This window comes from Harpia harpyja, chromosome 2, assembly GCF_026419915.1.
Source record: "Harpia harpyja isolate bHarHar1 chromosome 2, bHarHar1 primary haplotype, whole genome shotgun sequence".
Taxonomy (NCBI): Eukaryota; Metazoa; Chordata; class Aves; order Accipitriformes; family Accipitridae; genus Harpia; species Harpia harpyja.
This window is the reverse complement of record NC_068941.1, coordinates 89,924,461-90,031,961: the sequence shown is the minus strand read 5'-3', so window position 1 is coordinate 90,031,961 and position 107,501 is coordinate 89,924,461. Positions and strand designations below refer to the sequence as shown.

The 107,501-nt window shown below is 49.9% G+C and overlaps 3 protein-coding genes across 13 annotated transcripts; 2 read left to right on the top strand and 1 right to left on the bottom strand.

Moving 5' to 3' along the window:
- The first annotated feature begins 14,192 nt into the window (after window positions 1–14,192).
- Window positions 14,193–17,693, top strand: NAGK (N-acetylglucosamine kinase). 3 transcript variants are annotated; one of them, XM_052780891.1, is made up of 10 exons: window positions 14,193–14,255; window positions 14,811–14,895; window positions 15,137–15,235; window positions 15,362–15,503; window positions 15,598–15,708; window positions 15,788–15,900; window positions 16,123–16,210; window positions 16,563–16,660; window positions 16,741–16,819; window positions 16,913–17,693. In XM_052780891.1, exons 1-10 carry the CDS (start codon window positions 14,227–14,229, stop codon window positions 17,098–17,100), a joined length of 1,032 nt encoding a protein of 343 aa, XP_052636851.1. In that variant the 5' UTR covers window positions 14,193–14,226; the 3' UTR covers window positions 17,101–17,693. The 3 variants fall into 3 exon arrangements, with proteins under 3 accessions (XP_052636851.1, XP_052636853.1, XP_052636854.1); XM_052780893.1 differs by lacking the exon at window positions 14,811–14,895 and having other exon boundaries at window positions 14,202–14,255; XM_052780894.1 differs by lacking the exons at window positions 14,193–14,255; window positions 14,811–14,895 and having other exon boundaries at window positions 15,332–15,503.
- An 809-nt stretch (window positions 17,694–18,502) lies between these two features.
- On the bottom strand, window positions 18,503–36,998 carry PAIP2B (poly(A) binding protein interacting protein 2B). Of its 3 annotated transcripts, none has more exons than XM_052780895.1 (4): window positions 36,901–36,998; window positions 26,092–26,246; window positions 21,567–21,743; window positions 18,503–20,606 (listed from the first exon to the last, which is right to left on the bottom strand). In XM_052780895.1, exons 2-4 carry the CDS (start codon window positions 26,236–26,238, stop codon window positions 20,550–20,552), a joined length of 381 nt encoding a protein of 126 aa, XP_052636855.1. In that variant the 5' UTR covers window positions 26,239–26,246; window positions 36,901–36,998; the 3' UTR covers window positions 18,503–20,549. The 3 variants fall into 3 exon arrangements, with proteins under 3 accessions (XP_052636855.1, XP_052636857.1, XP_052636856.1); XM_052780897.1 differs by lacking the exon at window positions 36,901–36,998 and adding an exon at window positions 33,248–33,651; XM_052780896.1 differs by lacking the exon at window positions 36,901–36,998 and adding an exon at window positions 28,338–28,486.
- A 947-nt stretch (window positions 36,999–37,945) lies between these two features.
- Window positions 37,946–105,851, top strand: ZNF638 (zinc finger protein 638). 7 transcript variants are annotated; one of them, XM_052780880.1, is made up of 27 exons: window positions 47,271–47,327; window positions 47,843–47,930; window positions 63,908–65,537; window positions 72,158–72,219; window positions 72,504–72,542; window positions 74,516–74,823; window positions 76,273–76,613; window positions 77,552–77,698; window positions 78,084–78,215; window positions 78,569–78,627; window positions 78,808–78,851; window positions 79,992–80,063; window positions 80,554–80,721; window positions 80,823–80,894; window positions 81,921–82,006; window positions 82,696–82,827; window positions 82,981–83,109; window positions 83,437–83,478; window positions 85,260–85,400; window positions 87,015–87,140; window positions 91,442–91,491; window positions 95,721–97,146; window positions 97,775–97,840; window positions 100,400–101,399; window positions 103,609–103,701; window positions 104,547–104,665; window positions 105,539–105,851. In XM_052780880.1, the coding sequence occupies exons 3-27, from the start codon at window positions 64,110–64,112 to the stop codon at window positions 105,596–105,598; spliced, it is 6,342 nt and encodes a 2,113-aa protein (XP_052636840.1). In that variant the 5' UTR covers window positions 47,271–47,327; window positions 47,843–47,930; window positions 63,908–64,109; the 3' UTR covers window positions 105,599–105,851. The 7 variants fall into 7 exon arrangements, with proteins under 7 accessions (XP_052636836.1, XP_052636835.1, XP_052636834.1 ...); XM_052780876.1 differs by lacking the exons at window positions 47,271–47,327; window positions 47,843–47,930 and adding an exon at window positions 37,946–38,085 and having other exon boundaries at window positions 81,921–81,973; XM_052780875.1 differs by lacking the exons at window positions 47,271–47,327; window positions 47,843–47,930 and adding an exon at window positions 37,946–38,085 and having other exon boundaries at window positions 103,612–103,701.
- The last annotated feature ends 1,650 nt before the right edge of the window (window positions 105,852–107,501 follow it).

Below are 107,501 nucleotides of genomic sequence, written 5' to 3'. Positions count from 1 at the left end.
GGTACCGGTCTGGCACTGACCTGCACTGGGCTGGCGCTGGGCTCTGCTGGGCTTGTACTGGGCTGCACTGGGCTGTGCATCCTGGCCAAGGCTTTGGCTGGAGGCATCCCCTCCTTCCCCTGCACCTGGAGGGTGCCTGGGACCCCCCCCCAGCCCTGCCAGGGCACCCAGCAGCCCCCCACCCCGGCCAGATCCCTTGGGGAACAACCCCCACGGGGAGGATTTTGGGGTGCTGGTGTGGAATCCCTCACTGCTGGGTGCTGGGGTGCTCGCTGCAGGGTGCTGGGGTGCTCGCTGCAGGTGCCGGGGGGGCTCGGTGTCTCTGGGAGCTCGAGGGGAGACGGGACAAGCTCACGGGCAGGACCTGTCACGCATGCACCCATTTCCATGTGTGCACCCCCCCCGCCCCTGCACAGCCCTGGGGGCAGAGGGGGGTACAGCTGGTGTCCCCTGCTCGGAGCTGCTGTTCCCCCCCGCCGGGGGTGGGGAGGGGGCTCAGAAGAGCTCTTTGCACCCACACCTTGCCACCCTGTGCCTGGCATGGCCCGGTTCACGCTCACCTCCCTGCGTCTGCAGCTGTGGGGCACGCTTAGCACACTCCTGGCAGCCCCCTGCAGCCCCCTGCCTTCCCTTTGCATCCCCCTGCATCCCTCCTGCATCCTCCTGAATCCCCCTACATCCCTCCTGCATCCATCTGAATCCCCCTGCATCCCCCTACGTCCCTCCTGCATCCTCCTGAATCCCCCTACATCCCTCCTGCATCCATCTGAATCCCCCTGCATCCCCCTACATCCCTCCCTTATCCATCTGAATCCCCCTGCACCCCCTTCATCCTCCTGTATCCCCCTTCATCCCTCCTGCACCCCTCTGTATCCCCCCCGTATCCCTCCTGCACCCCTCTGTATCCCCCCTGCACCCCCCTGTATCCCCCCCCATGTCCCCCCTGCCTCCGCAGGCGCTGCCCCTCTCTCCCCCCATCGCCCACTCCCCTGGCCCCCGGAGCTGTCTCGGTGCCCTGAGCACCCTCAGGACAGTGGGGTGCAGCTCAGCCCCCCCAGCTCTGCTGGGCAGGAGCAAGGACATCCCTGGGGAGGGGGAGCGAGGGGCCAGGGCCGAGCCGGGGAAGGGGTGGATGGAGGAAACCCCTCCTGCTTTTGCCTGCAGCACGCTGTTATTGTAGGGTTGTATACCGTGCAGTATACGTGTGCAGTATACGTGACCCATTTGTTATTGTAGGGTTGTGCGAGCACCGTGCTGTGAACATGACCAATTTGTTGTAGGGTTGCGTGAACACCGTGCTGTATACGTGACCTGTTTGTTATCGTAGGGTTGTGTGAGCACCAGGTTGTATACCCTGAGCTGTTATTGTAGGGTTGTATACTGCGCAGTATACGTGTGCAGTATATGTGACCTGTTTGTTATTGTAGGGTTGTGTGAGCATTGTGCTGTGTATGTGACCTGTTTGTTATCGTAGGGTTGTGTGAACACCAGGTCGTGTACCCTGAGCTGTTGTGGGGTTGTGTGAACACCATGCCGTATATGTGGCCCATTTGTTATTGTAGGGTTGCACGAGCACCAGGTTGTGTATCCTGAGCTGTTATTGTAGGGTTGTGTGAACACCGTGCCGTATATGTGACCCATTTGTTATTGTAGGGTTGCACGAGCGCCAGGTCGTGTGCCCTGAGCTGTTATTGTAGGGTTGTATACCATGCAGTATACGTGTGCAGTATACGCGACGTGTTTGTTATTGTAGGGTCGTGTGAGCACCGTGCTGTATGTGACCTGTTTGTTATTGTAGGGTTGTGTCAGCACCACATTGTGTACCCTGAGCTGTTGTGGGGTTGTATACCGTGCAGTATACGTGTGCAGTATACGTGACGCGTTTGTTATCGTAGGGTTGCGTGAGCCCCAGGTTGTGTACCCTGAGCTGTTACTGTAGGGTTCTATACCGCGCAGTATACGCGTGCAGTATACGTGACCCATTTGCCATCGCAGGGTTGCGTGAGCCCCAGGTTGTGCACCCCGAGCCCTTGTTTCGGGGTTGCCCTGTGCTGCGCCCCCCCAGCGGGGCAGCCCCTGGGAGCACCCACCCGAGGGCAGGGCTGAGCCCAGCGGGGTGCGGGGGTCCGGTGCTGGCAGGATCCGGCCTCGCTTCGAGCCATTCCCCCTGTGGCCCCCCCCAAAGTCTTTGCCGCCGCCTCCCCGCCGGCAGCTCGGCGTGCGTTTTGGGGTGCGTGACAGTCCCCGTCCCCCGCTCAGCTCGGGGTGCTCGGATGGGGGGGTGAAGCAGGCTTCGCTGGGTTTGCCCTGAAAGTGCTTGGGGTGCAGCAGCGTTCTCCCCCCGGGAACAGTGTGGGGGGGGGGATTTTTGGGGTGGGTGCTGGGCTGCAGCACCCCACGGGGCTCCCCCACCCTCAGCAGCTGCTGCCCCGCTGCGCCTCGGCCCCCAAACCTCGCTGAGACCCCAGGGAGCGTGGGGGGGGGGTGTACGTGGGGTGGAAGGGCAGGGGGGTGTATTGGGGGGGCCTGCATGCTGGGGACGTGCGTGGGGGGGTGTGCGTGGGGTGTACCCGCAGGTGGGGTGTGTGCGTGGGGTGTCTGTGCATGGGGGGGGGGGTGTGTGGGGGGGTATATGTGCATGGGGGGGTGCATGGGGGACATATGCGTGGGGTGTACATGCATGGGGGGGCGAACGGGGGATAGGTGTGCATGGGTGCACATGCACGGGGGGGGTGCACAAGGGGGGTGTACGATGTGGGCTGCGTGTGCATGGGCTGTGTGTGTTATGGGGTGTCTGCGCACGGGATGTCTGCGTGCGGGGCTGGGCCGGGGGGGTGCACATGTGTGTGGGGGTGTCTGGGGAACATGTGTGCATGGGGTGTACATGCGTGGGGGGGTGTGCGTGTGCATGGGGTGGTGCAGGGGTGCATGTGCATGGGGTGGTGCAGGGGTGCACGTGCATGGGTGTGCGTGGCATGTATGTGCATGCGGGGTCTGGGGGTGTGGGGTGCATGTGTGTGTGGGGGGGGTGTACATGGGGGGGGGGGGTTGTGCATGTGTGCGTGCGCAGAGGCCAGGCCCACGGGCCCCACGCTGCTGTGGCAGAGCCAGCCCGGTGCTAATGCACCCCGGCACGGCTGGCGGGGGCTGCCGGTCCCAGTGCTGACCCTGGGGGCTCGGTGACCGAGCACTGACCCCCGTGTGGGGGCTTCAGACCAGCCCCCCCCCCCCCCCCAGCCCCAGGGGCTGCCCCAGGCAGCCAGGAGCTGCACTGGGGGGGGGAAAGTGGCTGTGGGGCCGGTGCCCAGCCTTCGTGGGTGCAGGTGTGGGTGGGGGTAACTGCAAACCCGGGGGATTTGGGGTGCAAGGCACCCGCTCCCCCCACTGAGCAGGGAGACCCCCAAAACAGCCGAAATGCCGAGCGCTTTCCATTGCAAAATATGTGTTTTTCTCAAAACGGTGCCTAGCGTCTGGGATTTGCGGGAAAAAGCAGGTTTTCACACCGGTTCTGGAAACTTCTGATAAAAAATGGTCACTGAAAGCTGCTGGGAAGCTCTTTGGAGAGACGATGACCTGGACTTAGGGGGGCTCGTGCTGGGAGCGGTGGTCGGCAGAGCCGGCGGTGCTCAGCCTTCCTGGGTTGTTTTCCTCTCCCTGTGTCCCCCCCACCCCGAGGTTTCCCATTTTTGCCAGGAATCCCCCGTTTCTCCCGTTGGCACAGGGTCTGCTCAGGCGCTCGGACGCGGCTGCTCGTGCCCGGGGGGGAGCTCCAGCTGGACCGAGACCCCCCCCCAGGCTCGGGGCTGGAAGCAGCAGTGAGCACTGGGGAGGGGGGGGCAGTTTTGCCTTTTGCACCCCAATGTGCAACCGCCGTGGGCATCAGCACCCATTACCACTGCCTGGATGCTGGGCACCCCGAGAACCCCAGGCACCCCAACTATCCTGAGCATCCCAAGCACCCTGGGGACTCCAGGCATCCCAGGTAGCCCAAGCACCCCAAGGACCGTGGGCACCCCAAGCACCCTGAGCACCCCAGGCACCCAAATAGCACAGTCCTCATCCCCCTCAGCGCCCACCTCCACCCAGGGACAACCAGGCTGCAGCCCCAAGCACAGCACCCATGTCACCCCGTTCCCCATCCCACCGGCATCGGGGTCCCCGAGCCACCGTGTCCCTGTCCTGGAGCCTGCAGCCTCAGGGGATGCTTGCACAGCGGTGCTCAGTCTCCGTGCTGGGGACCAGAGGGTGCAGGATCTGGTCTGGAGGGGCCCTGGGGATCCCGCCTGGCCCCGGCGAGGGGCTTTGGGACCCTCTGTGTGCTGTGGTGGGTGGGTGGGCATGGCCCCACGCCGTCTGCGGGGCTGGGCTGCGTGAGGGCTATTTTGGGGTGGGTTTGTTTTTTTTTTTTTTTCCCTTTTTCCCCCCAGTTCAACCCAACAACAAAATGGCTGCGAAGTTCATCTCCGTGCCCCGCTGGGAGCTGCCTTCCCTGCCCGCGCTGCCGGGGCACCCAAGCACAACTAATGTGCCAGAGCACCCCGGGAGGAGGCGCGACTGGCTTTTTCCCCTCTTTTTTCCAGCTCTTTATGTATTTGACAGAGCTTTTTGCTGCTTCCCCCCCCCCACCCTCCCCACCCCACCTCTTTCTCTGCCTCCTCACTCCCTGCCTGCATGGCACGGGGCACCCCGACTCCTGCTGTCCTGGCCCCCCGACTCCTGCTGTCCTGGCCCCCCGACTCCTGCTGTCCTGGCCCCCCAACATCCCTGGGCATCCCCAGGTATCTGGGTGTCTCCATCCCCACCAGCCCCTCTTCATCCTCATGGACCAGCGTGGGGGGTTTTCCCCCCCATGGATCCCCACGGATCCTGCCTGCCACCCCCCAACCCTGTGCATCCCCATGGGCTAGGGGTTCTCACCCCCCAGTCCTGCTCATCCCCACGGACAGGGTTTTTCTGGATCACCCAAGCCCTCAGGTTTCGCTATGGACCAGAGTTTTCACCCCCCCAATCCCCTGTGCAGCCCCACAGATGGGGGTTTCTCAGCCACTCCCCAGCCCTGTGCACCCCTATGGATGGGGACTTTGTGCCCCCCCCGCCAGTCTTGTGCATCCCCACGGACCAGGATATCTTCCTTCTCCAGCCCCACACATCCCCATGGATGGGATTTTGCCCCCCACATCCTGAGCATTCCCATGGATGGGATTTTGCCCCCCAAGCCCCACACATCCCCATGGATGGGGTTTTGCCCCCAAGCCCCACTCATCCTCACAGATGGAGCTTTCCTAGCCCCCCCCAGCCCCACAGACATGGATTTTGCCCTCCCCAACCCCACACAACCCCACACCAGGATGCCTCCCACACCCCACACCCCCCCCAACCCTCTGGGTCTGGGAAGGGGGGGGACAGGCAGGAAGAGGGGGGCAGCGGCTGCGCGGGGCTGAGCCCCATTCTTTATGCATCCCTGCCCTGATGCAGCCTGACAGGCCAGTTGCATTTGGTACCTCGCACATAAGCGGCCGGAGCTGCCTGCTATTTTGGTTGATGCTAATTTGCTCCGTGTTGGGCTGCGGTTCACGCTCCGGTCAGCCTTGCCTGATACTATATTCCCGTTTGTTCCAGTAAAGGTTTTTCTGTCAGCTCCCCTTAGCCTTGATGTGCTCCCCGAACTGTGAATGCAACGCAGTTGGGGACCGGGCCATGTGAGCCTGTCAGCTCTGCTCCGCTCACTGGCCAGTGCTGGGGGCACCCTGGGGTGGGGGGCACCCCGCTCCTTTCGCCCCCAGGTCGCCACATCTCGGGGAGGGGAGAGGTGATGGGGTGAGGGAGGAGCGGCGTTAGGAGCCCCAATGGGAAGGGGGAGCCCAGGACGTCCCCATGGGGTTTTAGGGGAGCCCGGCACATCCCCATGGGTTTTAGGGGGAGCCCAGCACATCTCCATGGGGTTTTAGGGGAGCCCAGCACATCCCCATGGGGTTTTAGGGGAGCCCAGCATGTCCCCACGGGGTGGTAGAGGAGTCCAGCATGTCCCCATGGGATTTTAGGGGAGCCCAACCCATCTCCATGGGGTTTTAGGGGAGCCCAGCACGTCCCCATGGGGTTTTAGGGGAGCCCAGCATGTCCCCATGGAGTGGTAGAGGAGTCCAGCATGTCCCCATGGGATTTTAGGGGAGCCCAGCACATCCCCATGGGGTTTTAGGGGTGCCCAGCATGTCCCCACAGGGTGGTAGAGGAGTCCAGCATGTCCCCATGGGATTTTAGGGGAGCATGGCACATCTCCGTGGGGTTTTAGGGGAGCCCAGCATGTCCCCATGGGATTTTAAGGGAGTCCAGCACATCTCCATGGGGTTTTAGGGGAGCCCAGCATGTCCCCATGGGGTGGTAAAGGAGTCCAGCATGTCCCCATAGGATTTTAGGGGACCCCAGCACATCCCCATGGGGTTCTAGGGGCACCCAGCACATCCCCATGGGGTTCTGGGGGACCCCAGCACATCCCCATGGGGTGGTACAAGAGGCCCCCCCCCCATGCCCCTGCCCCACAATGTCCCATGCAATGCCACCAAGGTCCCCAGCCCGTGGGTGCTCCTCCTGGAGGGACCCCACGGGGGGCAGAGGAGGTGGCCGAAAGCCTGGCAGGGCTGGTGAGGTACCCCAGGGACCCCCACCCCGGCTGTGTCCTGCGGGGTGCTGGTCCCAGCGGGAGAGCTCAGCTGCCTGTTGGGGGTGCAAGGGGGCCCCCCCCACATCCCCCGGCTCCCCACTGCCCTGTTGTCCCCAGCTCCCCTGCGGGGAAAAAAAATCTGTGGCTTCAGGTGCTCCCCTGGTCTTGGGGTGCCCATATGGATTTGGGGGAGGCCCCGGGGGTTTCCACTTGGATTTGGGGTGCTCTCCTGGACCTAGGATGCTTACCTGGCTTTGGGGTGCTCCCCTGGCTCTGGGAGACGCCCTGGAGTTCCGACTTGGGTTTGGGGTGCTCCCCCAGACCTGGGGTGCTCCCCATCCCTCACAGCCCTCTCTGCTCCATCTCCTGCCCCCCTCCCCGATCACTCAGGGGGTGTCCATGCCACCCCTCTTGCCCTCGGTGGGGGTTCAGGGGTCCCATCTCCCCTCGGATGGGGTTCGGGGGGTCCCGTCTCCCCTCGGTGGGGTGTCCATCCGCCGCTCGCACCTCTTCCGAGCTTGGACTGCCCTCTAGTTTCCCACCTGGTGGGGACACAGAGCGGAGAGCTCGTGGGGGGGCTTCTCCACAGGACACCCATGATGCCCACCCAGTGGGTGCCCCACTGGTGACACCGCCAAGCCTGGCCCTGGGACGCGGCTCCGGGGTCGGCAGCTCTCGGTGCACGGACACAGGCACGGTGCCAGGGCATCGTCACGCACCGGCTCTGCCTCGGGTCCCCTCTTCCCCCCAGAGACCCCCATGGGGGTGAGGGGTGCTGGGCCTCATCCTGCACACATCCCACGGGCCAGCACCCACCACCCAGCACCCACGAATGCCCCAGACCGTGGGTGGGGGGATGCTGATGCCCTGGGGGGGAGTGTGGCCCCGCAGCCTGCAGCGCTGCACCCCCAGCGCACAGCCACGCCGTATCCCATTGCACAAGCGTCGCATCCCATCGCACACGCATCACACCCCATCGCACACGCGTCGCACCCCATCGCACACATGTCGCACCCCATTGCGCGCACAGTGCATCCCAGTGCACACGCATCGCACCCCATTACACACGCGTCGCACCCCATCGCACGTGCGTTGCATCCCATTGCACACGCATCGCACCCCATTACACACGCGTCGCACCCCATTACACACGCGTCGCACCCCATCGCACACGCATCGCGTCCCACCGCACACACACACGACGTCCCATCGCGCGCGCAGAGTATCCCATCGCGCGGGCGTTGCAGCTCGGCGCGCGCACGCAGCACCCCGTTGCACACGCGTCACGTCCCGTTGCGCGCGCAGGGCATCCCGTTGCACGCGCGGCATCGCGTTGCGCACGCACGGTGCCCCAGTGCGCCCACAAACACCCCCCCCCCCCCCACTTTCACATGGTGTCCCACCGCACCAACACAGCACCCCGCTGCACATCAGCACCCACGTGGCACCAGCACCCGCTCGGCACAGCCGCGCACCAGCACCCATCTGACCCACCAGCACCCACCGACGACCCTGAATCCCCGTGGGCGACCCCGGCCCCTGGGTGCTAGGGTGGCTGGGGGCCGGGAGGGGGGGGGGCTGGGGGCTCTGGCTGCGTCAGCCGGGGATTAGCGGGGCTGGGATCTGCCTGAGCCGTGATCCCTCTTAGCACCCAGCCCAGGTGCCCTCCCGGGGCTTAGCGGCCCCTGACGCCACCCAAAGCCGTCACCGGGTCCCCTGCGCCCACAGGGACGTGGGGGCACAAAGCGGGGGGGGTGGCAGAGCCGGCATCGCCTGTGGGCTCTGGTCTCCTGGACTGAGCCCCAAATCCTTGCCTGTGCCAGATGCTGGGGGTCCCCTGCCACGGGTGGGTGGGTGTGTGTGGGGGATTCTCGGGTGGCTAGTATGGGGTCGGCACCCTCCTGCCTGCCCCGCACCAGGTCTGCACCCGTTGGGGTGAGAAGGGGCTTTTTTAGGGGACACCCCCCTGCACCCCAACATCGCGCCCTGAGACCTCGGCCCCTCCGCCGGCTCTGGGCTTCGGCTCCGTGCTCAGCCCCGGCTCCCAGCGAGCACTGGGAAGTGCCGGGAGATGCCAGTACGGCCCCACGGCGGTGGCGTGAACACAGCCCCACGGACACCCATGGGTGCAGGGGGCCTGTCCCCCCGTGACGGCACCGTGGGACCCCCAGGTGCCACCGCCTCGGCGGCTCAGCCAGCAGCTCCGTGCCCGGGGAGACGGCTGGCAGCCCGGTGACACCAGCTTGGTGACGCCAACCCGGTGACACCAGCCCAGCTCTAAATCCCTCCTGTGAGCCGGAAAAAAAAAAACCAAAAAAAAACCCCAACCCCTCCTTCGGAGTTTATTAACTCATTTTCAGAGCCCGGCCCCGCCGGCTGCCGGCGCGGGAGCTAACTAGGTCAGGCGTGCGCCTCTGCCGCCGGCCATCGCGGCCACGCCGGGTGCCAACCGCCCTCCCGCCGAACAGGGGACACGAGGGGACACGAGGGGACACGAGGGGACACGAGGGGACGCGGGGCGACACGGGGGGACGGGGTGACCCCAGGACCCCGCAGCCGGCACCCCTCTTTGGGGTCACGGCGGAGGCAGGAGCCGTGCCCGTAGGCAGCCCGGTGTGCGAGCGCACGCCTTCCCACGCGCGTGCGTGCACGTGTGCGCGCGCACACGCGCCTTCCTATAGATGGGGAAACTGAGGCACGGGGAGGTAAAGGATGCACCGAAGGTGCCTTGCCCCAGGGTGGCCTGGGGGTGCCCCTGTCCTGGGGGATCCTACCCCCCCCCAGCCCCGCCCTGCAATAAGATCAATTAGAGATGCACAGATCAGTTTTAACGAGCGGCGTCCAGCAGCTCAGCCGCCCTCTGCCCCCACTAATGCTCTGCCTCTTGCAAAGCGGCTCCGTGGCCCCGACACACCCCCCCCCAACACTGGGACCCCGGCGCTGGGGCTGAGCTGGGGGGGGACAGGGAGGGGGCCGGGGCTGGGAAATGCTGAGTCAGCAAAATGGCTTGGAGGGTGGGAGGGGGGTTTGGGGTAGGAGAGGGGTCAAGGGTCCGGCCTGATGGTGACGGGCACCCGCTCCGCATCGGGGCGTTGAAGGGCATCTCTCCCCACCTGGGGGGAGCCAGGATCCGTCCCCATCCCCATCCCCATCCCTGTCCCTGTCCCCATCCCTGGCCCTGGCCCCATCCTTGTCCTCATCCCCACGGCTTCTCTCTGCTGCTGGCCGGAGAAGACAGGAGCGTGGTGCACAGGGCAGCGTGGGCTGTGCTCCGTGGGTGATGGACACGGGTGACATTCCCCAGTGGAAAGGTCACAAGCACATCCCTACGCTCGGCCCCGGCCCTCAGAGCCACCGCCGCTCCCCAAAAACGCGCGGCAGCTCCCCGGCGTGGACCGGTGCCATGGGAGCCACCCGGGGTGTCTCCAGCACCGCGACCCCACTGCGGCTGCCCGAGCTCGGACCCCCACGCTGCCTCCCCCACGTCCCCCCCCGTGCCACCTCCCCGTGCCCCACGTGCCTTTCCAGAGTTCACCTCCACGTCCCCTCTGCAGATGTCTGGGTGGAAGGTGGCAGAGCGTGAGCACAAATGCCACCGACACAAGCCCCTTCCAAGGGGGACGGGGTCCAGGGGACACCCCCCCGGGTGGGCGCAGCCACGGTCTGGCTGGTTGTGACACCCCACGCTGAGCCCGTCCCCTGGGCAGGCTCAGGGGGCTGGAAATATGAGGGGGGGGTGGATGGATGAATGGAGGGAGGGACAGAGAGATGGATGGAGGGATGGATGGAGGGGTGGACGCAGAGCTGGATGGATGGATGGAAGGATGGAAAGAGGGGTCAATGGATGGAAAGATGGGTGGGTGGGTGGGTGGGTGGGTGGATGGATGGATGGGTGGATGGAGGGATGGAGGGATGGAGGGATGGATGGGTGGATGGAGGGATGGATGGGTGGATGAATGGACAGACAGACAGATGGATGGACGCTATGGGAATGGGACAGATACAGAACCTACCGCACAGATGGAATCTCTGGGAACAGAGAGGGGTTAGGGAGCCGGAGGAAGGCAGCCGGGCGCAGGGAAGGACAGACGGACAGGGCCCGCTTCACCCTCATGTCTGTGGCTCTGCTCTCCCAGAGCTCTCCTGGACGGTGCCTCGTCCCGCTGGTCCCAGTGCTGGTGGCACTGCACTGTGCCAGACCCAACCGGGACGCACCGCAGCCCCGGCACCGCCGTGCCGGGATGGGGATGGATTCAAGGAGTGGGTGCTCCCAGGTCACCCCGAATCCGGTCCCAAGGGCTGCCCGGCTGTGGGGCAGCATCCAGCCCCTCTGCAGCCCCCCGAAGCTGGGCAGCCGCCGACCCCGTCCCACCATCACCCCAAGCCCCATTTCGCCGCTCACCGGCCTCTTCCTCCACGCAGGGTGTCCCCGGGACGGAGCCGGTGCTGGCTCCGGTCCCCGGCTCAGCACCGCACCCAGCCCACCCACTGCCGCAGCCCATTTTCCAACCCACGGCCAGCGGGACGGATCCGGACCCCCAAAATATATCTCAGCCTCTCCAAGATCGGAGTCTCCACGCCGGCGCCGAGGGCGGCAGAGCAGAATAAACCCGCTCCCGGCCGCCATGGCGGGGCCTTCCTCCCACCTCTCCCTCCTCTGCCTCCCGAGCTGGGTCCTGCACGGCGGCCGGCGACCCCCCGGCACCCACGGGATGCTCGAGCTGACGAAGCGGGGCTCGGGCGAGAGCTAACGAAGCAGGGCTGAGCCCGAGCTAACGAAGCGGGGCTCAGCCTACGCGCCGACGTCCTCTCTCCGCCCCGGTGTCCTCGCTCGCCCTCCCCATGCCCGTCCGGCACCGACGGCGGCTTCGGGGCTGGAGCCACCCGGGGATGCCCAGGGTCCGGTGGGATCGGGGGGTCCTCTGGAGCATTCCCGGCTCCCGCATCCCACGTCTGGGGGGTCTGCGGAGGGGTGCGGCGGAGGCACCGGGGGCATTTGCTGCCTGTTTGCCCGCAAATCCCAAATCGCCGTGTCTTACCCCAAGCCGGTGCGGGGCCCACGCGTCTCCCACGCGCCCGGGCTTCGGTCCGGCCGGTGCCACCTCTTGCCCTGGTCAGATCCGAGATGGAGGGAGCCACCGCCAGCGGGTTGGGGACGGGCTTGGGGACGGGGTTGGGAGGTGCTGGGGACCGCTGCCCTCCCGTCCCCATCCCCGAGCGGGGCATCGGGATGCAGTCGGGGCGCTGCCAGCATCACCCCACCGGCTCCGAGAGTGGCATCCAGCCCACGTGGGGACATCGCTGTCCCATCCCACGGGCCTCGTGGGACACACGCCACGGCCCCACGGACTCACCCGCAGCTCCCGGGCCCCTCGGCAGACGCCGCCGCCGGCTCCGCTCAAACTTTGCCACAAGTTGAGACAAAGGCAGCGGGTCCCGTCCCTGTCCCCTGTCCCCGCTGTCCCCAGACAGCCTGGTGCCACCAGGACTTAATGAGGGCACGAGGGCGGTGGGCTCAGGGGCTGCACACACACACACACACATACACTGCAGCTTAACCCTTCCCCTGCCGCTCCTCTCCACCCCATCTTTGGGGTAGCTGGGGACTTTTTTGGGGGCTCCCCTGTGCCCCTGGTGCTCCCTGCACCCCGTGTTGGCCTTGGGGGGTCCTAGCTGCAGCCCCCTGGGGCTCCCCACCCTGTAAAATGCTTGGGAAGGATGCGGATGCCCCCGAGCGTCTTTGTCCCCAGAGCCATGCACAGTGGGGTGGCCACAGTCCCTGTCCCACTGGGCCCATCTGCAGCACCCCATGGCCATGGGGCACTCCCCAGTGCCGGGAAGGAGGGTCCTCACTGGGGACGAGGCCCCCCCCCCCAGCCCCAGGTCTCACCCTGTGTCCCACAGTGCAGGGGAGCCCCAGAAGGGCTGGAGCTGGCAGGCGGGGGGGGGGAGCTGACCCCAGTCCTGGGCTGGCTGCTCCACTGGTGTCCCTGTCCCAGCATCCCGGGACCAGGGAAGCCCCAGCAGCAGCAGCAACGTCACTGGGCCACGCGTGGGATGGTCTGCTCTGTCCTGCCAGACTGGAACCAGCATCCTGCCCGTGCTGGGCCACCTCTTGCTGCCACCCAGTCTCTGTCCTGTCATCCCCATCTTGTGACACCCCCTGCCTCACCTGCTCCTGCCTGCCCCATCTTCCCCCACCTCCTCTTTCCATTCTGATATGTCTGTCCACCCATCTGCTCAGCCATCCACCTCTCTATCCTCTCCAGCCACGCCATCACCCCCTCCATCCCTTTGCCCTTCTATCTTCTCCATCCATCCATCCTCTTCATCCATCTACACCTCTGCCTTCTCCATCCGCCCCTCCATCTTCTCCATCCTTCCAACTGCTCAGCCATCCAGGTCTCCATCCGCCCCTCCATCCTCTCCATCCATCTGCCTTTCCATCTTCTCCATCCTTCCATCCATCTATGTCCATCCACCTGCCTGTCTTCTGCCTCCACCCACTCAGCCATCCACCCCGCTATCCTTTTTATCTCTCCACCCCTCCATCTTCTCCATCCAGCCATTCATCCATCTGCCCATCCCTCTATCCCTGCATCTTCTCCATCCATCCATCCATCCGAGACCATCCATCCCCTCCATCCACCCACCCCTCACTCCATCCATCCCTCCATCCGTCTACCCCTCCATCCATCCACCACCGCCGCCATCCTCTCCCTCCATCGCCCCCCCCCCCACCTCAGCCCCCCGGCGCGGGGGCAGCGGCGGGGCGCAGCGGCTGTCACCCGCTGTCACCCACAGAAGGGGCCGCGGTGCCCGAGGAGGGGCTCAGCTGCGCCCGTGCCCCCCGTCTGCCACTCGGCCGGGCCTCGGCTGATGGGAGCTGACAGCCGCTCCCGCGCTCGTTAGTGATGCTCTAACGAGGGGAAGGGGGTCTCCGCTCACGGGGAGGGGGACCCCAGCCCCTGCCTCTGTCCTGTCGTCCCCCCCCCCGGGGGAATTGGGCTTTGGGGACGGAGGAGGACCGCGGTGCCGTGGTGGCTTCTGGCCCACGGGCACGTCCCCCAGCTTCAACCCCACTGCCGGGACCCGGAGGGGGGAGATGGCTGGGGGGGAGGCTGGAGTGGGGGACCCCCCTTTTGCTCGGATGCAAGATCCCAGGGGGTGCCAGGGCGTGGGGCAGTGTCCCGGGTGGGTGCATAGGCAGGGCTGTGTCTCGAGTGGGTGCGTGCGTGGGGCTGTGTGCCGGGTGGGTACGCCGAGCTCTGTCCCGCGTGATCCCGCACCCCTGCACGTGTATGACCCCCGGGAACGATCCCTCGCCCCCCCGACCCCATCCAACTGGGCTCCACGGGGCTACGGGGCGGGGGGGGAAAAGCCAGTGTCGGAGGGGCGGCACAGGGACCCGGGGCGGGCGAGGGGGCGGGGCAAGGACCCAGGGAGGCGGGGCGAGGCGGAGCGGGGCGGAGGCGGGAGCGGGGAGCGGGGCGGAGCCATAGGCGGGGCGTGCCCCGCGTGAGGGCGTGGCCAAGGAGCCGGGGAGGGCGGGGCGTGTCCCAGCGGAGATGGCGTCGCTCTTCGGCGGCGTGGAGGGGTGAGGGGTCGCGCCGCGGGTGGGGTCGGGGGGTCCCCACGGGGCTCTGCATCCCCCCCCCCATACCCTGGTCCCTCCGGGTACCCTGGGCTGAAGCCGGCCCCCCCCCTCACCGACCCCTACTGCCCCCCCCCCCCGCTACCCCCAGCCTGGGGGGGCGGGCAGAAGGGGTCGGGGGTGGGGGCAGGAGCCGGTCGAGATGGGGGGGCCGCTGCAGCGGTCCCCCTCCCACCTCCACCGGCTCCTGCCCCCCCCCGACCCCTCCTGCCCGATGCAGGGTGGGGCCAGGGACCGAGCTCGGTGGGGCAGGATGGAGGCGTCAGGAGCCCCCCCCCCCCCGCGACCCCCATCCTGGTGTGACCCCCCCGCAAGGCCCCACATTCTGGTCGCCCCCCCCCCCCAGCACCCTCAAGGGCTGGTTTAGGGGGTGCAGGGGGTCCCTGGGGAGAGGCAGAGCCGGGGTGCGAGGGGTCCCCCCTCCCCACTGGGGATTGGGGATGGGGGGGGAGCATGGAGTAGTGCTGGCAGCCGGCCCCCCCCCCATTCTCTCCGCAGCGGGGGCACCCACTCCAGGGTGGTGGTGGTCTCTGGAGATGGCCGGATCCTGGCCGAGACGGAGGGACCCTGTACGAACCACTGGGTGAGCCGGGGGACACCCCCCTATCCAGCCTCGGCCGGGGGGGGGGACACGACCCTGGTTGTCCCCAAGCTGCCGGGGTGCTTGGGTGGGATGAGGCCACCGGAGAAGGTGCCGGGGTGTTGCTGGCAGCAGAGCTTTTGGGTGCGCGGGACCCCCCAGGGATGGAGCCTGGCTTGGGGGGGGGGGGTGTGTATGGGGGGGCTTTAGCGTGTCCCTGTCCCCCCCCCATCTCGGCTCTCAGCTCGTCGGCTCCGAGAAGTGCCTAGAGAGGATCGAGCGGATGGTCAGCGAGGCCAAGACCAAAGCCGGGGCCGACCCCCACGTCCCCCTCCGCTCACTGGTGAGCCCCTCCATCCCTCCACTGTGCTCCCCTGGGACCAGCATCCTCCCCAGTGATGCTCGGGCTCCGTGTCCCGTCCCGTCCCCCCGCCCCCAGGGGTGACGGAGACCCTCCGGCATGGGACAGGGGCTGTCCCTGAGCGGGGGTGACCAGAAAGACGCCATCGGCAAACTGACGGAGGAGCTACGCCGGCGCTTCCCCCACCTGAGCCAGAGTTACTACATCACCAACGATGCCGTCGGGGCCATGGCCACCGCCACCGACCACGGTAGGGGACAGCTTGAACCCCCCCCGGGGGGGTGACGGTGAGGGGGACGTGCCGGTGCTGGGGAGGGGGCAACCGCCGGCTCTGACCCTGCAAGGCGGCATCGTCCTGATCTCGGGTACTGGCTCCAACTGCAAACTCATCAACCCCGACGGGTCGGAGACGGGCTGCGGCGGCTGGGGACACATGATGGGTGACGAAGGCTCAGGTGAGGCCGGTGAGCAGGGGGGGGGCGGTGGTGGTTGGGGGGGGGGGCTCAGCCGGATCCTCGCTCCCTCCCTCCGCAGCGTACTGGATCGCCCATCAAGCCGTGAAGATGGTGTTCGACTGCATGGACAACCTGGAGGTGCCGCCCCACGACGTCGGCTACGTCAAGCAGGCCATGTTTGACTACTTCCAGGTGCTGCTGCTGCTGGGGGGTCCCGGGGAGGCGTGGGGGGGGGTCTGGGTTGTGTGCCGGGGTCTGGGCGGGGGGGGGCTCTGGGCTGCACCCCATGATGGTGGGGTCTGGGGGATGCTCCAGGCTGCGTGCCGGGGTGGTGGGTGTCCAGGGGGGGATCCCTTGGGCTGGCAGCCCGGACGCAGGGCTCACTGGGGGGTTTCCCCCCCCCCGGCATTACAGATATCCGACAGGATGGGCCTCCTGACACATCTCTACCGCACCTTCGAGAAGTCCAAGTTTGCGGGGTTTTGCCAGAAGCTGGCGGAGGGTAGGGAAGCCCCTTCCCCGGGGGGCACAGGGGGAAGGGGTTGTATGGAGGGGGGGGCCGGCCCCCAGGGCAGCCCATCCTTGGGGCGATCGGGGTGACCCGTCCCTGCCACCCTCGGTCCCCCTGTCACCCCTTTGCCGTCCCTCCCCGTGACGGCTGCCCGGACCCGGTCTCTGCCCCCGGCGCACCCTTCGCCCTGAGCATCCTCTGCCCTCGTCGAGGGGGGACGTGCCGCTCCCCCCACGCAGCCCAGCGTGGCTTGTGGGAGCCGGGTGCGAGCCCCGGAGGGTGCAGGGGTGCGGGTGGGGGGTCCCAGGTCCCCGTCCCACTCCCCCCTGACCCCCGTACCCAGGTGCCCAGGCTGGGGACCCGCTCTGCTGCCACATCTTCAACAAGGCAGGCGAAGTCCTGGCCCGCCACGTCGTCGCCGTGCTGCCCAAAATCGACAGGGTGAGAGCCAACGGGGAGGGGGGTGCGTGGGGGGGGGTCCCGGTGCCGGGTCTCACCCGCTGACCCTCTTCCCCCTGCAGAACCTGTTCCTGGGGGAGCTGGGGCTGCCCATCGTCTGCGTGGGCTCCGTCTGGAATAGCTGGGAGAGGATGCAGGCGGGTGAGCGGAGGGATGGGGGCTGCTGGGAGTGGTGGGGGGGGGTCCTGCGGTCCCCCGTAACCCCAGCCCTCGGTGTGTGTCCCCCCCCCCCAGGGTTCATCCGTGTGCTGGCACAGGCACGGGAGGAGACCCCCGGCCACGTCTTCTCCCGGTTCAGCCTCCTGAAGCTGAAGCGTTCCTCGGCGCTGGGGGGGGCCCGCTTGGGTGCCAGGAACGTCGGCCAGGCTCTGCCCTTGGACTACGCCGGCAACGTGGATGTCTTCTACACCCACGTCTTCTAGCCGTGGCCCCCCCCAGCTCCTGCCCCACAGCTCCCCTATATCCCCGGGGAGGGAGGGACCCTCCGCACAGGGCAGCAGGGGGATATGGACAAATGAGTTTTGTAATTTGGCAATAAAATGGTTGCACTGCCCAAAGGGAAATGGGTGTGATGGGGCAGCGTGGGGCTGGGAGCGTGGCTCAGTGGCCACGAGGAGAGGAACCAACCTCGGTGCAGGGGTTGGGGGGGGGAATGTGCTCCAAACCGTGGGGCGGATGTTGGAAAATGAAGAAAAACAGACCTTGAAGGTTCCTGTTTCGGTGCCCAAGGACGGGCTGCAGCAGCCGTGGGTCTGGGGATGGGGTGCTGCCCACGCCTGCCCGGAGGCTGAGCAGGGAGGGGGTCTGGTGCTCGGGGGGGCTGCTGGATCCAAGCGGAACAGGAGGGAGCGATGCCGACATTGGGCGAGCAGGGGGAAGGACTCGGTGCTAACGGCAAGCAGCGGCCCCGGTGAAGGGGAAGGCTGGGGCTGGTCTGCCTGTGTGAGTTCAAGCAGCTTTCTTGGGGCTGGTCTTCATTTAAAAAGGAAAAAAAAGTAAAAAAGGAGGAAAGCTCTTTTTGCTTGTTTTTGTTTTAAATCGGCAGCAAGGGGCTATGCCTGACCTAAAGCACAAACCCCAAAGCTGCCTCTTCCTTCCAGGAAGACGCTGGGATGGGCATGGAGCTCGCATCCCGAGTGGGGCTGATCCTGCTGGCTCACCCTGCCACGGCAGGCTGCTCTGTGCCCGGCTCCTCCGCACGCCAACGTCCTCATCCAGCAGCGGGATGAAGCCGTGGGCCCGGGCACCGTGGTTTGCAAATACCCTGTGTCCAGCTGGGGGGAAGAAGCAGCAGAAGAGGCAGTGGCCTCGATGCTGGGAATCATCTCCCCTGGCTTTCAAATTTTATTTTTTTTTTTTTAAATCTCATTTTCTCAGTGCCAAGGTCCTGACCAGGCATAAACCAGAGCCGTTTCCTCCTCCAGCCATTTCAGGCTCTGCCCGGCCAGCTCCACGGAGCCCCAGCCTCCGGCAGAGGATGGTGGAAGCCAGCGCTCCCACGGCCGGGAACAGTACCACTGCAGGGGTGAAGGAAGAAAATCCTCCAGGAGCTTCAAGCTGCCTCTGAACTTGATCAAAGCAAAGCAAATCAGGGGCACACGCTCAAACCCAGCTCCAGCAGAGCCATCTAACGCTCGAGTGGTGAATGTGTTTGCCACTGCTGTAGTTACCAGGCTGGTCGTGGCCAAGAGCAAACCTTGCGTGCCGGGGTCTTTGCCTGCCTGGCCAGCGCGGCACGGAGCCTCCTGCCAGGACCAAGATGTTGGATGGAGCTGGTATTGAATGGAGACCTTACCCCTTCTCCAGACAAGACTTCTGCAGCGCTCAGTTCCAAAAAAAGTTTATTTTTAATAACGCATTGTCTGAAATTTACAGCGTGTCAGAGGGTGGGGTTTGTTGGTTGGTTAGTTTTTTTTTTTTTGGTAAGAAATCAAATAGAAACCAGAGAAAGGGTGGGGGGAAAACTGCACTACGGCTACAAAAGAAATTTGCCCAGCGTACAGCTGCCCTTCCCCGTGCCCCGGATCATGTCCTGCAAAGCCCTGGGCACAGCCTGAGCTCCGGCCGCGGAGCAGAGGGACCCTCCGGCAGCTGGAGGCAACCGCGCAGGGGCTGAAGGCACAGGCTGTACCGGGAAACAGGAGAACTCAACCCAAACCAACCCATACCTCTGGGCAGCAATGTGTAAGATGGGCACCTATTTAGACAGGCACCTTCAACAGGCTGCCGGCTCCAGCTGCGGTAGTGTCAGGGTTTAGTGCTGGTTTTAAAACCAGCAGCCAGAGACGGGAGATCTGTTGAGTTATGGAGCAGACTGTACAGAGAGCAGCTGAGTTAAATCAGCTCAAACCTCCGCTCGCCGTTAGTGTTTGTGGTCCAATAACCCCAGGCCCTCCTGCTGAGCTGCGGCCGCCGGCTTTGCTGTGCCGAGCTAATGGAGACAGAGCAAGCCCTCAGCTATTGAGTGGCCATTAGCTTCCATCTCTGCAAACCCCGCAGGGATCTGTAATCCCCCTCCATTAACTACTCCGTTTAAGTAAAGGGAATACTGGAAGCAACTGCACCCGGGAGGTAAGATTTACACGGATGAGCAAAAGCTCCCGTCCGCGTTAGTCGAGCCAGTAACTATTTTAATCGTTAGGCTATGCACCTCACCGAGAAGCTCCTGCTTTCTCTGGATACAGATTTCTGACCCTGGCTCTCCAAAGGAGCCCACTAAGCACAGGATTTAAAATACCAGAAGCGCCCGGGGCCGTGGTTTACGGAGCTGAAGCCCAGCCAGCTCCTGGCGATGGGGAAGGAGGTCCCCAAGAGCAAGTTCACCCGACGGAGGCACGGATCCTGCTCACCAACAGCCGCTCCGGCAGCTTTGCCTTGAATGCCACCCGCCACCAAAGCCTCGGCAAAGGGGATCGCAAGGACCAGCACGAAGACGCTGCCCATCACCCTCTCTATCTACACCTGTGGGTGCTCCTTGGGGCTCAGACTCATCCTGACAGAGGATCCTTCTCCCAGGGAGGCTGCTTGACACCAACTCCTCACTGCTCCACTCTGCCACATGCCTGAGAATGGTCTCTATTCAGTTTTTCTTGGATTTATTTTGATGAGAAATAAAGGTACGGATGCTTCAGAGTCGCAGCCCGTAGTGCTGGATAAGCTCAAGAGTTGGGGAGAAAAATTCTTTAAGGAGAAGACGTGTTTTGTAGAAGCAGCCCTTCCCTTGGGATGGACAGCTGGGTGATGCCTGACAGGTCTGGTCTCCCCTAAGAGCTCCCTCAACTGATTAAGCAGGCAGGACTCTTACCTACCAGCAGAGAAGCATATGAGTTAGTGTTCAGCACCTATTGGAGAGCTGGGGCAGGCTGCTGCTTAGAGGAATTTAGGGTTTACAGTCTTGTTACACTTCGCTTCTCCTTTAGTGAAAGAAATCCTGTTTAACAGGGAAAGCCAGCGCAGCTCCTGGCCCAGGCTCGCTGCATCCCAGGGCGGGAGCAGGCAGGCAGGGGGTTCCCTACGAATTCTACTTAAACAAGAAAACATGACTTTTCCACTAGCAGGTTTGACGCACGCATTGAAATGGGCCTCTGAAGCAGGGGGAGTGCTGGACTCCAGGACAGACCTAAGGACCGCAAGTCCTAAAAAGCAAAAACTGCCAAAAATGGGTGATAGACGATACAAAGGAAAAATTAAAAAAAAAAGGGGGAGGGGGAAGAAAAAAAAAAGGTACTTGAAGCGTAGAGCAAGATTTCGCCACGTTGCAGCAACTCCACTACGGCGCAGAGTCCAGCCGGGGGCCGATCCCCTCCCTCCTTCCCCCCCGCCACCTTCCCCCGGAGCAGGGACACAGTCTTTCCAAAGCCTGCCTTGACGGTCAGTACTTCACGCCGGGCACAAACTCCTTGGCATCTGGATTCAAGTTGCTTTTGCTCTGGAAGAAAAGAGGGAGGGGGACCTGCCCATCAGCGGTCCAAATGCCGGCATCCCCCTGCCAAGCATCGCTCCATGGTCCCACATCCCGAAGGTGCCCCGTCCCGGCAGCCGCTTGCCGAGGATGCCGTTATGGATGTTCACGCCTGCAAAGCGGCTGCCCTGGCCTTCGTGTCCTTGCAGGCACCTGCAGCACTCGAGATGGTGCTGAACAAGGGCCAGCTCGAAAAGTTATCTACTCCCAGACTGGGTTTTTGGGGGGAAAACATGGGAGGGAGAATCTACTGTTTCTGTCTCTCCCTGTTCTTGCTTCGGCACAGGGCTGCGTGTGGATGTGCTGCGAGGTGGAAGCGGCTGTTTTATCCCTGCCCATGGTAAAGCAGGGAGGTAAAGCAGCTCAGCCTGAGCACAGTCAGCAGGGCCAGACCAGAACAACCCCCACTGTGCTGGTCCATACAGCCCTGCAGCATATTCCTGCTTTCAGGGATGAAAACAGGCATCTCTGTAACACTGCTGCTCTTCCAGCCACCCAGCAGGTTTTCACCACTCTAAATATCTATATAGGCTCGGGATGCTCAGCACCTCTGGAGCAGACCTGGCTGGTCCTTCCCGTACCTCTCCAGCCTGCCAGGACACTCCAGCTCTGCCCAAAAGGCAACGAAGGTCCCGGCTTGCTCTGGGGCCAGAGCCCAGCTCACGTGCAAGTGGCAGCCCCATCCCATGATTTCTGGAGAGCAAGTTCTGCAAAGCTGGATACTTGTGTCTTTAGGATATGTGGCTAAAACAAAACATCCTTGCAGAAAACTCCAAAATGCATCGTCACTGCTGCATTAGCACGAGCTCTTGCACCGACACCCCACTGCCACTCAGGAAACCCCCCTGAGGAAATCCACCCCCCTTCCCGGGACAGGTCCTCCGCTCTTTGGCAGACCTCACAGCACGTGTTCTCCGAGGTCCTTACCAGAATGTCCTCTGAACTGTGGCCGTCGCCAATGGAGAGCCCATTCAGCTGCTGCTGCAGCTGCCCCACGCCCTGGGGCAGGTCGCGCGATGGAATGAACCAGTCCTGGTCTTCTTCCTCCAGCATCTCCTGGAAGCAGCGGTCGAGAAACTCCTGCTCCTGCAGCTCCTCCTCCACCTGCCCAAAGAGACCCGTTAGTCACAGGTACAAACGATGCATCTCGGTGTTTTCCATACGCTGTCCCCACCTGGTAAAAGAGTCTGCAACGTGCCTACCTCACCTCGGTGTCTGTCCGTGCCTCAGAAACATCACAGGACAGCCAGAGCTATATTTTAAACCTAGACAAACACAGCTTTGTCAACTTGCCTGTAGCCAACCCCAGGAAGCGCAAGAGCACAAAAACCGGCACCTTTTGAACGGAGCAAAGCCGTGCTCAGGCATCGTTTCCCGGCTGCTGCAGGCTGCCGGGGCAGGGAGATGCAGCCTGAAAGCTCACGGCACCAGGCAAATCCAAAAGGGAATGGGATAGGATTTACGGGACATCTGGATGCATCAGCGCACACATGGGATTTCAGGCTGCCGGGCTCCAGCGGAGCTTGCTGCAAAATGAACAGGATGGCTAATAAAATCACAACCGGGAAGCAGTGCTAGAGATGCGCGTTGTTGAGTGGATCCTCTGCTACAGAGTGATGCTGCAGCCTTTCTTGCTTCCCACGCTTCTCCGGTTCGTTAAACCAGCTCTGCTCAGCCCCCTCGGCAGACCGGTGCTCTGCAAGCACCGACGCAGGGTGGCAGTCGGCTCCCGTCGAGTACACCATGGATGACGCCATCTCCGCTGCAGGAAAATTCCTCCCAAGGCCTAGGAAAGCCACAGGACCTGGCTTGGGCTCCCAGAGCAGAAAGTTGCTCACGCAGGGGTGTGCTGGCAAAGCAAGGCAGGAGAGACGGGCGGGAGGGGGGCCTGGGGGTCCCGTCCTCACCCTCGAGCAGGCGCGTACCATCGGTGGGTCGCATTAACCAGCTGCTCCCATCTTCCAGGCTGGTTTTCTCTGGATGCTGACTCGAGCAAAGCAAGCGAGGCAGCGAGCTGGGCAGCCCGCGCTGCCGCCGGCCTCCTGCTAAACAGGCACGTGGTCGCCAGAAAATGAGCAGATGGGGCGACAGCCAGAAAACAGCACGATTTTGAGCAGCTGTTATTGAGTCCAAAAGGGCTGAGTGAATCCATGAACCACAAAACGCTCTGAAAAGCTTAAACTCTGCCATTTTACAAGAAAGCAGAAACTACAACTGAAACTGGCTTCCTGAGGGGGAAAAGGGGAGCTCTGCAACCCACCGTGACCCATACTGCAGCCCCTGAGCTGGGGATGGGCTGGCAGCCCCTGCCACCAGCGGGCTACCGGGGTCCCACTGCCTCACCACGGCATTTACAGAGACCTGCCTGTCACAAACAGCTTGGGAAGGTAACTCCAGTAAACCCACGGCGCTATTGACTTTCAAGTTATTCGCAGCCGGTCCCTGCTACATTTAAAATCACATCCAGGAAAACTCGCAAGGGTCGTGAAAAGCTCTCTCACAGTAACCAAGCCTTGGACACCATCTCCAGCCTCAGCTACTGCAGAGCTTCTCGCCACCAGCCTTAGAAGAAATTGGGTCCGGCCAGGGGAAAATCCCCTTTACCGCTAGCAAACCATCCCATCGCTGTCCTCAACTGGTTTCCAGAGGCTGTCCTTGAAACTACGTGCTCGCACCAGCACACAAAAACAGGATATTAAAAAACCACCCCAGGACTGCCAGCTCACCCTGGCAGGTGACGATGACAATGACTGCCCTGGGATCCTGCACTTCCACAGGACACTGATGGAGCGAGCCCAGAGCTTTGTGCATCTCGCAACACTTCAAACCCAGACGAATATTCCCTCTCCTCTGAGTCTCGCCACTGCCAGCCGTACTCTAACCGCAGCACAGCAGCGCCTTGTTCCCCTTCCCACACCACAGCCTTTTCAGTGCACGCAACTGGCCATCGGGGCCAATGCCAGTGCTGGCTGCGAGCCGGGGATGCAGTGACAATGTCGGTCCTGGACCAGGGGACAGAGAAGGGGAGATCCTGGACACGCTGACACCTGTACCGACCTGCTAGCCCTCTAGCCAGAAACCATCAACTCCTTTGCACCGCATCGTGACAACTTGAACCAGAAGATAAAGGGTTTAGTATTTGCTCAGGGCTCTTTGGCTTCCTGTGGTATTTAATGCAGCTCTGTCACCTCCTGCCCCAGGTCCTTCTGCACCAACCTCACCTGCTGTCAGCACAGTTTCTTCTCAGCGCAAGAGCCCACCACTCCCTTTTTGCCCTCCGGGATGTGCTGGCTCCATGGGAAAAGGAACGTCGCTCGCATAAATAAGGGAAGACTGTGCCAAGAAGCTCATGGGTTTCTGAAAACACCTGCCTGTTCCCCTCGCTCAGGGCCTGGATGGCAGAAAACATTTGCGGAGGAGGCAAGGAAGCAGCGTGGCTTCAGAAAGCTGAGGAAGAGGGAAGAGCAAGTGGGTGTGGAGGAAGATTCAGCCCCACATCTTACAGCAGCCCCAAGCCACCGGGGCTTGCATGTGAAGGTGGCAGAAGCCACCATCGCCACTGAAAGGGACGTGCCTGCCGTCCCTCACCCTGTGCCCCCATCACCGGCATCTCATCCTCTCCCGGGGGCACTCAGGGGCGACTCAGGCCAGGGAGCAGAACAGAGCAGCTGTGAGGCACGAGGTGCAGCACCCCAAACTGAGCCCCATGAGCACCCATGCCAGCCCGAGGACAGCTTCTTCCAGGAGCGCTGCCTTCCAACAGATGAAGGTCCTGGCGCAGGACAGCTCTCCCTACCCCACTGCTGCCCCACCAGTGGACACATGGACTTCAAAGCCCTTAAAGAGTGACTCCAGCTTCTGTACAAACCATTTTCCCCCCCGAGCAGCGTTTCACCAGGAGCTGGACGAAGGGCTGAGCTCCCAGGGCATCGCTAAGGGGTTGGAAGTGCAGAAGTGAGGGCTGGCAGACCAGGAAAGCACAGGCGAGTATCTCGGCGACACGGAGCCCAACACAGGGAAGCCCTGAGATCTTGGCTCCATTTTCCTCCCTCCTCTATCTCCCTCCGCCTTGCTCCTCCACCCCGGGACACTCCCTCCGGCATGGACCTGCAGTATGGTTTGCTTTGCACTTTGCCTTCATCAGGCTTTTAATCAAGACAGCGCTTTACAAACATTAAGTAATTAATCTCACACATTTCCATCAGCCCAGCTGCTTGTGGGGGCTGGCTGCTGCCTAATCACGTCATTAAATAAAACAAAAGCCTTGAGTCACAGCTCACTAACAATTGCTAACGTGATGTGGGACAGCATAAGGCAGCTGCTGCACACTCACCAGGAGTTACTGTCAGCGAGTGGCTGCAGTTTCCTCCTGTGGGAACGAGACTTAAGTATTACCATATGGAGATTTTCTGCTGAGAACACCAATAAAGCTGATGAAATCCTCCTTTGGTGACCAGGGGTGTGGTGGGGACATAAAATCCCTCTGTCCAGCCTGCCCGCAGCTCCAGAGGTCCCTCCCTGCCGGTCTCCTGACGTGCCGGTGATGGGAATCCGGTGCTTGGCCACGCTCGTGGGGATGTTTTAGGGAGGGGCAAGTGTCCAGGAGAGTTCAGCGTTTCTGCCTGTAGCACAGCTCAGCCAGCTGAAGGGTCAAGCTCCTTCTTTGCCCAGTTCAAGGTGTCTAACTTCTCTCCAGCTACTGGGATGATGGCAGGAGGGACCAGCGAGCCTCCAGCAAGCTCTTCCCTGCTGCCTTGTGCTACCCTGGCATTTGGATGAAGACCCAAAGCAGAAGCACGAGGAGGATGCTATACAGCTGCTCCCTCTGCTCCAGCTCATGGGGTTGCATTGTTATTCCACAAGCAAGAGCTGTTCAAGTCCCACCACAATCTACCAGAAGCTCTCAGGAGCTTAGCTGGCCCTTACAGACACAGCATCTAGTGGCCAAGGTTCCTACCACGTGGTCTGGCTGCTCCAAGCGTATTCAGGACCATTTCACTGAAATCGAGACTTCTACCCGAAACGAGAGGTGCTAACTGCAGGAACGCATTGCTGAGATAGCCGGGCTACAAACGCTCTCAAATTTTGAGCACTGATTTTTATGCTGGTCCTCTCTCTCCAGCTGAGCATGCAGAAAGGGAAGGTCTCAGTTATCACAGCAAAGCACAGGAGAAGATGGTGCCGTCAGCGTCCCTCTGAGAAAGATCTGAGAGGGTCAAAGGCATCATGAGGTTTTTTTTCCTGACTTTATCCATCCCATGTCCTTACAGGCAGATCCAATATAAACAGGATGACTCTTCCCTTGAGCCACCTCCTCTGTGCAGGGCCTGTGCCGGCTGTGACTCACACGCACCTCATGGTGCCCATCAGAGGAAACCTTTCCCTTGCCTCTACCCTTGCCTCAATTTTAGCCGCAGAAACGCAGAACTGGCAACCACCCTCCCGGTCTTACCTGTCTGTTGAAGTCTTCTTCGTTCTCCATCCACATGTACTCTGCAAAGGGGTTGTTTTCCTTTTCATCGTGGCCATTCACTACTTGGTCCTCTTTGGATTTGGGACTGGATGCCGTCGTACTGGCGAGGTCGGAGCCATTCATCATTACTGACTCTGGGAAGAGAAACAAGGGGGTGAGGGAGCTGCCGTGGACCCCGTGCCCCCCAACCCATGCCAGCCACCCAGCTCCCAGATGGAGGCTCGCCACTGGCCATGCTGATGGGTGACAGCTCAGGCTTCCAGCACAAGAACCTGCTGCTTCCAGGCTGCTTTTTTCTAAGGCACAGTGCTATTCCTGACTCCTCTTTTCAAAAGTGCTGGAAGCAGCGCTATACCTCCCTGGCAGTGGCAGCATCTATTTTTCATGGTTTTGACCCATCAGAGATAGTCTGAATGTATTTGGTCTGGACTTAGAGCAAGGGGTGACCTGACCAGCAGCTCCTGGAGAAGTTGTGAACAGGGTTTGGGAAGGCACCGGCACCCCAAACCCCATCCATCCATCACATTTATTTTAAATCTGCCACAAAACACACCAAAAGACCACAACTGGGTTATCACTGCAGTCAACACACCAACACCACAGAAGCAGATTGTCCCCTGCTCTAAAATACTGAATTTTTTGGCAGAACATACGCATGCCAGTTCATGTCCCTTTATCTCTGCCATAATTTCTTTATTTTTAGAGGGCATTTCGCAAAACCCTGTTGGTTTGTGACACGAAGGCTGCCTTTTTCAAAGCAGGCATTCAGAGTCCCAGGAGCACGGCCTGAAGCAAGACAAACCTTACGGAGTCCCAAACCTCAGTTTCTGAAAGGCTCCCGGGAGCAGACGGAGGGAAGGACGCACAGACAGATAAATGAGACAATAATTCAATAGCAAAATCCTACAGAATAGCGAAACGTGGACTAAGGCCAGCACAACCCTGCTGAAAAACGTCCAAATATCACGTAATGACATCCCAGCTGTATGTTTCACTCTTGCCTGGTAAAGGCTTTGTCTGGAGCGGAGCTGCATCCAGCTCCAGCACAACACTGGGGCCCAGGGATGAGCTGGAGAGCATCCCGCACAAGCAGGGGCTGGAAAACATGACTTCTTGGGATGACTGGCAGAAGCGGCTTGGTTTGATCTCGAGGAGAATGAGAGCCGGGGAGCCCTGCACAACAGCCCTTTCGGTACAGAGGGAGGTTGCAGAAAAAACGGCCTTTTGTCCTCGTGGATACAGAGGGTGTTTTGGTTTTTGCAGCAGTAGAAATTGGATTTGGAGGGGGGGGGTGAGGCTAGGGAGACCAGTAGCAATGATGGGAACTAATGCCGTTTGCAGGGGGACAAGCCTCTCCCTGAAAGTTTCGGGGAACAGTTACTGATGGGCGCCATGGATGGTCCAGGTATGCCTAATCCTACTTTAGGAAACAAATTAGACAACCTCTCAGAGTCTCCGCGAGGCCCTACAAGGCTGTGAGAACAAGCAACAACCCCGCCAGAGCCCGGTCTTCTCCGTCTCAACGCAGGTCACAGTTGCCGTCAGATCTGGATCCCAGCAGCCGCTCCAATCCCCCAGGAGCAGGGATCCCACATTACTCGTTAAACGCAGCCTGCTCTAGGAGCCAAACAGATTATTCTTATTTTGGGGAGGAATCCGAAGCACAGACGAGTACAGGATAGCTGTCGCACATTACTCTCTGAAAAGCATCCCCGCCAATAACAAAGGTGCACAGCCTTTGCATATCAACACTCTTGGGTCCCCAAGAGCGGCACAGCTTTAACATGGCTGCTCCTGGGCAAAGAAAAAAGGAGGAGAAAAAGGGAAAAGGAAGAGCAGCACGTTCCTCGGGCTGCCTGCAGCCTCGGGGGACAGCACCAGGCCACACTGAAGCAGCCTTTGTTATCTGCAGAAAAGCAAGAAAGGCTCCGAATGGAGCACGGAAACTTCAACCGTGCCAAAGCCAACACGGCGGCTCTCCCGTGATCAGCGAGACTTATTGACGGCAGACAGCTCAAGTCTGGCAGGAGAGAGTCGCAGGGCAGGCGGGAAGGAGAACAGAGCTGCAAAGCAAGCGAAAAGGCATGAAAAGGTTTGGATGGGGGAGCTCTCCCTCCTTTCCTCCCTGCTTCTCTCGCCACCAGCGCAGACGTTTGCACAGGCAGAGCCTGGAGCTCAAGGACACATGAGTTTTGAGGAGCTGGCGGGGTTCACAGCTTACGTACAGCGTCCGGAGCTGGGTCCTCTGTGCAGACAGGCAGGACGGGCGCTGGGTCGAACCGAAAGTCCTCCCGCTGCCCTGCTGTAGATCAGGCAGCCGCTGTCAAGAGACGAAGCGAGGTGCCTGCTCTGGTCTGGTGGCTCCGTACCAGCCACTGCAGAGAACAGTGTAGCTGGAGAAGCAGCAAAAGAGAGGAGGGAAGGTTTTTGCAATGTTTAATTTTATGGTTTTTATGCTTTTAAAAAAAAAAAAAAAAAAAAGGAATAAAAAGCTTCCTCTCCCTCCCCAAGACTCCACACTCCTTACTCATCTGGCTGCAAAGAGATCCCGCTCCTGTGGTGCCGGCTCTCAGCAGAGCTTTTCAGCTCTTTCTGAACAGCAAAGGGGGTTTTCCCTGAGTGTTTGGTGTGTGTGACCCGGCACCCACGGCACAGCCGTGGAGAGCTGCGGGTGCCGCGGGAGGAGGAGAGGCAGAGGAGGGCAGCTAGCCCAGTGCAGCAAGGAGGGCGGCGTGCTGTGGTTTGGGAGCAGAGACATGAAAGGATGGCTTGTGTCTAGTTTCCCTTCCAGGTTTATAACGCGGCAGCAGGACTTTCATCGCAGTTCCCGTCAGCAGGACAGGTTTTTCAGGCAGACGGGGAGCAGCAAAGGCAGCAGCTCTCAGCACAAACAGATCCTAACAGCAGGGCAAGCCCTGAGCGCTGCCAGCATCCTAACATCCGTGCAGAGCCTGCAGCCCCTTGGCCATCCACGCATCCCACTCCAGTGCCCAGAGCAAACCAAAGGGCTCCCATGGGGCAGACAGGGTCTGGGGATACCGGCCGAGCTCGGCTTCCCAATTTTGGCTTCTGCCATCCCGTAAGGGGCAGACGGAGAGCTGGGACCCCCCGGGAAGGGCAGCCCCGGGCACACCGGGCACCATCTGCTGCGGTCCCCAGGCTGCGTAAACAGACCTGCCGCTTGCCAAAATTAGAGCGCGGGAAGCGTTTGTACCCCCACATCACAGTCAATGCCACTTGTTTACTCTGTCACCAACGGGTCCATTTTTCTTTTTTTTTTTTTTTAATTTCCCTTCTTTCTCTCTCTCTTTTTTTAAACACATAGGTGTCCACAGCCCCATTTCCAGCCCCTCTCAGCAGACATAGAATCCCCCACGTTCACCATGGAAGTTGTTTCACTGTGGTTATCACGCACGTTTCCCCACCACACTATTCCCACCTCTTTTGTTAGATTTAAGCCACCCCAAAGCTTCCCGAGCAATCCCACACAGCCATCCCCTGCCTGCTGTGGCCAGAAGTTTCTGAATGGCCCCGAGCAAAAAGGGAGCTGGGAGAGGCCAGCACGGACATTTAAGTGTCACGGAGCAAGACAGAAGCCCTTCCGAAGAGCAACGTCCCTGCGCTTTGTTGGGAGAAACAGCCGGCAGCAAGCAGCAGGCAGGAGAGGCAGGCTGCCCTGCAAGCTCATCCCTGCCTGGGGGGGGATGGCTCCTGCCTGAGCATCTACTGGGAATATCCTGGGTGTAAAAACTCACCAAATGGTAAGGCACCTAAATCTCCCGTTGCTGCTGGCCGGTAACAGCACGAAGGGCAGCGGATACCCAGGGGCAGGGGTACGTGCACAGATGGCGACAGCACAGGAACCATCTATGTGACATACTGCTTCGGTAGCCCAAACACGAAAGGGGAAAGAAAAAACAACCAACCAAAGTGGTTTTTTTTAATCTCCCATTTTTCACAGCTAGGTCTGAAGGACCCAAGGTCATGGTTTTCCCCTATCAGCCGGTGCTTGGAGCACGCCAGCAGTCCCTCGCAGCAGCCCCGGCTGTGCAGAGCCATCCACGCCTGGAAAAGCGCCTTCCAAAAGTGCATTTTCCAGTCTGGCCGAGCCAGGCTCAATGTATGTTTTGGTCTGCATGTTATTTATCTGAGTCACCGGAGCAGCGCTGTAACCGTCAGCCTGTTGACGCTCTACCAAGTACACACAGAGCCAGGGTAATTTTGATATATTGCTGAGATGCTGCAGTGAGCTTACTGCTCTGAGCCATGGTTCTCCATTAAAACTAAAATAAATAAAAAAATCTGCTTTCTTATAACAAAGGCTTCTTAGATTTGTTTCTCCTTTCCCCTGGAAAATTAAGCAGATTAAAAAAAAATAAAATAAATGTAATCTTTAACCTGGGGACTGAGAGCTCAGAAAACACATCCAGAGCTCACAAACCACCTCCAGAGAGCTGTACGTCCTGAGCCAGAGCGCAGCAAAACCTGAGGAGCTACGCCTTGTGGCTGCCTGCAAGGCAGGGAGGCAGCCTGGGAGGTCCCTGCTAGTCTTTACAAACATCTTCATCACTCTTAATACTCCCATACTCGCCTGGGGCTGGAACAGCAGCCTGGCAAAGTAGGTTTCCTTTGGAAAAGGTACTGGACAACATGAGGCGGGAAACAGAAATTCGGCCCCCGTTTGGTATTTGGTGTTGCTTAAACACATGATGCTTTAAGGCTGCAGATTTTGCAGGACCTGACCCCAGCTGGGGCTACCAGGTGGTCCCAGGTCCATTAAGCTGGAAATAGTCACCAATCCAAATTAGCCCAAGTGACCGAGACATCCAAGGGCAAACTAATCAGCGCAGCTCACGCAGGAAGATGCTAACGTAAAGGGGATGGACTTTTTTTGGAGGAAACATCCACATTTCTGCGTGGACGTCTCTCTTAGCCCCTGTGCTGCTACGCAGAGACGGCACCGTGGTCCAGGCACAAGGCTGGGCATCGTCTAGCCCTGCTGCACAGCTCACTGCAGGGCTGTGAGTGTTACCTGGCCTTCAAAGCCCAGGGGGAAAAAGCAGGAGGCACAAGGCTGGAGTCAGCGGACGCGACGGTGGCTCAGCACTGCCAAGGGCAGGTCTGGTCCCTCTTCGCCCAGCCCCTCATCTGATCCCTTTGGCAGCAGCAGACAGGTACTGCAGCTACCCGCCCTCTGCCCACCTCTCTGCCTGCACTTCTGCAGCTGCGGTCCAATCCTGCGTGCACCACGCTGGTGCAAACCCCGCCGAGGCGGTCAGGTTGTGCTATGCGAGACACGCTGCCCTTGCTTCAGAGCAGACACTGCGAGGCCAAGCAGGCTGCCTCGTCCCATCACTGCCTCGTCCCATCACTGCCTCGTCCCATCACTGCCTCGTCCCATCACTGCCTCGTCCCACTGGGCTCCCACTCCTTGGGATGACAAAGCAGAGCAAGAGCAAGGTGCTCTTGCCACGGTGTTGAGACATTTGATGCAAGGAGGGCAGAGACTCCGCGGACCGACTTGGCAGGAGGTGGGGAAGGACTCCTTAGAGCAGGCAGCACCCAAGCGTGGTATAAAAGGGGGCGGCTGACCCCGAGGGAGACAAAGCTGAGACAGAGGAGTGATAGGATAGCAAGGGCAAAGGCGTAGGTACCCGCTGTGCTGCCAGAGGAGCGCAGGAGGCGAGAGCCTGATGCAGAGAAGGAGATAACGCAGGGTGATGCGGTCGGAGCGGCAGGGAAGCAAGCTGATCTTGCAGGCAAGCATTTTTCCAGCGGCGAGCCACGTACGGAGGGAACGGCAGGTGGGCAGCGCTGCCTGTCTGCCTCAAGCTGTGGCACCGTCCGTCGGGTGGAGAGGGGAAAGGACAAGAGGCAGCAGACGGCGAGATCGCACTGTGGTTGGAATGAGCCGCCCTGGGAGGAGAGCGTACAGGCAGGAACGCTTCAGGCTCCTGCGACGGAGCAGCATAAGGCACGGCAAGTTATTAATAATCTGGATAACGCACTTCAATACCCCAGAATTACACATATGGTTACCCGCTCTTTCCAGGCAGGCCATTAGACTGTTTCCTTACCTAATTCAGGAGGATAACACACAGCAGGACTGAGGAACTCCTGGGAGGCAAGACCCTTCACGCATCCCACTTCTGGCTGGTTTCGGCCCCTACGAGAGCATCCCTTTCTTACGCCAAGCGTGGCATGAAGCACGTTCCTCCCCTTTGCTCCCAAAGGGTTAACAAGTCAGCACCAGACAGGAGAATCGAGCACAGCTGCGCGCTTGGCTCAAGGCAGGGACATATGGTCCTCCTTACCCTCCCAGGCTGGCGCGGCCAGAGCCAAAACCTCGGCGGAGGCTGCTTCGGCAGAGAGCGCAGGGTTACGTGATGGAGGAGGCTGGCCGGCCAGGGCTCCCAGCTCTATAAATAGCTTTGGGAATCATTGTGTTTGCAGACGGGCTGGTCCTTCAGCAGGAAAACCCACCCAGCACAACCCAGACTTCAGAAAAAAAAACCAAACCCAAAACTGAGCCCTTCTTTCTCTGTGCACTTTCACAGATCCTCTCCTTCCTGACTGCCCTGCAAGTGCTCAGGAGCAAGGCTGGGTTTGCAAGGGCTGGCACCACAGGGGAAGGCGAGAGGTTAGGGCTGCATCCCCAAGCCTGGGCTGCTGCACCCTCATCCCAGCTGCACTTCGGGTGTAACGACACTCAAATTTTAACTTGCACTTGAAATTTAACTCAAATTCATAAAAAGAAACCCACTATTTTATCCCCTCAACCAGTGCAGAAACGCTTCCTGCAGAAGCGGTGTACTGGAGCATGAGCACATTGGTTTGAAGTCCTCGACCAGAAGCCTAGGACTGATCTGTGCCCAGGCAGAGCTGGGGCAAGGCGGGGAGGGGAAGGCTGGATGTTTTTGCAGGGCACCTCTCAACTCCTGCAAAGCAGCAGTTAGAGAAGGGCAACTCGTTAGCCTCATTTCCCAAGGGACTGGATTCTCCCATTTCAGCTCCCACGGGTACTTCTCACGCTCCACAAGTCGATCTGGTTCAGCCCCACTTCCAACGCCCTCGCTCCTTCCACCAGCTTCTCCTCCTGCCCACCTGCGCCTTGCACAGTAAACACAGAGATTACCTTGCTCTAATCTCTGCTTGCAGATAAGGTCTCTGCACCTTGGAGTCCCAAGCTGCACTTTTTATCTCCCAGCCGTGTCGATTTTTCCAGTAGCCGTGAGGACTGCCAGCTGCCCCGCATGGCACTTGCGATGTTCAACCCCTCTCTGCTTCCAGCTGGGTCTCACCGGGGAACCCGGCGTGACTGGGTCTGGCTTTTTCTGCTAGGTTGCAATCCAGCTCCAGCCCAGCCCACGCTCTATCACCACCCCGATGTCTTTCAAGTACTTTTTTTTCCTCAGGCTTCTCCTTCCTATTATACTGGCACTTCAGGTTTTATTCCCTACCACCGACGCTGAAGCGCTGAGCTGGCGAGCTGCTGCAGACCTGGGGGAGTCATCCACTGCTCCCCGCTGTCTTCAACCCTCTGTAATTAGAGGACGTTAAGTCTTCCAGGTTAGCCTGGACTCATGGTGTTAGGCTGGACTCCTGGTACTCCCTTCTCACGCTTGCTGGGCTGCTGCAGGGTGTGTGCCAGTCCCTGCTCGAAGCCCGCAGCAGATGTGGAGCCTTCCATTTTCAGATATCTCAGTTGCTGAGGAACTGCATCCTATTTCCATCTCCAATCTGGGGGATAATCTCATCCTGCACTATTTTAATCTGCATCCACAAGAACAATCCCCCACTTTGCTCAGGCACAAAACAAAGTGCCGCCAGATCCCCCCGTCATTTTGAAAGCACCAGAAACATTGAACGCGCTCTTGAGCTGTGTCCAAGAAACACTTCGAAACCTAATTTCAAATTCATTCTAAACACTGCTCTTCATTGAGCTACTTTTAATCTCAGGCAAAGACAACACATTCTGCACTTGACAGCTCACAAATGGGTCCTGCTGCTCACCAGGATTAACGCTGCGATACACTGCAGCAGCGATACGGCCAACCAGCACCGCTCATGAGCTCACGAGTAGCAATATTCTGTAGTTTCTTTAAGGGAATTGATAAAAGAAGTTTTTTAAAGACTTCAAAACAGAGCATCCATCAAGCAGCACCTTCCAGCTCCCCTGGCAGTGGCTGCCACTTCTGCTCTGGGAGGGGAAACCTCCTCATTGGAGCCGGGTGGTGCTCTTCCCACAGATGCACTGTGTGCTTGCCACACAGGGACATCCACGGGGACAGCATTCCCTGCCTGCCTGGATGCGGGCAGAGAGAACCGAGAGCAGAAAAAGCCAGCAGTGCAATTTCTGCAGCAGCAACGCCTGGAAACGGAGATCAGGGCAGCAAACTGAACGCTTTGCCAGGGCTCTACGGATTTGCAGAAGCAGCTTTATCTCTGTTTGTGCCGGAGACCCGACACGGAAGCACTTTTCCAGGCACTTTGCAGCGTGTGCCCTGTACTCACATCTCGGGCTTCGCCCGATCCGGTGCTGGACGCCTGCCCTCCACGCCATTGCTTTCACTCCGAGTGGGGACAGGGAAGCGAAGCGAGGCCGAGAGGCCAAGGCAGACATGGCGATTCAACCCGCGTTTTGGGAGCTCAGGTCTGCACCTCGGCAGCCGGACGGCACTGGCTCTTGCTGCTCCATCCCTTGGCTGTATGCAGGCTGCGGTAGCGCGGTCACAGCTGCCGGGGCTCGGCCCTGTTCTCCAGGCCACCAAAACCTGACAAAACACGCCCTGTCAACACCAAACAAGAGCGGGCACTGGGCAGGCTGGCTGGCGGCTGCCTTTCAGCAGCCCGGATTTCAGCCGCTGACAACACTGGCGTGGATCAAATTAACACCAGTGGAAGGGCTGGCGCGATGACAGCTCCGGGGACAGACACTGTCCTCGTGCCGTTGCGGTCCCTGGGGCACCGCAGACCGGCCAGCCCAGCCTGCCGGGTGATGGATGACCCAGAGGTGAATGGCCGAGGGTCTCGCTTCACCGTCCTGCGGCTGGCCTCAAACTGCAGCTCACAGCGGCCGGCTGCGAGGGGAAAGCAAACTGCTGCTTCAAGGGAAGGGAACAAGCCTGCTTCCCTCCTTGGCCGTTTACTTCCAGAACAAAAGCTTGAAAGTTCGCATGAAAGTCCAGCTCCCTCTAAGAAAGCGCTCTGATACACTATCCACCTGCATACGGCTGCTGTTTTCTGCCTGCCTCAAGTAAGTACGTGGGGAATCCTGCAAGGACACGTGTGCATCTTACACACAACGCACACGCATGCCTGGCTGTTCCCTTCTCAGCCTGGAAAAGGGCTGTCCCCTCCCCTCCGCTTGCCACCCAGGAGCTCTTCAGAGGGAAAATCCGCAGACTTCTTTGCACAGAAAGGAAACGGGGACATTTTCAACGCAATATTACGATACGCATTTTTGTCTCGAGCTATCAGGAACCGAGCAAACACAACTGAGGGCTTCACGCAGCCTTTTCTGCGGTCTCTATGGCCAAGGCTAAGGTAAGAACAAGGATCCAGATCAGCCGTACTCCAAAGCGACATGGATCCCAACGTGCATCCCGTCAAGCAGTCACTGCGTCAGACGCGGAAAGAAGTTTCCCTACCTGGCCGCGATGCTCCTGTAGCAATATCTGACTTGTCGCTGCATGCCAGGCTGAAACCTGAAGAGCCAGCACGTAACAAAATATCTGAAGGGCACAAGCCAGGAGCTGACTACGCCACGCCGAGCCTGCCGGTGCTGCATCCCGTCCCCCGTAAACACGGCTGGGGAGGGCAGGCTGGCCTGGGCTGGGGAGGGCAACCCACCCGTGTGCCGCACCCCCAGCCTCCGCGGCACAGGCTGGGGTAGTTTTTGGGGGTTTTTTTTACGTAAATTTGCAAAACCAACTTCCAGTCAGTGCAAACCTGCAAAGCTAGCACATTGTGTTGCCCACCTCTGGGTCGGGGGGGGGTCCCTCCGGAACGACGGCAGGATGCGGGACCACCATGCCTGTCCCCTGCGTGCTCCACTTGGAGCGGAGATCGTGGCGTGGGAGTGGGCTTCGGAGGGAGAAGCCAATCTCCCCCTGCCCCTCTGCTCCTCGTGGGGTCGGGGGCGTCAGCAGGGCCGGTGGCACGCTGCCCTCGCCTCGCCCCACGGGTGAAGGGCCCGACCCACGCAGAGAGGAGCCTGGGGACTGTTTTGGGAGCCTGCGCCCGAGAAATGCCGGGGGTGGGTGGAGGGGGAGAGGAAGACGAGGGACAGGGCGGTGGGAGAGAGCCCGGCTGGACCCTGGCAGGGCCCCGCTGGTGTTTTTTTGGGGTGAAATCAGCCAGGATGGGCTGGCTCCCGCCAGTCCCCACGGTTCCATACCTGCTCCCGGGAATCCTCCGCACCCACACCACCGCCCGGGGAAAGAGCTCCCCCGGCAAAAACGCCGAGGCCTGCGATCCGGTAAAGGACCCAGACCCGAGGTGTCTTCGTTCGCTCCCGCCCCGGGGCCGTTCCCCACCGGAACGCGACCGCTCCCGGGAGTAGAAGACTGACAGAGGTGCGAAGCGCGGCCGGGGCCTACGAACGTCGCCCGGCGGGGCTTGAATTCAAACCGGGATGGGATGCGGCCTGCCCGGTTGTGAGCCCGCCAGCCCCCGGCGTTGGTCCCGAGAAGGCCCGCGGGCTAGCCGGGGCCCGGTCGGGCCTAAGACCCGGGGGTCGTCCCGGAACCCTCGTCCTCGTCCTCGTCCCCGTCCCCGTCCCCGTACCTGCCGGCCGGGTCGGGCCGCTGCCGCCCGCCCTCCGCTACCGCCGCCGCCACAGCCGCCGCCGCCGCCACCCGCCCCGCCCATCATAAAACCTGGCACCCCATTGGTCAGGCCCGACACGCGTCCCCGCCTCCTCGCCCTCGGCTCTAAGCCTTGGTTGGGAGGAAGGGAGGGCGAGCGCTGTCGCTATTCCACCAGTCCGCTGCCACTCTAAGGTTCTGGTCCCACCCGCTCCGCCGCCGTCTGATTGGAGACTCGGATCCACCTCCTAGCCTCCGGGTTGGTTAACCCCGAAGGGTCGGATTGGTTGGGCGCACGCGTCCCCCACGTGGGGTCAGACAGGCAGACCACGGAGGCGGGACCACGGCGGGGTGGGCGTGGCCGGCCGCAATGTAAATAACTCCATCACCCCGCCCCTTTCCCCTAGATCCTGATGGGCGGGCGCAGCGCCCAATGGGAAGAGGGGTCACAAAGCCGCCCCCCCCCCGCCGCGGGGGTGTGCTGCTAGAGAGACGCTGATTGGCGGGTTGATGTAAACACACCGAGGGGGCGGGGGATTCCCCGGCCGCCCGAGCCGGGAGGGGGGGGGAGTGGGGGGGTGGTTGTCACGTGGCAGGCGCGTGGCTGGGGGGGGCACCTCGGGGGGGGGACCCAGCTCTGCCCCCCCCCCGTGTTGGGGGCACTTGCGGGGGGGGGGGGGCACCCAGCGCCGAACCCCCCGTTACCGGGGCACCCAGCTTGCACCCCCAGCGTGGAGGAGGGGGGGGGCACCCAGCCCTGCACCCCCAGAGTGGGGGGAGAACCGGGGGGGGGGGCACCCAGCCCTGCACCCCCAGTGTTGGGGGCACCTCGGGGGGGGGAATCCAGCCCTGCACCCCCCGGCTCCCCCCCCGCTGCCCCCTCCCCCGGTTCCCCCAGGGCCCCCCCAATCCCCCCCCCCGGGTACCCCTGTCCGGCGTCCGTCCGTCCGTCCGTCCGTCCGTCCTTCCCCCCCCCGCCCCCCCGGTGACGAGCCCGGGCCGGCTGCCAGGACCGAGCCGGGGCCGCGCCGGCCGTCACCCGCGGGCACCCGCCGTCCCGGCCCCCCGAGATGCCGGCGGGCGGCGGCGGGGGCTCCGCGCCCCGAAAGCGGGGCCCCCAGCGCCCCCCGGTCCCCGGCCCGCTGCCCCTCGACCCGCTCGGACGGTGAGTGCCGGGACCCCGGGGGTCCCCGCAACCCCCGGGGGTCCCCGCGCCTGGCTGGCAGCGCCTGCGCAGGGTGGGTTTGGTTTTTTTTTTTGGGGGGGGGGGGGTGTTGAGCCTTTTCCAGCCCCACTTGCCACCCCCAGACCCCGCATTGGGGTACGGAGGAGCTGGGTGGGAGAAGCAGCCCCTCTCTGCCGGCACCGGGACGGGGGTCCGACACGTAGCCGTGGGGGGCTTTGGCAGGAGGGTGTATCCCCGTGGGGAGCCCCACGGCAGGAGGGGGTGACCCCAAACCTCCTCCCACCCATCGGGGTGACCCCAAACCCCTTCTACACTCCGGGCTGGGATTCTGCTAAAATGAGGGAGGGGGGCAGGCTGGGGGGTCCCCCTGCCCCTGGCCAGGGGGGTCCCCACGCTGTGGGGAGGTGACAAGCCCCTGGCAGGGGGGATATAGGGTTTGGGGGTCAGCCAAGGGATGCTACGTGGTCCAGGGACCCCCCAGAGCTGGACCCCCCTTGCTTTTGCCAACCTTCAGGTTTGCCCCCACAAGCGTGGGGGTTTGCACATGCGTGTGCAACGCCCAGACCCCCACCTTGGGGTGGGATGGCCCCCGGCAAAGTCCTGGCTTCTCTGCCACTGGTGTCCGGGATGTCCCTGGGCATGTCACTTAGCTCTCCTGTCAGATGAGGGGCTGTGCTAACGAGCAAAACCCAGTCGGCTGGGCTGGGGAACGAGGGCAGGGCCGGATCCAGGCCCGGATCCGTTGGCCCTGGATCTGTTGGCCCTGGATCCGGCCCTGCCCTTGTCCCCCAGCCCAGCCTCTAGATGGTTGCCCCAAGCCCCATGGCCACCACGCTCCCATCGATGGCCGGAGCAGCGAGCTATTTCTAACCCTGTGTCCTCATCTGTCCGGAACCTGTTCATCACCAGGTGCTAAATTCAGGGCGAGTTGAGAAATAGGGGCTGGGTGTCAGGGGACAAACATCACAAGGTGTCCTCAAGAGGCGAGCGGGATGTCCGCAGCGTCTGGCCGGGGACGTAAGATGAGCAGCTTGCTCCGTTGAGGTGACAATTTCCCCCCCCACCCGGGTCGCTGCCATCCACTTGGGCGACCTGAAATATGGCACCCTGGGGACAAATTACCTCCCCAGGGCGGCTGATGGCTCCTTGTATGGCTGAGGACTGGGCTCTGCCACTAGACAGGATAAAAATAGCCTGTGGCCAAAGGGCCTGATCCAGGGAGGTGCTGGGCATCCCCCCCAGCACAAGGGGATGGTGCATCAGGTATTGCCCATGTGGGTTTTGGGGTGTGGGAGATGCTGGTGGGGGTCTGGGTGTGCTGCCGGGCATCTGCCGGTACAGGGAAGGGGGCAGAACTGGGAAAGCCCTGCTCTCCGGTGGCAGGAACGGCCCTGGAGAGGCAGCACGGGATGTCCCCGGGGCGCGGGGACGTTTGTCCTTACTGCCCGTAATGGGAAATGTCCCAGAGCGCAGGAGCCTGTCGGTTCCCCGCTGCCAGCGTGGGTCCGTCCCCGTGCCGTGGTCCCACCATGAGGAGCCCCACGGCTCCGGTGGCTTTGCAGCTGAACCCCCCCGGACCCCCACCTGCTGATCCTCTCTGGCTTTTGGGGGGCACGGGGATCCCCGTGGACGTGGAGCTCCTGCGCGCAGGCAGGGCGAGGACCTGAGCTGTTGGGGGCAGCGGTTTGGGGGCTCCCGGGTCACTTTGGGGTACGAGAGGTCTTGGCACAGACCCGGGTGATGGTGCAAGTGGTCACGGCTCTGCTCTCGTGGGCACGGCTTTGCCCCCAGCTCCATCCCCGGATCCTGTGGGGTTAACGGGACGGGTAACGGGGAGAGGGCAAGGTCGGTGAAGGCCATCGAGTGCCCGAGTTAGTCCAGGAATGCCACCGACATGCGGTCACACACCGCCCCGGCCCCAGCCGCCGACCGGGGGGAATGTCACACACGGCCTCCCTCGGCACCGCACGTGGTCCCGGCCACGGGGATGCCTCTGCGGGGACGGGGACACGGGGCTGCACGTCCCCCTGCTCTGTCTCTAACAGGGACACGGGGCTGCACATCTCCCTGCATTTAACCAGCCCCATCCTCCGGCACTCGTCCCACCAGCCCTGCGCCCGCGCCTCCCTGTCTGTGCCCACACGCTCCTCTACATCCCTTCTCTCCCCGTTTCCCATCCCGTCTTGCTGCCATTTTGGGGTGGAGTTGCGCCGGTTTGGGGGTACTGGTGGCCAAAGTGGTACCCAGAAGGCTCTGTCTGGGTCCCCTTTTGGAGCCAGAGGAGGAAATTGCTGAGCCCTTCGGACTGGGAGGGGAGACCCTCATGCTGGGGGGTATTTTCTCGTTTTTTTCCCCCCATTCCCGTGCACGGGTCATTCCAAACCCTGACAACCCCCCCCCCACCCCAGCGCCAGAAACGTTCCTTCTCTTCCCAAATTGCTCTCCTGCACCAAGAGCCCGGTGGGACCCCCTGGCACCGCTGCTCACCCTGCACACTGTGGGCAGGGGGGGGCACAGAGCCAGCGGGCTGGGGGGGACGTGTCCTCCTGGGCAGGGGTGCCATGGGGGGTGACATGGAAGGGACACTGATGTGCCTTGCGGTCCTTGTTGTGCCCCCCCAACCATGGTAAACGCAGCCCGGGGGTGGCACTCAGCGGCAGGGAAAGGGGCTCGGGCAGGAGAAGGATGCGGCCCCGGAGCTCAGCAATTTCAAACTACATCAGTTGCTGGGACTTTTAAGCCTGGTGTCACCATGCAGGGGACTGCCAGCACCGGGGCTCCCCATCCTTCCAGCTCCCAGTCCTCCCAGCACCCCAGCTCCCAGTCCTCCCAGTGTCCCAGCTGAGGAGCCGTGCATCAGCTCACCCGGCTGTAATGCAGCGCAGCGGGGAAGGCATCCTCCGGAGCTGCGGGCATGCCCATGAGCTGCGTGGAGGCACGGGTGGGTGGCCGGAGGCTGTCCCCAGCCTTGGCACCGGTGTCACGGAGCGTGAGCCCCCCACGGTCCCCAGGGGCTGGTGGCCATCTGGGGCGAGGGGCTGTCACACAGCCGGGGGACAACAGGGGGGAGCACAGCGAGCCCCCGGGCTTCCCTGCACCCGCTTCGTGCCGTGCTGCAGCCGCTAAAATGTCACCCTCATCAGGTCTCGCCAATTAATAAATTAACTGAGGGACCGTGGGAAAGCAGGTGCTTTGACACGTCCCTCGTCTCCTGCTCCAGCCCCACAGCTCCGGCCGGGACCGGGGGGCAGAAAGCGAAGCCCAGGGGTCCCGTCCTGCAGTGGGGGGGGGGGAGCAGTGGGCGATGGGGAGGTGGCAGCTCCTCCATGTCCTTGTCCCCGGCCAGCCTGGGTAGGACGGAGGGGCAATCCTCTGTCGGTGAAGGATGCTGCGTGCAGCAAAGCGGAGGGTTTCTGGGTCAGCTCTTGCTTGAGCTTCGCAGGAAACAGAGCCTGAATAAGAGGGTGTTTTACGGGGGTTTCCAGCAGCACCGGCACTGGTGGGCAGAGCTGCTGCCTCACTGGGGGCTTTGCTCCCACACCCCCCTGCGCAGGCAGAGGCCAGAAGGACGCGACGAGGAGCTGGACACGAGAAGAGGCAGGGCGGCACGCTTTGCCCCTCTGTTGGGGGACCACCCCTCTCCTCTCCTCCGTTTCATTCCTGCTCCTTGGAGCCACGTGGAAAGCAAGTGGAGGGAATCCCACCGCAGCTGGGATCCCCACAAGATCGTCCTGCCCCACTCCGTGCCGCTGCAAGACGCTGCTCCTGCTCCAAAACTGCCTTTTAATCTTGCCCAGCTCAATACTCTCATTTTATTCTGACAGCTTCATTTACACACACGGCTTCGTCTGCACACTCACGATCTAGTTGCACCGATGCAATCCTGAGTCCATCCCACCTCCCCGGGCTTTGCCCCACTTTACCACTATTTAAACCAGGCGCTAAAATACAATCTCACAAGATTTTTTGAAGCTCAGCGTCCAAACTGAGCAGAGCATCTATGGCAGGAGGCAGGGAGTAGACGTACAGTCGTGGCAAAAATGGATCTTAAGGGGCAGCGCTGGCGGGGGGAGCGGTAATTTCAAGCCTTGGGAAGCCAGTCCCCGAAGCAGCCAGCCCTGAGAGCCTGGCCCGAGGTGCAGGATCCCAGCCCGGCTGCAGTTCTGCCGGCTCAGAGGCACCATCTGCCGGGAAAGCTCCCGGCTCAGCCCGGTGGCTCCAACATGGATGGATGTGCCAGCAGAGTGTGAAGGAAACATATTCCCCCAGTAAAGCCCAGCTCCTTCCCTGCAGAGCAGCAGCTGCAGGGGCTGGGGCACATGGGTGCAGAGGGAAGGAGAGCGGACAAACATGGCTCGAAGTCTCCAGCATCCATAAACACCCCCTGACAGAGGGACTCGGCTGCCCTGCCACCGCTCAGGTCCTTTTTAAGCTGCTTTTGAAACATCTGTTAAGCCCCCGCTTGCAGTCAAACAGGGCGTGCTTTGAGGACAAGCAGGGTTTTTTTTTGCTGGGGCAGGGGAAACTGTGGTCATTTTTACAGCCCTTTTGGGTGTTTCTGCTCAGTGGGGAGAGTGCAGGGATGCGAGGAAGCTGCAAGGGGGTCTGCAGGAGGGGGATGTCCTGGTGCCCCCTTCTCCCCACACAGTGGAGCGCAGATCCGGCACATTCCCAAGGTCTGCAGGCTCTTTTCCTGGGAGGCCAGGGACTTGCTCACACCGGTGATGACGAAGATGGGGCTGCAGTATCTGGGTAGGCATGATCCCAAACTCAGCTCTTCCAAATGCAGAGCACGGGCACCCGCGGCCTCAGCCATGGCAAGATGAAGAGCCAGCAAACCAGATGGAGGTCCAGAGCCCCTGGACACGGGCTGTCCCTGTCACCTGGGGCTTTCACAGCTCCGAGGTGTGCAGCATCCATTAGCGGTGACCTCCTTGTCGCTGTGATCGACAGGAGCACGCCTTGGGTGATTGTGGTGGTGCAGAAGATGCCCCAAACTCACCGAGTCGTAATATGACCGTGTGTCTGGGCTGCAGCTCTCCCACTCCTCCAACCCCAGTCCTGGCTCTCACCCCTTTTTTGGGGGTCTGACACACCTTTCCTACAAGGTGTAATCGCAAACGACTCACCCAGGATGCTTCAGAGGGAAGCGGCAGACCTGCTACCTCTCTTCTGTAGGGGAAGTGCCTGAATTCCCACTCCCCCTGTAGCCCCATGTACTGGGCAGAGGGACTGGATATCTGAAGATGTAAAACTAATTAATCGCATCCAATCCGTTCCCAGACCTGGCTGTGGGCTGAGACAACTCACACTGTCACGCGGAGCAGGGACAGTTGCCAGATACTGATGTGTCAGGCAAAGAGTATGTGGGGCTCTGCAGCCACCAGCCAAGTCCCGGAGTTCACAGCCTAAAGGACTATTAATACCCATCAGCCCGGGCAGCCTGGAGTGGGACCAGATCGGATGGAAAACACAGACCTTGGGCAAGGCTTGACAATATGATGGGCATGGGAGAGCAGCTGGGAGCCAGATAATTTTGTCAAGTAGCCAAAAACCTGCCTGAGTGAAGTCCTTCGCATAAGAAGACACTGGCTGCATTAGCTCCTTCCTAACTCCATGATTTACATCTCTTGTAGAAGATGTAGCCAGCACCCTGCATTACACATGTGCTTGCTCCCCAGCAGTGACTGTCTGGGCCTGAGGCTTCGGCAATCACCCCATCTGAAAGTGGATTGCAGATCTGAAAAATCATCCCTTCTCACTTTCTGGCTACACCCCAAAAGACTTCTCCCCGCACCCCCACAACCCTTGTGAAATTCAGGGTGGTTTATAGTGAGCTTCAGGGACAGTGGACCCGTCTCTTCTGCATGCCAAGCTGCCGGGCTGAGCTCTCTGGTATCTGGAGTTGTTCTGGCAGCAGGTTTTGTGTTTTGGTCACATATACATCTCTTTTGGGGACCTTCTCTTATTTTGACCCAGAGTAGCATGTCTAAGAGCTGAAGGCGTAAAGACAGTTGGGGATTACTAAGCATCCTTAGGAAGAGCAAGATTCCTTGTCATGTTCTCACATGGACATCCCTTGTCTGTGTTTTAAATACTCAGAATGAAATTTTATATGCTTGTCATCTGTGTCATTTTATGGTTAAAATGATCGAAACCATTTCCAAGAGCAAGGCCTGGCAACGTATCCTTGGGCCACTTAGCACTGCCTTTGCAAAGGGCAGCTTCGTGACTTCAGCTGTGGCTCAGCACCCTACATCACACCTGGAACCGAGTCAGGAGTACAGAAAGTTTGGCAAAGAACTAGCAAACACCTAAAACGAGCTGGATTAAGAGACCTGTCCAGCATCCCATGGGGATTTCTTCACAGGAGCGAGGTTAAGACCTGGCTCTGGCTGAAGCTCTTATGAAACCATAAAACTTTTATTTCAATCCCTTTGCATCTCCCAAATTTTGCAACAAATGAGGCAAAGTCTTGCAGCAAACAGGTTCTCCAGGTGCCCAACCCCACTCACGCAGCAGAGCTGCCAGGGCTCAAGTGTCCTATCACGTAACCAGAGATTGTGTCGGGACATCAGGATATGTCGGACAGATCAGGTTGCACAAGCAGCCTAAATGTTTACATTCCCAAAGGTCTTAGTGCTTAATTTGTTTAATTTTACCACCTTAACGATCCCTTTTAAGACAGTGCTGCTGTAATCGCTATTGGACATTTAGCAAATGAGACCCTGGATGTAATTCCAGCCTTGTTTGCACTGGGACCTCAGTGCCTTTTGACTCAAATTTAATTTCTTATTTTCAACTGTTATGTTTTACAGCTGTTGGGGCAGCACCACAGAGCACTAGCAACGGGAGCAGGATGGCGTTCAAGCTCCATGTAGGCAGAGCGCTCATCTTATCTTTTATAAAGCCTTTGATCCAAAAGATTCTTTCCCAACAAGATGTTAAAGTTTCCACAGCAGGTGCTGGGCAGAGTCTGCCCTTGGGATGCTCCTAAAACTGCAGTTAACTCTGTCAGAGTCCTGTGGTCTCACCATAAAAGCTGATCCTATCTTTTAGTTTACAACAGAGTTTCCCTTCCAGAGTACCTTGTCAGTGAAGATCTTCGGGCTGGCCTGAGAATGGCAAAACAGACACAGGCACGAATCGTATAATTTAGCTGTAAATTTGATTCAGAAGTTTAGGAAATACAGCTTCCAACTCTCCAAAATGATCCTACCTTCTTACTTCCCCTTGCTGTGCTGTGATGGGAGTAAGGAATGCCTGTGGTCTACAGAAGTCACAAGCTGCAGGACTAGACAGCTCTAAGCAAGTTTCAAAAGCCAAGAGTAAGTGCAAGTCTTAACTTTTAAAGGTTTTTAGAGTTTCCAAGACTGTGATGTGCTGGAGAGGAACCAAAACAGGTTTGGATACAAAGACCAGCAACTTAAATCTGTGTCAGCCTAGCTTTGTCAGAAAATCCAGCACCAGTGAATCATTTTTGCTGGATGCATGCAAAGCGTCTGCAGGATCTGAAACACGAGAAAGACAAACGCCCAAGCGACTTCAAAGCAGTACAGCTGGACAGATCTGCGTGGCAGCCAGTCCACTGGCGCTGCGCAGCCCACTCCCAGTCTGCTAAAAAAGAAGGTGAGTGGGTGCCTGCCGTCTGCCACATTTGCAGCAAGACGCAGCGCTTTCAGCAGCTCTGAAATATGCTCCACCATGCAAGCAAATGGTGTGGTTTTGGGCAGAGCTGGTCACAGGCCTGCTTTATGCCATACATGCTTTGGGGGCAGTCACCGTGACACAGCAGCAGCATTTCTGGCTGTCTCTGTGGTTAAGTTTGGCATCCGCTTTGCTATTTTCAGGAAATAATGTGGCAGCTCTTAAAGGCATCTTCTGTCTCCTCAGAGAGAAGCCTGTGACTCTGCAAAGGTGCTTTGTGGGCGAGAGCAGAAGGGACCCCAGAGCAACAGGAGCTCCCTGTGCCAAAACCTCACAGGGCCACCCAAGGTGGCAGAGCTTTTTAGACTCTCCTTTTCAGGTCAGCACCAGCACAGCAGACCATAGTTAACGGGGGGAAAGCCTGCATTTGGGGATGCTGACTCACTGTACCCCTGGGGAAGCAAGCTTGTTGGAGGCACCAGGTATTAATGCTGCTGCTCCAAAAGCAAACATCATTCCAAACAGCAGCACAGACAACCCCTGTGAGTCAAGCACCTCGGAAGTCTCAAGCTCCATGCTGTTTTCACTGGAAAAACTGGGGCAGCCACTGGCTGCCAGTCAAGCCCAGGCCACCTTGAATTGGAACGCAGCAGAGGGGATCCACACGTTCAGCTGGGGCTGTGCATAAGGCTTAACATATAAGGTGGAAGCCATCTGAGAGGACAATTGCAGAAGCTCACGGTGTTGCTGCTAGAGGCTCAGGCAGGGAAGAAGAGGATAGCTGCTTGGTACTGTGTCTCTGATCTCCAGAGGTGCAGGTCAGTGATCAGCAGCAGGCAGGGCAGGTGCCCTCACCCCGGGCCGGCTCTGTGGTGAAGCAGAGCCCCACAGCCACACCACAGGCCCACAGCAGACACCGGGCCCTCAGCAGAGGAACGAGAAGACGGCAAGCAGCACCATAAAAGACTGATGAGAGAAACGAGAATCAGAAGGAACAACGGCAGGCCTACAAGGAGCAGCATGAACCAGTAAGGACACCCAGAGGAGGCAGAAAAATAACCCCCAACCCGCTCCGGCCGCCATGATGGGATGAGCCGGGGCGGCAGCGCTGCTCTAGGGGAGGGCTCCCATCATGCTCTGCGGCAAGCGCGCGTGGCCCCGCCTCCCACTCGCGGCGCATGCGCAGCTCTCCCCCCGCCGCCAACGCAGGCGACTGCACATGCGCACTGCGGGTAGCGTGCCCACAGCGTGGGAACTGACCAGCTGCGGCTTCGCGGGGCTGAGTGCGCCTGCGCGGCGGGGGGGCCCCCGCCGCTCCCCCGCGCGCCTGTTCTGCGCATGCGTCCTCCGCCCGCGCCGCTTTGCCGTTGCTCCGCCCGTTCCCTCCGTGCGCAGGCGCAGTGGCCGGTGTCTCCCTCCTCGGGGCTGCATCTCCGCGGCGGCGGTGCTCGGTCCGGCCCGGCGCGACGGAACGGCGGCGGCGGCGGCGGTGGCGGTGGTGGGGGGAGGCGGTGGAGGAAGAGGGAGAGAAGGGTGGATGCGAGCAGCGCGGTTCGGGCTGCGCTCTGCCGGAGGTAGGAGCTCGGCGCCGGCCGCCCCCCCCCCCCCCCCCGTGTGGCGCAGCGGGGGCTGAGGGGGGACGCACAAAATGGCGGCGGGTGGGGGGTGGCCGGGGCTCTGTGGGGACGCTGCCCTCCTTTAGCCCCCATCGGTGACCTCCTTGGCCCGGCACCGCTCGCCCACCGGACCCCCGGGCAGCGGTGGGGCCTGGGAGCAGCAGCGGTGCGGGCTGCCCGCCGAGGTGTGTGTGTGTGGGGGGGGAAGCGCGGTGTAACGGCCTCGCCGGCTTTATGCCTTGGTTGCTGCGGAGCGCCTCCGCGCAGCCGGTTGTTAACGGGGTGTTGCGGCTGGGTATAGGCGCTGCACTGCGTTTGGGTTAACGGCTGCCGCCCCTTTATGTATTTGTTTGGCTACCGAGGGGATTCAGCAGGTCGGCAGTGTCGGGTTGGGAACACCCTGCCAGGCGTTGCAGGCCAACAGAGGCATGCCCTGCCTCAGCGACCTTGCGTCTGGTTGTATTTTCTTGCAGTGCAAAAGGCAGATGAATAGACACGGACTTGTAAACAGCGGCATAACGTTTATCTGCATTGCAGCCGAAGTCTTGGCACGCCAGCAGTGTGCGTATTGATTTAACACGTTTGATAGTACAACATGTGTTTACTCAATCTCGGCTTTTACATGTTTGTTGAGTTAGGGAAGTGCACCATTTGCTTTCTGATTCTTACCTGTGTTCTGTCTCTGTCCAGCTGTGTTTCCGTGAAAGCTCAGACCTTTAATTAAATCCATAAACTTAGCACATTACATTGAAACAAAGCTATCTGGCAGTTTGGGAATAGTGGTTTTGGCTTTAAAACTGGCTGTTGAATGAAGTAATATTCACTCTGGTTAGCTGGAGAGATTAGTTTTCATCACCGTACTTCGAGAGCTCAGAATGTAGACATGTCTTCTGGCACCTCGTACTTGTGTGTTGGGTTAAATAGATAGCTTTCCTATTTCTTGACTTTGAAGACGGTAGTAATTGATCTGAATTGGTCAAAATAACTGAAACAACAACAAAAATTCTTTTCACCCAAGGCAAAGCGTTTTAGGAGCGTAGCATAATCTGGTTCATAGTGCTTACCCAGGAACCTCGCATATTTGGAGGTTTGACCTTTTTTTTTGCAACTTAGACACCGCTTTAGTATTTTTCCTTAGTTACAATTATTTTGATACAGTAATGTAATATAGGTTGTTAATTTTTTAAAATTTCTTTTTCTGTAGGCTTTTTTGAAAACAAAACAAAACAAACCCCAAGAAAACAAAACAACCCAACAATTATCCATCCTGGTTTATAGCCCAGAATTGATGTTGAAATGTGTGTTCAGTTTTGGGTTATGCTCCTTCCTCTGGTATGTGATCATTGACTAGATGTTTAAAATACTAAATTATAACTATGCTGTGAGGTCTTCAAGAGGGTGGATATAAAAGTGAGGTAATTATTTTCTCTATTAAGAAGGCACTCTTCAAGGACAAGAAGTATTTTTAATTGCATTTTTTTTCTGATTTAAAAAAAAAATCATCTGCCAGAACTGACAGAACAGTCATGCTGGCTCAAAGGGTGGAGGACATAAGGGACTAGACAGATCTCTTCTTCTCCAACTTCTGTGACAACTGATATAACTGAGTGATGTTTATACAAGGGTGGGGTTCCAAGTGGTTGAAAACTTGCTGCTCCCTGCTATACTGCTGGATTCCTTTTCTGCCCTTCTTCTGTTTCCCAAGTATCTTGCAGTTTGGTTTTGGGGCTGAGCTCAGTGGAAGCTCAACTGTGCTTGTGTTAGTCCTTACCAAACAAGGAGCTCTTCTGTGTATGAAACAGGAAGAACATTGAGACTTTTTTTTCCAGTGTTTCACATTTGAAGGTAAATAAAATGTTTTCTTATTTCTTTGCCATCAAGTTAAATATTCTGAATGGAGTTTGGGTTCTTTTAGTAAGTTTTAAGCAGAAGTATTAGTATTTGCTCTTTGTCTACAATGCTCTCGGGCACATCTCCACATCAGGTGTGCAGAGCTCCGTATGCCCCAGTGCTGTTGCATGTATGTAAATGTACTTATGAAACAGCGTGCAGGATTTGTACTGCTCTAAAATTTGACATGGAAAGTGAAAATTGAAAAAGGCCAGTAGATTGCTGCTGCTAATGTTCCATGAAGGTGCTAAAATGCCCTTTTTTGTCTTGTTTTAAGAATTACTTGCTGAAAGACTTGTGCTGATTTGTTTCTGGGGTTTTTTTTTGTGTCTGTATATAAACTTGGTGCATTGAACCCCATGAATGCTGGAATGGAATGGAGTCTTTTTGGAATATTTCAGTGAATTATGTTACTGAGTGGTACTGGCTCTGGCTGGCATGGAGTTAACTGTCTTCACAGCAGCCTGTGAGCTGTGTTTTGGATTTGTGGCTAAACCAGTGTTGGTCACCACCAGTGTTTTGGCTGTTGCTGAACAGTGCTTGCACCATGTCAAGGCTTTCCCTGCTGCACCCCTGAGGGTAGGCTGCGGTGGCCAAGAGGCTGGAAGGGGAGGTCACACAGCTGTGATCTGGACTGGCTAAAGGGATATTCTGTACCATGTAACGTCCTGCTTGGCAGTAAAAAATGGGGTAGAGGAAGAAGAAAAAGGTGTTTTTGGCTTCGTCATGGTTAACCCCATCCGGTAACTAAGCACCACGCAGCTGCTCACTCACTCCCCCCCACCCCGTATTGAGAAGGGGGAGAGAATTGAAAGGAAAAAGGTAAAACTCGTGGGTTGAGATAAGAGTTTAATAGAACAGAAAGGAAGAAACTGATAACAACAACAATAATAAAGTGACAATAACAATAAAAGGATTGGAATATACACAAGTGATGCACATTGCAATTGCTTACCAGTCACCGACCAATGCCCAGTTTGTTCCCGAGCAGTGATTCCCCCCACCCCACACCAGGCCAACTCCCCCCAGTTTATATAGTGGGCATGATGTCACATGGTATGGAATACCCCTTTGGCCAGTTTGGGTCAGCTGCCCTGGCTGTGTCCCCTCCTAACTTCTTGTGCCCCTCCAGCCTTCTTGCTGGCTGGGCGTGAGAAGCTGAAAAATCCTTGACTTAGTCTAAACACTATTTAGCAACAACTGCAAACATCAGTGTGTTATCAACATTCTTCTCATACTAAATCCAGAACATTATACCAGCTACTAGAAAGAAAATTAACTCTATCCCAGCTGAGACCAGGACAGGCTTCCAAGGTGGGTGTTGCTTGGAGCCTGGCTGGGCACTGGTCTGCCTGGGGGAGGTGGTGAGTATTAATTGCTTTTGCTTTGCTTGTTTTTTTTTTTTTCCTCTCTTTTCTTCACCTGTAATATTGTCTTTGCCTTAACCCATGAGTTTTCTCACTTTTGTGCTTCCTTTTTCTCCCCCCATCCTGCTGGGCTGGGGAGTGGGGGAGAGTGAGCGGCTCTGTGGGTGTTTGGCTGCTGGCCTGGGTCAACACACCACGGTCCTTTTTGGAGCTCAGCAAGGGGCACGAGGGGGATCGAGATATAATGACAGATTTGATCGGAGTGTGCTAGACTGACCTTACTGCTGTTTAGCTGCTACTTGGTAGGGCTTTGAAATGGCAGCTTCCAGCCTTTGCTGTTTGCTGTGTTCTTTTGCCTGGGAAACATGATAAAAGCGGTGCTTTGAGCCTAGTCTGGTATTTGGCTTCTGCATTGCTGTCTTCCCAGTACTCTGGGAACCATCCCCTGGAGACAAACAGCAATTACACTTGACGCCTCTTCTCCTCTGGGATGGATCCTGCCAACCTTGTTGCAATGGCCCCTCCGTTTCTTGAACATCCTGGCGTGGTGTGTACTGTGAACCTGGTTTTGATTTTGACTGGTGTTTGTAGTGGTAATAATAGTGCTCTCCTGCCACCGGTGCCTCGCACACGCTGCCATCTCATCAGACTCTGAATCCACCGATCCGCATTCAGATCTTGGTGGATCCTCCGGTAACTACCTGGCTGGGGATGGCAGATAGGAACGTGCCCTGTGGCAGCTGGCTCCTGGGTGGCACGGCGTGTGGGAGAATTTGGGCAGGTGCCTCGAGCCATTTTCACCTCAGATGGCCTGGGATTCTTTGCCTGAGCAGGCATGTAATCCTGCTGAAATGGCAGACCACCTGAAGGGGGGACGCCTTGTCTCTGCCAAAGAGAGAGTGGCTTCCAGTGCTGTGTTGTGACCTGGCCTATGCTTACCAGGCCTGTCTATGTTCAGCACCCTCAAAGGAGCTGGAGGGTCCCTTGGATCTAAGGATAATACAAATGGACACCATGGCTAAACCAGAGACTCGATGCAGGCATCTCCTGTTGAGGATGAAGTATCACCTGGAGGATGATCTGGTAGACTGTGGTGGCAAGCGGACCACCTTGTCTGTTATCTGAGGGAAGTGGTGGAGGTGACCAACAACCAGGTCTCCAGAGATCTGGAGGATGTCCGGTACACCCGGACCACGTGGCAGAGGTTAGTATTGAACACACTGGTGTTGTACAGCAGCGCCCGGGTGACGGTGGGCTGGCCAGACCTCAAGGCACCGGCTGTGGAGAAAGAGAATCTCATCTTCCTAACTCCTACAGGCTGCTGTCTCAGCTTTGAAGGGTGCTGCCACACAGAGTCAGCCTTTCCCAGCTCAGGGGAAAGGGACCCGCAGGCACACACCACATGCCACCCCCTGATTCCATCTGTGTGACCGTGGGGAGCATGTGAGGAAGTGGGGTGGTGTGCCGTCTTGGACCTAGATCCTGCGTTTGTCAATTGTGGGAAAGAACAGCTAAAAAGGGTCTATCCAGAAGGATTACTGCTCCGGGTGCTGTCGAGCAATTCCTCAGATGCAGTAGAAGGGCTGAGGATGCCTCTCCTCCTCCTGACCTTGATGAAGGGACGTCTGGTCTGCTATGGCAGGGGTCAGATAATGAATGCTCCAACCAGGAGTAGGGGGGCCCTGTCTCTGGCTAGGCAGAGGAAAGGGACAATGGACTCAACTGGATCGTGTGGATTCGATGGCCTGGCACATCGGACCCATGGGAGCACAAGGCTCTGGTGGACTCCGGTGCACAGTGTACCCCAATGCCATCAGGGTACAGGGGCGGAACCCGTCTGGATTTTGGGGGTGACTTCACCCTGTAGTAGTCCCATACGGCAACGCCAAAGTCTGATGGAGGGTGGAGGCTGAAGGAGGACTGTCATGGTCTGAAGGAGGTCATGCTGCTGTGCTGGACATGCCGTACTCCAGTGTGGGCAGGAGCCTGAGGCAAGGTGGTATGGCACAACTGGTGCTGCCCATGCCTGTTCCATCCCTTGGGCAGCAGAGTGCAGGGCCCAGGCTGCTTTCATGTGGAGGAGTGTTCCTGCACCTGGAGCTGACTACCCCGGGGTGGAAGGACAGCCCGGCCTTTTGCCAGGGACTGATACAGGCAGCACTGGAACAGGGTGAATCCCCTGAACACCCGCCATGCACTGACAACATCTTTGTGTTGGGCAACACAGCGTAGAAAGTGTTCGAGAAAGCAAAAGAATAATGTGGGTCCTTCTGAAGGCTGGTTTTGCCATAAACCAAAGCAAGATCAAGGAACCTGCAAAAGAGGTCCAGTTCCTGGGACTGAAGTGGAAGGATGGACATCGTCACATCCCTGTGGGTGTGGTCAAGAATGTAACAGCCATGTCCCCACCAGCTAACAAAAAACAAACAGCAGCTTTCCTAGGCGTTGTGGGTTTCTGGAGAATGTGTGCTCTGGGTTGCAGTCAGCTTGTGAGTCCTCTCTTGTTGAGTAACCCAAAAGAAGAACTATTTCAAGTGGGGCCTTGCAGCAGGCCTTCAGACAGATCCAACAGGAGATAGTTGGTGCGGTTGCCCTTGGGCCCGGCCGGGCAGGACCAGCTGTGAGGAGCGTGCTCTGTGCCGCAGCCAGGGAGCATGGCCTCCCTGGGAGCCTCAGGCAGAAAACCCCTGGGGAGACCACCTCCAGGCTTTGGGAATATTTCAGTGGATTGTGTTGTGAAGTGGTCCTGGGTCTGGCTGGGATGGGGTGTGGTGCTGTGTTTTGGCTGTGTGGCTAAACCAGTGGAGGTAAGCACCGATGTTTTGGGACTTGCTGGGCAGTGCTTGCACAGCATCAAGGCTTTCTTCCCTGGCCCCTCCAAGCAAGCAGGCTGGGGCTGGGCAAGAGGCTGGGAGGGGACACAGCTGGGACAGCCACCCGGAACTGGCCAAAGAGCTGTTCTGTAGTGTGTAACGTCATGCTTGGCAATAAAAACTGGGGTAGAGGAAGAAGAAAAGGGTGTTTTTTGACTTCCAAGGTCGTGGTTTTTGAGCCTGGCTGAGCATCTGTCTGTCTGTGGGAGGAGGTTAGTGATTGCCTTTGCTTTGCTTGTGGTTGTTTCCCCCCTCTTCGGACGGGGGTGGGTCTAAAGACCTGTTAGATTGTCTTTATTTTAACCCATGGGTTTTCTTGCTTTTGCTCTTCCTAGTCTCTCCCTGTCTGTCTAGGGTGGGGAGGTGGTGGGGAGTGAGTGAGCAGCTGTGTGAGTGCTTGGCCGCTGGCGGAGGTCAGCCCACCACATATGTATTGTATTTTGTTTACGAAACTTCAGCTTCTGTTACTTTTTTCTAGGTGCTTTTATATTTGTGATAGCTACCTAATGGTTTCTGTCAGTATCTTAGTAATGTTTGACAACATTAACTTTATGTTTAGCTCATTTAGTTCACACAGTTGCTCGCTTTGTGCATCAGGTTTATGTAATCAGTTCCTATACACTCATACATAGAGCTCAATTCTGATTTTCGCTGGAGTTAGCAGTGGGGCAGAACTTGGGGGCAGTTGCTTTGAATTGGAGTGCTCTGACCTGTGGTGGCTGTGTAGTTTTGAAGGTAGGAAATGGTGCAGTTACTCTCTGTCACTGAATTCAGCCTGGGCAGCAAAAACAAGTATTACTGACTGCAAGGAGGGTGAGCATTCAATAGTAGCTTTTGTAGCCAGGCAGTGATAAACATCTTGGTTAAGTGCCTTGTAACAGTGGTCTGCTCCAGCTCTAGGACTTCCCCCCCCCCCATATTACCAAAGAGGGAAATATAGAGGCAGGAATTAATTACAAATTAGCACTTCAGATTTCTGCAGCCCTGTTCTTGAATTTGTTCTGTTAGTTGATTTTGCTTTTTGGGAGGTGCTTGTTGGGTATTGATAAGGTGTGTAATAGGATGCACGTAATAAAATTGTATTTGTTTCAAACAGCAGTAGTCTGTTTAATAAGTTTTTGTAGGTTTGAAGGAAAGCAGGGAACAAATCATCTGGTTTGATTTTCAAGCTGTTGTCGTGTAGTTGATTTGGTATTTCTAGGGAAGAAGTCGGACTCGTATCAAACTTTAATTTCTCGTATTTGGGGTCTGGAGTTTATGCTGCTGCTTTTGCTGTAGTTGGACCAGTAGTGATGGAGGAGTCTGGCTTAGATGCAGTTTATTTAATGCTTAATGCTACTGAGCTGGACTTTGAAGGAGATGAAGGTGTTCTGGTAATGGCTTGCTTTAGTTTATTTTCCTTCTGTTGGTGTCTTGCTGCTAACCCGTGCTGTATGCTTCATGTTCAGATTGCGTGAAGTAGGTATTGTTTTGTACTGGCTCTGGCTGGGATGGAGTTAACTCCCTTCACTAAACCAGTGCTGGTCACACACCAGTGTTTTGGCTGCTGCTGGCCAGTGCTTGCCCAGTGTCCAGGCTGCTGCTTTTTTCTGCTTTGCCCCCTGCACTCCTGAGTGTAGGCTGGGGTGGGCACAGCTGGGACAGCCGACCCGAACTGGCCAAAGAGTTGTTCCATACCATGTAATGTCAGGCTCGGCACTATAAATGGGGTGGAGGAAGAAAGAGGAGGCTTTTGGCTTCAAAGGTGGCTGTTGCCTGGTCTGCCTGTGGGAGGTGGTGAGTGTTAGCCTTTGCTTGGCTCCCCCCATTTCATACCATCTCTATCTCATCCCATGAGCTTTATCACTTTTCCTCTCCCTGTCCCGCTGAGGAGGTGGGTGTGAGTGAGTGGCTGGGTGGGTGCTTGGCTGCTGGCCGGGGTCAGCCCTACTGCACGTTTAAAGTCACATCGCTGTCAGTGCAAACAGTGTGATCCTTCTGGGGCTCCTGGGCTTGCCATTGCTCTGTCTTTTTGATTGATTTTTGTACTGCACTGCTGACTTAAAGGTGTTTCTGTCGTTGATAGACAGCTGACCACTGAAATGGTACAGCTTTGTGATGTAGGTACCATTTTTTTCACCTTCAACATAAAAAGCTTGAACTCAGCGGTATTGCTGGTCAGTGCTGCATTTCCCCTTTTCCACTTGCAGGACTTCTTGTATTTGCTTCAGATCTGCTAGTACCCACTGCTTTTGACAGTCACTTCCTGTAACTGTAAGAGAGAGGAGTTTTCTACATATTTTTGTTGGCTTGCCTCCAGATTGGTTTAGCGAGTTGTCCGCTTTGTTGGTTAGGTGGCTTTAGCCTTGCACAAAGACTCTGCAAGCCAGCTGCAGATAGTTCAAAAACGCAAAACAATTATTTATTGCTAAACATCCACTGAGGCTGGTGGGATTTAGCAGACTGCTAGTCTAAGCATTAGCATGCTTGCAGCCTACAGTAGGACAGCCAAAGGATGTTTGCTGACCAGATGGGCATCAGGAAGAGAAGACCTTGCTGCTCCCTGAAATGGCTCCTCGGTGTTGTTAGGTTGCTGTCATTCACTGATGTCATCCATCCATCAACACTGCCTCCCTGTTTTTTTTTTTTCTTTAGGATTTTTTTTTACTATTCTCAGTTGGTGTTTTTCGTATTGAATCCTTGAGTTGCAAATGGCACCTGTCTGTCTCTGCCTGTAATCCCCCCCCCCCCCCCCCTTGCCTTTTTTTAACTCTCTCTACAGATTTCATCAGAAGTCTTTCCTACAGCTCTAACAGTTTTCTCAGCAGCCCGGCCAAGGTTATGCAGCTGGGCTGCACCAGAGGTGGACCTTGGATCCTTGAAACACAGGCAGCTGGACCTCTGGGGAGGGAGGAAGGTTAGAGAGAGGGAGGGTGTTGTGGTTTAACCCCAGCCAGCAGCTCAGCACCATGCAGCTGCTTACTCGCTCCAGCTCAGCCAGTGGGATGGGGGAGAGAATCAGGGGAAAAAAAAAAAGTAAAACTCGTGGGTTGAGGTGAGAACAACTTAATAGAACAGAAAGGAAGAAAATAACAATAATAGTAATAATGATAATAATAGAATTGGAATATACAAAACAAGTGATGCACAGGGCAATTGGTCACCAGTCACCGACCGATGCCCAGTTAGTTCCCGAGCAGTGATCCACCCGCCCAGGCTGACTGCCCCCCAGTTTATATACTGGGCGTGACATCACATGGTATGGAATACCCCTTTGGCCAGTTTGGGTCAGCTGCCCTGGCTGTGTCCCCTCCCAACTTCTTGTGCCCCTCCAGCCTTCTTGCTGGCTGAGCGTGAGAAGCTGAAAAATCCTTGACTTAGTCTAAACACTACTTAGCAACAACTGAAAACATCAGTGTGTTATCAACATTCTTCTCATACTAAATCCAGAACATTATACCAGCTACTAGAAAGAAAATTAACTCTATCCCAGCTGAGACCAGGACAGTATCCACCCCTTATTCTATACTGTTTATGTCATGCTCAGGTCCTGTACCTTCCAATACATCCTAATTAATCAACATTACCTTTCCTGTTGAAAGAGAGAGATCATTCCCTTAGTATACAGGCCATCTCTATAAAATGTCTGTTGAGTTCATTTATTCCCCAACTTTGGGCTCCATCTGTCATACCAGTCTTTGTGGGCAGGAGGGATGGTGCAAACTCCACTCGGTCGTTGGCAGATCAGGGTTGGGCTTTGGTGTGGTGCGGCAGGCAGGTGACATTGGGCACAGCAGGAGGATGGTGTGCAACGTTGGATTGTTGCATGCTGAAGTCACTTTGGCTCCATCACTACTGCACTTTGCTCAATTTTATCAAAGTTCATTCTTGCTTGATCTAAGTGATTCTTACTGTAATACCATTGATAGAGCATATAACAATTACAGTAATGATGACATACAGTGGCAGGGTTATATGGCAATTAACATCATACAATTCAATTCATTGGCTAGTCTCACCTAAAATCAAACCCCCTTGAGGCACACATTGGAATTCCCCATCCTTCTGCATCATCCACCAAGAGCACCCAGGTCCTTGAACAAAAGCAATCCCTTGAATGGGTTTACCTTTGCCTGAGGCAGGAGTAACCCAGATAGTCTTCCCTAACATATTTTTTATGTGCACTACAGGGACTACCTTTTCCAGGAGTCAGGTGAGGATAATGGTCTTTGGGGAATTCCACCTATTTTTCATTTACTTATGATGAAGCATCAGCAATGTGCTTGGTCACTGCTATAAGACTAGTCAGGATGTCACTGCACCAGAAAAAGCAGTCTAGAGGATCACAGACACACCCCAAACAAAGCTTCTTTTGAAGAGGAAGGTGAGAGTCTAGCCTTAAAAGTCCAGACCATTGTTTCCTTAGTCTTGGCATCACTTTATCTTTCAACTGTCATTTCCAGCATTTCTTTTGAAAAGGTCAGTCATGAGACTCAGCTGATTAAGGCTTCATTGCACCTTCTTTGTTGTACAACACTTGACTGGATGTCAGAAGAGGATTTGAGCATACGACTTCCACAGGGGAGGAACGCAGTTTAACTGTTTGGCCTCTACTTCCTTCAACTTCAGATGTAGATAGGGCCAGGTGATGAGGAAACTAATGTCTTAGATGTGCTCAAATATATGTGCATTTTTGTGGGTCTGAGTAAAGTCCTCACTGTTTCACTGCAGATGGGTTTCAGAGTCATTAAGGGCTGTACAGCACAAATATGGATGACACTTAAAACCTTGCTTTAATGTTACTTTGTACTTCTATTTTGAATTCTTTCATGAACTAGCCTTTTGATCACGGAAATCACAAAACTCTCTTTTCTATTTCTTCAATTATTAATATTGATGGAGAACCTAACAGTTTTAGTTTGAGAGATAAATTCTTAGTATCTGTTCTCTTATTTTCCTGTCCCAGGAAGGTAGTTTTAAATGCTAGTGCCACGTCTCTTCTGCTTACCTGAAGAGACTGTTTTTGATGTGTGTCTTCCAACACCGCAGTGGCTGAGAAAGTGGCTTTTGTGGTCCTGTTTGTTAAGGAGCATCTACTTCTGAGGCTGTTTGTTTTTTAACATTTTTGGGGCATAAGTTAGCAGGCCCAGTATTACCATGTCCTGAACAGATTGCAGCATTTTGTTCGTCTATTCTGAGAAAAGTTTCTATTTTGCTTAATTAACATCTCTGGTAAAATGACATTACAAACTTTGGATTTAGGAGAAAGTACATTAACTTGCAGCATGGTCTGTAGCATCAGGTATTGGTTACTGTTGAACACAGGATATTGGACCTCTGTTCTACTTCAGTAAGGCTATCTTTATGTTTTTAGTATCCAAAATGGAAGATGGTTTTTTCCTTGTTTTGGAGTACTGTTGCTAAAACTGTTGTGGTTTAGCCCTAGCTGGCAACTAAGCCCCGCACAGCCACTCGCTCACTCCCCCCCAGCGGGATGGGGGAGAGAATCGGAAGAGTAAAAGTGAGAAAACTCATGGGCTGAGATAAAGACAGTTTAATAGGTAAAGCAAAACAAGGAATTCATTCCCCGCTTCCCACCAGCAGGCAGGTGTTCAGCCATCTCCAGGAAAGCAGGCCTCCATCAAGTGTAACGGTGACTTGGGAAGACAAACGCCATCACTCTGAACGTCCCACCCTTCCTTCTTCTTCCCCCAGCTTTCTATGCTGAGCATGATGTCCTATGGTCTGGAATATCCCTTGGTTCAGTTTGGGTCAGCTGTCCCAGCTGTGTCCCCTCCCAACTTCTTGTGCCCCCCCCAGCCTCCTCACTGGTGGGGTGGGGTGAGGAGCAGAAAAAGCCTTGGCTCTGTGTAAGCACTGCTCAGCAGTGATGAAAAGATCTCTGCATTATCAACACTGTTTTCAGCACGAATCTAAAACATAGCCCCATACTAGCTACTGTGAAGAAAATTAACTCTATCCCAGCCAAAACCAGCACAAAAGTGGGAAAAAGTTATCCTCAATTTTAGTTTAGAATATTCACTGAAAAGTGAAAGAAATTTAATCTGTTTTGCTTTTAAATAGATTATTCCAGTAGCGCACTCTGGGGCAAAGTGAGTATATACCCATATTCCCTGTTGAACATGACTGTGTACCTTAGGAGTTTGCTGGAGTGATAGCTTTAAAAACTGTTGTAAAACAGAAGAGACCTCATTGTGGCATTCTGATATTGGACTGACTGTGCAGTATGTTGGTTGGCTTTTTCTACCTGCTGATTCCCGGATCACTGTCTTTGACTGGGCTGGTTGTGTGTGAACGCTGATGAGGTTTGTAGAGGCATATGACTTGTGGCAGTGGTTCAAGATACTGGTGTGGGAGCATACCTGATCACAGCACGCTGGTGATTGAGTGGTCTACACTGCCTCGAAATCTCTAATTGAGTGGTAAAAATTCTTCCTGTTGAAGTTCTAGTTTGCTCCTTGTGGTGGGTTGACCCTGGCTGGACACTGGTGCCCACCAAAGCTGCTCTATCGCTCCCCTCCTCAACTGGACAGGGGAGAGGAAATATAATGAAAGGCTTGTGGGCTGAGATGAGGACAGGGAGAGATCACTCAGCAATTACTGTCACAGGCAAACCAGATTCAACTTGGGGAAAAAACAAAATCAATTTAATTTACTACCAGTCAAATCAAAACAGGATAATGGGAAGTAAACCCAAATCTTAAAAACACCTTCCCCCCACACCTCCCTTCTTCCGGGGCGCAACTTCACTCCTGATTTTCTCCACCTCCTCCCCCCCTGCAGCACAGAGGGACGGGGAATGGGAGTTGGGGTCAGTTCATCACACGTTGTCTCTGCCGCTCCTTCCTCCTCAGGGGGAGGACTCCTCACTCTTCCCCTGCTCCAGTGTGGGGTCCCTCCCACAAGAGACAGTCCTCCGTGGACTCCAACATGAGTCCTTCCCACGGGCTGCAGTTCTTCATGAACAGCTCCAGTGTGGGTTCCTTCTGCGGGCTGCAGTCCTTCAGGCACAGCCTGCTCCAGCGTGGGTCCCCTGCAGGGTCACAAGTCCAGCCAGCAAACCTGCTCCAGCATGGGCTCCTCTCTCCACGGGGCCACAGGTCCTGCCAGGAGCCTGCTCCGGCGTGGGGTCATCCCTGGGCTGCAGGTGGATATCTGCTCCACCATGGACCTCCATGGGCTGCAGGGGGACAGCCTGCCTCACCATGGTCTTTCCCACGGGCTGCAGGGGAATCTCTGCTCGGGCACCTGGAGCATCTCCTCCCCTCCTTCTGCACTGACCTGGGGGTCTGCAGGGCTCTTTCTCTCACATACTCTCACTCTCTCCCAATTGCAATTGCGTAGGTTTTTCCCCCCTTCTTAAATACATTATCCCAGAGGTGCTACCACCATTGCTGATGGGCTCAGCCTTGGCCAGTGGCGGGTCTGTCTTGGAGCCGGCTGGCATTGGCTCTGTTGGACATGGGGGAAGCTTCTAGTAGCTTCTGACAGAAGCCACCCCTGCAGCCCTCCCCACTACCAAAACCTTGCCACGCAAACCCAATACATTCCACCCCTTGTCTCTGTGAATCGTGTATTTAAGAATTATCATTAAAATCCACATTCGTCACACACTCTTCACAATCTTCACAGACTTCACTCACATGAACAAAAAGAATTCCCTGCACCAAAATCAAAATAACATAATCACAACACCAAACAGAAGCGGAACATTTGCACACAATCCACCCCTTGTCCCTTCACCACAATTACAACCAAAATTCCCCATGATCATTTTGCTCTTGGCTCTCTAGCTGTGTTCAGTCCATGTTTTGCCCGTTACCTCTCCCAATTACCATCCTTATCTCAAATTACTCATGCCCCAGGTTGAGTGCCAAAAAGGACTGTTGTGGTTTAACCGGGTAGGCAGCTCAGCCCCACACAGCCGCTCGCTCGCTCCACCCCAGTGGGATGGGGGAGAGAATCGTAAAAGTGAGAAAACTCGTAGGTTGAGATAAAGACAGTTTAATAGGTAAAGCAAAAGCCCACACATGAGCAAAGCAAAACAAGGAATTCATTCCCTGCTTCCCACCAGCAGGCAGGTTTTCAGCTATCTCCAGGAAAACGGCTCCATCATGCGTAACGGTGACTTGGGAAGACAAATGCCATCACTCCGAACGTCCACCCCCTTCCTTCTTCTTCCCCCAGCTTTCTATGCTGGGCATGACGTCCTATGGTCTGGGATATCGTTTGGGTCAGCTGTCCCAGCTGTGTCCCCTCCCAACTTCTTGTGCCCCCCCCCAGCCTCCTCACTGGTGGGGTGGGGTGAGGAGCAGAAAAGGCCTTGACTCTGTGTGAGCACTGCTCAGCAACAACTAAAACAGCCATGCGTTATCAACATTATTCTCATCCTAAATCCAAAACACAACACTGTACCAGCTACTGTGAAAAAAATTAACTCTATCCCAGCTGAAACTAGCACACTCCTGCACAGATCTCCTGGGAGAGTCCTAATCCACTGAATTAAGGCGCAGTTTGCAAACCAGCATGCTTATTTTTAAAATGTGCTCTACTTACATATTCGTACTTGTTATGGGTGGCTTTGATACTGTTCTCTCTCCAGCTACTTTCCAAATTAACGTGCTGAGAGGTTTTTTTGCCCTCCAGTAATGAGAGTTCCAGAGAACAGCAAAACTGAAAGGCAAGAGAATACTTTGTGGATGTTTGCTTATTAGTCTATTTTGAAACTGTCTTGAACAAATTTGGCCTGACATGCAGTTACTGTTTAAACATGATTTAATTTGTTGAGGGAGGAGGGATATTGGGTAAGGAGTCTTGGATGAGAGGCCAGAGTTCCAGGATTGTTGTCTGGTGGGAATCTTTTCTTTATTATTGCTTCCTATGTTTTTGTAATGGAGAAGAGATATGATTAATGCTTCTGTAGCTACTGTTTCTCCTTGGCCTGACTTCAGTTTGTACTTAATTAAAATAAAATAATTGCTAATAGAACTTAAAAAGAATGCTTAACATACAGATAGTAACAAGTTACAGGAATTCAGCTGTAAAATCTGACTCCTGCAGATTGTACATGGTTCAGCTCTCTCAAGCTGTAGCTGCATGTAATTTTTATTTTTGGAGTTGCAGTTCTCAAGCTTCAGAACTTCAGTCCTTAGAGATGACAAACATGAGAGAGGCACCTCCATTTACTTGAAAAACTTTTGTTTGGAGATTTGAAAACAAAACCTGTGATGGAGTTAGTGTTGGTGAGACAAGAACCTCAACACTGCAGAAATACAGCATGTAAGTTCAGAAGCAACTAGGAATGTCTGCAAGCCCTATTATAGTTATGCTTAGTGAAAATCTGCTAGTAAAACGCATTCAAACCTAATGTATTGCTACAAGAAGAATGAAAACAGCAGGTTATCCAGTTTCGGGAGACAGCAGATTGACGAGGGAGTGCAGTGAGGACTTGTTGAGATCCTTGTGACTGTGCTGCTTCTGCATTTTTGGAGTGCAGGCAGAACTGGGCGGATGAGGCACCTTGCTTTGAGTATGCTACAAGAATGCATTTCCAAAACACTGTGGTATTTAATTTTTCGTTAGTGTGATCACTTTGTCTTATTCTACCTGTATTTCTACATTCTTTTACTACCTTATAGGATTGAGTTCTGAGTGGTTTCAGCTGAAATAAAAGATGGCAGTTTTCACTGCTGTTGTGCTTTTTTTTATGCTTGTATGTAGATGGTTTCAGTTTCTGTATGATTTTACATGTTCTGGTTAAAGTTGTTTCAATATAAGGTCTTGCCTTTAACATCTGGGAAATGGAAATTTTCTAGCCACAGAATTCAAATGTTGTCACACCCTTTGAATACTTTAAGGGTATAGTAGTTTACCCATGAGAGTGGTCATGGGAGTGTCCCTCCTGTAAACTGTTCTGCTGTCTTCAGATCAATTCCACAGTGACTTGACATCCAAGTTGTATCTGTTTTGAATTCTCTACATAATGGTTTCACTTACAATTCATGCCTCATGAACATTTGGGGAGGGTTTTAATACTTTGGCTTATTGCTCATAAAATAGCTCTAATTGTAAATAAATCCAAACTATGTTGTCATTAAGAACTGAAATACCACGTTTTAGAAAATGCTGTTGAAAGAGTGTCATCACTAGGTATGTTATCTGTGACATTGAACTTGTTGGGTAAAGCTCATTTACTTAGTTATCTGTTATCTATTCACTGCATATTAAGATTTTATGCAGTGAAAGAAAATGCTTTTGTTCAACAAAATTCTGAATTCAAAAGTACCACTTAAACTGTCACTAAAATACTGTTTTGTGACTTCAGTTGTTTTTCTCACTGGTTATAGAATCCACTGCATAAAGTAGGTGAAAAGATAAAATAATCTAATACTTGTCTTTTAACTTTCAGCTTTGTGTTATTCTTGGAAAGTTTCGCACCACTTGTGAATTCCTTGAACCTTGGCATTGCAAGCCCACTTCTGTTGGGCCCTCCTCCTTTACAGCTTGCACAAATTAAGACACAGTTGGCTCTTCAGCAATTGACCTCAGTTGCTACCAACAGTTCTGCACCTCCTTATGCTTGGTTAAATCAGGCATTTCTGAAAAGCACAATGTTTAGCCCTAGAGGAGCTTTACCTCAGAGGCCGAGAGGACCTAACCCATCTGGCACAAAGCCTCCAGGATCCTTTAGGGGAGGAGGTGCAGCAGGTCTTCAGAGAAAGCCTGCACCTGGAACACCTCAAGGAATGTCACAAAGATTTTCAGGACAGGAAACGTTTCAGTGGACGGGTTCACAGAGGATAAACGTTCGGGTAACTCTGCACAGGCCTGATCCGAGGAAGGTAAAAGAGAAGACAAACCTACACCAGGAACAGAAGGGAGAGCCTCGCACAAGTCACTGGGATAGTAGCCCGTGCACAGCTGGGACAACTGGTCAAAAGCCATCTGCTTCGGCACAGATCTCAGAGCAGAATTCAAATGCCCAGAACCGCTACACACCAGAAAGCGCTTCCAGTATCTTAGCGAGTTTTGGGCTGTCTAATGAAGATTTGGAGGAACTCAGTCGCTATCCAGATGATCAGTTAACGCCTGAAAACATGCCGCTAATCTTGAGAGAGATACGGATTCGTAAGATGGGTCAATCTCTATCTGGTTTACATACTCAGAGCCGAGGAGAAGAAACGATTGGTGGTACGAGTGGTGCAGCAGTCAAGAGTAAAGTGATTGATTATGGGCATGCAAGCAAATACGGTTACACCGAAGATCCTCTTGAAGTGCATGCTTATAATCCTGAAGTGCTGACTGAAGATCCTCTCAAAGCACGTGTCTATAATCCTGAAGCATCGAGCGGAGAGAACAGGGAAGACTTCCAACGAGAGCAGAATATGTCAGTGAGTGTCCCGCCATCTAGCGTGACATGTAATCCAGTGTTTCCAGTTGAAGATACAATAAAACCGACGGGGTTCCAGAATGATTCCTCAAATACTCAATCGTTTTTTCCAGCTGAGACTACGGGAAAGGTGTCTGGATTGTGTGTAACACCCGCTGGACTCCCTGTGGTGAAACCTGTATCCCAGCCTGCAATACAGCCTGCAATACCGCCTGTTCTGCCACTTATGATGCCACCTATAATGCCACCCTTGGCACAGCCCATAATGCCACCTGTCATGCCACCTCTTGTCCAGCAGTCTATCACCCAACATGTAATGCCACCGATGACCCACCCACCCTTTTCAGCTGGACTTCTTGCAGCTATAAGCCGGCATGAAAGAGCTCAGCATGAATCTGGGACAAACCAGTCTAATGCCCAGAGCAGCTCGGGAGCAGGACAGAAGACCTTCCAGACACAATCTGAGGGGCCAATTAAATCTCCTTTTGGTATTGTGAAAGCATCATGGCTTCCAGTGTTTCCGCAGTCTGATGCCCAGAAGATAAAAAGGTTGCCCACTCCGTCAATGATGAATGACTACTATGCTACATCTCCAAGAATATTTCCACATATGTGTTCTCTGTGTAACATTGAATGCACTCATATGAAGGTGAGTGTCTTTCAAAGATTATTGCATAAACTTGTATTCGGCATCTTACCTGCTGCACTGTTTATGAACTAATTTTTTACTGCGCATTAAATGAATTGTGATGCTGTTCGCCAGTTTGAGTGCTTACATGCAAATTTCAAAATACTAGAAACTGTGCTAGTAAATTATTGTAACTGCTGCACAGCGTGTTCTGTTCCAAATTGCATTTCAAAGTTGCCATGCACATTGATCTTTTAATATTTTTTTTTAATATTAAAAATTATTTATGTCTTCTGCAGTGGGTTTCAAATGACAAAACAAAGCCTTTATCAGTGGAGTAAAATACTAATGTCATCTGGGTGACTAAAATGTGTGCAAAAATTGTGTGCTGAATCTCAGTAGGGTAGATGAGATGTTCATGTATTCAGCCCTGCAAAGTCTGCATTAAAACAAAGCAGCCTATTTATCTGTGAAAATTTAATCTTTCAAATGTGGTCTGTGTGACATTGACTGTTCCAGAGACTGAAGACTAGCTCTGAGGGACACACAAAATGCTTTCTTTCATCTGACTGAGCTTTCAGCTATGAAGCAAATAACAGTTTCAGCTCTTGAAGGAAGAAAAGGAAGGAACTGGGGAATACTGGGAGAGAGAAAAGCATTCTGAAAGCTGTGGATTTTTCTTGAAAGACCTAGGCTTAATGTGTCAAAACCACAGGTGAACGTAATTTTAAAAATTGAATAATTTGTTATTAGTTTCATCTGTTTAAATTTTAAATAGTTTTCAACAAATGTGTGGAAAGCCCGTGGGGGAGTGCTTTTTTGCAATTTGGCAGAATCATGCAAGATTGCTAGGCCCTATTTGTGCTGTGTATTAAAAAAGCTTAATGAATAGTGAAGATGGTGACAGCTGCATTAGGGGCTTCAGAGTAAAAATAAATTTTCAAGTACTTTTACACTGGAAGCACTGAAGGCCAGGGAGAGGTGCAGCTGTTTGGGCAGACTTGAAAACTTAAAGGGAAGTCTGCTTTAAAATAAAAATGTGTAAAATTGAACAGGGCAACAAATTTTGGTTTGTGTTAATAAATGGATGAAGCATTTTGGAAGAGTGTAATCTATTTAAATGTGAATTATTCAGTAGCTTGCTTACTGGTGCTTTCTAAAATGAAGCAAATGTTATTACTAAAAATACTTCTTGACAAATTAGCTATGAAGTTTTCTGGGGAGATTAAAGGTTGTAACTTCTTGTCCTAATGGCACTACAGTGTAGCATGTGTTCTCCAGGCATCCTGATCCGACTGCAGCTACACAACCTTTTCTCCCTGTCATGGCTGCTTCTAGCTCTGGCATATATTAACTTTATTCTGTATAGTATTTTTTTTCTTTATGTACACCTGCTGCTGCATAGGCAGCTCAGACTATTTTGAGATCTCGTGGGGCAAGCCATATTTAGACAACAGTGTTGCAAAATAACCGGAAGAGTCAGGTTTTTTTCCTTACTGCAAAAAATAAAAGTTTGTTCAAGAAATGTTAGTCTTGTGTATTTGTGAATTCTAAAGAATGAAGAATTCCTCTTCCTTTCAGTTTTACAGTTTGGTTTTACAAATAATGTTGTTTTCTTTGTCTCAGTTGCATGGTTAAAGATGACCTAGGCATTCAGTTTCCTGTCTTTAAAGTTGTGCTAAGTGTTACAGAGGAAGCATATGAAACGGCACCTTCAAACTGAAAGAGAAGTGGTGGGGAAATGGTATAGTAGAAATGGATAGTCATGTGTGGTATGACTTGCACCAGGGAATGGGTGTTTCATACAGAGCATAGATTGTTTGCCACAATGTTGTGAAATCTTAGTTGAAAAATAACTGAACAAGTTCATGGAAGAAAATCCTTCAGAGGCTGTGGGAAAGACCCTCCGATGGCTCAAGAAGTCCTTGATGAGCAGATAGCTGGAGGCTGGAGGTGTATTCTGGGGAAGCAGCTCTGTTTTGTTATTTACCTCCCTAGCCACCCTCTGTTGCATGCCATGGCAGAAGAGGTGCTAGGTAAGCTAGATGGGCCTTTGTCTCCCCAGCACGCCTGTAGATGAACCTGATCTTCAGAGCTGTTTTTAGGTCAACGTGATTAGACATGATGATTTCTGGTGTGTAGTACCAAGTTGTAACAAGCAGTTTAAGAATGCTGTGTTACAAAGAGATGTCTTTGTAATGTGGCAAATTGGAAAGGAAGTAGGCAAGCAGAGCAGATAATGTGAAACAAGAATGGATGAAGATGATGAAGGAGACCAAACGAGGAAAACCTTCTCTTTATCCAATGCTTTTGAAGATACTGGATATCTGAAAAACAAAGTTTCAATAATGTTAAAATGATGGATTTCAACTTCAGATTATTCATGGTGGGGAGCTGTCTTTTTCGTAGATTTTTTTAATCCAGTCTTGTACTGAAGTACAAACTCATCTAGGATTCATTTTGTTGAAGCAGAATCTGCATTGCCTATTGGAAGAGAATTCAAGTGTGTTATCTGGCATTAGTTTATTAAAATGGCAAGATTACGGCTAGATGTGAGACCCAACTCCTGCTCCTGGAGAGTCAGTCTGCCTTTGAAGCTACAGTTGCTGTTAGTGGCTAAAACTTTGTATCATCTGAACTGTATCCCCCTTGTTCTTTCAACTTGGCTGTCCCATCAACGCAGTGAAACCTTTGCTGAGTTTTGGCTTGGAGTGAGAAATGCTTCTGCTGTTCCCCTAAGCATCTGATCAGTTCTCCCCATCGGTCTCTCTTCTTAAGTATCTAACTTGCTTAATTAATGAGGTCTGATGAAATCAAAGCTGAAGATGGCCTTGAGATGTCTGCAATATACCAAAAATATAGAGTTCTGTTTTGTCATACAGCTAAGCAAGTAAATGTATATTCTAGTTCTTCTGTAATCTGAAAAGAATCTTGAACACCTCTTCTACACAACTATTTATATATATTTGAAGGTGTTTTTTTTTGCTAATACACTGTTCAGAAGTCAAGAGTTAAAATATCTTCCATCTGCATGGCATGGCTATTGTAGATCTGTCCATGAAAAAAATATTTTTTTTTTAAGCTTTGAAACTTTTCTGTAAGGCATATGGATAATCCTTATGTGCAGTGATACATGGCAGGTCAGCAGCTGCATGATAAGCTGCCTAGAGTCCAGCGCTGAATGTGAAGAATACTTCAGCTGTTTCATGCAATAGACTTTGGAAAGACTGTTCAGCATTTCTTTTCCTATCAAAACTGTTCACTGGATCTTTAGCAATAGGTGGTGGGATCCTCAATTATTTGACGATGCCTCCAGCCACCTCAGTTGGGTCTTGCTGGGATACTTGTTCAGAGGTGAACTGGGAGAAGTCCTGCCTTTTGAATCAACGGTGCAACTTCATACTTGGCTATCTGTGATCCTTCAGTCAGGTATCAGCTCTCTAACAGACTATTTAGCTTTCTGACAGACTATTTAGCTTTCTAAAATAACTGTGGGTTTGTGGTAAATTAGGATTACCATGGACTTGAAAGCTAGTTGTTATTGGAGCGGCATCAGAAATGTGCAAGATTTGTCCTTGTTTTTATCTTGTGTTAGGAAGGTTTTTGTGGTGTTGTCGGAGATGGCTGTACACAATACTGTGTTATAAGAAAAGGTATACTCAAGAAAGGTGGGCTTTTTGAGCTTTAAAACATTAATTTGGAAAATTAATTGATACTAAGGTGACTTGCTGATCTAGAAGGTGTTCGCAAAAATTTGCACGTTTGTGTCCTGCAACATTTTTTCATGGAAGAGCACCCATTTTTGCCCTTGGTTAGATGGAATCCCCCCTCAGTGTTGTCTTCTTTCAAATACATTTACAAAACCCCCAACATATTGAAACATTTTACGAACGCTTCACAGAGCAGCTTAATTTTCAACTTGAAACGGTGCATGTATTGGAATAATAAACTGTGATTTCTCTGTCTTCAAACACATGTCGCTTTTGGAACAAAGTAGATTTGCAATATTGCCAGCATGAGGGATCGTATTTACCATGTATTACAATTTTTGTTTGCTAGCTTAAATAGATTTAAAGTGAGGGTGATTTCTTCTTGGGCTTTAAATTGTGTGAAGTCATGGAGACTCATTGTTTTCCACAGAGAATCGCACTTACGATTCCTTTGCTGAAGTAAGGGGACAAAATGGGGTGTACTCCATTTTATTCCTAGTTTTTCTACAGAATACCTTGCTGTGAAACTAGTACAAGCAAGTGCAGGTACTATCCCTGTGTATTACTATCTTACCATTGGCAGAAGACGCGAGTTTGGAGACTGGAGACGCTACGCTCTGCCAGCTTCTGTTTCAGGACCTCTTTGGTGGTGATCCACAAGTAAGAGGAGATTTACCAGCGGCACAGAATTCGATAAATTGGATGTCGGGTTGTGCAGCAGCAGTGCTGCTGCTCTAAGAAACTGGCTGCAAGTTCTTACTCTTAGCAGGATGTGACGGAGTGCTTGTGCTGGGAAGGGATCCTGTCCTTTGCGGGGAAGGATCCGTCTCTGGGGTCAGACTTGCCAGAGGGAGTGGAATATTTCTGAAGACGGAGAAGGGCAAGGAATTAATCAAAGAGGAGGAATATACATAAATTGAGACTCCTGTAATTCTATGAAATGCAAGAGGGCATTGGCATAATGAAGACTTGAAGAAGAGAAGAACGTTGTGTTTGTTAGGGAGGAGAATATCTCTTTGTAGGCCTGCCAGTCTCGTTAATGCTTGTTGGACGGGTAGCTAAAGTCACTTGGAAGCAAAATGGCCTCCCTCGGCCCTTGCAGACAATGTGTGCACTTTCTTCATTTGGGACCACGAAGTGGGATACTTGAAGCCCAATTTCCTTTCATTTTCACAAGCTAATTTGTTTTAGCTCTTGAAGAATAGTTTTTATTTTTCCTGTCTAACTTTAAGACTCCAGAAAAATCGCATTCTTAAGAATGGGATTGCATAGTAATGGCATGTTATTAGGAAAAAAGTGTATAACTGTGAATTGCTTGCTCTTGTGTGCATGCTGTGTATTCACTGTGCATGCAGTTCTACATCTGCAAGTTGTTTTATCAGTCTGCTCTTCCACTCTTAATATGCTTTGGTTCAGCTAGTGAGACTAATGCAGAGGGTCATCTGAGTAATATTTTTCTGACTTTAGTTGAACAGTTAGAATGTTTTTATGAGCAAGCTAGTAAAATCTTTCAGTGCCTCTCTGAGATTGGTTAACCAGTATATCTGTTTCTTCAGGAAATTATAATAAGTCTTGTGCTTAAAATGTATTTTAATTTCTTTAAAACCCGTGGTTTTTTATGTGGAGTATAAATAGTTTGGGTAGCTGTCTTGTAGCACATTTTAGTGTTGATAGGCTGATAGTGTAAGTGCAAGGAACAGCTGTTTTCACCACGTTCTCTGGGCTGCCAGAATGCACAAAACTAACTGTGCCCTGGTCACATTAATTCTTCCACCTCATAGGCTTTGAGTAAACCATCACGAACTTTTCTTTTAACCAGCATGTTCAGCATTTTTGTCAATAAACAAGAGGGTTTGATACTGCCAACTATGCATTTTATAATCTTTTATAAACCAGCATGCGCTTAGGAAAAGTGATATGTAATTTCACAACTGCAAATTATTTTATGAACCCTTGCCTGTGACTTGCATTATTCAGCCATTATTATCTATTTTAAAATACTAAACCAACTAGAAGTTGTTTTTTTAAGGATGCTTAATAATGATCATTGATGACATATGATACCTTATAGCTTCAGCCCATGTAATATTTCTCCTCAATAGCAAACTGACTACAGCAGTTGCTTTCACTAGCAGGTCAGTTTACTTTCATAATAATAATACTAGAATAAAGTCTTCAGGCATAGTTTCCCCTGCTCGGGACTGATTCTGTGTTTACAGTTAAACCTGTGCTTAAGTAATTTTCAAGATTGAGAGCTTGCATTGTACTTCTGGATTTGTCTCATGCTTAACCCATCAGTTATTCCTAGGAAAAACTTTAGTTAAGGTTTTTTTTAATATATAAAAAAAAAAAATCAGTGTTTGTGTGTGAAAAATGTCATCAGACTTTTTGACTGACCTTTAGGTGTAACATTATTAGGAGTGAACGTACTTGAGCTTAAGGCATCAAAAGTCATGCCTCTGTAGAAACGATATTTGACTTAAAGATACCATGTTGTGTTGGGTTCTCCGATTTATTTAGCTTAATTTGCTGTGTACGTGTTCATCAGTCTGACAATCTGTGAAGACTGCTAATAGTTTTCTTTCTTTTAATATAGCTGGCTATTGGATCAACCTTTTGCGTTAGAAGCGTGGTGACAACAACCCAGTGTGTTGCTGGAAGTAACAGATTCATTTCTTACAATGCATTTTGTTCAACTTCCACTTAGATTTCTCTGTGTTCTTTAACAGCGTTTGATAATCAAAAAGTATTTTAGTCTTTTGCATAAAGAGTAATAATTTTAAGTGAGAAATTTGACCTTGACGTAAGATCATTTGTTAGGCAAAATTTGATGGGAAGGTGAAATATGACAACGTGTAACTAGAAATTGTGGCCAAATGCTAACGTTTTACTCGCTAATCAAACTTCTCTGGATGTCTTTTCTCCAATTAGGACTGGATTCTGCATCAGAACACTCCTGCTCACATTGAAAGCTGCCGCCAGTTACGTCAACAGTAAGGAATCTGTTTAAAAAGTTCACTTAGTGTAAAAAGTGTTTTCTGTGCATGCCTGTCATCTGTGAAAGTGTGTCACATTTCCTTAATGAGGATTGTTGGTATGTGAGTGCTATTCTAAATTGGCTTTAGACCATTAGGGTAAAAGATGAACTGACACTTGGTGCTTCTGGAGTCCTGAACAGGAACGTTTGTCTGTAAAAGCTACTGCATGTAAGCAAAAATTGTGCTCAGATGGCAAGTTTAGCTTTTTCACTGACGGTTGTATTTTTAACATTTAACAGATACCCCGATTGGAACCCTGAGTCTCATTCCTCAAAGAGGTAACTGCTTTTTGATTACAGGTTGTTTTTAATTTATTGCTATTATAAACATGTGGTTATTAATGCAATTAATTTTCTTGTTTTGCTCACTGGCAAGCTCTGTTAGTGGTGTCATATTTTCGTTATAAAATTGTGTGGGGTGCTTTTGTGGGTTTTGTCCTAAGTTTGTTTAATAATATAACTGGCATAGTATCTAAAATTATTTCACAAGGGTGAGAGTAAACTCTATAGAACTGTCTGAAGACTCATACTGTCAGCAGCCTCGTCTTGAACCTTTCTTCTAACTGTGCTTCAGTTAGTTGTAAGTTATTGGATGTGATACAGTATTAACCGAGCAACACTGACCAGTGTTAGGTCACTGATTAAACTGCGCAAGTGATTTCTGACTTTTAGACTTAATCTTTTTTCCAGTTAAGCCACTCTTGTTTGCAACTTGAACCTGTTTGACAACAGGCGTGCTAGTGTTAGCTCTTATTTCACAGACTCTTCAGTCCATAGATCCCTTGGGGAGCTACGGGATCACAAGTTGAAAAAACACTGGAATTCATGAACTCATGTCTCTTCTGTCCTTTAAAATTATGCTGTTTACTCTTAATTTTTTGTAAAAACACACCCTGTGGACTAATTCTACTTGAATCTCAGCAAGATTGGATTATTTTACTGGTTCAATATTTGTAAGTATTTTGACTTGCATACAAATAGGAATGATAGGACTTTAATTTTTGCTGGATTTTCCTGTGACTTTGCATTAATTAGTTAGACATACTTCCTGGGTAGCTAACTATTCAGGTTTTTTCGGGGGGGGGGGGGGGCACGAAGTGTTACAAAGCTGAATATGTAGGTCAGGTTAATTTGCAGAGTGCATCTGAGGTCTCTCCATGTTATAAACAAGGAGAAAAAAAACTTTAAAGAGAGAAATAAAGCAAATAAACTTCTATGAGGAGAATAATTGTATTTTAAAACCTCAAACTAAAATTGCTGTCCAGTGTTGCTGATGTTATATAGAACTGAGGCAAAGGAAACTGGTCTTAGCTGGAGGACCTTATATAAATTGGAGAAGTGTTTAATAGCACTTTCTGTGGATGAGAGATCTTCTGTGCTTGCGGGTGGGGCAAGAGCTGTTTTTTAGGGTGGTGCTTTCTTAAATCCTTCCTGATGACAGCATGTCTCCAGCTGGGAGAGTTAGAATACAGCTGTAGGCTCTTGGTGATCACAGATGTGCAGAGCTGCTGGGTGCAGTCTCGGGGCAAGGTCGATGAGCTTGCTATGTACTGTTACCACTCTGGTAAATCACTTCACAGTCTCTGCTTTTTATAAATGGCACTGGTTTGTTAAGACATTCAAGCATATACTCTATGCATTTTCCAGGTTTTCCCTTTTACTCCTGTGATCTGTCCTGTCAGGGTTTTCCTATGCCTGACTACTTTCCGTGTCTCTAAGAGGGACTATTGCTCTCATGGATCTCTTCTCCATCACTTCTTTCTGTGCTCTTCATCAGTGTGACATCTCTAGGTAGCATAAGTAAGCAGTGGATGTATATTTATGTAGTCCTCTCAAATCTTTCTTTCAGTTTCAGCCAATCTTTCAGACATAATGTCTCAAGGTTGCTTACTTCCAAACTAAATTTGGAAGAAGCAAGGAAAGTATCCTAATTCATTACTCTTTCATGTATCCTTTTCCTCTTCCTATTATTTTTTCATAGCACTGCAGCTTGTAACTTGAGAGTTTTCTTTGCAGCTTTGTCTTGTTCCATGCAGGTTATTCTCTCCTACTTGCTTCTTTTCAGTTCTGTCTATCTATCCTAAATTCATATAGCAAACGTGTTACCAGTATGTAAAGTATGTTTGTGAACAAATTAGGCTCTAAACTTTGTCAGTTTTGGTTCTTTTTTGCTGAAAGTCTGTTTCAGCAGACTCGGGTTAACTATTCTTTTCCACCTTGTCAAAACTCATTATATGCCTTTATTCTCTTAGAAATGCTGGTGACAGAAAAGAAAACCAGACCCCAAAGCGTCGTTCCAACTCTGCCAGTCCCAGTCCTAGACGTTCAAGGGTCACAGGCTCCAGCTATGCTCTTCGCCGATCACGATCGAGATCCAGGAGCCCTGGCCGCTTCAGGCCAACAAGGCCAAGAAGTCGAAGCCCACGGCAGATGCGACGACTTAGCCCCAGACACAGGTCAAGGTCACCGCAGCGATCGAGAAATCCACTGAGAACTAGTCCACGACCTCAGAGATCTTCCAGTAATGATTGGTCATCAAGAAGGTCAACCCGATCTCAAGGTAAAGGGTGGATACACACTGCCAAATTGAAACGTCCTTTAATTTCAGGAAAACTGAGTTGATTTCAAGAGGTTTATCTGTCCAGGTGTCCCCGAGTAATTTTTCATAGCAAAATTCTGTTTTTAAAAACAACTTTTCCTTTTGATGTTGCTTTATGAGAAGTATGCTTTGAAGAAAATGGGCATTCTAAAAGGTCTGAAGTCTTCCTTACCTAGTGTCAGGAATTGGTTAATCGTATCAAATAACTGCTGAACAAGTGTCTGTTCCAAGTGTGCTCAGTTTTTAAGCCATTAAGGATAGTCAAGAATTGAAAACAACTTAAGGTGGTTCTCCCTGCAGCATCAAAAAGGTAGTTCTGCAAAGGCAGTATAGATGAGGAGAAAGAAAATGCAATGCTCAGAAAGTGCATTGAATGGAGGTGTAATTTACAAGGAAAGCATAGTGTTCCGAAATAATTTTGTTGAGATAAGAGCATGGTATGTGAAAGGCTTTCAATGAAACATCCTTTGTAACAGTTAAGTTCATTGCAGCATTTTGTGACTCTCCGTTCAGCTTACTTCCTTCAGTTTGCAGTTCTAGGAAATTTTATGTAAACTCGGTCATTCTATGTAGTTCATTTTGAGCTCAGTCTCTGGCTGAAATACCAGTTTGTTTGGAGTTTTTGTTTCTATTAAAATTCTGAACAGAAAAAAATAGAGGAATTTTAAAAGGTTGATTTTTTTTCTTTTATCTGTATACTGTGGCTATGTTGTTTGTATGCTTCCAGATAATTCAGAGGTACTGAGCTCTTGTGGGAAAGAAGTCTAGGTGAAATGTTGTGAAGGGACAGGCAGTTTCAAAGAGATCTTCTTAAGGGTAAAATGCAAGCCATTTTAATGTAGAAGAATGAGGGGAAGAGGCAATTAATAACCAAAATATAAATTTTCTATAGAAGGAAAGCATACAGGAAATTAATGTATCAGACTGTTAAGAATAATTTAAAACAAAACATCAGTCTGTAGGACAAGGAGCAAGACAGAGAAGGGTACAAAATTTAGCAGAAGGCATCAAGGTAGTAAGTAGTGCTGTGCATCCATATGCGACAGGACAATCAAAGCCTTGAAAGCCTCTTTTCTTTTCTTACATTCCCTGACATACAAAAGTAAAGAGTCATTCTTTTGCTCCAGCCATGAGGATTTTTCTAGATATCATTGCCAGTGTCACAATGTTAGTCTAACTAAAAATGCCAAGTTACACAACAGCACAGTGAAAATAGTACAGAGGTTTATTATTATTTATAAGCCGTCTCTGCTGGAGTGCAATTAAGGTTCTCTAACTTCAGTGAGTTTCAAGATTGAATCAAGAGTGGGTGGTGAAAGTGAAACTGTAGAAAACTAAACAGCTATATATCTAAGTTTTCTTTTAAAAACAAACAAACAAAACACAGTTTGTTTTCCCTTCCGCTCACAGACAGAAAGGCAGCTCTGGAGGCAGTAGTGAAAAGTTTGGGACCTGGCTTTGTAGCAGAGTTCAATAAACATAAGTCACTTCAAGCAGCTGGGCAGGGATCTTCGGGATCAGGAAAATCACCACCCTCTCATGGACTTTTAAGGAAGATGCCAGGAAATACAAAGAAGCCACTGAAAACAAGTGTTTCTTCAAAGGCTTCAAAGAAAGATGTGCCTTCTTTGCCTGGGTCAAGTTCTTCATCTCCTGAAACTGATGATTTACCCCAAAGCAAAGAAATGGAAGAGAATGAGGAAGACTTATCCACAGGAACCAGTGGACCTCGTCCTACTTCTTATAATAGGGTGAGTTTCTTAATGTTTTTCTCTGTGATTTTAAGAATTTGGTTAGTATCTCATTTCAGGGGGATCACTTGTGGAAAGATTAACCATTCTGTTTGCTGATTCTGTGCAACAGATACTGCCATCTTAGTGCAAAGATTTGCTGGCTGCAAGTAAGTGTGGTAATTTACACAGCAAAGGTTTTTTAACAGATGTGAAGGAAAACCTCTCTAGTGCTTTCCAACAGCAGAAAGAAATGTCCGTTAAATTTGGGTCCTTGTTCTACTGAGCACTATTTTTATGAAGTGTGAGTGATGAGCTTTGTTTGGAGGAGCTTACTGTGTAAATAAAAGTAAAGGGTAGGAGGATGAAGGTGTTCATTTTGCCCTGTCAAGCAAAAAAGATGAGGCAGAGAACTTTACTACTGCTAAGAAGGATCTTAAAGCCAGTGTTGTCTTAGTCCATCATACTGACCGTTTGGATCTCTTAGAAACACCACCTATAAACCAGACTGTATTTTAGTTATGGTAGGTGCAGTCGTCCTTGGTAGTCCTTGGTAGTTTCTAGCCTCTAAATGATAAGCAAAGAGAACATTGTCTAGTGCTGTTGAAAGCTAATAGATAGTATTGAAATGAACGTAGTGGAATTGTGCAGCTCCTTACCCATACAGCCCAGACAACTGGAATTATGTAGATCTATAGTAATTGATAAAACCAGAAAGATTGTATTGTGTTACTTGGTAATCCTATGCCATGTCTTCTAATAACTGAAGATTGAGACAGAGTAGTAGAACAACAAAATTGTGGTTCTGTCCGTGTGTTCAATAGCAAAAAACTTAAAATACCACAGTGAACAAAGCAGTCTGTCTACTTTGGAGTGATTTTTATTGCAGATCCTTTTTTCTTCCTTTTGCTGGGCTTGACTTGGAGAGTGTTTATTTTTGTTTTGTTTTCAATTTGCAGCTGTTGAGAGAGGAATTGCTGAGTTGTGGGACAGTCCTTCAAATATCTGATTTACCGGATGATGGCTTTTCAGATCAAGATATTAAAAAAATTGTTCAGCCATTTGGCAAAGTTAGTGATCTCATTGTACTTCGCTCTAGAAATGAGGTAGGTTTTCCTCTGGAATGTTTTTGTGTCAGAATGCAAAAAAAATTGTCAAGTGATGAAGAAGTGTAGTATTTGGATCCTCAGCTGAGCATAGATTAAGACTTCCTGAACAGTTTGTCATTAAAGATCACATACGTTACCTTGGAATAGATGGAAATGTTAACTTTATAAATTCTTGCTTGCTGCCTAAGTCGTAAATGTTAAAGGAAGTAGGATGTCTTTTGTATAATACTGAAATCTGGACTTTTTCATCAAACTCCACATGAACTTAGAGAGAGAAGTACATGCAGTTCTGTCGTGAGCAGATTTTCTAAGGAAAAAATTGCAGCGAATTGCATCTTGTGTCTGTAATATACATAAAGACTGAAAGTGCCATTTATTTTAGGCCTTCTTGGAAATGAACTACAAAGAAGCTGTGATAGCAGCTGTGAAATACGGTGAAACTGTGCCAGTGCTGGTAAACGGGAAACGGGTAAAAATAAGTGTAGCAGAGAAGCCAAAAGCATCTCCTGGCCAGGTGAGCAGCCTGGTGGTGAACAACGTGATACTTTGTGTGTAGCTTGGTGTTTTGCTCCAAAACCTGATGTACTCCAGAAAAACAGATTTAGTAGTTTTAGTATGTTTTTTAATTTCCTTTTCATAAACAGCAGTCTAAAATAAATACGAAAACGCACTTCCTAATTCCAGTTTTCCATATTTCTTGGTTAAGTTTGATATTTGTGAATAGCATCAGTTTAACAAATAGTGAAAGATAACCACTATATTAATATATTTATACTTAATTAATACTATTTGTATATACGTATACACACACATTTGTATATAAAGTTTAAATTATGCAGTAAAAGTTCTTCTTTCTGTCCATTTCAGGCCAAAATGAGTATCAAAAAAAGGGCTCAGAATATTAAAAAAGTTGCATCAAGTACAAAGTAAGTGTTGCCATCCCATACATTAGTTTTAGCGGTAAGCACTGCAAACCAAATGGGTTTATATCTGTTTGGTTTCTTGTGGTTTATTGTTTTTGAGCTTTTTTAGCTGTTTTGATATTCATCAATTGTCTTTGAACCTGATTTTTCTTTATTTTTTTTTTCCCCACCTGCTCACAATAGGAAAGATCAGAACACGACCACTAAGAGAACTAAATCTATTACAGGTAAAGTTTTGGTTACCTTTTATCTGATGATACCTCTGCTATTGCCTTCCCTCTTTGTTCCCATTTCTTTGGTTTTATCTGAGTACTTTTCTTAATAGTAACTGAAAGCAAGTTCAGAGAGCTACAAGAAAATGTCTGGTTTATACTTTCAAATGTCTTCCTTTTCATGCGACCCTATCTTTCTTTCTTTAAAAAACCCCACAGAAACCAACCCTCAAGCAGCAATAAAAAGACCCACCTTGACCTGTGCTTGTACTCTGTAATTTTAAATCTTTGCCCCACCTGTTGAAGACAAGTGTGGCACTTCGGACTCCATAAATTAAGTGTAATTCTTCAAGTTGACTTTAAGCCTAACGTATAATGTATCTAATATTCTCTTTCACAGTTAGTGCTAGTGTTTCCCAGTGTCTTATGTTCCGAGTATATTCCAAATGCTTTTAAATTTCTTCCCTGGTCTTCTATTGATCCTGACAGGAATTATTTCAGTTATTATTATTACTTGGCAGAAAAACTTGTGTGTCATGCTGTTAGAGAAGAATTTTTTTTTTTTAGTACTTCAATGAAAACAGGACAAACTGCAGTAAATACATCAAAAGCCAATACAACTTCACAAAAATTAGATGTTATTAAGACATTGGAAATAACAGCCGTATCTTTTTTTGTTGCTTGTTTTATTGGCTTTCATGAGCAATTTTTCTGAGCAAAGTTAGGGACCAGACATTATTTTGATTGGAAATTGTGCTTTTTAAAGATGTATTCATTTGTCAGCATGGTCACTTCTGAATCCAGTTTCCAGAATGGAATTAAGATTCATGTAACAGTGCATTTCAGAGCTGTCTTGCAGATGGAAACCATGAATTGTTTACAGTCAGTTAAGAGAAAGAGAACACAAATGTTTTTGCAGGAGCAAAGTTTTTTCACCAGAATCCTAAACCAGTTCACAAAAGATACTCTACTTCATGGCTTTCATTCAGTAGTTTGTTGGCATTAACTTATGGTTTAGGTTTTGGGGGTTTGTTTTTTGTCATATCAGTTGAATTACTGCAGATTAAACTGGTTTTGTATGTATTTTTATATTCTTTTAATTAACTTGGGCAATAAGCATTTTGACTTACGCTTGGTTTTGGATATTTTATGTAGGTAAAAAAGAAAGGACTAAGAAATCAACAATGACAGGAGATAGTAAAATCAAGAAAACTTCAAATACTGTGGGTAAGACAAATGAGAACTTTTACTCTTTACTTGGAAAACACAGACAGTTGCTTTTCTGTCCTCCTAGCCCCGCCGCCTCCTGTTCAGAACAGATATTTAAGTTAGTGAGTCCAAGCTTTTCACACCTTTTACTGGGCTTGCCAATGTAGTAGATTGTTAGATAGGTGAGCACCGTTCTTGTGCCTTGTGGCTTGGCTAATGCAGTGATTATCGGTGCTGTTTGTAAATCTAGAATAGCAAAGAATCAGGGAAAGAAGATGAGTTTGGGGAAGCAGACCCTTTCACATAACCACAGGCATATACGTGTTTTGCACAGCTTTTGCTGTATGTACATTTTCTGCCCATTTGTAACGAAGAGCAGGAATTTACGTGATAGGAGGCCTCTCAATATTTGGCAGAAAAATGTATACTGCCGTTCATTCTTCTTTTGCAAATCAGTTAGTTTAATATATTGAAACAAAGAATGCTTTTTTCTGCTCTTACCTACCAGCAAAATCTACAGATGAAGACCTTCAGCTCTCAACAGAAGCTGAAATGGAACTTGGGGAAATGGAGCTGTCAGATGCAAAGAACATTACAGAAGGGGACACAGTTACAGAGCCTGTGAAGATGGTAGAGACTCAATGCAAAGGATTGAGTAATCCTGCACTTGTATTAGGTAATTCTGGTATGATAATGCCATTTTTAACTTACAACTAGCAAAGTAACTTATGTGAAGTTTAACATTGTGATGTTGTCTTGAATTTATTTATTTTTTAGAGAGACTTGCACAGATGCCTCAGGTGGCGGCATTGCATTTGGATCGGCTTAATGAAGCTTTAATTGATCAAGGTAAATTGGAAACTGACAGGGTTTTTCTCATTTCTGTCCTAAACTTCTCTGCTGTTGTGGTCTAAGTGAGAATGCTTTTGAGGCCAGGAAATTAAAATGACACAGAATATCAGAAAAGAAAGTCTATTAGAATAGGTTCACTGACTGAAACATAAAACAACAGTTCATTGTGATGACAGAAGTGGCTAAAAACCCCCAAGATTTACATCCTTCAGTGGACATAATATTTTTACCTAGACCTTTTCAGTGCGACATGGGGACTTTTATTTACAGCTCATTAAAGCAAAGGATTTGGGCTTTCTATACGTTCTGTTTGCAGATCCACCACTAATTCTTTTAATCTCATTGCTTCACATTGCCTGCTAGAGCTGGTTCAATAGATGCTATTTTCCCCATATTTTATAACTGATTAGTAACAGACTTTGTTTTAAACATAGCCTAAGTGTATATTAATTCTCAGTTATATGCATGTGTTAGTGGAGATAGGGCAAGGTTGTAGTCGCTGAACCTGTTAGAGGTAGTAGATACAAACATTTTACAGTAGAAGTGATTCTTCTTTACCTGTGCTTGCCTATCCTGTATGATTGCTGTTTTCCTATTTGCTGCTGTCTGTATTTTTCTGAGCCTCTCACATATCACTGTGGACTTGTCGCAGGAGAAAGAAGGAAAAAGATTGTGTGGGTACATGCTGGGCACCTGCATAGTCCCCTTGTGCCCACAAGAAAGTCTTGTGGTTGTGATAATTCAACTGATAAGGTCTCGGTGTCAGCAAAGCGTGTGCATGCTACTCAAGGGATTTTAATTAATTTTTTATCCCTACTTAAAACTGTTCTTTTCTGGAAGCATTTACAAAACACTGTATGTGTCTCACCAATGTCATTTGTCGCTGTAAGTTAAATGAAGGAATATTTCATTTTTCACAATGGCAGTGGTGATAAAATGTAATGCAAGAAGTTCTTAAAGCTCTGGAGTATTTAAAGAAAACTGCTGAACTACTAAACTGCTCCCTCACCCCTTTTTTTTTAGAAGCTACGGTAACGACTACGAAGAGTGAAGAATCAACAGAACCAGCTAGCAAGGTCAGTCTAAAGGTGATTGAATCTGTGGAAGTTGTAAGTACACACTTGGTCCTATTTCTAAGTGTTGGTGTGCTGTCTGAAAACCTCCAATTTAAATCCTCTGCCTGTTAATTTCTTGTGAGAAATAACGAATAGTTTATTTTCTCCTTGCTGTTTGTGATTTGATAGACATCTGCTATTTCACTCTTTGGCTTTTTATTTTTTCCTCAGAGTTTGTTAGTTACACCAAAGCTCCTTTACACTCTGATAATCTCTGTTGCCCTACTGTGGGTTTCTTCTCTTTAGATGGAGTATTTGCACATAGCGTCCTGCAGCATTTGATGTGTGGGCATGTCATGGATATAAAGTAGTGGCATAATTATACGGGGTTTTGGTTTGGTTTGAATTTCTGATGAGTTAACATGAGAGAGCCTAAGGTGTGTGCAGAATTAGCTTAGGTGTAGATACATCCACAATTAAGCAGTAATTAAGGTGATTATATGACATAATTAGAGAAGAAGGTTAAAAAAAAATAATATGCTTTGCTACTAAATCCTAAAAAAGTTTAAATGATCTTTGGTGTTGGGGTAGTTGCAAGTATTGTAACATGCTTTTAAGCAAGTGCTTCATTCAGTTTAATGGTGGTTTTACATAGTAAAAACAAATGCTCTCTTCAGTAATACAGCAGTTTTGATTTAGAGCTGAAGAAATAGCAGTGATTATTTACTTTCATTTGATTACAGGAACTTGATGATATATGTGTGGTTCTTATTTCAAACTTGCCTGAGAGAGGATTTTCTGTTGAGGAAGTTTCCAACCTAGCAAAGCCATTTGGAGGTCTGAGGGATGTGCTAATTTTATCATCTCATAAAAAGGTATTCTACTTGGTATTTAGTAGTGTTTCTACCTAGAGAAGCAGCAAATGTGTTTTTTAACAAATGCGATAATGTAGTGTGGCAAGCATTGATGTGAGATGCTTTTGATAAATTAAATTTTTTTAAAAATTTTTGTTTTCTTTATTTTAAAAGGCATATCTTGAAATAAATAGAAAATCTGCAGATTCCATGGTTAAATTTTACACCTGCTTTCCAATGTCACTGGATGGAAATCAGCTCTGCATCAACATGGTGCCTCAGTATAAGACTATAAAAGATGAAGTAAGTAATAAAATATATTGAAATTCTAGGATACGTGGTAACATTTCAACACAGAGCAGGATTTTGTATTTAAGCTGGCTGACTTACACTGCCTGTTTTAAGCATTCTTATGGTGGGTCCTATTGAAGACTGATTCTGTTAAATGTCTTTTCGTGTCCTGGACTTCTGATAGGAGAATTACACAGATGTCAGAAGTGCTGATGCTGTTGATTTTATTAATAAAAGGGAAACTAAACAGTTGTTGCGAGTCAGTGATTGCCAGTTAGCTGCTGCTAGTGAAGCTATATTTTACAGTTCAAATCTTATAATTTTTTTTTTTTTTTAAAGGAAGCAATATTTACTGCTATAATTAAAGATTCCGACCCTGAGGTAAGTTGCTAGCAGTCTAACTTTTCCTCCACATGCTATCAAAATATGTTACTTTAAATTAGAATTAGTATCCTTTATACTGAAATATTAGCTAATCGAATTATCTACGCTTTCTCTTGAATTTAGTGTTTATATATGTTTTCATGGGCGAATGAGCAGGGAATAGAATGAGTAAATGTTCACTTAGTTTAGCTCCATGATGCATGAAGTGCAAAGAATTAAACATTTAATAGGAGTCCTTTGAGACCCTCTCCTTCTGTTACGTTTTTTTTTTTCATGTTCTAACAACAAGCTGCTGACCACTATAGCTTGGAGAATGTGCAGTGTTTGCCTGTATATAATGCCATCCGTTTTCCCACTGTGTTTTACGGACAGATATTTTGGTTTAACTATCAAAACTACCTCTGTGCTTTGTTCACTGTAGTGTCTCCCTTATTGTCCCTCCTGTTCCTTCACTGCACACAGTGCAAGCTGGCAATTGACGTACAAAGCATTTTTATACAGTGTAGGTAGGTAGAGGTTAATGAAATCATAGCTTTTATGTCTTCTGTGAAAAACATTTTCAAGATATTCTTGATAGATGGTCAGTCATTGGGTCTGAATGTGTGTGTCTGGGCTTAAACAGTTGGCACAAGAACTTCACAAGAGTTCCTTGAAGAGCAGCAGTGTCAGAAGCTAATTGTATTTGGTTAAAAAGTGTATTGCAAAGAGCCCTGCCAACAATAAATCACTTTCCAAGAAACCCCAAAAGGCTTGAATTTTCAATTGCAAATATATCTGGGGAATATCTGCTTTCTCCTTATGATCGTTGTTTGGCACTAACAGAAACATCAGAGTACTTAACTGCCAACGCCCCTGCTGCTGTATCCCACTTGTGCCTCTGATCTGCTTGTGGTGAAATATTTCTTTTCTGCTCCTGGTAAAGTGATGAATAATGAAAGAAAAACATACCAGACCTGGAGGGGGTGGGAAATCTCTTGCTTGTTGGGAGTGAGTGTTGTGTTTCTAAAAGACACACAACTTTCAAGTATTTAAAAATAAGACTTGTTTAAGGAAGTCTACTGGTACCTTTGGACTTTGTGTCCCAGGGCCCTTCCCTTTGATCCTCCACAAAATATTTGGTGCCGGGCTTCAGTCTATGGTGCTGCTGGCACTGCGTGGCTGAGGACGGCTTTCCGCTTGCTGTCAGCACACTCGTACGTTCTGCACCAGAATGCTTCCTGGTCAGAAGTGTCTTACTGGTCTCCTTGATAACGTGTCCCTGTGCTGGTGGTGATAACTGTGTTTGAACATGGCAAAACACAAGAATTGATATTTGACCGAGGATCTTTATGCTATTACAAACTGATCAAGTAAACGGAACTCCGACTTAAAAACCAGGATTGGAGTCTTCTAGATAGGTTTCTATGCCTTGACCAATTTATAAACTGACTAGATAGTGTCTGCTTTTCAAAATACCAAATTTATTTAAACTTCAGCTTTATTTTGCAGTGCTCCTTAAAGAGACTTTTACTAGTTAAAAAAAAAAAAGATGATTTAAAATAAAACACTCAACTTGATCCTTTTAAGTTTGTTATTCTTTACTGGGAAGTATAGCTGGTTCTTTTGATATACTGCATAAAAAATGGAAAATCTGATGTGAATCTGAAAATGTGAACATTGGATGTATGTGAATGCTCTTTTTTGGCAAGATCTGGGAGATACAGCAGCTTTCTGTGGGGCTTTTCTAACCTAGTTCAGTAGTTGCTAATAAAGCAAGTTTTGTCATCAATTTTCTTTAGGTAAATACTGAAACTATTCATAATCAGTTTGTGCATCTTGGGAACTTGCCAGATGATGGATACAGAGAACTTGAAGCAGTTTGTGTGGGACTTCGATTTGGAAAAGTAGATCATTATGTTGTACTGAAGAATAAAAACAAGGTAAGTATTTTTTTTTCCTATGGTGCAAAGTACCTTGTTGGGGAAAAAAAACTTTAAAAAAAAAAAAAAAAATTTTTTTTTCATCTCCCAGTACCAAGAATGTTCTGCTAATGAGAGACCAAAGTTTCTGACTTTTTCCCACTCACCCTGAACAAGAAAATAGTTTGTCTTATTTGTTAAGGGCAGTGGGGAAGTAAAAAAACCTAACCAACCAAAACAAGCCTTAGGCTTTTATCTAGCCTGAACGATATAAGAACAGTTTGGTAAGCTCTGAAAGTAAAGCTTCCTAAATGGCTGCTAAAGTTATTAACCTTTGACATTAAAGTTGTAAGTGGGAGGGGGAAAGGAGTTCCCATTTTGTAGGAAGCTTGAGGCAAAACAATCATTTTTATATGAAAAGTGAAAATGTCAGAATTGCTGTAATTGCTTTTTGTTTTGGACACTTCAAAATTTAGTGACTTGATTTTCTTTTTTTAAAAATTTTGTTATTTTAATTTTTAATGTTGCTATTGCTGCACTTAACATTGGATTTTTACTTTATGAACTAGATTTAATTTAGTGTATGTGTATATATATTTTAACAATTAAAAAGCAATTGTGTTCCCATTATTTTGAGCTATTTTAAGTTTCCATCTGCTAATAAACCATAAAACAGGTGAAGATGCTTTTAAAAAGAACATAGCATTTTTCTTTTTTGAAAGTAAAACTCCTTTTTTAAAATATTCAAATGCAATAAAGAGAACTCTGCAGTCAGTAACACATCTAGGGCCAATTTCTAGACCTTCAACTAATTTTGTTGAATTGAACATCAAATGCTTTAATTCCATTGAATCAGCACTTTGTGATAGAAAGCTGTTCCATCAAATACTTTCTGATCTGTTTTCAATAGCCAGAGTTGTAGTAAAGATCCCAGAAGGGCAGAGGTGTTTTTTTAAGGAAAAAGACAAAAGGGGGGTGGCTTATTTAAGGCTTGCTTTAAATAAAATATGGGGAAAAAAAAAAAGAGAGAGAGGAGTAATATAGTTAATATCAGCTTTAGAACACAACTTGAATAGCTGGAAAATTTTAAAAGTGACTTGTAAAACTTGTCTTAATTTTACTTGATAGCTAAAACGTAAAGAAGTGAGGGATTTCTAGTATAGCAGATGAACTTTTGTGTGTAGTTCATTTTACTGTTTCCTTTATAGATGTAATCTTGCAGTGTTTTTTGTGGGCATGCACTTCCCTTCGCCCTCATGGGAAGATGCTCATGAGTTACAGCAGAATCAAAGCTGAACGTGTCCAGAAGCCAGAATGTTAAAACACATGTGGGTAGTGAAGCTCCAAGCTCCACTGTTTTGTGATGCTGTTACTTATTTAGTTCTAAAGATAATTCCCAAGAGGAGAGATTTCTTTCTTCAGCCTCTCAGAAAGAGAATCCACTGTTCTCTATATCTGAAACATAGGATTTAATCAAAAAATGATGCCTATAGGTAATTTAAAATGAAGATGTTGAAACCCTTCAGGAATATTAGATATCACATGCTATACCAGCTGACTATACTAAACTTGTTCTGCAATACAGAAATAAGATGAAGTAACAGTCATTTGAAGCTTGTGCTTTTCTCCTTTTAGGCAATTCTGCAGCTGGATAGTGCCAAGTCAGCCAGGTCAATGTACAGCTTCCTGAAGCAATATCCATACAATATGGGTGAGCATACATTGACCTGTACATTGTCACCCAAAGGAGAGTCTGCTGAGGTAAGATTTCTTCTTTTCAATAATACGTTATTTCTGTGGAATAGAACCACCTTTCCATGAAGAGCAGCTAATGGTGATAATGTTAGTATTTCCTTCACTCCTTGCTGTCATTGTGGATGAGAGTGAAAACTGTGCAACAGGTGGGAACTGGATCAACTGTCTGTATTCTGTAGTCTGTATTCTGGGATGTGGCATAGGTGTGAAAGTATGTGTTGCTGTTTGTCTTTATTTTGTCTCTTTATTTTACGAACATGTATGGAATCTCTTGCCACTGATGAAAGTATTTCTTAATGAAGGATGAAGAGAAAAAGGAAGAAAGGAGGAAAGCAACTGTTTAGTACCAGTTAGAAAAGGATTGATAATGAAATTAGTAGAGTCTTTTTCTGATCTAGTTTGATTCATCTTTAGCAGTTCATCTGCTTTAGTCCTCTTGATTCCAGACTCAGTTGCTATGTCAGCATTGGTCTGTGCACCCACAGCTGCTTCCATCTTCTCTCTTAGAAATGAAATTACTTGCAGTATTGAGCAGCTCCCACTTTACTTCTGGTGATTTGCTGAAGCAACAGCAAGCTGCAGCAGCTGAACACCAGAAAAGAAGGAGCTTATTCCGTGTTGCATTGGATAGATAAAGAGCTTTAAGCAAGAAATGCGAACATTAGCCATATGCTAATAGCATTCTGGCTTCCAAAGTGGAGAACGTAAATCCAGATGCGGTCCCTCTCATGGTGTGGAGGTAAAGCACTGTTTACTGTGCACTCAAACATGAGGATTTATTTCACTAGTTCTGCGTGCCCCTGCCTTCTCATTTTTCAGCTCCTTTCTCATGTCCTGACTCAACAAAATAATTTTAATCGTTTGTCCAGCGATGAACTCTCCATCTCTTGCCACATCTTCCAAACTACGTTTATTTTAGGGGGATATAGCTTGGCTTTTATTCCTTTGAATACCAGCTAGGTTTGTTCTTCAAAGTTCATATATAACTGAGAGAACAGGGACTGACTAACCAGTTCAATGTGAACTGTTGAGATTGAGACCAAAATGTGTATAGGACTTTTTTGTTTTTTTGTTTTGTTTTGCTGTGGGGTGTTTTGTTTTGTTTTGTTTTTCCAGTGATTCTCCATGTGAATTCCATTCTTAGAGCTCTCATTCCCTGAGTGTTGCAGTTCCTTTTCAGTGGCATGACTTTGGAATACCATTCAAACGAGGATGTGTCTGGAGGGGCAGGGCATCTTAGTTTTTTCCCTTCACTTTTATTCAGCACAAGAGAAAGTTTAACTTCAGGTGCCTAATGATAACAAGGGCAACAGCCTGTTACTTCAACAGGGAGGAAGAAAAGTCATCCAGATGTGTACTTCTACTTACCAAGCTGACAAAACTGCCAGTATTATTTCCACTGAGTATCCCAATGAATTTCAATTTATTTTTTTTTAAAGAATGGTTGGGTACTGATCATTGGCTTGTATCATGGTCTGTTTTCTATTATATTGGCAATTTCTTCTGCTTTATTGAAAAGCATCCTTATTTATGAAGTCTGTAGGGTAGCTGTATGGTGTTTAGGATACATGTTTTTAAAGACATATGGTGTCAATAGGACATTTCTGGTAGGGCACTCTTGTGATAGTTGTTGAGTAGCATCTGTGATGATTTAAGACATATGATGATACACAGCAAGATCTGACTTGGGTGCACAGATCTCTTTTTGACTAGACTAATAGTGCCCCTTTCCAAGTAAATCAGCAGTTACTGTGCATGTGCAGAGCCTAGTCTGTGTAAAATCAGTTTTTTATCCTTCTGCGAGTGTGACTCTCTGAAATGTCTGCAGAGATTCAGTCATCAGCCTGCCTTCCCAGCTCTTCCCATCCTGTTCTGGGCCTTCGTCTGTGGCTGAAGGGGTATAGTTCGTTCATTAGGAGTGACTTCCCATTAACTAGCCTAGATTCCATATAATAACACTGAAGATGCTTTTGAATTACACGTTTGATTCAGAGAACTGGTTTAACTTTCCTTCTGAACACAGCATCTCTACCAGATGAGTGTGGTGGTGTGGTACTGTCGGTATGGCAGGGGTAGGGTAAGGTGGGCTGGCGCGTGTCCCTCGGGACCTCTGATGCAGGGTGGGGACCCACTGCAGGTGAAGTGCTGATAGCTAAAATCTGGTGAGCGCAGGTGTGTAGGGTCCTCTTTTCTCTTCTGCTAGGTGCAAGAGCATGGATTAGATGTTCCAAGAGTTTTTTTTCTCTCTCCTCTTCCCCATTGCAGGGATGATTCTCCCCATTGCTGACTCTCTTTCTATGGGACAAAATATGCTCTTCTTCTGAGGCACTTTGTTTTGTATTTCAGTTTATGTAGTGAACTTCAGCTCGTTTTAAAGAACGTAAATTATAATTGTGTTCGATGATGTCAGATGCATTTAAGAGTAATATCTTGTATTAGACTAACTTTGTAGCTGAAGAAAATAACCAAATCTTCAGACCTAGGAGCTTTTTCTCAAGTCTAGAAAATGTAAATAATAAGCTCCCTTAGCACTGAAAAATAAACAAAATATCATTCATTAAAGTGCTCATGCTAAGGAATGTCTGTCAAGGATGCATTGTGGCAACACTTTGTGATTCAAATCTGCTTTTTATAGCTGTTCCCTATATCTTGTGTAGCAAGAGAATAACGTGCCTTTGTCACTATAAATGTTTCATCAGAGCAGATTTCAATGCCAACAAAGAATGGCATTCACACTCTGTTTTCAAAATAATATTTCTTTCCAGCTGCACACTTGGGGTGATACAGAGTGCTTATCTGATTTAGAGAGGTTGACCAGCCAGATAGCGGTAACTGATGCCAGTGGCATAGTAACAGCAGTAATGTAAGTGCTTGCTTAATCACGTTATAGTTTTGTTTCTGTAATTTTGCTGATAATGCCTGAATTTAATACTGCTGAAATAACAAAAATATGGGGAAACTCCTGTAACGGTGAAGGCGGATATACAACTGGAATACAGAATCATAGAGCATGGGTGCAGCGGGTGTCATTCCAGTCTTTGTCAATGTGACTGTCACAGCTTTTGCACAAATGTTAAAATAAGTCGTGTACTTTGGAGATACACTCCTAAGCTTTATTTTATCTATATCTGAGGTGGAGAGAAAAATGCCTCATCACACTGCTAAGAGGGAAAACGGAGTTTTTTCCGTCTGTTGTTCTTCACTGCATTTTGAGTCTGTTACCTCTTGTCTGTTTTCTCGGTTACGTTGCCAGAATCTGGATGTTATGCCTAGGTACCATAGGAACGTTAAGCTTGTAGCTCCCTTTGCCATAAGCTATTTTCTCTAGAAGCCTTTCAATCAGAAGCTAGTCTGAAGGAAAAACAAAATAATTTTTAATTCACTATAACATGTTCAAATTACTTTTGGCACTTATCTCTGGAATAAATGTTTTTAGAAAGGGAAAACTGAAGGCTGTGGAATTATGTGCATAAATAAAAGATTAAAGTGAATTCTACATGCGCTGAATTTATCTGATGTTCTTTCTAATAGTGGTAGTCTTCAAATTAGTTTGTAGAATGCCTTCAGAAAAGAGATTGAGATATCAACACTGAGTTTTTAAAAGGTTTTCTTTTTTTTTTTTGATTGCTTGGACCTATGCTACTAACCGTGATAGCTGCAGAGCCTGGACGGTTTGTCATTGTCTTTTTTTTCAGAAGACATTATTTCATTTCACGTTTATTCCACAGAACAGAAAGTAGAAACACCTAGTCATCCTACAAAAAATGAATGCAGGTTTTAAGGGAACAGAAACTGGCCTTCGGTTTTCTGTAGATACTTGCTCAACTTGGAATGTAATTTGTCTTTAGAAAAGGTGTGCTGCTGTTTTCTGTCAAGCTAACTGCATTCACCCTGAGCTCTGCAGCCGTTAGCATCCTCGCTGGTACAGGAGAGAAGGTGCTGTCTGGGAAAAGACGTGTTTAACATCCCTCTCCCCCAAATATATCACAGACTATAATAAAAGTTAATTCTGCTCAAAACCGTGACAGCTTTGAAGATGAGATGAACAAAACAGTTAGTGGTGTGCCACATGTTCTGTCTAGCAAACTTCTAGTAAAATCTCTTCCACTGCCCTGCACTTTTATTTGTCATCTCATGAAATACATATTCTGTGGGGAACAGTTTTAGAACAACTAACTGTCCTTTGATCTTTCAGGTGATGCATGCCTAAATTTGGGTTCAGGGTGTTATTAATTAGGTGGGTTATGCAAATTCTGTGCTGATGCTTCTGAAAGTCATAGATGCTGAACCTTGATTTTGCCTTTCAGGCTGAAGTTATGAGAAAAGAAGTGAAGAGAGAGGAACCAAGCAAAGGAAGGTATGCCTTTCAAGTATTTAAGGTTTTTTCATGTATCTATATTGTTCATGGAATGTATATCCAAGATTAAGCAGATTGCTGAGCCATCTCTCTAACTGAGCTTGATAAAAAGGCCCACTGTGAGATCAATCAACTGTTACCTGCTGTTACTTCTTTCAAGCTTTTGTGTGTTCTGTGTGTGCAGGGCGTGTAGTGTATTGCTGTAGAGCTGTAATGTTTGTGATTTCTTTGAAATCTGGGGCTTTCAAAGAACATGGACAAATGGGGTGAAATCCTGTTTTCTGTGTAGTTCGTTGAGTTATTATTGTTCTACTAATTTGGCCAGGATTTTACCACAGGTCCTGGAAAGTATGTTTGGATATACGTGTTGGTAAGACAATTTTTTGTTGTATTTAACCAGGAAGCGATTGCTTTATTTTGTCCTACAGTGCTTTCCTCTGTCAGAGCACCTGGCTCTATTGTTTCTGTTTCCAAATGCTAAAAATAAACCGAAACTTCCTTGTTTAACTTATTAACATTATTCATGCTGTGATACAGGTCCCTGAATTGATTTTAAAAAAATGTTTGGATGCTATATTAACGTCAGAACCTAGAAATGGGAAATGGTGGTTTTGGTACGTTCCATTTAAAATTGTTTTACGGACATTGCTTGTAGTAAAATTTCTCATTGTGGAGCAACTATTTGTTGGTTTTAGAGTGTTGATTATGTTTTTTTATAAATGGATAGATCATTATAAGAGTTCTTGTTAACAAATATGACTTAAAACACCTTCTGTGACTCAAATCATATTTCTGGATAAGTTTTATCATTAAAAAAACCAAAACGAAACTGTGTAATAATGGTCCTAAACTTCAATTTCAAGTAATGCCATTATACTATCATGGACTGTTACTATGTTTCCAAAACCTGTTTCTTCACAAGTAAAGTTAGGCACTCCTAATTTCATGAAACTTCTACACAGACCCTAGTCAATTTTGGAAGCATTTAGTTTCTAAACTGTCTCCGACTCACATGTAAGCAGACATTCAGGTAACCTTTTTGATTCCAGACTGGTGGGCTTTAGCTAGTAGTGGTAATTAATGAAAACAAGTGACTCTTACATGAATCCCAGCTACTGCCCAGCATCCAGCTGTGGCTGTTGAACAGATAGGAAACCCAACATTTTTCCCTACAAATAGCAGTACACGCATTCTCCTTGTCTGAGGCAACTGTCTTCTCCTTATAAGCCTTTGTGACTTGACTGATTATTTTTTTCAGTTACATTTCATAAGAAGCAGAAAATATCTTAAATATTATTATATATCTGAAGACCTTGTCACCTGTTTCTGGGGAGGGAAGCAGTAGCAAAATTTGGGGAGCAGAAGGGGCTGCCCTCTAGGTTGCCTGGGATGATGAGATGATCCTGAAAAAACTTTGGAATGCTTCTGGAAGCTCGGTGGTTGTCCAGCCCGAGTAGGTAGTTCATCTGATCTTGCGGCTGAGGTGACTGATGTAAATGCCTCTGCTCGTTCCAAGGATGCTGATGCATTTTGTTGGGATTTGTTTTCCTCAGCTAAAATAGCTGAAACTTTTCTTGGCGAGGTTAAGATTCAAGGACCACCCCACTGCTCCTTTTAATCCTGATCTGACGTGTAGGAAGCAGGTTGTGTCTCCGTTGTGACACAGCCTCTGTGCTGGCGTTTCTAGCACTGAACTCTCCAAGCCTTTCCCTTGCTAACTTAGGCAGTAATGACTGCGTATGGCAGCTAATGCAGGGATGTCCTATGCAGAAACGGAGCACCAGGTATTGTTGGTTTCACCCTTTACACTAACTTCTGTGCAGGAAATCTGTCTTGCAGGTCTACGTGCTATTCCTTTCCCAATGCCTAACAGGTCTTTTAAGCGTTACTTCAAGCACCTTGGTGCTTCATCAGGCTCACTCATCTTTATCTCTGTGCATTACTGCCTCTGCAGAGCTTTCCTTCCACTGCTTCACAGTCTGGTTTGAATCTATCAGTGTATTTTGGAGACCACCAGGGCTTTGTGGAAGGCACAGGGTGGGTGTTGACATGAAAGGAGACATAAAGTCCTGAGGATTCAGAGACTAATATCTCATTTGTATTGTGTAGAGGTTAGTATGTGTGTGCTACTACTGTAAGCTTTGTAGTTAGTGTATGGTTCCAGTGTTCACTGACGTTTTTTCCATTCCCTGCAAAAAAGTGTATAAACAGAGGCTGTGGGGTACAGTTTAGCAAGGTGTTGGAGCTTGTATTTAATTAAGCTTTCTACGCATCAGTGACAAACCTGGGCTTTCAGAGCTGCATTTCTGGGCTTTGTGCTCTGACTTATCCAGGTAGTGTTTTGCTACACAGCCATGTGAGATATAAATCTCAGCGGTCTGTAGGATGCTCAAATAGAAGAGAAAATTAACTGAAATGGGTTTTGCTTTTGGAACACAAACAATGTTTAACTGATGTCAAAATATCTTGTGTGTTGTGACCGAGTAAACAAATTTTGTGGCATAAAAAGCAGATCTGCCCTGACTGCTTAGCCACTCATGAGGCACACTTACCTCCAAACATTTGCAGGTAACAAGCTTAAATTGATTACAGGTCTAAGAAGCCTGTTGCAGATGAGCAGGATGTTGGAATGAGTGAGGTTGCTTTTTTTTCATAAGACTTCAGTTACTGTGAGCTGAGCCGCTTGGGCTCTGAAGGAGATTCCCAGCATTTTGTGGGGCACCGCTGAGAGCACGCACACTCCATCACTGCCTGCCAAGCCGCAAAACGCTGCAGTTGTGCTGCTTTGCTAGGGGAGGAGTGCCCTCACACCGTGTTGCAAGCGTCCATCTGATGCACAGTCATGACGTATTACATCTGTGCCAATTTTAAATTGGTGTTGTGAAAGATTTTGAAGCACAATTCATATCCCTTCTTCTCTCTCCTCTCGCATTTTGTAGCAGCAGAGGACAGTGCCCTCAGGTCTGGAGGAAACCTTCGAGATTGGTGTTTTTGTTGTGCTTGTGTAGCACAGATGTTAACTGAGTTTGCCTGTTTTCATCTTTCTGTTGACTCCATGTATTGTGTCTTCGTCTCGTTAACCCTGCATCTGGCCACATCAAGATTTAACATTTTCGTCAGTGTTGAGTTCCATTTGATCTAGCTTCCATCTTCTTGCTGACATTGTGCTGGAAGTATTACCAAAATGGCAGGCTTCTCTGCTCTTTTTTATTTTCATGAAGGTTTATACAAATGTGCACCCTTTATTCCTATACATAGGTTCTGAGAAACCATAGCGCAGGCTGCTCCATTGTGCATAACCACTGATTAATTATGTGTGTTTGCTGCTTTTGTGTTTGTTTCAACACTTAGCAAGATTGTCAGCACTGGCATTTCGGCACCTTTCCATTTAGAGATGCATGAGGTGTTGGGATGCTCGTTTTCTTGAGCTTTGTGGGAAGAGGGGCACAGACATCTCTAATTTCAATGTCTCCCAAGATCATCTACGGAGGATTCTTTGTTCAGAGAAGAATAATGCACTTACTGTAACTGAAGTTCTCTGAAAAGCGCTATCCTCTGCATTGTCATCTTGGGCTTTATTATCCTGGGAGCTGACAGTGGGATTATACAGTGAAAACAGAGCCTGGCCAAAAGGAGCCTCTGTGCATGTATTGTGTTCCCCGCTATTGTGCAAGGTCAATGCAGTTTAAAACCAAAGCAACCCCTCCCTCTCACCAAACCTGAACCAAAAAAAAAAAACCCAACCAACCAAACTTCAGGCTCCTAGCTACTGAAAGAGTTCTCTAGGTTGGTGACTGCAGAGTCTGCTGTCTTCAAACATAACAAAACTCTGGTAATTCCTTTGTACAGGGAGACTGAAGCTTTATTTTCGCTGTATATGCACTTTCACAGTCTGCCTTGCATCAGGGGATCTAAATTTTAGGAGTTCATGTCAGCGCTGAGGTCACAGTGCACATCTGTAGTGAGTGCTACCTTCAGAGGTCTGACTACAAGTAATGCAATTCAAAGTGTAAGAGGCTTGCAGTACTGAGGTGGATTAAACAGAAGCATAAAACTAATCAGTTATTCGCCTCCATATTTTTAACCATTTTAACGCTGATAGGCTAAATGTCCAAATGCTAAGCACTAATGCATCAGGAAATCCCCCACCATTGGCGTCAAGAGGTTTCTGGTAACTGTAGAATTCTCAACATAGTTTGATTTCTTCTGTTTTTTTTAAATGCATTTAGCTCTGGCTTGAAAAAATATCCAGAGGGATCAGGAGTGGTGCAAACAGCAGCTGCTAATCCTCCAGTAGAGCCTAGTGTGGCAAAGAAAGGACCCATTTCCATCTCTAATGTCAAAGACGAGATGTCAGCAGTACAGATAGAGCCCTCTGAGTCCCATCTTGAAAGAGCAGTAAGGGAGTCTGCTGCAAGACTGGCAGAAACGTCTACAGAGAGAGTGGACCCTGGAGTTGCAGTTACTGTGGCATCTATCAAATCCGCTGATACCAAGTCATCTGAAGCGAAGTCAGAAGAGATGCTACTGCCACCTTCCAGTGTGGAGAAAGAAGAGGCAGTTAAAGATAATACTGAACCAAAGTCGTCTGAATCTGCTGCTGTATCTGCATCAGAGAAGGAAATTAAAGAGAAAGATGAAGAATTGTCATCTTCTGCCATCGAACCGGCAGAAGAATTGTCTGATGTGGGCAAGGCTGAAGCTGTGTCATCAGATTGTGCTGTGAAGCTGGCAGCAGGGGATACGACAGGGGCTGTCCCTGAAGCAGTGCCCCCTGACTCTGTTGCAGCTTCAGTGGAGATGGTGTCATCTGTTGTCACACAAGCGAACAACAAGTTGGATGCTCCTGAAAAAAATCCTGTTTCGTATGCTGTGAAAACCAAGCATGAAATGCCTGTAACTCAGATAACAGAGAAGAAACCTGTACTTAAAACTGGGGCAGCCGTGGAGAAGAAACTGGATGTAGCTGGAGCAGACAAAGAGATGAAACCAGAAGAGTCTGCGGTCAAAGTTGGAAGAGCTTCAGAGGAGAACCCTGGAAAGCTTTTGGTGAAGACTGGGGCAGAGACAGAGAAGAAACTTGAAAAATTTGTGGCCAAGGTTGAGGCTGTTGTGGAAAATGCTGCAAATGCTGTCAACGAGAGCAACGAGGGAAGTTTAATCAAAGCCCATCAAAATAAAGGAACAGGACCAGCAAAAACTGATGAAACCTGCAAAGCAGTTACGTTAAACTCCTCTTTTTCTGTCAAGGAATCTTCCTCTGTTGGTAAAATGATTTTAAAGGCAGTGGTGTCTCTTCCGGATATATCAAAGTCAAGGGTTCCGGTACAGAGAAATGAGCCTTCCCTGTGTAAAGGAGGGGAGCAGAAAACTCCCTCAAAACCTGAGACCCGAAGCCAAGCAGCGGTGGAGAAGAAAATCGTGTCAAAAGAAGAGGGTCATCCGAGACCTGGTAGCAGCCCATCAAGCCTGGGAGATGGCAGCGGCAAATGTAAAGTGAGCAGAAGTTCTGTTGTTGATGGAGAGGCAGGCAATGGGAGGAATTCACCTCAGCAAGAGAAGGACTCACGAGTGGAATCTAGGGCTAGTTCAAAACAGTCTCAAGAGGGAGAGAGTAGATCATCCAACATGAAGAAAGACAACAGCAGCAATAAGGTGAGGAGGGCAGGAAGGCCGGTTCAGTGTGCCTGATCAGTAACTAACTCCATGCTTCTCCCAGATGTTGAGTATGGGACAATGAGATTATGTTCCCCTTCCCTTTTCCATAAATCACTCACCTGGTTTGGGCCAACAGCCAAGTTGGAATAGCGAGATGGCGGGCAACCAGTTGCTTTTAGACGCAGTGTGTGCAACGCAAGTATGTAACTGGTTTGAAAATGCTACTTGGAAAAAATTGCAGGCAGGTATTTTTGAAGTGAGTCTTTATCGAGTGTCTTAACTTTATGTTCTCGGATTAGTTCTGAATGGGATTTAATAAGCTTTCTGTCCTTTTGTGAGCTGATATTTGCTTTGTCAAGTCCTGCACAGACACTGGTTACTGAAAAGAGGCTACTAAGCAAGGTATTACATGTGACTTTTTGCTAGAGACTGTATGCCTGGACTCTACCGCTGATGGTTGGCTTAGTTCTGTATTTGCCAAGCATGTGATCAGAAGCAGCAATCTGGACAACTTAAAAAAGTTCATTAAGGGAAAAAATAGCTGATTTTTTTAGATTATTTTTTCTCTTGTGGACAGGTTAGTTGGCTTAACTGATTTCACGTGAACTTTTGTCTAATTTTGCAGGCTTCTGTTGGTGGCAATACTAAAACTTCAAAGAGTGGCACTAGCAGCAGTGCAAAACAAAAAGAGGTAAGGATGGTAACTGTAAATGAACTTAAAGTCATATTGTCTTGGAAGCGTGTGTGTGTGTGTGCGCTAAGAATCTTTAGCGTCCTTCCCTAGGGAATTTTTTGTATTACTAGTTGTTACAGACTACAGGCATAAAGCTGCAAAGCCAAGTAATTTGGAAGAGAAACTTAATTCAGGAAGTGAGTGTTAAGAGGAGGTGTTTTTTGGTCTTGGATATCATTTGTTTGAGAGAGAGAAGTAATTCTCCACCTTGCCTGCATGAGATCTTTATTCATCATCATGCTTGTGAGAAGAGAAAGGAAGGCTGAAGTCTTCTAGCTCTTTATAAATGGTTTTTTTATGACAGGAGGTAGTCAGAACATCTCTATCCATGGTACCTCTTCCATGCAAAGATATTTCCAGTGGGTTGGGAGGGCTTGGGAGCCTGTAGGCTCAACTGCTAAAGAGTCTGCATTTTTACAGGAAGGTGAAGAGATACACACTATCTCTCTTAGATAGCTTGGGCTTTGGGAAACAAAAGCAGAAGGAAGATAATAAAAACCCGTATTGATGAGTTTGTAGATGTAGCGTTACAGGATCAAATCAAAGATCTACCAGGTAAGTAGTGGGTCCCTATGGAAAACGGATTTCTGAGATAAAGTTGGAGACCTGAATCCTTTTATTAATCTTAAGCCACATAAACTTCTCGCATCACCAGCACGGTGTGTTTGTGAAGTTGGTGCTAGTGATGGTGATAGAGAATGCTTTCATACCTGATGTTCCAGATGTGTTTGTTAATCCCCAAGAGGAAATTCTGCACCCTTTGAAAAAAGGCTTTGGAATGTCAACTACTTCTCACTGCTTTATTCTTCACTGTTATATTGCTGATAAGAACCAAGATCTGTGTTTTCCTTTTTGTGAAAGAAAGAATACAGTAATGTTTGATTTCAGTTGAAATGTAACCAGATGCTTTTTTTTTTTCCACTGTGTCCACCTTGCATTAAATATTCCTCAAGTTTTTGCATCAGACTGTGGGTGGAGGCACACATTATTCCTAGTATTTGTTAGCTTTTTAAAAAAGAAAGGGAAGAAAAGGCATGTAGCCTTTGAATTTCAGATTACTTTTTCTGCTGGAGGACTGTTTTTGGTATTTCTTAGCTGCAGTCTTACTCTCTAACAGTGGAAAGTTCACCTTGCCTTGGCCTTAAAGTTCTGCTTTGACAAGAGTTTTTTCACTCTTCTTGTGTTAGATACTGACCAGTGTTTGTTGGTAGGATGGGATATTTTGGGTAAAAAAAAAAAATTCAGAATCATTCATTGAAGAAATTGAATGCATAATTTGGAGTGGAATGGATATTTGGCTGCATTTTACTGTCTAAATTTATTAATTGACTACAAGTACCCATCTTATCCCCCTTATCCTGCCATCCTGATTATAAAAGCATAGCTATTTTACAGTGGACAAAGCATAATACTCTATTCCAAAAAACATGACTGCTGTCTATTCAAATAACCTAGAAGTAATTTGGGTTAATTCAGTCTTTTATTAAAGTCATCATCTATCCATACATCCTCCTCCAGAGGCTCTCAGCTACATATGACATTAAGCTGCTGCTAATTCTTTCCAGTGGTCCTAGAATAAATTGCCTGAGCCCTGATGGAAGCTGGCGTGGTCAAACTGCAGGGTAGGAGGAGTTTTAGATGCAAGATGTGCTCCAGTAAGAGCCATGCCACTGACGGAGGGGAATTAGAAAGGGTCAGGCTCTGTCATCTTAAACATAAGAACACGGTAAGGCATTCGCCAGAAAGCTGGAGCTTGCCCCCAGGCCCCTAATGAAAGGTGTCCGGCACAGGGAGAAGCAGCAAGTCTGTCAGAGCATCTGTGGGGCTAGTCAGACCTTAATAGAAAGGAGAAAATGATCTTGTATGTGTTGGTTATAGAGGAATGTGGGGAGGTTCCAGTAGTGGGAGCCCTTTCCTGTGCTGGAGCATAGGGCCGTCGGAGAGCCTCTCTGAAACTGAGATGTTTGTTAGGAGATTGAAACCAAAGAGGCAAGATAAAACAGTGAATAGTCATCAGGAGACAGAATGACTTTGCTGGATCGAAACACTAATGTAGTCTCCTGTTTTGTAGCAGCGGCCAACAGCATATGCTTAGGGAAGAGAATGAGATATTGACACAAGATAATAGTATTTTTGAAGGATACTCTGGAGGTATTAATATTTTCACTAGCCTTCCTGCAAGTGAGTGCAAAATATGCATGAGTATTCAGAGCCCAGTTCTTTTATTAGACGTAAATTTTGTCTATTCATCTGCTGTGTTTTTGAAAAATGCTTTGGGTTTCTGAATTAAATCTGCTTACTTAACACAAATGCTGATAATGAAAACTCTTCCACATGAGACTGAAGGCCTCAAAATTTTTTCCTACCCTCAAGTCAAGTTGCATTTTTTTTTTTTTTCCCCCTCTTGAGCCAGCTTCAGTGCGTAGGTATTTTTCATTAGGTGCCTTGTGGATGGAGGTGTTTGTGTCACTGGGTGAATGTTAAACTTTGTTGTATTCACATTTTTACACTTCCTAGGAAGAAGAGCTGTTTCCATTTAACCTGGATGAATTTGTTACTGTGGATGAGGTCGTAGAGGAAATTGAGTCTCCCATTAAAACACGGCAAAATCCACCGAGGGGAAAGAGAAAAGATGGTGCTAAAGACAACAACTCTTCTGAGCCTAGTTCCAAGAGAAGGAAAGGGAAATGCTCCATAGCACGCATTGCTGAAACCGAACTCTCTTTTGTCACTTTGGATGAAATCGGTGAGGAGGAGGATGGGACTGCACAGCTAATGGGAACTGCTAATTTAGAAGCGCTCAGTGACCCACAGGGCCTGGTCGTAGTGGATGAAGTGATCGAAGAGGAAGAACTTATGTCAGAAGCAGTAAAGGACCCACAGTCGCTTGTTACTTTGGATGAGATATCTGAACAGGAGGACCTTAGTTCTCAAAAAGATGTCCCTAGGTCAGTTTTTGAGGAGCAGGATTTGAAAGCTGAACCCTTGCTAACTGTAGATGAAATTGGTGAAGTAGAAGAGCTGCCTCTGAACGAGCCTACTGACTTGAATATTGAGGATGTGCTGAAACAGAAGGAGGATGATAAAGTGGCTGCAGAGGATACTGGAGATGGTGCTTCCTCCCAGGCGCCTGATGATCCCAGTGCTTTAGTGACAGTAGATGAAATACAAGAGGAGAATGAAGATAACCCTCTTGTGACTTTGGATGAAGTTAATGAAGATGAAGATGATTTTCTGGCTGATTTCAATCGTCTAAAAGAGGAACTAAACTTTGTTACAGTAGATGAAGTTGGAGAGGAGGACGAGGAAGAAGACAATACTTTCCCAGGGAAAAATCTGAATGAGGATGAAGATGATGAAGATATTGTTGCTGTTGCAGGACCAGAAGAAGAAGAAATTGCTGCCATTGCAGGACCAGAAGAGGAGGATATTGTTGCTGTTGCAGGACCAGAAGAAATGGAAATTCTAGGAAATATGAGTCCAGAAGAAGAAATTGTGGCAATCTCAAAGTCAAAAGGTAAGAAGCCTCTCATAGTTTCTAGAGGGGAAATAGGAAGTAAGATGCTTGTAATCAGTGCAATGCATGAAGAGATCCTTGTAGCAAATAGAGGAAACTGAAACCCCCCGAATCTTTGACAAAGTTAATGAAAGAGGTGCAGAGACTGAGAGTGAACAACGGCCTGCGGGTAGGGTATTTTATTAATGCATTTTACAATGCATCTTTCTTTTGATGTAAAATTAAGGGGCATGTTGATTTAAAGTGTTCATTTGGTGTTTATGACGGCTAAAATTGGGGAAAATAGTTTCTTTTCTTGCCTTTTAATGCAAGGCCTGGTAAACTACCTAACACTGTACAGATTATTTATAGTCTGAAATTACAGGGCCAGACTTCATTAAAACAAGTGAGTCAAATGAAATAGACACACAAATACAAAGAAGTAACAGCTTCCAAGCTGGATCTAGAGAAAAAAATGTAGAACGTCTGTACCATGGAATTAACAAAGGGTTAAGAAAGTCTAATGCAGAGCCAAGTAGGGAGAGCTATATATAACCAACAAACAAGGAGAGTTTTGGCCAAAGCGTGGGTGAAGGCTCTACATGATGCAGTCCGCTAGTATCGAGTTTTCTTTCTGTCTCTGCTGACGTAGCTGAGCACTGACACAGCACCTTTTGTTCTAGTGCTTTGGAAAAGCTTTTCTCCCATCTCATGCTCATTGCGTAGCAGGGGCAAGCTGAGTAGTGCAGGTAATGGAAGAGCTGCAAAAGCAGCAGATATCTTGCTTAAAACAGAGTAATTTTAAACTTCAGCTTCTATAAACATTAGGAAAGGGATGAGTTAACTGTATACACTCCCCAAAATATTTAAATGCTGTATATTGTTTTAATCTGGTTAATGTTATAGAACATAAGCTTCCCTATGATTAACAAAAGCATTTACTGAAAATGCAAAATATCTTCTATGTTCTATTAGCAAGTTAGCTGTAAAAAGACCTCTTAAAATATCCAAGCCCTTGAATTGATTTTTGGTCCAACTGGTAGTGGCAAATTATAATAAATATAGTTGATGCACAGTGAATAAGTGATTTTAGTTCCTCTCTGTATAGTAAAAATCTCAGGCAAAAGAGTTGGACTTAGGAAAGGAATAAGTGATTTTAGTTCCTCTCTGTATAGTAAAAATCTCAGGCAAAAGAGTTGGACTTAGGAACGGACTAGTTCCTCCAGAATTTGCGAAGTGGAACAGGAAAACTGTGGGGAGGAGAGGTTAAAGCAGGTAAAATCCTGTTATTCAAGTCTTAAAATCTCAAACCAGCAGCAAAATAGGAAAGGATTTATTGATTGCCTCAGGCCAGCAGTTCAAAGGATGACAGTCAGACTGCAGCTGGTAAAGATGGCCAATCTGAAACTTTGCGTGTTGCATGAATGTGGTGAGATACAATCTGCTGAAACATCAAGGGGTGCAAGAGACTGATGCTGTCCGTTGCTTTCCTTCGACAGCTTCCTGGGTTTTGTTGTTATGGCGAAGGATTTATTGCATTAACCTTGTCTAGGACATGCTGGTATCTAGATTATTTGAATATGAAATTATAAAGAAACCAGATATTTTTGATGTGTGATTCTTCGCCTGGCAATTGGACTGCTTTGGTAGTCTAAAACCCAAAGACCTTGGTTATCTCGTAATAGAGGAGACTCTGTCAAACTCCTTGTCTCCAGAAAAATCTTAAAATGTTGATTTTGAGCTTTCCCTAGAGCTGGTTAATCCGATAACATATTCTCTTGGGTTTGACTGGTTCTGTAACGAAGCTGAAATATTGCTGTTGGACCTCGAGCTAGATTAATTCAAGAAAGCTTGGTAGTTTGTATTATAAAGAAGTTGAGATTTTTGTGACCATAATCGCAAAGTTGGTTTGAAGCTGCTGGTAAGAGCTGTAGAGGAAGGCAGCTGAGAGTGGCGGTGGTATGTCTGTGAAGAGTGCTGTGCGGTCAAGAGCGCTTTTGGAGTCATTCACCGCAGCACCGGGGCTGTATTTGGGAATCTTGCTTGCAGGATTGATGTCAGGAGTTCCTGAAAATTGCTCTATGGAAAGACCAAACCGACTGGTGTAGAGAACAGCAAGGCCCATACAGCTGGTTGGTTTGTTTCAAGCAGTAACGAGCCATTACAGCTAGAGATAGAGTACTTTTAAACTAGCTGATATCTTTGTTTAACATGGATTTATGGCCTCCAGTAGATCAGCTGGGATCAGGAGATAAAGAACCAGAGCCTAAGCGGAAGAAAATTGCTTCTTCAGATGTATCAAAGACGCAGAGTACTCCAAAAGGTAAAACCAAAACCACCCGCCCCAAACACTCCATACTTTTCTTGCTGGAAGACAGCTTTCTTGCCCATTTGAAAATGCCTCCTTTGCCTCATTACCACATTAAAGTCATGGCTCATAATCTGTGTTTTTATCTTGGCTCCTACAAATGCATGTTTTACAAGTTTCTGCTGTTGGCTTAATAGCAGCAGCAAAATTCCAGGTTCTTTTTTTCCTAAAATTTACAAATGCAGGCTAATTTATTGATAATTAGCACAGTGCAGTGTAGTATCTACTTACTGTTCTAATCCTGTTATGAGTTTTATTACCAACTTTCAATGTATAAAAATGAGGGAACTGCTTACATAGTTTTAAAAATGTGTGTGCATATATATATATGTGTGTATTCCAAGATCCTCATCTAAAATACTTTTCTATAAAACTACTGATAACACTTGAACTGTAAAAGAAGTTGCTAGGAAAATATGGATCCTTGCCTGATGTCTTGTGTAACATTCTCTGTGACAGAAAATGCTTGCGTAACACACTGCAGGACAGAGGTTAAACTTGGTTGTATATAAAACACTTTTAAGGCCAAAGGATGCTGAGGTAGTTGCCGTGAGCTTCAGATCCAGAAGGTCAGTTGCTCCATTGGCAGAAAAGTATGTGTCCTCCTGTTTATCAAAATAGGACAGGTGACCAACTTGGATTAGAATATTCAAAAAAGGTAACTAACTAACTTCCAGTAATAACAAATTGTATAGTTCTGGCTAATGGAATCTGATTTTTTTCTTTAAAGCTGTGTTTTGTTAATGGGTTGTTTTGAAGGTGTGTTTTGTTAATGTTAATGATGTGTGCTGTCTCTTCAGATTTGGATTACCTAGTTCCAAAGGCTGGCTTTTTCTGTCAGATCTGCTCGCTGTTCTATGCAGATGAAATATCTGTGAAAAATCACTGCAAGACACCTCTTCATCAGCAAAACATGGAGGTAATGCTGAAGCTCTTCCAAACACACAGGAGTGAAAAGAGTATCGTTCTAAAAAAGTTTGCTTTAACGAGTGCTAATAATTTCCTAGTGGTGTAAGGAGCTCATATTAATACTTCAAGGGGTTTGAGTTTTAAACTCAGACACAGATACTGTTAAATTACTCAAGCTCATCACGTACATAAAGCATTCCTTACCTAGGAAGGCGTGGGGGCTAGCTGTTGTCTTCCCTTCATTTTTAAGAAGAGATTTTTAAAAACTATGCAGCGTTGTGTCCGAAAGCATGGTTTTGTCAGATTTTGTGGCTTGCTGAAACTGCAGACTGCCTAAAATATCTTGCAGATGTAAAATGATCAAAAGGTCAGTTTGGCAGCCGGAAAACTTAAGTTTGGGGTCAAAACTCCCCCCACCCCTCAGCAGCACATCTTGCTGGTGCACCTGGCCGGTGGGGACCCAGTGTGTAGCGAGGTGCTGATGTGAGGGGTAGAAAACTGGGAAAATATTTATCGATGTGGACTTTTGTAAAGTGGGTGCAATGAATACACAGCCTGTGGTGAATATTGAATAACTATTTTATATTTCATGACCAGGCACAGGTCCCTGTCATCGTGTGAACTCCTGATACCTAATATTTTGCCATATGCCCTGTAAAAATTGCACTCGGGAGCTTCACCACTTAGTGATTGTGTGTGTGTCAGTTTGTGAACAAAACTTTTGAGTGTTTTTTGGTACAGATCACATGTTACCAGTATCAGGAGTAGGCTGATTTTTAGATGATATGTTTATGAAACCTACCCTGTATTTAGAACATGATCTTGTCACGGACTGAGGAATAACATAGCGATATCTTTTCACTGGCTACCCTTATTTCTACAGAAATTCATGGCCAAGCAGAAGGATGAGGATAACGATGGGGAAGAGCGGAGTTCAAGGTGATTGGAGGAAAGAAGAATTCTTTCAGTGAATTAAACTTAGGGTCCAGTCAATTTTGTGTATTTTGTTATGATTTAATTTGTAATTTTGTTTCAGAAACAAGCATTCATGTTGTATAAATTTGAGCTCAGTATAGACAGACTAAAAGAAAAACATGTGGTGGCTTTGATTTGTATATCAAATCATCTGACTTGGAAGAGACTTCTTTTACAAGTGTCGACATGAAATAAATGTTCTTACTGTATAGTTAACACCAGGGGATGGTGTTTGGTGTGATTTATTGTCTTCTGTTATCTCTGGATCACAACAGAGACTAGGAGGGAATTCATTCCAGAGATCTCTCTCTGGTGCCGCTTTACAGAGCTCTCAGCAGGTGAAATTTCATGTGCTACATATGCTCCATGCTGCCCCAAAGCAGTGACCCTCATGGTAAAGGTTTCGGTGACCCTGTGGGTAGTTACGCTCCCTTTAGCCGCCTTTTTCCTATGGCCTCTGCAGTCTCACGATCGTCCCAGGAAGATAAAGCCGAGGCCAGCAAGGGGAGCAAAGCCTATTCCAGCACTGCGTTAGCATGCCTGTCGTTACTGTGGTCAGCCAGGGACGTCACTGTCCTTTGCTGTTTCTCCTTGGTGACCGAGTTAGCTATTTATTTTGGGTTGTTTTTCCCTAGTTTGTTGAAGTCTGCAGATTCCGAGCCTGTGGAGCACTCAGCAGCATGGCTGAACTTTGTAATCTGCTCTTGAATGTTGCTCATTGCTAAGTCTGGGTCTCTGGCTGGCATGCTCTTAACAGCGGATCGCAGTCTGGATCATGATTGACTTTGAGCTTTTATTTTTCACCTAGCCACTTGAAATTTATTTAAAAGACTGTTTTTTAAAATCCACCACTGTCTCTGCCACTCCTTCAAACTTCGGGTAGTTGACTTTGGCTGAATTATGTTCCTGGAGGAGGGGTAAAGAAGAAGTGTTCCTACATGTCCAAGGAAAATGAGAGTCTTGGTGGTTCTACCTGGTGGGGATATTACATGTCATACCTGTGCCATAGCTGGTACAAAAATCCTTGTGTCTTCAGACCGCTGATCAGTAAAGCACCAAAACAAACTGAACTTCAGGTTCAGCAAAGGAAGCACCTGCATGTCGCTGATGTGGAACATGTTCCTTGATGGGAGATGATCCTGTGAAGTCTCTCAGACTTATAGGTCCTTGCTTCTTCGAGAGCAAGCACGTGCAGAAAGAGGTACTTGTATTTCATGTGTTGAAGTCGTCAAATGATACTGAGCTGGTAAACGTCTTTAAATACTTGTCCACTGCCCGAAGTCCGTGCCGTGTATTTGCAACGAGGACAGGCCCTGCTCTGAAGGCTCCAGAATGAAGGCTTTGCTTTGGGCTGTTCATGTAGTTGACAGAGCATTTGCGCTGTCTGACAGGCAGGTTACAGAACTTCGTAAATGATTGCTGTTGGGGCTTTTTTTTTTGTTTGTTTTGCTTGAGTCGTGTCAGTAAAGACCACTGCTGTGGCTGAACTTGCTGCCTGTGTGTGCTGGTGAGCCATTGCGCTGGTCTGTCCTGGCATGTCCAACCCCCTCTGAACAGATAAGTGTCTCAAAAATGCACAAGGGATTTAGACCAGCAAATACTTGGCAAGCCAGGGAGCATGATTCAGGGTAAGAGTGTGCGTGCGTGTGCGAGTGACTGCACATGCGCGTCCCTCTCCCTCCTCTCCACTGACTGCTAGGAGGAGCAGTCCCCTACTCCAAAGTGGTGAGCAGTACAGATGAGATTGGTGGGATGTTATTTAACTGCTTCATTACTCTCACTTAGTTAGTGTTGGGTTAGTAGCAATTCATATAGAAGAGAATTTAAAAATCCTGTCTGAAATAGCGGGGTAGAAACTGGAATTTAGGGCA

What these genes read in the sequence shown, in the direction of transcription:
- ZNF638 (XM_052780874.1), top strand. Translation starts at nt 37,991, where the DNA reads ATGCCGGCGGGCGGCGGCGGGGGCTCCGCGCCCCGAAAGCGGGGCCCC. An exon ending in CAAAAGCATCTCCTGGCCAG is followed by an intron (nt 78,216 to 78,568) that starts GTGAGCAGCCTG and finishes TGTCCATTTCAG; the next exon opens with GCCAAAATGAGTATCAAAAA. An exon ending in TTCATCAGCAAAACATGGAG is followed by an intron (nt 104,666 to 105,538) that starts GTAATGCTGAAG and finishes TTATTTCTACAG; the next exon opens with AAATTCATGGCCAAGCAGAA.
- PAIP2B (XM_052780895.1), bottom strand. Translation starts at nt 26,238, where the DNA reads ATGATGAATGGCTCCGACCTCGCCAGTACGACGGCATCCAGTCCCAAA. An exon ending in AAGAAGACTTCAACAGACAG is followed by an intron (nt 21,744 to 26,091) that starts GTAAGACCGGGA and finishes CTCTTTGGGCAG; the next exon opens with GTGGAGGAGGAGCTGCAGGA. An exon ending in ACAGTTCAGAGGACATTCTG is followed by an intron (nt 20,607 to 21,566) that starts GTAAGGACCTCG and finishes CTTTTCTTCCAG; the next exon opens with AGCAAAAGCAACTTGAATCC.
- NAGK (XM_052780891.1), top strand. Translation starts at nt 14,227, where the DNA reads ATGGCGTCGCTCTTCGGCGGCGTGGAGGG. An exon ending in ACGTCCCCCTCCGCTCACTG is followed by an intron (nt 15,236 to 15,361) that starts GTGAGCCCCTCC and finishes GGCATGGGACAG; the next exon opens with GGGCTGTCCCTGAGCGGGGG. An exon ending in CCATGTTTGACTACTTCCAG is followed by an intron (nt 15,901 to 16,122) that starts GTGCTGCTGCTG and finishes CCGGCATTACAG; the next exon opens with ATATCCGACAGGATGGGCCT.